General features: G+C 37.5%; 2 protein-coding genes across 2 annotated transcripts; one reads left to right on the forward strand and one right to left on the reverse strand.

The window, feature by feature from the left end:
- The first annotated feature begins 100,037 nt into the window (after positions 1–100,037).
- Positions 100,038–101,553, forward strand: LOC145018707 (uncharacterized). The gene has a single exon (XM_078976564.1). It carries the CDS (start codon positions 100,213–100,215, stop codon positions 101,278–101,280), a length of 1,068 nt encoding a protein of 355 aa, XP_078832690.1. The 5' UTR covers positions 100,038–100,212; the 3' UTR covers positions 101,281–101,553.
- LOC145018708 (NADH dehydrogenase [ubiquinone] iron-sulfur protein 4, mitochondrial-like) lies at positions 101,390–103,140 on the reverse strand. Its single transcript, XM_078976565.1, has 5 exons — positions 102,906–103,140; positions 102,342–102,430; positions 102,120–102,249; positions 101,821–101,850; positions 101,390–101,557 (listed from the first exon to the last, which is right to left on the reverse strand). The coding sequence occupies exons 1-5, from the start codon at positions 103,077–103,079 to the stop codon at positions 101,498–101,500; spliced, it is 483 nt and encodes a 160-aa protein (XP_078832691.1). The 5' UTR covers positions 103,080–103,140; the 3' UTR covers positions 101,390–101,497.
- Between the last annotated feature and the right edge of the window lie 41,039 nt (positions 103,141–144,179).

Below are 144,179 nucleotides of genomic sequence, written 5' to 3' on the forward strand. Positions count from 1 at the left end.
AACTAACTTTCCCACACAAGTTCATAAGGGTAAAGGAACCATTAGGATTAGAGCCAAAAGCAGCATTGTTTGAGGACATCTGAAGGAAGAGGACAAGATTAGTTTAGTTATTAAGAGAGTCCTTAATAAAACACCCAAATGTAATATTAAGGCTAGGATCCAATCACAATATATTATAACTTAGAAGAGGTATGCCGTAATCCAAGCTATAACATATTTGAAAGGTAGGTGAATGGCGATTCACCAATTTCCACCACGAAAACCGAAATATTAGATATTAGGTTTTTGATTGGTTCTTAGAAATTCCTAGATTGTTTGAGATTCAATGAACTTTTCAAAGGAATGTTTCAATCTCGAGTGTTACCTCCAAGTTTTGTGACTGGGATACCGAGGATCACAAAACGAGGTGTGAAGTAACCATGCAAATCACTTGGGACCCTTAAAGTTTATCACTCAATCGATGTGCCGGTAAACCACACACGCTCCACCGATACTATAATAAACCTTAAGTCACCCTTTACCTACCTTATTAAGTCCAAGTTAGTGTGCCGGTTAACCACACACGCTCCACCAACGACTTAAACAAAGTGTAAAGTGTAATTTCATGGATTAGCACCTTATTCACATTTTTCCTAAAGTAACTAAGATTGGGAATTTAATAAACATTTAGTTACTTTATAATATTCATCATACTTTTAATGAGAATTTATAAGTCCTCGTCTTACCCGTTCAGCTAACGACCCTCCACCAGTCAAGCAAGTGGTGGGTGAGAGTGGACACCCATTAAGTTGCCATTTTATACGCAACAACCTTATACTCACCTTATAGACCGGCTTCTTGAATGAGGCGTACTAGCGGTAAGACGACTTTGTTCTTATACATACATACATATATATATATATATATATATATATATATATATATATGTATATATATATGTATATATATATATATATATATAATTATTAAATTATAATAATATAAGTATAAGGGTTGAATTTTAACTTTTAAAATTCTAGGGATTGGAACTAAAGTTTTAACAAGACTTTACTTGTTCTAAAACTTGAGGGCAAGTTTTGTAAACCTTCAAAACTTTTCATTTCTTGTAACTTATGAGTTTAATAGAGTAATAAAATGAAGACTCTTGGTTTTCCATAACTTGTGTTCTTTTAATGGTTTTAATTCAAGTGTGACTCTTGGTTTTCCATAACTTGAGAACAAGTTATGGACTCCTTTAAAACACATTATAGGTTACAAATAATTCCTATGATCATCTAAACATCATAAGAACAAGAACATGAATATGAACACTTTCATAAATCAAAATTACACTTAAAACTTTGTAATTTTGATAACTAGTTGTTGTAAATGAATTAGCAAAGACATTACACCATCAAAAACAAGTTTTCAAGTACCAAAACAGTTTAGGGTAATGTTTCTAATCCATTTCTAGCAACTAAAGTTGAAAATCTGCACTCTGTCGACCCTACTCGCCGAGTGCATAAACCTACTCGACGAGTAGGTTGAAGATACAAGTGAACACGACGAGTCCCCCCATGGACTCGACGAGTCCAGCAGTCAGATAGCAAGTTTTTCGACTTTCTTCAACTTTTTAGCACAAATAACAAACAAACAAGCCTAGGCTCTGATACCACTATTGGGTTATGAGCATTCTAACACTTCCTAAGTGTACATGCAACCCTAATAACCTTGGATCTATGTTTGTCTAATTATCATGCAAAGTTGAATTCCAAGTTTATATTCCTATCTAGCATACATGGGGAACAATTTTTAACTTGAATGATAGATAGAATAACTTACCTTGTTGTTTCTTATGTTCCTTGAAACCTTGTGAGCCTAGCACCCCAAGTGTGATGCCTCAAATGCTTCACACAACACCAAATGCTCTTGGAAAGACTTTTGAGAGAATACACACTTCTTGAAATCAACCTAGCCCTCTTGTTTCATATGTGTATCCGATTTTGGTGGAGAATAGGATTCTTATATAGTGTTGACACATCTAGGGTTACACCATGTAAACCCTAATGTGTCATGACTCTTCATTTCCATGACCCATGGGTTTGTAATTCCCATGGAGCATCCATGGAGCATCCTATGGGTGGAACCCAACTTGATAATCCATGGAGCCTCTTAGCCGACTATACAAGATATGGATGATTTACATAATCAACCCATATATTTAATTAGTTATCTTTTGATCACTTAATTAATTCTAAATTAATTCTTGATCAAACTAATCAAATAATATTATTAATATATTAGAACTTATAATATATTAATAATCTACAAATGTTATTTCTCTCATTTAGTCTATCCAATTGCATGGTGCCATGCAACCCAAACGGACCATGCCAGGTCGGGTCAAGTACATACCAGAAATAGTTATGGACTTAGATACCTTATCCAACAATATTCTCATAAATATAACTCCCAGAACTAGACTCTACTTTCTCTAAGCTCCCTTAGAGGGGTGAAAGACCATTTTACCCCTCCTTTGGCTCAAAGGCCCTCGTTGTTGACGAAACCCTAAAAGTCAACCAAAGTCAATGGTCAAACTTTGACCCGACTCGGCAAGTGCACTTGGGCAACTCGGTGAGTCCACCTGTATCCACTTAACTCTTTAGTCCCATTTAACACATTGAGTCCCTCCCTTTACTCGACGAGTCCCCAGGTAAAAATCGCGGGGCTACCCCGACTCAACTCGCCGAGTCCCAAGAACAACTCGGCGAGTACATGCCATGCACAAGTTCTATTGACCTCCTGAGGTCAGATCTGTTCCTCAAATCCATAGATTTGTCCTTCCCAAGCAATATAATCACGTAAAGTCCAGTCCTTGACACACATATATCATGTAGATGGTAACACTTGGAGATTTTAGCCCAAAAATGGCATCCTAAGCTCATTCCTCCCAAGATAACTTATAAAGCTCCAAGGGTTAATGTCTCTGGAACTCTTTGAGTCCAGATCCAAAGCATAGACTCGATAAGGGACGAATTGGTCCACATAAACATCCTCAAAAGAGGTTAGAAAACCCTAACTCTAAGTTCAATACCAAAACTAAATAAGGTCGGAATAAATACCTCAAGTTGAAATCTCTGGACTCTGAAACCACTTGAATCACACCTCCTTCAGTCTCCTCTTGCTCTTGATCACCTTCTTTTTGCTAAACCAAAGATAGAAAGATCAATTATGGTTTCTCCTTCCTCCCAAATGATCTAGCTCACTAAGGGTGCTCTCAAGGGACTGGTAGCTGCAATGGAAGGCTAAGAGTGCCCTTAAATAGGCTCCAACCCTGGAGGATTAGGGTTTCATTAAACAGCGTGGACTAGCCGGGTCCACTCAAGGACTCGCCGAGTCCAACGCAAACCCGAATGATCAACTGCAACCCTACTTGGCGAGTCTAAGCATCAACTCGCCTAGTTCCTTCACAAATTCCAAAAATAAAATATTAAAATAATATACCCAGGATTTCGGATGTTACAGTTCTACTTAGAGGATCATCGATCTGTTAGAGTTTATATTCCAGAAGAATGGGTCTTAGGGATCTACGGTCTGAGTATGAGAGACTTTTGCTCTAGATTTGGTCAACTCAGGGGTACATAGCAAGTTGTCATCAGATGTATGTGCTCAAGAATAGATGAGTTGTCTTTACAGCAGGAAGTTGTTAGACAAGGAGCTCGTTGTAGCCAATGATTCCTTTCAAGATGTTGATCAATAGATCAAGGTGCATTTAGGTTGCTCAGGTTTTGTAACAAATGTTGATGGATTTGTAACCTCGTTGTATAGATTGTTATCGATAGTATAGTATGGGCAGTTGTGGATCGGTAAATCAGATTTAGAGTTGGGTATGTTTAATTCCACATGGGTTTTGTTTAGTATATTATTAGATCAGTGGATTAGTTGTCAATTTATTCTCGGTCTTTGGTCATTTCTTTCATCGTCTATAGCTGACGTTTTTAGAATGTTTCAAGCTGTATCAGTGGAAGTTTAATGGATGCATCAAACTATCGTTAAAATTTGTACATTGTACCTTTTGGTTTATGGGTATGGGTACTCCGATTTCTTGGTTATGGAAGTGTTATTCATAGTGGGCTTGGGTTTGGCAGTTGTCCTTGGTTATTGGGAATTTGGAATCCGGAGCGGTATTGTTTGGTTTTTCAATTGTGGCTTTGGATCAATGCATAATCCAATTTCTGCATGTTGTGTCGATAGGATAGGTATTTGAATTTATTCGACTAGGTTTTAGTGATATTTCTGTATAACTTTGGAAATTTCATCGAGTTAGTTACGTAATGATGAAATATGTTCAATTTTAGTCATGGTAGGACCTTGTTTCATTCATTTATGAGGATGTTTCCGTTAATGATTGAGGTTCGTAATTTCGTTAGATCTACTGGTACATCACCCTTTGGGTAAGATCGTGAGGAAAAAGGAATGCAATAGTGTCACACCCCAAAACCGAGAACGGAGGAATACATTCTGGGGTGGAGGACGTCATGTACAGTATCATAACAATTGCATAATAGTAAAAACAAACGACAACAACCATTTCATTAATATAGTAAATTTTAGATACAAACGTGTTATGTACAGTTGATAGACACCCAAAATAAAACAAAAATAAAAGATGAGTCTTGTATATGCTCCATCTTCTCAAAAGTTGCACCAGTACCTATCTATCTTTGACCTGAGGATACAAGTTATTTTTGAAAACGAATATCAGCATAAAGTTGGTGAGTTCATAAGATTTTAGTGTCATTTCTTGTATAAAAGTGTTTATAATCAAGTAATATAAAAGCTGAAATAAATGTTGAGAGTAGTAGAAATCCCTAGAAAATCCTATATTTTCCAGTTTTAGATATATATAAGTTAAATCCATTGAGTGTGTAAAAGTATTTTTATTGAGACCATCAGTGCTTAAAATAAGGTAGTATGTTTCATACAAGTAGCGTAGCTGAGTAAAAGTATTGCTGATTTACTGTAGTAGTGTTGCAACTTCAATGTATATTCATTTACTTCGGGAATTAACTTAGACTTTAATTCTTAGTGTGTTAATTTGGATATGGATATGATTTCTCATGTAACTAAACTGAGTGATTATAGAGGGTCCGATGACCTTCCCGGTCATCCGCAGTGTAGTGATGTCATGCCATCCCTGGGCCTAGTCGGCTTGGACTGTAAATAACAGTCGGGATGTAATAGCGTCCATCCTGTATAGATATATACATGTAGTGTTGCTTTCCTTTCGGGTAGCCCTGGTTACATGGTATTTGCATAGTAGAGTGTCGTATATATATTCTGGATTAGTACATTCTCTTGTATTATAGTATAGTAACTTATAGTATAGTATAGTGAGTGTTTTCTTAAATGTGTTTTAACTCGTGTTATTAGTAATTATAGCGAATATCATAGTGATAGAGGTAATGAGCAGTAGTATTAACTATACCTATTATAGTTATATAGAATGTAGAGTCGCATGCCATTGATATGAAAAGGTATTATATAAGATGAAGACTTTCATATCTGACACAATATATATGATATGTAAGTAAGAAATCAGAGACAGTCGGACGGATAACAATACACCATAAGACCACAATCAAACAAGAACATGAAATAAGGTGAGCAATCGGTCCTAAGTCCTTCAAGTATTGTTTATATTAACATATTGATGTCGATTTAGTTTAAAAGAAGAGAAATTTGACTACAACTTGAAAGTAGTTTAACAACAGTTTAGTTTAGAAAAATGTGTTTGATGAATATTTAAAACAGTTTTATTGACAAATAGCTAAAAGTATACAAAAATCCTTTTTGGTTTTATGTTATAAATCACATATGATTAGTAACTAGAATTTGTTGCATTTACTTGTATCCCCCCCCCCCTAAAACATGTAAAAACATTTAAAAAGGTTAATTAAGGGGTATGAACTCACCTGAAGCGAGTAGATCGGGTGGAAGTGTCGGTTGAGCGTTTGGTGCCAAGTAAAGACTTGTACACACTTTATGACCCTAGTAACATATGAAGGCATATGTTTACAAGTAATTAGTGATTTAAACACTAATTAAGCACATATAGACATACTAATGTGAATAAAAGCTTTATGGTTAAGTGCTAGAAGGCTATTGGGTTGCAAGGTAGGAGTTTTAGGCCTCACTATGGAGTTTACTCCTCCCAAACTCACCTTAGGTGAGTTTACGGCTGAGGGACCACCTCCCCCATGCATTTATGGCCGTAAACTCATGGGAGGAGTGTGTTGGTGCGTTTTCAAGTCTCTTGTGGCTCTAGAAGTGATTCTAAGGCAAAATACAAGGCTATAGGGGTGCTTAAGGTTCTAAAAGAGTACTCCGTTGGAGTTTATGGTCCTAGGACCACTCATTGGGAGTTTATGGCCATAAGACCCATGGCTTAGGCCGTGAACTCTTGTGCACCCTCCAATCTTTTATTTTGAGGTCATTTGTTCACTCATATGTGTTTCTAGGTGAAGGTATAAGGCTAATTATGGTGTTAAAGGCTCATTTTGCATGGTTTAAGGGAGTTTACGGACTAAGGATATTCTTTGGTCGTAAACCCTCTTTTAAGCCTCTAAAAACAAGATTAAATGGTTAAAACACTTCTAGGGTATGTTCTAAACTAGTCTCCAAGCCTAAGCAAGGGATTTGGGACCATTTTGGCACATTTTTAGGGGTTTACGGCCCTAGAGTGTTCTTGGGACGTAAAATCCTTAATCTTGGCCTTCTTGGACGATTTTTGAGCTATAATTACATGCCATGGGTTGTAAAACAAGCTAGGGTAAGTGTACTTACAGTTTGGAGCTGAAACTAGCGAATTTTGGGAGGATCGGGCCTTGAAGAGAGAGAGTAGAGAGAGAGAGAGAGGGATTTGAGTGGTAAAAGTTCTAACTTGGTGACCACTCAACCCTTATATAGGGTTAATTTTGTGGACTGATGGAATTTTTACCCGATACCGATGTTAAACGGGGCTTATGGTTGCACCCGATTAAATGGTCGCATTTTAACTCGTTCGTAACTAAAATTTTCTTAAAATGATATTTAGGGTGTTTCCCGCATTCTTGATTTATTCCAATCCTTATTAAGTTATAGTAAAAGTACAAATTTTATTTGTTTGATCCCAAATATTAATGGAAAAGTTAAATATGAACGAGTTTTATTAACGGAAAACGGTTTACGGTGACAGAATAGTTCCGGGTTGTCACAAATAGATATAGGGTTGGTTATAGGTTCTCTTGAAGGTGTGTATTGCGGTAAGTTCATTAGATATTGTTGTCAGGGTGTATGTGGACAGAACAAGATCGAAAATGATCACTTGATTCAAATTATAGGCATGGTTCTTAGTTGGGTTATAGCCTTTGAATTGGAACAAGAGTCCACCATCCTATCTCATTCTTCGACTGTGTGTAAGCAAGTTTTTGTCGGATTTTGCATTAGTAGCAGCTTGTTCTATGAAAGGAATTGTGTGTTATAGAAGGGTATGGCTCATGTAGTGTTTGTTTAGTATTGAGATAAATATTGATTTTGTTCCTTCAATTTAGTGGGTTGATGGTTGTGTATCTTTAGCGCCTTATGGTGTTGGTCGTGATTCATCAGTACATTGATAGAATGCCAACAAGATTGGCATACTATCGTGAGCTTATAGTTTTAGTCGTTAGAATGTATCACAATGTATCATGAACCAATGGTTGTATGGTTCATATGGGTGGGACTTGGTAGTTATTTGATTGAGACTCTTAGGTATCGGATTGTTAGTCTTATTGACAGGTTTGGGTGTTAGTGCATTGTTAGGAGTCGGGAGACTCAGTTACCAGTTGGTTTGGATTATGTGGGTAGTAAAAGTTTGTTAGAGGTATTAAATGTGAATTCGAAGATTCTTGCTGAAAGTTAGCATTATGAACCCCGTTTTCTTGAGGTATGTCAATTAGGAGTTAGTTACCAATGTTTGGTAATCAGTTCATTGTAAATGTCTCAAGTTTTTTGTCAGGTGGATGTACACCTGAGATGATGAGAGATTTGGATGCAATGTGAGAATCTTGGATTGACCATCATTATACTCGTGGGAGTAGTGGTGTAAAACCCTAACTTCTAGTGTACCGATCGATTTCACTATGATGGTGCAGAATTCCAATCTAGTGAATGATGCAAGATGTAATATGGAATAAGAACAAGATGATTGATCTTCAACACACTATTATTGATGAATAATCGGGTACATAAGATTCAGAATTACTCTCCAGTTCTCTCTTGTTTCTCTCTAAAACGTGTTCTAGGCTTGTGACAACACCGAAAAACGTCTCTCTTTTTACAAGGCTAAAATAACACAATATATACCTAGATCTAATAACAAAGGCCAACCCATAAATCCAATTGAAATCACTAAACGCCAACCAAAATCACATGAGATGTCAGTTCAAATACCACCAAAATCATGGTGTTTTCGGTCCTAAACCAAGAACTCTAATATCTATGAAAAGCGAAGTATAAACAACAATTTATGACATAATAGTCTACCCCTTAGTTTATAGCTTTTTTTTTCAATCTTCTCTTCGTTCTTGACTTTCGGTCCATTATCTTCGATTTCTTCATAACTTCAAGAATAAACATATGAATGTATGCATGCATGAATGACTTTATCTTGAAATGTTGGACTTCACTTTGAATGCACATTGGGTATAGAGGCTTCTTGTAAAGATTCTTGAAAATCAGCACTTTAAGTTTTGAGAAACTTTAGAGATAATTATAGAGAAACCGATTAATCTAGATCAGTTCAGCAAGTTCACATATAGTAGCAAATTGATTGAGTAGGCTTCAATGCAATTCATCACAGAACTTTAAATACAACTTCACTTTGCATATGGGGTTGAAAGATTGTGTTTTGAAAAATAATCTTCACTTCTTTTTCCTTCGAATGAGTGTTCTTTTTCGATCACAAATGCGTCTTGAAAGTAACCATGACTAAAAAATCATTGTGGATCACACAGTCATAAAGACCCTTCTCACCACATTTGTTCAAGGACCCAACCTTGGATCAGATGGAGACTACTCGTAGTATCTGTGTGAACACGGAGGAACACACTACAATTTGTTGAGTATCGGAAAACTACTCGTGGCTATTTTTATGTTAGCCCCTGCATATTCTCGATGAAAGATCTCAATACATTTTTTCAAGTTAACTTGGCCCTTGGCGAGACGTTCAACGATAATCGATCCTTGCAAGGTACATCTCCCTAGTTCCTAAACTGTTAATTCTTTACCTACGAAGAATGTATTTGAGAATAAATTTGAGTCTCCTCTATTTTGCATGAAAAAAAGATTGTCAAGAGCATAGGCAGGATGTTCAATGATATCTATTTCCTAGTTGGGTGAATCATCGTGGTTCCATGACAGTTCTTAGGTAAAGTTAACTGACAAGACCAATTTTGACAATCTATACAGTTTCATACTTTTAATTCCTTAAATATGACAGTTATTATAAAGATATTGCCTAACTGACAGTTTGTACAGTTGCAAGCCTTCAATTCCTTGTGAAAGTAGTGTGAAGTGTAATAACCATCAATTCCTTTCCAAATTTCTTCTCCTTGCTCAGAAAATTCTGATACAATCTCCTTGAGTCTCTTCTTTTGATAAAATCTTCTTGAGTCACTTCTTCTTTTGAATTTGCATTTTAAGACAAAATGAAATTTTGAGATAATAACAAAAGTAAAAATAAGCTTAGCACACAAAAGAACAACTAAGAATAAAAATATAATTAAAATACGCTCAAAAAATATTTTTGGATTTTTGTTTTTATGAAAAGAAATAAAAACAGAAATAAACATCTTTTTTTTTAATTTTTTAATTTTAAGATTTTTGTTTGACTTTTTTTACTTTTTCCCCTAAATTTGTGCATAGAAGAAACATATGAACAAATTTAACAAAAAGAAAAATAATAACTAAATTTAAAACTTTTGGGATGAAAGTTTTCAGGAAATTTAATAACGTTTATCAACACACACCTGCATGAAGAACTCTGGTCAATCACCAATATTGTGGTCCACTTAAACACAAAGGATATTGACAAGTTAGACAGATTGTAAATGACAATACATTGTGATTATATTCCTAAATAATATCCCTAAATAGACCATTTTGCTGACGACGACCAAGAATATTGTTGTCCACTTAAATTCAGCAGCGGGATCTACAGTCAACCTTTCGTTAATTTAATTTGAAGTGAACTAGAATGTGTTCCCCACTTCACGACATACCCTATCAATCAAGGAATTCCAAAGTTCTCTTTACTTTAGGTGAGTGTTCAATTGTTTAAGAGAGAAGATAGATAGAATTATAGGAGCATATGTTGTGTCCCAGGTCGGATCTCTTCCAATCACGCAGAGCGGACAGCATATGACTAACATAGATAGAGAGATAGAGAGGTGCATATATTGTGTTCCAGGTCAGATCTCTTCCAATCATGCAAAGGGGACAACATACGACTGACATAGATAGATAGAGAGATAATGCGTAGAAATAGAGATGCATATGTTGCATCTCAGGTCGGATCTTCCAAACACACAAAGGGGGCAATGTCACACCCCAAAACCGAGAACGGCGGAAACGTTCTGGGGCGGAGGACTTCATGTAAAGTATCACAACACAGTAATAATAAACAAGCAAACAACATCATCCATTGCATTAAATATATAATTTGAATACAAGTGTATTCTGTACAGTTATAGACACCAAAAATAATGTAAATCAAAATAAAGAGATGAGTCCTGAACGCACTCCATCTTCTCAAAAGTTGGCCTCGGTACCTGTCTACTGATGACCTGAGAATATAAGTTATTTTGAAAGAGTTTATCAGCATTTAACCTGGTGAGTTCATAAGTATTTTAGTGTCGGTGTTTGTTATTAAAACGTTTGAACATGTCTCAAGTGTAAGTTTGTAAAATGTATATAGATGTTTGTAAAAGTTTGAATCTCTCATAAAAACCTATATTTTCTATTAAAAGTAGCCTTCTACCAAGGCGTAACTGTTTTGTATGTTTGTTTATCGTAAGAGTGTGTAATTTTTCAAGTGTAACTACCATTATCAAAATATAGTTTATACATTATTGTTTAAGTGAAATAGTCACTAAATGTATATAAAGGATAAATTACTGTAGTACTGTAGTATTCTATTATAAGAACTACTGCTGTACTAACTACCTTAAACCAGATTTATATTAAGGTATCATGTGATTAATTGTAGCATACTATCGACTGAGTAACAACGACAAATGTAGGTCATAAAAAGGTATGACGTTTGGCACCCGCAGACCTGCTGGTCCGGCTGTAGCTAGAACCAAAGTGTAGGATAGTCAATTCAGTATAGATCTATACGCAAACACATGCTCTCCCTCTAAGAAACTCTGGTTACAACTCGAGCCATGACATTTAAGGCATGCTCCGATACAGTGGACCACATTTATGTAAGTGTATGTATGTATATGTAATGTATTGTTCCTGTGCTAGTATCGTTGTATATGTTCTCTTCCTAGTATAGTTCTATATTTTCTCTTTCTAGTATAGTCGTATATGTATTCATAGTAATGTAATGTATATGTTCTCATAGTGATAAGTATTGACTCATGAATGAACTGACTCATTGATCTAGCAATAGTATAAGTGTAATCATGTGTTACCCCGATGGTAACTTACTAATGATGTAACTGATAAGCATGAATATGGAAGTACTTTTATGTCTATATATACACCTATGATATATAATTAATATTGAAATGATCCTCGGACGGCTACTCGACATCCCACCAGACCACATCCAAATCGAGGAAAAGGAAATAGGGCGGATGGCCTTCCTAAGCCTTTTAAACATTTCTTATATATCTATGCATATATGGACATGCAATTTATAAGAAGTATAATAAAGTTTAAATAAAAGTATTTGATAAGTAAAAGAGTTTGTAAAACATTTTGAAGTAAAACAGTTTGATAAACATTTTGAAACAGTGATGAAATCATTGGTTTTGTAGGTTATTAATCACATGTGATTGATGTAATAACTAAAAGTATTCAACTTGTATTCCCCCCCCCCCCATAAAAGTATTTAAAACATTTAAAAGTATTTCAAAGGTTAACTAAAGGGGTATAAACTCACCTGTAGTAAGTGGTTCTGATGACAAAGTTGGATTTGATGCTAGGTGTCAAGTGGTGACTTGAGTACACACGCGAAGCCTATTTAGCATATATTGGCACATGTATGGATATAATTAGTGTTATGAACAACTAATTGATGATTTTGGGACCATCCTAGGGACTAGTAAACACTTATAATGAAGTGTTATAATCATATATGATTGTATGAGGGTTTATAAGGCTATACAAGAGTGTGTATGGCCAAAATACACACTATATGTGTGTGTGCGGCCAGGTGTGCGGCCTAGTTTGCTGCCAGCACTTGTGTGCGGCCTTGTGTGCGGCCATGTGTGTTGCCAGATGGTGTGTGCTGCCATGTGTTGGGCCAGATGGTGTTCTTGGTGTTCTTGGTGTTCTTGGTGTTCTTGGTATCTTTTTATGAAGATCTTCAAGGAGAATGGATGATACTTTTGAGGATCTCGTGTTCTATGCTTGCAGAAATGAAGGAAGTGTTTAAAAATGGTTTACGTGTGGTATATATAGGTGGAGTGTGCGGTTGGGAAAGGTGTGAGGCCGCAAACAAGAGTGTGTGGCCGCACACTCAAGTGTGGCCGCACACTCAATGTGTTGGAGTGTTTGGCCCGGTTTTGATTCCTACGCTTCGAGTTAACCCTTTTTAACACTCCTACCTTGATTATATCACATTTAGAATGCTTCATTAGACTCTAAAGGGTACTACTATATATTAAAATAAGTCTAATATTGGAAAGAATTGAAGAGTGCATGCGAGAAGTTTTTCGGGTTGCCACATCATCCCCCTGTTAAGGGAATTTCATCCCGAAATTTGAGTTTAAGTTACTAGATTATTACAAATAACTAATTAAAAAGATGAGGATATTTCAGTTTCATCTAATCCTCGCGTTCCCAAGTGAATTCCGGCCCGCGCTTGGCATTCCAGCGAACCATCACAATCGGGATACGGCTTTGCTTCGTCTGCTTGACCTCTCGGTCCATGACTTCTAAGGGTTCTTCCACAAAGTTGAGGATCTCATTGATCTCGAGCTCATCGAGTGGGATTACAAGAGTCTCGTCGGATAGACACTTTTTCAAGTTGGAAACGTGGAAGGTAGAATGTACGTTACGAAGTTCGTTCGGTAGATTGAGTTTGTAAGCCACTGGGCCGATTCTTGCGAGAATCTCGAAAGGCCCAATGTACCTTGGATTTAGCTTTCCACGCTTTCTGAAGCGTATCAAGCCCTTCCAGGGTGAGACCTTCAATAAAACACGGTCGCCCACCTGGAATTCCAACGGTTTTCTACGTTTATCGGCGTAGCTTTTCTGTCGGTCTCTAGAGGCTTTCAATCGTTCGCGGATCTGAACGATCTTCTCCGTCATTTCCTGAATGATTTCAGGGCCTGTGAGAGTACTGTCAGAAGTTTTCCCCTTAGCCAACCGGGTGTCACCTATTTCAGCCCAACACAGAGGGGATATGCACTTCCGGCCATAGAGGGCTTCAAATAGGGCAGCCTTGATGCTCGTATGATAACTGTTATTGTAGGAAAATTCGACAAGAGGTAAATGAGTATCCCATGCCTTTCCAAAGTCAATCACACAGGCTCTCAACATATCTTCCAGTGTTTGGATGGTCCTCTCACTTTGTCCGTCGGTCTGTGGATGGTAGGCTGTGCTCATGTCCAGCCTTGTTCCCAGGGAACGTTGTAGTGATTGCCAGAATCTTGAGGTGAACCTACAATCTCTATCGGAGATAATGGATATAGGAACACCATGTAGTCGCACGATTTCCCTAATGTATGTTCTCATAAGTTTCTCCATCTTGTCAGTTTCTTTGATAGGCAGGAAGTGTGCAGACTTGGTCAATCTATCGACGATGACCCATATGGTATCAAGTCCACCCGTTGTCTTGGGCAACTTGGTTATGAAATCCATAGTGATCCGCTCCCACTTCCATTCTGGGATCTCTGGTTGTTGCAGTAAACTAGAGGGTTTTTGGTACTCAACCTTGACCTTTGCGTAAGTAAGGCATTTACTTACGAAGGTAGCAATCTCTTCTTTCATATTAGGCCACCAGTATAGCTTTTTAAGATCCAGATACATCTTATCTGAACCTGGGTGGACGGAATACCGAGTGTTGTGCGCCTCGGTCATGACCAAATCTCGGAAACCATCGTGCTTCGGGGTCCAGATCTAGTTCATGAAATATAGGGCTCCGCCACTCTTGGCTTCTAAGTTCTTATCCATTCCTCTGAGGGATTCATTCGCCACATGTTCAGGTTTCATAGCTTCAAGTTGAGCCGTCTGAATTTGTTTAGACAAGTGCGAATGGATAGTCATTGTCAACGACTTGACTCTTCGACCAGAATATTCCTTCTGTCTTAGGGCGTCTGTTACTACGTTGGCTTTACCTGGATGATAACGAATGTCGCATTCATAGTCATTGAGTAGCTCGACCCACCGTCGTTGACGCATGTTGAGTTACTTCTGATCGAATATGTGTTGTAAACTCTTGTGGTAAGTAAAAATAGTGCTTTTTGTGCCATACAAGTAATGTCTCCAGATCTTCAGGTCAAACACAACTGCCACCAGCTCAAGATCATGTGTGGTGTAGTTGACTTCGTGTGTCTTCAGCTGTCTCGAGGCGTATGTGATGACCTTACCCCGTTGCATCAGGACACAACCGAGCCCTTGGTTTGACGCATCACAAAAGACCACAAAGTCTTCTATCCCTTCGGGTAAGGATAATATTTGTGCGGTGCACAAGGCTCATTTGAGCGTTTGAAATGCTTTCTCTTGTTTATCTTCCCAATCGTAGGCCACGCCCTTCTGGGTCAGTGTTGTAAGAGGTTTCGCAATACTGGAAAACTTCTGTATGAATCTGCGGTAGTAGCCAGCAAGACCTAGAAATTGATGGATTTCAGTAGGCGTCTTTGGTGTTGACCAGTTCTCAATAGCCTTAATTTTGGATGGATCCACGTGGATTCCCTCTTCGCTTACCACATGTCCTAGGAATTCGACTCTTCGGATCCAAAATTCACATTTCGAGAACTTCGCATAAAGCTTCTCCGTTCGTAAAGTTCTTAAAACTTGTCGTAGGTGATTGCCATGCTCTTCCTTACTTCGAGAGTAGATCAGAATGTCATCAATGAAAACAATTATGCACTGATCCAAGTAAGGTCGGCATACTCGATTCATCAGATCCATGAAAACTGCGGGTGCATTGGTCAGTCCGAATGGCATCAACACGAACTCGTAATGTCCGTAACGAGTCTGGAAGGCTGTCTTTGGAACATCCTCATATAGCACTCATAATTGGTGATATTCGGATCTCAGATCAATTTTGGAAAAATAATTCGCCCCTTGGAGTTGGTCGAATAAATCGTCGATGTGAGGCAGAGGGTAACGATTTTTGACCATCAGTTTGTTGAGTTCCCTGTAGTCGATACACATACGGAATGATCCGTCTTTCTTCTTAACAAACAAGACTGGTGCTCCCCAAGGTGAGAAGCTTGGTCTTATGAAGCCCTTGCTGAGCAGTTCGTTAAGTTGACCAGATAATTCCTGCATCTCAGCTGGTGCTAATCGGTATGGCGACTTAGCTACTAGGGTAGCTCCTGGAATTAAGTTGATTCTGAACTCGACCTGTCGTTGCGGAGGTAATCCTGGTAGCTCTTCTGGAAAAATGTCGGGGAAATCGCTCACTACTGGGATGTTCTTTAGTTCCTTCATTTCAAGGCTTGTATCGACAACGTGAGCAAGAAATGCGCGACATTCCTTACGTAGATATTTATGTGCTTGGATACTGGAGATAATACGAAGACTTGTACTGGGTTTGTCACCGTAGACTATAAGAGTTTCATTCGACGAAAGGTTTAGACGGATTGCTTTCTCGAAGCACATGATGTCGGCGCGATGAAGACTCAACCAATCCATGCCGATGATTACGTCGAAGCTTTTAATTGAAACCGGCATGAGGTCGATTGGAAATGAATGGTTACCTAGAGTTAAGGTACAACCTAAGTATATGCTCTTGGTGCTTTCATTTTTCCCATTAGCCATTTCTACCGTGAATTATTCTTTAAGTGTGTGTGGTTGATGTTTAAGTATGTGAGCAAATTTATGGTTCACGAAGCTTCGCTCCGCTCCAATATCGAACAGAATGCATGCATAGGAGTTATCGAGAAGGAACGTACCAGTCACCACCGTCGGGTCAGCAACCGCTTCCCCATGGCTTATTGCCAGTACTCTCCCCGATCCACCTGCATTCTTTGCTTTGGGACAGTCCCTCTTGTAGTGGCCTGCTTCACCACATCCATAGCAGGTTGGGCTCGCGCCTGAGCCAGGGACTTGAGTGATCGGTCTTGCCGGAGATCTACAGAAACGGACAGTGTATCCTTTCTTGTCGCAGTTGGAACACTGCATTTCACGGCAGGGGCCGTTGTGGTGGAAGTTGCATTTGTTGCACTTAGGCAAACTTCCTGCATACTGCTTCACCAGAGCAGTAGCAGAAGTAAGGGTTATTGCAGCATGCACAGCCACAATTTGCTGCTTTTTGGCAGCTCGCTGCTTCTTCTTGTCATCCCAGAACTTCCGCTTAGAGTCAGCTGGTTTGGAGGGTTCTGAGATGGCTGGAGTTGTTGTCGCTGTTGGGGATTGGGTTCCATGGTCTATGAGTTGCTGTGACAGCCGCTAGGCACTGTCGAAAGTAGTGGGGTTTGATGATAGAACATTTCCTTGGTACAGAGGCACTAGCCCCCAGATGTATCTTTCGATCTTTTTCCCATCAGTGGGAACCATATTGGGGCAGAGAGCCACCAGTTCACTAAACCTGGCGGTATAAGCGACTATGTTGGAACCCTTCATGGTTAGGCCCCACAGTTGGTTCTCTAATTTCTGGATTTTGCCCCTCGGGCAGTACTCCTCAATCATGAGGTCTTTCATTGTTTCCCAGCCCATGTCGTTGGCTACAACGAGGGTTAGGGCTTTAACGTGGCTGTTCCACCACGTGAGAGCTTTTCCTTCAAAGGTGCAGGCGGCATATTTAACCTTGCTCGCCGCAGGGCATGAACAAATTTCAAAGACCGATTCAGTCTTTTCGAACCATTACGAGAGGGAAATGACTCCACCGGTCCCATAAAAGGACTTCGGCTTACAATTGGTGAAATCCTTGTAGGAGCATTCTCTCGTGCGCACATGGATCTCAGCATGAGTAGATTCAACAGGGGTTCCACCTTAGCTGTTGTTAGTTGAGTCATATTGAGCCATGGCAGTTGCCACTGCCGCAACTACTGCAGCATTTAGAGTCGTGGTATCGATGATAGGAGGAGGTGGTGGTGGAGGTGCAGGGTTACGTCTTGTTAACTTACGAGGAGGCATCCTTCAGCTATAAGTTTATAAATACAGATACAATGGTAAGAATCAATTGTAAGCAAGGTGAGAGTGACTCATGGACTAAATAGCCATAGTCCAACAGTTGAATGAGTGTACGAATTGAATTCACAATAGGGAAGAATAGTAGGAAAACGCTAGTGCAAGGATTTTCTCACAAATTAGTTAGCTATCAATATTACTGGTATTATTGATGTAATGGGTTCAGGGAAAAGTTGACCTTACAGTAGGTCTTACATCATACGATACGAAAAAGTTTGACAGTTACTAGATTCCTAGTTAGCGTACTGAAAGTTAGGAATATTTTACAGACAATTGTTACCACAAGCCTAGATACTAAAGGCTATTTCTTAATTCAAAAGACAACATGTGCTAGACATCTTCTAACGATGACAGGAATTCCTAGGGCGAATCCTCATATCTGCCAATTGACGAACCACTACTCGGAGGTGTCGTTCGCGAGCTCTTTGGCGAACTCGAAGTTCTGTGATTTTGGTTGTTAATTGATGTCGCAGTGCGTCATTGGTTCTCCTCGTCCCTTAGAGCGCTTCTTCTAGATGTCGAATGCGGACGGTATTAACGCTTGAGTTGGCATCAATTTCCATGACTTGGTCGATGGCTGCTCGACCTTGCTCGACGTTTCGAGCAATTCTACGGACCATGACGGGCAGAGCTCTATCCTCAGAACCACCTTCGCTAACATTGTAAAAGCTTCGATCCCCAAAGTAAGGTAAGGGTTGCCCCTGTTCGTCGCTCCAACGATTCAAGTTGTTTACCCACAAGGGAGTGGGACCTGGAAATGCTGGTCGGGGATCGTTGTTCGGGGATTGACCTATGGGAGGTAGATTGTTGACTTCCATCTCAGAGTCATATCCATCTGAGAAGCCTTCTGCTTGATGATATTCCAATGGGATTTGGTGCTCATCATCGGACTCTGCTTCGAGCCATCCTGCGTTGTCTTCATTTGGGAAGTACAGGTCGTCATGATGAAATCCAGCCATGATATCTACGTGAGAAAAGGGATATAAGAATCTTTTATAAATAGGCGTACTAAACTAAGATAATTATAAGATGATCTTCATCAGTTATGTCAATACTTGTGTAGTGTATACCAGTTATATGAAATTAGAGTAGGATAGCCATTCGAATAAGTGTTCCTAACTCCAAATCCACAACCAAACAAGGAACAGGAAGTGAGGCAAAGGTCACAGATTCTGAGTCTATAATACCTAAATTTTATATAACCTTAGCGTACACACTTAACAATTATTGACCTACTTGATAGAGACCCTTTTTAGTTCTCAGGTATGTAGTTATAGTAACCCAAAATACTCCTATAGTATTTTAGACTTATGTTTTGTTCTAATGTTCTTATCATAGTAGTGTTGGTAAGTTTTTAGACTTGTTAACATATCACAACCATTCTAGGGCATATGCTAATCACTCCTCGGACCAGCATAGTTGATCAGGCTATGCCATTCCCAAGACTGACCATACATCCCCGAGCTTACCTGTGATATTTAACAATCGTAATACTTTTGTTCTTGTCATTGTGACACTGGTTTTAGTATGAATGCAGCCTAGGATACTTAATTAAATATTTTGGTATTCAATGTATAGACTCTTGGTCAGGGTGTTTTAATCCCAAATGGGTTTATGGGTTGATATACTTAATTCACTATAAACAATGCTTTCATACCAATCTGTCACACCCCAAAACCGAGAACGGCGGAAACGTTCTGGGGCGGAGGACGTCATGTAAAGTATCACAACACAGTAATAGTAAACAAGCAAACAACATCATCCATTGCATTAAATATATAATTTGAATACAAGTGTATTTTTTACAGTTATAGACACCAAAAATAATGTAAATCAAAATAAAGAGATGAGTCCTGAACGCGCTCCATCTTCTCAAAAGCTGGTCTCGGTACCTGTCTACTGATAACCTGAGAATACAAGTTATTTTGAAAGAGTTTATCAGCATTTAAGCTGGTGAGTTCATAAGTATTTTGGTGTTGGTGTTTGTTATTAAAACGTTTGAACATGTCTCAAGTGTAAGTTTGTAAAATGTATATAGATGTTTGTAAAAGTTTGAATCTCTCAGAAAAACCTATATTTTCTATTAAAAGTAGCCTTCTACCGAGGCGTAAGTATTTTGTATGTTTGTTTATCGTAAGAGTGTGTAATTTTCCAAGTGTAACTCTCATTATCAAAATATAGTTTATACATTATTGTTTAAATGAAATAGTCACTAAATGTATATAAAGGATAAATTACTGTAGTATTGTATTATAAGAACTACTGTTGTACTAACTACCTTAAACCGGATTTATATTAAGGTATCATGTGATTAATTGTAGCATACTATCGACTGAGTAACAACGACAAATGTAGGTCGTAAAAAGGTATGACGTTTGGCACCCGCAGACCTGCAGGTTCGGCTGTAGCTAGCAGCAAGGTGTAGGATAGTCAATCCAGTATAGATCTATACGTAAACTCACGCTCTCCCTCCAAGAGACTCTGGTTACAACTCGGGCCATGACATTTAAGGCATGCTCCAATATAGTGGATCACATTTATGTAAGTGTATGTATGTATATGTAATGTATTGTTCCTGCTCTAGTATCGTTGTATATGTTCTCTTCCTAGTATGGATGTATATGTTCTCTTTCTAGTATAGTCGTATATGTACTCATAGTAATGTAATGTATATGTTCTCATAGTGATAAGTATTGACTCATGAATGAACTGACTCATTGATCTAGCAATACTAGAAGTGTAATCATGTGTTACCCCAATGGTAACTTACTAATGATGTAACTGATAAGAATGAATATGGAAGTACTTTTATGTCTATATATGCACCTATGATATATAATTAATATTGAAATGACCCTCGGACGGCTACCCGACATCCCACCAGACCACATCCAAATCGAGGAAAAGGAAATAGGGCGGATGGCCTTCCTAAGCTTTTTAAACATTTCTTATATATCTATGCATATATGTACATGCAATTTATAAGAAGTATAATAAAGTTTAAATAAAAGTATTTGATAAGTAAAAGAGTTTGTAAAACATTTTGAAGTAAAACAGTTTGATAAACATTTTGAAATAGTGATGAAATCATTGGATTTGTAGGTTATTAATCACATGTGATTGATGTAATAACTATAAGTATTCAACTTGTATTCCCCCCCCCCCCCCATAAAAGCATTTAAAACATTTAAAAGTATTTCAAAGGTTAAGTAAAGGGGTATAAACTCACCTGTAGTGAGTGGTTCTGATGACAAAGTTGGATTTGATGCTAGGTGTCAAGTGGTGACTTGAGTACACACCTGAAGCCTATTTAGCATATATTGGCACATGTATGGATATAATTAGTGTTATGAACAACTAATTGATGATTTTGGGACCCTCATAGGGACTAGTAAACACTTATAATGAAGTGTTATAATCATATATGATTGTATGAGGGTTTATAAGGCTATACAAGAGGATGTATGGCCAAAATACACACTATATGTGTGTGTGCGGTCAGGTGTGCGGCCTAGTGTTCTGCCAGCACTTGTGTGCGGCCGTGTATGCGGCCATGTGTGCTGCCAGATGGTGTGTGCTGCCATGTATGCGGCCAGATGGTGTTCTTGGTGTTCTTGGTACCTTTTTATGAAGATCTTCAAGGAGAATGGATGATACTTGAGAGGATCTCGTGTTCTATGCTTGAAGAAATGAAGGAAGTGTTCAAAAATGATATAAGTGTGGCATATATAGGTGGAGTGTGTAGTTGGGAAAGGTGTGAGGCCGCAAACACGAGTGTGTGGCCGCACACTCCATGTGTTGGAGTGTTTGGCCCGGTTTTGATTCCTACGCTTCGAAATAACCCTTTTCAACACTCTTACCTTGATTATATCACATTTAGAATGCTTCATTAGACTCTAAAGGGTACTACTATATAGTAAAATAAGTCTAATATTGGAAAGAATTGAAGAGTGCATGTGAGAAGTTTTTCGGGTGGCCACAGGCAACATATGACTGACATAGAGGATAAGAAATAAAAAGAATTTCACACATACCCACTTTATCAGAACCCCCCAGTCACCCTATCAACACTAGAACTAAGGACATAAGTTCTTACGTCGAAGAAGTGTTGAACCACAACTCTAAATGATAAGTAACTTAAATGTATCTCGCAAGCTCCCCTGCTTATCTCTCGGCTCAATCTATCCAAGCGTCGTATGGTCAGTCCAAATATAACTATCTAAGTCCAGATGAGTTAACATTGTCAAATCCTTTCATAGTCAGTTGTGTCTAGTACTTGAATTTTTAATCCTTCATGTCTAAACAATTTTGCTTCAGTGCATTACACGCATTTCATATTGCCCTTTAACACTAAACTTTATATCACTTCCCAAGAACACTTACCAAATATACATATTTTTGGAGTTTTGATTGATTTTTTTTTTATTAATTTTGATTTCTCCCCCTTAGTTTGTGCATGAAGTAGAAAGGAAATAAAATAAATACGTAAATGTAAAAAATAGTCTTCAAATGAATCAATTTAAGAAAAACTCAGGAGTATCGAGAAAATTCAAACTGTAATTCAGCAATTGAAGTTACATCCAGATGGCCTGAGAACAGCACGCAGAGAAAGCAGCGTATTTAACCTCACCTGTGTTTCAATTTCGAAACGAAGTTAACAGATTCAACACATCGTTAAATATGATCCCAAATTGTGATCCTTTCTTTCTTCCTTCCCGCAAAGCACATACCCTCACTTAAAGTTCCAAATGTTGTGTAGTTGAGAGATGTCTTCTATAATGTATCTGGAACAGCCATTATCAACCTACCGAAGTCTGATGATATTCCTCCGTAGTTGCTCGATCATAGAGTGCGAGATTAGTTGGTCTTTGGAACTCAGTCCATTTTGAAGTTCTATCTACCATCACTATCAACACAAGATACTCTTTCCCATGACATATTTTGTTTATCACACATAGAAGATGAAGAAATGTTAGAATCATTAGATGATTTAGAAGTGTGAACTTTGGGTACCCATCTGTAGTCAAGTTTAACCCGTTTCTTATTTGATCAGATGGATGCCTCAACAATTGCTTTAGAACTTGAAGCCGATCACCGATATGACTTCGAACTAACCGATCTTGGTTTAACTGAACCATCTCTTGAATTTGGCTTCTTTTCAGACATTTTCTTCTTGTCCTTGGAAATTTGGATCTTGGCCATTTTAGCATTCCAGTCACCATTTCTTGAATATAACCTTGAAGGGTTTCTTTTGGAGGATCTCCCTCTTTGCACGTTCTGCCTACCTTGTGCATAGTAGGGAGCATACGCATGATTTAGACAATTTCTAGCAATGTGTCAAGGCATTCCACAGTGAAAACATGTCTGCATCTTCATGTAGAAATTGTTTCTGTCTGTCCCTGGTAGTGTGCCCATGCCTTGTCTCTAGTTGTTCCCACAAGCACACTTACAGCAAGCAGTAGGTTTTGCTTGTTCTGGTGGCCTATATTTTCCAACAGCGGCTTTATTAGAAGTAATAGAATTAGAAGCAATGGATTCAGAGTTCAAAGAGACATTGGTTACATAATCAACAGAATTAACAGAACTAGAACTATTTATGTTCTCCTTGTTCTCATCTTCCAATACTCTACATGCACAAGAAGTAAAAGCATTAGTATCGTTCACCTCAATATTCTCAATTAGGTCGGATTGTTTAGTCATAACTGAAGCTAGTATAGGGGGTTGGCCATACTGAGTAGGTATCTCTACCTCATTGGTTTCAAGGGGCGAGGTATTGTTATCATTGAAGGGACGTGGAACACTGTGATCCTAGACCCTTATTATGATTGTATTTAAATTTTAACTGCTTTTCTACCATGGACACAACTACTTCCCTTGGCACATCAAATTTCTTAAAGTTAAATTCAGCATCGTTATATTTAGTTTTTAATGCATCAAGTTCGGCAGTTAATTTATCAATTTCCTTTTTAGCATAATTGTAGTGTTCACATTTAATGCTATATTCCTCTTTAATTCTCTTTAGGTCTTTGGTTTGAGCCTCAAAACTTTCTATTAAGGGTTTTTGGGCCTTTCTGAGAGTATAGCCTTCATATTTGAGGTCCTCAATTTCTCTAATTAATAACTCATTATGTTCATAGTATTTATTTATTTTCTCTTCATGGGATTTAGAACATGTGGTTTCACTTCCCTTGGTGATTGAAGAACTCATTATTCACCAAAAAGAGTAATTTACCACAAAAAATAGATCTGATTGTGTAGCCAAAAAAATGCCATTTGAGTTGAAACCTCGAAAGTGAAACTTGAAGGTCAAACCTTTTGTCCAAAGAATAACATTAACCGAGAACAAAATTTTCTAGACCAATAATGAGGATTCAAGACCAAAAACGAGGGTATTTGACTGAATACGTGGTTTTTTGACCAAATATGATGCTATATGACCGAAAACAAGGTTATTTGATCGAATACGTAGCTTTCGGACAGAAAAATAGGTTTTAGACCAAGAATGGGAGGCCTCTCAACCGAAATCTTGAAAACCAAGAAATGGAGCTGACCAAGATTGTGAGGCCTCTAAACCAAAATCTTGAAAACCAAGAAGTGGAGCTAATTGAGAACCTTCACACCCTAACCGAGAAGACGCACCCAAACCGAAATTGTTGCTGGTCGCTGAGATCTGCTGAAGCCTTAGTCGAATACGATGTTGGCCGCCGAGATATTACTAGGATTTGACCGAGACAGTCGCAAAAATTTGACCAAAAACATGAAAATTTTGATTTTTTAAAGCCAAACTCGATCAAAACCTTCAAAATATTGAAGAACACAAAGAACAAACAGCCAAAATTTCGTTAAAAAAAATCAAAAACACTAGAAACTTCAAGAAAAATTCCAAGAAATGTTTAATATCTTTCCAATTCAGTTCACGCACCACCAAAATCATGGTCTTTTCGGTCCTAGATCGAGAACTCTAATATTTATGAAAAGCAAAGTATAAGCCATAATTTATGACCTAACAAGCAGGTTGGTTATGACTTGTCAAGAAGTCAAGTGTGTATTTAAGGTTTTTAGGAACAGTTTCCATATTTGGGATTGCGTGAAATTCATGATCAAGATGTTTTGAATGGTTTCCTTGGAAGTTAGAACATACAGTTATTGTGGTTTAGTATTCTCAAATTATTAGGTTGTTTGTTGGCAATTGAGGGATTCCAAGTGGTCTCACAAGTTTCTTTATAGCATGCCTTTATTTCAAAATGGTTAGATGGGGATTATCAAATACGTTGGCATTGTTTCAGATATCCTAACCACGATGGATTTTGAGAACAAAATCTAGTTTAAGTGGGGCAGCGTTGTAACACCCTAGTTTAGTTAGTTCTTATTTCAATATTTTGGACAATAAATGGATCAAGTAAAGCCTTAGGCTTCAAGTGATTAAGGTTTAGACCCTATTGGATGATGATAATATTGGTTATGTGATCCAAGCCCTTGGTTTGTATTTTGGAGTCGAAGGGTAAAATGGGAACAATGATGTTTCAGACTTTATTCATGAATTAAGGATTTTAGTTCAGTATATTTAAGTCAAAAGTAATTAGATAGAGTTTTAAGTCAAAGGGTAAAATGTGGGACTCTTCAAAACCTTTTTGTGCATATAAAGAACATTGAAAATGGAGTTGAAAAGAAGAAGTTATGGACAATTGAAGTTGAGCTGGAAAATGGAGTTTGGCACTATGCATGGCATACTCTAAGTATGTAGGGCATAGTGGCTTATGTGGGGCGTGCTTTCAATAAGCTATACAGGGAGTAGTTTATGGTACGAGGATGTAACTATCCAAAGTGAAAACCCTAATTTTGGGGTTTTGAGACATATTTAAGGAGTCTAACTCTTTGAGGTCCTTCTTATCATCCTCCTCCACCCTCTTGAGCATACAACTTAAAATCCTATCCATCTTGTGAGGATTTTGAAGCATTTAAGTGTTCCTTATGTGTTTTGAGAAGAAGGAGGTCATTAAAGGTGTGCTTGGGGAGTCCAAAGATTATAGATCCAAACTCTACTCTTCTTCAACATCCTCCAGGAGGTAAAAACCTTTAACCTGGATGATTCATTAGGTAGATCTAACTTGTTATGGTTTTTTGAGCTTTTTTTCCCTTGATATTGTGTCTAGTGAGTTTGAGAAACTCCAAACCTCATGAGTTCCATTTCTTTGCATTCCTGAGCTTTTAGAGTGATAAAAATGGGAGATTGGTCACTCCATGTAACAACCCGAAATTTGTATCACTGCTTGTAACACTTTTCGTAACTCATTTCGATAATCCAATCGCCGTTTCCAATTTCGTTTCCAATTCCGTCATTTAATTAAGTCATTAATGTGTATTTTATATTATGACTTAATGGGTGTCCTAATACCTTTAGAACTCATTCTAGCACCCCCATATTAGTGATCAGATCATTTCTAGAATCAACCATATCGAGTTATGGCAACTTGATCGGGTGTGACCAAAAGCCCCGTCTAACGCCGGTATCGGTTAGAATTCCACCGTGTCCCGAACTTGGACACTATTTAAAGGAATTTAAGCTTCCATTTGAAGCTTTTGCCCTCTCTCACAACTCTCTCTCTAACCTCTCTCCTCAAACAAGATTCAAGGTCCAAAAACATAGAATTAAGGCCCCAAATCTTTGAGGTAACTTCCCTAACTTGTTATACAACCCCTCTAGCATTCAAATTCGAGTATAAACCATGGATTAGGATTATTATCATGAGTTTACGGCCCTATAATAGTCCTAGGCCGTAAACTCATATAAATGGGGTTTTTGAGCAACAAAACCCTTCCAAACCACAATTAGACCTTAGATATGGCTAGATGACTTCATGGAATGGACTTGGAATGCCTTAAACATGGATTTTAAAGAGTAAACATGAGTTTACTGCCCAAGAGCATGCTTGGGCCATAAACTCCACATTCATGGGGAGTAAACTCATTTTCTAGTGTTAAAAAGCCACGTAAACCCACCAATAGCCTTGGAATAAATCCTAGAATCAACCAAAATTAGTTTGGGGACCTTAAACATGATTAAATCCTCCCATTTTGGAGTTTACGGCCATAGCTTCCCAAGACATAGTTCCAGGGTCGTAAACTCATAATATCATGTTAAATGGTGCCCTAAATTCATAACAAGGCTTGTAAAAATTGTTAAAATCACATGTGATTAATCTAAGGCCATTAAATCACCAATCTAAGGGGTATATGAGCTTACAGTCGTAAACTCCATCTTTAGGGCTGTAAACTCCCTTAAATGGTATTCTTGGTGATTTAATTCACTCCAAAGCCTTAGATAAATTCATCCCAATCATCCCTCAAGTGTTATTGACCATTTTAGCACCATAAAGCACCCAAACAAGAGTTCACGGCCGTGAACTCATGTGTGTATGGTATAAGAGGCCAAAAATCCATAAGGAGTTTACTCTTGAAGAGTAAACTCATTTCCCTAGTCCCACACGTCCGTAAATGTCACCCGGGTCACTCCAAACACTCGTTTTGAAGTGTTTTTGTTCATTGGAGTGTAATATCATATCTAATTAGAGTTTATAAATCTAATTAGATATATTTGTATATCATTTCATATTGCATAGGAATCTCGCGCGTTATCAAGCTTCGAACCGAGACTTAGCGTCCGAACCGACACGTTTTCTCGTCTGGTAAGTTCATACCCCTACACTTTTTCAATGGTTTTTTTTAATGTTTTCAGGGGGGAATACAAGCAAAAGTACAATAATATCTTGTACTTAGATTCATTATTTCATTTAAATGGTTTAATTTTTTGCACACTTTTAAGAATTGAAAACCTACTAACAAACTGTTTTAACTTGTAGAGTTGTTTGTTCAAACGATTTCACTTCTTATTATTATATACTGTTATGTTTCACAATTGATTGTTCACACTTATATTGATAGAGATCATAAAACATTTGCAATGTTTATAATAAAACACCCTAGGCTCGAGTGTAAAAGACAGACACCATTAGAAAACATAAAACATTCGTAATGTCCTTAATAAAACACCCTAGGCTCGAGTGTAAAGGACAAACACCATTAGAAAACATAAAACATTTGTAATGCCCTTAATAAAACACCCTAGGCTCGAGGGTAAAGGATAGAAACCATTAGAAAACATAAAACATTTGTAATGTCCTTAATAAAACACCCAGGCTCGAATGTAAAGGACATGCTCCATTAGAACTTATTTATTCATAGATACAACTTCCCCTAGGCAGGAGAAGTAAAGAGTAATCTTAAAGATTGGAGACACATCCTCTGTAAAACTTCCTTGGCACGAGAGAGTGGAGGACTACCCCTGTAACCAGAATCTCCAGGAGGGAGAACGTGACTTGAGTGTATAGATCTATACGGGACTGACAATCCCGCACCTGGCTGCTAGTTACAGTCGAACCGAAAGGCTCAAGGATGATGAAATTCATAAAAAGGATATTGGCCCTGACCCGAGTCATATCTAGTCTGAAGTATGGTTAAGGACTCGCAATCAAGATTATTAACACTTTACACTTAATTATTAGTTTTATATATGTGTTAAAACTAATGTACATATAAGGATAATCAGACTTTCAGGAGACTTCGCACACACACACACACATTCACGAAAATATGGGATTTTCCTAGGGATAACATTGAACATAATCAGAATCGGTAAAAATTCACACACACACACACACACACACATTCAGGAAAATATGGGGTTTTCCTGGGGGTAACATTGAACATAATCAGAATCGGTAACAATTCACACACACACACACATGTAGGAAAATATAGGATTTTCCTGGGTAACAGTAGTACGTAACCAGAAACGTGTAACAATTTAAAAAACTAAATTTTATAATTCACAAGAACAATCATATTTTTAGTGTACATCTTTTTTACATTACATTTTGGATTTGGTAACCAACTTTTAACAAAATATGGGATTTTCGTGGATAACCACTTTTTCAGGAAACTAAAGGAACTCGTACATTTTCAGAAAACTAACCACTTATGAACTCACCAGCTTTATGCTGATTTTCAAACCGCTTGTATTCTCAGGTCCGCATTAGACAGGTACCCGACGATCTCTTTTGGCGAAGACGGAGTGCGTAGAAGACTCATCTCATTTTGTTCATATATACTATGTATCACACTTGTACAATTTACTTGTGAAACAAATGTAAACTTCTATATATGTAATGTAATGGTTGTCTACTTGCTTACTATCTACATTGGATTTGATACTCAACGTGGAGTCCGCCCCGGAAATGTTTCTGCCTTTGGTTTTCAGGGTGTGACAGATTGGTATCAGAGCCCATGTTTATAGTGAATAAAGTATACCAAACCTTACATGGTATAAAGCTATAAACATTAAGGGTCCTAAGTGCTCTGAACTAAAAGTATCCTTCAAAATATAAGTATTTTCTAAAGTATATATATATACCGAACCATCGAGATCCACAACTACAAGTAGAACAAAACATAAGTAAATGGGTGTTGTGTACTGCGGTTAAACCTGGGCAGTTATGTAGTCGTGTCTAGGATCAATATAGCATGGCCAAGTATATTCATTCGAGACACGACCAACATGTGCTTGGGAGTGACTGTGGTATGCGGCATGCCTAAAAACTTACCCTGATACCACAAACATCGAGCCGGTGTCGTAACAAATCATGAAATACTATGGGAGTATTTATCGAGCCAATCCTTGGTAGAAATCCTCGGTCGTGCCTTGTTCTTTGATCATTCCCTTAGCGATAATTTTCTTGCTTTGATAACTCTTTCCTGCTTTATCGCTTATTCAGAATATATCGGTTATATCTCTTGATTCAATTCAGAGGACTTATCATCCTCTCTTTCTTGATCTTGTTAGATCAAGATGTCTCCAAGAAAGAGACCCAGCTCCAAGACCAACAACCCTCCGCCACCACCTCCTCCCCAAATTGATCATGTAGTATTCCAGGAAGCTGTTACAGCCGCAGTAGCAGCTGCCATGTCTTAACGGAACTCTGGCGGTTCCGGTGGTTCGGGAGGTGGTACCCAAACCCAAAGCCAAGAAAGCAGTCAGGGACATCGAAAATAGGGTTCCTATAAGGATTTCATGAACGTAAAACCCACGTCCTTTGATGGAACTGGAGGTGTCATTTCCCTCACCTGATGGTTCGAGAAGATCGAATCCATCTTTGAAATTTGCGCCTGCTCAGAATCTAACAAGGTGAAGCTTGTCGCCTGCACCTTTATCGATAAATCCCTGACTTGGTGGAACGGCCGAGTCAAATCCCTAACCTTAGCTGTAGCCAACACCATGGGTTGGGAAGCCATGAAGGAACTTTTGCTGGCTGAGTACTACCCTCGGCGAGAAATGCAGAAGTTAGAACACGAACTTTGGAACCTGTAGATGAAGGGTTCCGATATCATCACTTACATTTCCAGGTTCGATGACTTAGCATTACTCTGCCCGGGAATGGTTACCCCAGAGAGTAAGAAGATAGAGATTCATCTGGGTGCTGAAACAGCCAACAAAAGGAAAGGTTATAGCTGCGAGGTCGGATACATACGACAGCGCCAAACGCTTAGCACAAATCTTAATTGATCATAGTGATGACCCTGAGGAGACAGCTACCACTCCTAAGCCGACAGAGAGGAGTGGTGAGAAACGAAAAATTGGGAAGAAGGAGAAAAGTCAGACATCGCAGGAGTCTTCGAAGAGGCAGCAACGGTGGCAGATCACGCCGCTACTTCCCCTGCAACTGTTTCTGTTGTTGGATCTTCAGCTCGAAAACCTGTCAGTAGATATGTTGGAACCCTTCCTAGTTGTGACAAGTGCAACTATCATCACCTTCCTTCCAGTCCATGTATAGAGGTATTTTGCAACAGTTGTGGCATAAAGGGTCACATGGAGAAAAACTGTAAGACACCAACTCAATCAACGAGTCAAACTTCCGGAGCGAGCATTGGTCAAGCCTGCTATGGTTGTGGAGAAGTTGGACATTACAAGCGAAACTACCCCAAGGCAGTAACATCTGGCAACACTGGAAGAGTTCTAGCGATAGGACAAGAGGAGACAGCCACCGATCCCACCGTTGCCACAGGTATCTTTTCCCTCGTTGAATCTTATGCTTATCATTCTTTTCGATTTTATTGCGGAAAGAAATTTGCTAACCATCCATTCCAAACATATTTCTAAACCCTTTCCTTCGTTAGTAATCGAAAACATGTATCGTCGAAATGATTAACAAGTGAGAAGGAGAACGCTAACTCCATGTCCATAGATTGTATCCTCAATCCAGACAATTACTCTTTTCCATTCAATCTAATGGCAAACTTTTCATGAAATGCCTTGATGCCATCTTTGGCATGAAATGACCGAGCCTCATTCATGATGTTATTCTTGGTTTCGAGAAAGCCATTCGTCTTAACTTTTCTCCGACCCGACTCTCCTAATCTTCGTGCATCAAAGTTTAAAAAGTTTTCTCATGTATTCCTCGTCCGTGTGATCATTGAGAAACGAGAAGTCTACAACTCTTTCCCCGATGCCTTTTCTGAAGAATTCTTGAGAATTCTTTCCGAACGTGTAGTCAAGTCTCGCATCGACCTAATCCCTGCAATTATCTCGTAGCCAAAACCTTAGTGAGGACGTTGTGTCCAAGACAGCAACCAGGGCTATATATGATCACTACGAGGTAGTAGTGGTGCTCTTTGGTTAAACCATTTTCCTGGTCATGTAGATAAGCAAAGCAGTCATATTCATGGACCTTTCCAAAAGCTAATGCAATAAAGAATTAGTCGGCACCGGAGGTACCCATAGAAACCCGTCAACTCTTGGGTCCCGCCGACTATTATTGCAAACCCGCCTAGAAATTTCCTTAGAACCATCGGACCCTTAGCTACTCTGCCAAATGAAGATGTGCCCTCTTGTTGGAAGTCTTACTCTGGAAAGACATAGTACGCCTAGAGAAGTGCGGAAAACTTAACTCGAGGAACATTAGACCCTTCGAGATCCTCTTTAGGAATTGATTCCGTAACCCTCTCCGAGCTATCTTCAGAACTCAGCAGCAACCATCTAGTATTCCACATCTTTGTTAGTAAGGAGTGTCGATCTGACGAAACCCTAGTAATCCCTTTGATGAGATCAAAATCATCGGAAGTCCAAACCTCCATGAATGAAACAATTGAAATCATGGATTGATAGGTTGACCGTACGAAACAAAGCCGCATCCCGACAGTAAGGGTTCGTTGGAATGTCAAGCGGAGACCCGATTCCACTTAGGAGCATGAAGACCGGAAGCAGTAGATTCATCCTCATATCTCTTTTCACTTTGAAATTTGTATCACTGCTTGTAACCCATTTCGTAACTCATTTCGATAATAAATCGTTGTTTCCAATTTCGTTTCCGATTTCGTCATTTAATTAAGTCATTAATGTGTATTTTATATTATGACTTAATAGGTGTCCTAATACCTTTAGAACTCATTCTAACACCCCATATTAGTGATCGGATCATTTCTAGAATCAACCATATCGAGTTACGGCAACTTGATCGAGTGCGACCAAAAGCCCCGTCTAACGCCGGTATCGGGTAGAATTCCACCGTGTCCCGAACTTGGACACTATTTAAAGGAATTTAAGCTTCCATTTGAAGCTTTTTCCCTCTCTCACAACTCTCTCTCTCTCTGTAACCTCTCTCCTCAAACAAGATTCAAGGTCCAAAAACATAGAATTAGGGCACCAAATCTTTGAGGTAACTTCCCTAACTTGTTATACAACCTGATATGGGCATATTTAGTTATAAAATTCATGCATTATCTTAATACTTTATGTTGATTTTGTCTCATTTAATGAACAAAAGGTGCTTAATTAGATTAAATATTTCATTTTCAGCAACAAATACATGCTCGAAAGGAAAATGAAGCGGAACTAGCGATTGGACGCTTGGATCATGGATTTTGAAGAAAGAAGGACGTTGCTGGACAGCTTGACCCCTCGTCAGTGTTTTGGCCATATCTCATGAACCGTAACTCCGATTGATGAGATTCAAAATGTTCTGAAAACTACACACAATTTCGGATGACTTTCGTGTTTTGAGAAAATGCTGATTCCAAACGTACTCGGCGAGTAGGTTCGATTACTCGCCGAGTTGGTCCGAAGTTTCGCGATTCTGGACGCGCTGACTTGCCGTACACGGGTTTTAAGTGACGTACTCGCCGAGTAGGTCACTGGACTCGCCGAGTAGCCCCTGTTTTGTGAAAATCTATATAAAGGGACTTTCAGATCGATACCCTAGCATATGGATGAACCCTTGGAGGCCAATTGTCGACTAAAGGTGCTGTTGGAGCGTGGGAAGCAAGGGAATCAACCCTACATTCAATTTTAAGGAGAATCAAGTCAAAATCAAGTTTACTCTTACCTAATCTCTTGTTTGAACTATGTTTTTACCAATTGATTTCGTTTTTGTGCTTGTTTCTGCTGTAATCATGAGCTAAAAACTCATAACTTCTGTTTGGGTAGATAATTTTGTGAACATGGATTAATTATTTGAGTAGGATTAATTTTAATTGGTGATTATGTTTTATTAAGCTTGTTAAAGAACCTTATGTGTTAACAATAACTATTCTTCTGTTAATAAATCAGTAATTAAGTTGTATGAACATCTCTTAGTTATTAATTTCATATGATTTATTGTGACCACATAGTTGTATGTCTAGGAATAACGAATGTGAAACTAGAATTAACTAGAAGATAGGTAAGTTAATGTGTGAGATTGTTTGATGAACATCAGCACGAGGTTAATTGAAGGGCCAATTTAATTAACCATTACAAGTCTTATTTAACCCGGATCAATAACTAGGAAATTCGTTAATTTAGACAATTGGCCACTGCTTGAGTTAATTTGTTTCCTAAGGATTAGTAATAGCAACCGTGAAACTAATCATCTTAGTCGGTAGCCAATGAAGAATTAATCCGATACATCGAAATCATCCATGAGAACAAATGAGTCGAACCTAAACAGAAGTCCTCTTTATTATTGAATTTAGTTGATTTTTATTTGCTTAGCTCTTAGTTTCTTAGTTTAAGTTTTAGTTAATTGTTTAAGTTTCTAGTCTTGCAAAACTAGAGAAAACCCCCTTTCTATTACTTGTTTTATTTAGATAATATTAGCATCTATTTTAATTGTTTACCGTTCCCTGTGTTCGATACCCTACTTACCTGAACTAAACTGCTAATCGATAGGTACACTGCCTTTCGTGTGTTTGTCTTTGTGTTTAAGTTAGTAGGATTAAAACTAGTTGGTTTCACACACATCAAGTTTTTGGCGCCGTTGCCGGGGAACGGTTCTAAATAGTTAATATTATTTGCTAATTGTTATTATTATTTTTTATTGATTTTTTTAGTTTATTTAGTTTATTTTTATTTTTATTTATTATGTATTTTCCAAATCTCGATGCTTTTGATGCTTTTATTGAGGAAGTAGTACAGGAAATTGAGCAAGAAGATGAGGAGTGTGGATGGGATGAAGATTTGAAGAAATTTGATAGATGGTTAGATAACATCTTGCCCGACACACAAGAACAATCTGAGTCACAAGAGCTAGAGTTAAAAGATGAAGAATTTAATCCAGAAAGACATTTGGAGGAACTAGAAAGGTTGCTGGCAGAGGGGTCAGACGAAGAACAAGAACAAGCTGAGTTGCAGGAACCAAGCTGTGGTTTGACCATTACCATGACATGCCCCCCTGTATTTCCGGTTTGTGTTTCAAAGCATGGGGTGACGATTCCAACTTTGGAGAAAGTTCTAAATCATGATCCATTTATGATTAGTATCCAACCGGTTCCAACCCTTGTCAATATTCTTGGGTTTTATGTATTCAAGCTCGTTTAGCCAATTTTAGAAGTAAAGAGCCAAATTTTACAAATTGGTCCAAAGAAAATATTTAATGCAACGGATGGATTGGCATTGAGTTTATTGGAAGTTTATTAGGTTGGGAGTCCAGCTAAAGACTCGCACAAAAAGAAGCGCTTGCGGGAGTCAACCCGTCATTAGAGTTTGCTTTTCTTTTTCTTTCTAAACTTCTAGTATTTAGGGATAATTTAGGATTTTTATTTTGATTTATTTTTATTATTACTTGGTATTTGTTTTTGATCTTTTCAGTTTGAGTGTAAGGATGCATGTGAGGATCTAGAGTCAAGGCTGATGAAGTGAGAAATCGAGTCTAGGCGAGAGAGGAAACGAAGTTTTGAGTCAAGCTATGAGTCCAATTGATAGAAGGGTTATATAGTGTTTATTACCTAAAGAAAAATGAGGGAAATTATTAGTTTATATAACCCCCATACATCAGAAATGGACTTGGGCAGAATAAAATTTTTATCACACAGCGGTCTACTCACCGAGTGCATCTTATGGACTCGCCGAGTCCATGTGAAAATTCACGATTGTTCTGCCATTTACGCTTCAACTCGGTGAGTCTACATACTAACTCGACGAGTCGCTCATTCTTCTTACTTTTGAGCTGAAGATTTGATGACATTTGATATGGGCATTGATTCTATTCTTTGAAGATCATTTTCCGAGCATTTCCAAGAGTTTTTCCCTTATATTTGGAGCTTTTATAAAGACTGTACCACACGAGATTTTGACACCCAAGACATGGATGAGTTGTTCCCATGTCTAAAGTCAGCTGAAGATGGATCTTTAAATGAAGAAGTTCAACCTTGGAACTACTATCCCAGGGGAGTTTGTTCCAATTCCCTCTTTATTTTATTGTTCTTTAACATGCATGATATGCAATGGAGACATTGCATAAATTAAGTGTGGGGTAGGGGGTTGGTTGGTTACACTAGTTAAATTTAAAGTTTTGCATAAAATTTGCTAGGATTAATTTAGAAAATTTTGGTAAAGCAATTAGGGATCATGCTAGTATTATATTTGATGATTGCATGAAAACCCAAATATTTAGTTGAGCCTATATACGTTCTAGTGCATTTGTGGCTTCCTTATTCCAGTGAAATCATGGGATAAAAACACGACCTCGCTTAGTTTGAAGGATGCAATATGTTTAGCATCGTGTACCAGAAATATATCCAGGAAAATTATTATCTTTAGCCAATAAAGGTTGAAGTTGAGCGCCCCTGCTTAAGCATGTAGGTTTTGAGTGAAAAAAAAAAGTGAGTTACATGTTAAAAAAAAAGAGAGAATTACAAGAAAATTTTTGAAGAATTTTTGGAGCATCAAAGTTAAGTATGAAATTAGAAGATCGAAAATTCCGAAGAAATTCAAAAGGTTGAAGATACCAAAAATCAAACAACAAGGTGGTGAATTCAAAGAAATTAAAGATTAAATGTCAAAGAAGTGAAGAATTCCAAAGAGCTCCAATGTGGTATCATAATTTGTAATTGTCTAGATTATGTATGCTTGGGTTGCTCAATCAAAAATACCTTGAGGTTAAGAGGTTTTCTGAGGATGGATTCGGAGGGATGCATAAAATAAGCATTGTTCGGAAAAAGCGGGCGAATGTTTATGAGGATTGTGAGTATTTGGAGTATGGGGGGTTATTAGGAAAATTTTAGACACAAATGCATGCGTTGCGATCTTGGAATAATGGCTGGGTTTGATTGGGATTGTCTTATATAATATTAGTGTATTAAAATTCAGTTTTGCTTGGGGGCAAGCAAAAGTCAAGTGTGGGGTATTTTGATATGGGCATATTTAGTTATAAAATTCATGCATTATCTTAATACTTTATGTTGATTTTGTCTCATTTAATGAACAAAAGGTGCTTAATTAGATTAAATATTTCATTTTCAGCAACAAATACATGCTCGAAAGGAAAATGAAGCGGAACTAGCGATTGGACGCTTGGATCATGGATTTTGAAGAAAGAAGGACGTTGCTGGACAGCTTGACCCCTCGTCAGTGTTTTGGCCATATCTCATGAACCGTAACTCCGATTGATGAGATTCAAAATGTTCTGAAAACTACACACAATTTCGGATGACTTTCGTGTTTTGAGAAAATGCTGATTCCAAATGTACTCGGCGAGTAGGTTCGATTACTCGCCGAGTTGGTCTGAAGTTTCGCGATTCTGGACGCGCTGACTTGCCGTACACGGGTTTTAAGTGACGTACTCGCCGAGTAGGTCACTGGACTCGCCGAGTAGCCCCTGTTTTGTGAAAATCTATATAAAGGGACTTTCAGATCGATACCCTAGCATATGGATGAACCCTTGGAGGCCAATTGTCGACTAAAGGTGCTGTTGGAGCGTGGGAAGCAAGGGAATCAACCCTACATTCAATTTTAAGGAGAATCAAGTCAAAATCAAGTTTACTCTTACCTAATCTCTTGTTTGAACTATGTTTTTACCAATTGATTTCGTTTTTGTGCTTGTTTCTGCTGTAATCATGAGCTAAAAACTCATAACAAACTACGCCACATCCCTCTTCATACAAGGTCACTAATACGCTCTCTTCAGATCCAAGTACATCTTAGTGGCCCCGGGATGGATCGAAAACCTTGATCTGTGCCCTCCTCCATTAGGATGGTATGTGCCCCGCCTACAAATGGCACCCAAATCCGACCCTGAAAGGTCATAAGCCCTCGGATATCCTTAACAAACTCAGATACCTTCCCAAACACCCGCTCCCTCTTGCGGTTCTCCGGTCTCACAGCTTCTGCCTGAGCCTCTCGGATGGTATCCAACACCGGACTCATCACCGTCATCCTGATACAAATGTCTCGTATTGGGGCACTCTCTACCCTGTGTCTCAGGGCATTGGTTACAACCTTAGCCTTGCCCGGGTGGTACAGGATCTCGCAGTCATAATCGTTTACCACATCCAACCATCCCCTCTAGCGCATGTTCAGGTTGGGTTGATCCATCAAGTACTTCAAACTCTTGTGGTCCGTGTATATGATACACCGAACCCCATACAAGTAATGACACCATATCTTGAAGGCGAACACCACGGCACCCAACTCCAAATCGTGGGTCGGATACCTCACCTCGTGAGGCTTAAGCTGCCTCGATGCATATGTTATCACGTGCTCTATCTATATAAGCACCGCACCTAACCCCGATATCGATGTGTCACAATACACCATGAAATCCTCCATTCCCTATGGAATGGCTAACATCGGGGCTTCGCACAATCTCTGGGAAAGAGTCTCAAACGAGGTCTGCTGCTCTAGACCCCACGTAAAAGCAACGCCCTTCCGGGTCAACCTGGTGAGTGGCACGACAATCTTGGAGAAATCCTTGATAAATCTCCGATAGTTGCTGGCCAACCCTAGAAAACTCCTGATCTCGGTCGGGGATCTTGGCACCTCCCAACTCATCACTGCCTTAATCTTGGCCAGATCGACCAATATCCCATTCTGATTAACGAGATGCCCCAAGAACTGGACCTCTCGTAACCAGAAATCACACTTGGAGAATTTGGCGTAAAGCCTCTCTGATCTCAAAACCCTGAGGATCTCCCTCAAATGCTCCTCATGCTATTCTCAGGATCTCGAATACACCAGAATATCAACGATGAACACTATCACCGATCGATCCAACATCGGCCTGCACACCCTGTTCATAAAATCCATGAACGCTGTCGGTGCATTGGTGATCCCAAAAGGCAATACCACGAAATCGTAATGACCATAACGAGTCCTGTACGCCGTCTTCTGAATATCCACATCCTGCACTCTCATCTGATGATATCCATACCTCAAATCTATCTTGGAAAACCAAGATGCTCCATGTAACTGATCGAACAGATCATCAATCCTTGGTAAAGGGTAACGGTTCTTGACCGTCAACTTGTTCAACCCCCGGTAATCAATGCACATCCAGTGTGAACCATCATTTTTCTTAATAAAAAGGATCGGCGCTCCGCATGGCGAGCTACTCGGTCGAATAAACCCCTTCCCCAAGGCAATAAGGGGTCTTAGCGATAGGTGCTTCCCCCGAAACCAAATCGATGCGGAATTCTACCTGCCTCTCGGAAGGCACACCCGGCAAGTCCTCGGGAAAAACATCCGGGAACTCACGCACTATCGGAACATCATCAACCAAACTCGGCCTCTCTGCGGCCACTCGTGTATCCATCACATAAGCTATAAACTCGCTGCAACCCTACTGTAAACTCTGTCTCGCTCTGGAAGTCGAACAAAATGCTTACCCATGTTGGGTTCCCTCGCCATATACAGTCAGCACTCCCCCACTAGGGTCTCGTATCGTCACCAACCGATGTTCGCAATCTATAACAGCTCTAAATCAGCTCAACCAATCCACGCCCACAATGACACAAATTTTCCCCATCGCGATCGGGACTTGATCTATCGGGAACTCCACACCGAAGATCTCGAGTACATATCCTCGAATCACGTCAGTAGCATACACCGCTCTCTCTTCAACTTTGGAAACCTGTAGAGGTCGACTCAATGCCTCTCGCTGAATACGGATGTGCTGACTAAACACTAATGACACAAATGATCGACTCGCACCCGAGTCAAATAACACCAAGGCAGGTACATCACTTACAAGAAAAGTACCTATGCCTAACATAATATAACACAATATCTCAACTCAATATAAATAAATGAAAGAATGCGTACCAGCTACGACATCAGCTGTTGCGCGAACCTCCTCCATTGTCAACTGGAAAGTTCTCCCGCAGCGCCTCAGCCTTCACTGACCAACTCTTTGTAGCTCGTACTGCAGCAGGGGTAGATCCCTGTGGTGCTTCCTGTGCCGACCCTCGCAGTTGTGGATACTCGGCCTTCCGATGGCTAGTCTGGTTGCAGTGGAAGCACACTGGAAATACCTTGGGGAAATCCTTAGCCATGTGCCCCTCCTTACCACACTTGTAGCAAGACCCTGCTCGACAAATCCCCTCCTGAATCTTGCCACACTTACCACAAGTGTGGCCCCTCTGGTTCCCTGGTCTCGAATCGGTGGGCTTTACCTGCTTGGCTGCCAGCTGGGACTGTGTCGGTCGCCAATCCCTCCCCTGAGAATTTGCCTCCTCCCTGGCGTAAGTCTCGAGCTTAATCTCCCTCTTCTGTGCATTTACCTGAAGCTCGGAAAATGTCCGGTATGTCGAGTTCACCATGAAATCGTGAATGTCTCTCCTCAGTATACTCAGATATTGACTCATGTGTGCCTGCTTAGTAGACACATACTCAGGGCAAAACATCACCCTCTCGTGAAACATCCTGGTGATCACAGTAGCGGACTATGTTCCCTGCTTAAGGGACAAGAACTCCTGGCCCAACCATTCCCTTTCCACCAGGGGAACGTACTCATCACAAAACATGGCGATGAACCTCTCCCAAGTCACCATGGTAAGCTCTGCAGGAGTAAAATGCGCCGTCACAAATTTCCACCAATCCTTTGCTCCCAAGGGAAGCTGGTTTAGCGCGAACCGTACCCTCAAATGCTCCGGACATGAACACATGTAGAAACATCCCTCAATTTTAGAAATCCACCTCATCACGGCTATCGGATCCCGCGTCCCATCAAACTCTGGTGGCTTCGTGTTGCTGAACTCTCGGTACAGCAACGAGTCACCTCCCTGTGGCCTCGCGGAAGCAACAACTACGGTTGCTGCAGAAACGGAAGCCTCCGACAAAGCAGCATATCGCTCATCAAACGTCTCAATCAAGGTGGTCATGATAGGCCCAAACATCTCTAGAATCTCTGCTCGGATGGTTGCGGCAACCTCCTCATCAATCAATCGGTGAATCTCCTCATTGCTAACACCACTACTCTCTGGAGTGTTGCGTGTCCCCACCATGATGCCTCTGAAATACAACATAGCAATATCAAAGACCCGCTCGAGTATGCTCAGTTTTATTGTTAAAATTTTCTCAAATCCTCAGTTTGAGTTCAGATACGCCCGAAGGTGGACCCGAATCCCTCAAACCAACGCTCTGATACCAACTTGTAACAACGTGAAAACTTAAAACAATTTTTCATTTTTCAAACTGTTGGGTTATGAGCATTCTAACACTCCTAAGTGTACATGCAACCCTAAATACCTTGGATCTATGTTTTCTCTATTATACATGCAAATATGAACATCCAAGGTATTATCCTAATCTAGCATACAAAATAATGGATATAACAAGATAGAATACATACCTCTTTGATAGTGCTTGTCTTCATGAAGCTTGAGTGCTTAGTGCCCCAAGTGTGACACCTCAAATGGTTCACACAACACCATAAGCACTTGGAATAACTTAGAGAGAAATTAGAACACTTCATGAAATCGTGTAGCCCTCATACATACACATAGTGTTAGTCATAGTCACAATTTCTTGAGCCATGGGTTTCTTTTATATGGTGGCTATTAGGGTTACACCATGTAACTCATGACTTTACCCATTCCTTATGCTCCATGGATTTTAACCTCCATGGAGTATCCATGGGTCACCCCATGGACTTAGTCCAACATAAGGAATCTTGGATCACAAGCCCACATATATAAGAATGAATGATTTACACAATCAACCCATATATTTAATTAGTCTTCTTTTGACCACTTAATTAATCCTAGATTAATTCTTGATCAATACTAATTAAATAACCTTATTAATATATTAGAACTTATAATATATTAACAAACCTTAAGTGTTATTTCTCTCATTTTAGTCTATCCAAGTGCATGATGCCATGCAACCCAAATGGACCATGCCGGGTCGGGTCAAGTCTTACCAATTATAGTTATGGACTTAGACATTAATCCAACAGTCTCCCACTTGGATAAGTCTAAAACTATTATTGCGTATGACTTCAGGAACCAACTAGCAATCGTAGCTCTCAAAAGCTTTTGTCGAACTCTGACCTTGTAGATGAACTCTGATCTTTGTCAACGACTTGTCCATTAGATAAGGGATCATATATTCATCCATTCTAGATATCATAAGGACTGAGACATGGATTATAATCATTCTCTCTGTCCATTTGTTGTTTCCCGATTTCCGATTTATGACGACTGACTAATTGAACAAATCAAATCAGTCCTGGCCTGGCCGAGCACTTCCATTTGTCATCATCAAATCATCGAGGGGCCCACAGATATCGCTTTCATCCCAAAGGTAAAAGGAATGGATAAACTTCGACTCATATGGCTTGTTCTACTACTTGTTGAATCGTACACAAAGACACGTTTTATAGCACCGAGTTACCAAATGCAGTTTCGTGCAATCAATGTACAACCAACTCATAGTAACAACTCATATCTCTAGGTTTGAAGAATATAAGATATTATCGTCTCATGATCACTCGTGATAAAATCCATGAAGTGATTCCAATGAGCGCGGGTTGAATCCAATACTCAGAACTTATGAGCACTCATGAGTGTTGTAGCCCTTTGTCCAACAACTTAGACCTCTACAAGCCAACCCATGACAGTCTTAATTCATATATACTTCCAACATATGACCGACTGTGGATGGTTTGAATAACTTAGTCATTTCGGAAGAATAACCTAGTTTATTCGGGAAGTCAAAACATGCAAAGTGAAACACAATAATAATTGAATCCAATATGGTCTCAGAACTTATGAATATAAATAAAACACCTTTTATTTATCACAATATGATTACACATTATTTATTGTATATTGTTTCAGCTATCAACATTATTCTTGAATTTAAAACAATAGTTGTCCCATGCTCCAAGCATGCACACTATGTTTTCTAAACACTAGTCATGCCATACACCAAGTATGCATACTATGTTTTCTATGATCTTTACTTTGTGAACTAGATCAATTGAACATAACTTCAATGATTCTCTTTTCACACTCCCAAATCCTTACTGCAAATGCAAGAATTCCAAATTCATGTCATTTACTGAAATCTGTTAGATTCTAAACTTATATGCATCGATCCTCTTGTAATGATTATGCACAAAGTCAGAAAGACTTAACAACAATCATTACAGAGCATTCCAAAGGAGATCTAGTCCTTGGAACCATCCTTCTTGCATTAAGTTTCCTTAATCTTACACAGATTGAAAATTCTAACTTTGAAACATTTCCGAATTCATTTTGACTATCACTTCTGAACAAGAGTTGCCTCCTTACAGATTATGTCAATATGGTCCTTCCAGAATTATCACTATACTTCCAATTGTCCTTGAGAAACCAGTCTTTGGTAAACCTTAGATTGTCCTCGACAATTGTTTAATCCTTTTTAGTCATATCCAGTTCTAAACATTTTCCCTTCTTAATGCCCCAGGCATTTGGAAATTTTTAGAAAGGATGAATATAGCACATGTAATCGGTCCTATATCCGAAGCATATGGGACACGATTCATGATGTCTCACATAAAGACTAAACCAGTCTTTTGCTATAACATTTCCATTTCAATTTGCCAAGTTCTCATAATTCAGATTATGAAAAGGGATGCCGTAATCATAATCGAATTTAAGAACGCAAATAATGGACCCATATACAGAATTTCCTTATGTTGAGCCATTCCAACATGAAATTCATATATATCCTTGACTAAATGATTAAAACCTCACGATCTAAGCTTATAGATTTGAGATGAAGTATAATTTCCTCTCCCTTAATTATAGCAAAACAACTTTTTCCCAATCGAAACCTTTTGTTTTTCTATAATTAACATTGCTAACTTGCAATACTTATCATAATTATCATGCTCCCACTAACATGATGATTATTAGCATAACACTTATGCTCCCACTAGCTTTGACATATACTCGGAAAGCTTGATTTCTAGAAATCAATACTTTATTGACTTTGTTACCAAAGTTCAGATTTCTGATACTAGATTGTTTTTATAAGACTTTATCAAAAACATAAACCTTCCCTTAGATAGCTCATGGGTGTGTCAAAACAATTTTAAGAACTATGAAAAGGGATGCCGTAATCATAGTCTTGATCGTTTTGACCTTTGTCATTTCTCACAAGTCCAAGTTAGTGTGCTGGTAAACCACACACGCTCCACTAACGACTTTGAGAATGCAAATATCACAATTGCTATCTAACTAAAATCTACTTAGTCAAAGTGTTTCCTCACCATCATTTTCATGAATCAGAGAGAAACCTTATGACACTTAGATTTATTGGTGTATGAGTTCCTACCCATATGAATTTGTCAAAACCATAATCACAAGACAAGGGTAATGACAAATCCAAAACCATATGGATTGAACTCAATCTTGATTTCTTGCCACCTGGCAGCTCAAGGGCCTACCATTGCTTCCAATTTGTTGTGCACCACATTGAGAACTCTAAGAACTCATATGCAAAGCCAACTTTAACTAGAATGGGCACAGAATATGTCAACACGATAGGTTATAAACCTCAAGTCGTGTGCTAGTGAAGAACTTCAGGTTTCATTCTTGATTAGTTCTTGAGAATTTCAAGACCTTTAAGATTCCCACTGTCCTCTTGACCTATAAGACTTCCTTGTCAAACATCCAAGAGATAGTGCGGATTCTAATCAAGACAAACACTTCACACAATTGGCCGAAGTTGGTCTTTGTTTTATCCAAAACATCACAACTTACCAATTTCAAATGTACAAGAGTAGAAAACTTTTACTCTTACATTTGTCAAGTGTTTTAAACCTTCTTTAAGACATGTCACTCAAATTACAATCTTGGAGTATGACTCTAAGACTTGTATTGGAACGAAGTATGACTCATCTTCTTGATTTAACCATTTCAACAATTTCAAGATCCCTTCTTCTTAGTCATGAGAATGCACTAAGACTTCCTTAGAGAACTAATTTTGATATGGTTTCTTAATCATTAAGATGATCACAAAACTGATACTAAAGTACTCTCCCATCTTTTCAGATTTGAGAAACTTTTATCCTTCTGCCTAATTTGATTCTTTTATTCGCTCTGCCTTACATTGGAACCTTTTCCAATGTCTTAGAGTTACACTTAAGCCTGTAAGTATAATCATATTTACTGAGCTTTAGTAAACTATGACGAATAGTCTTATCAATCTTTTGTGATGGACTTGACCAGTGCACAAGAATGTGTACTCGGTCCCTTAGTCCATTACTTTACTCACACATCCATGTGAATAAGTAATTAGTCTTAATTTTTCCAATACTTGAAAAGTTCTCATTCATCATGCTATACAACTTGCATGATTCCAAGTCCCGGTCCAATTGGGACTTTGGATGATGAGAATCTTTCCTTGTTTGGTAAATTTAGACATTACCACAAATGAAAGAATCAATTTCATATTTCCACTCTTGCTATTAATGGAATCGTATAAGCAACAATTTTTCCTCAAATGCCATTGTAAGGATATTTTAAAATAACTAAAATCAAAAATTTTTGTTTTATTTTAAAACCATGCGGAAAAACTTATCCTTACAATCCATATGAAAACTTGTTGTTATCTATTCCTTAGCAATATCTCATAACTCCTAAGAAGTAGCTCAAGAATCTGATCTTCAAACTACGCGATAGAAATCCATCTACGCGATCAGATTCAGCATATTTTTTCTTTAAGTTCCTTTACTTTTCTTTGATTCTTAAAACATCACCATGTGACCCAGTCACATCATGTATAAGGAATCTCATAATAGAAACTTAACAGAGTTAGAGTAGTGGACTTTTACCTGAAGTAGAGTCAATCTTATTGACTTTAACACCCTTAGGTAAATTTGGCAGCTTCGCAAATAATGACCCTTACTTTGGCAATATAAACATATGGACCCTTTGATAATGGTACACGAGACTATCACAGACTTAGACTTTTCTCTTTACCACTTGGTCAACCGAGTTGACTATGGCCGATCCCTTTCCATTGGGAAGAGAATGCTTTTTTCTGTATTTCCAGTGTCACCATTGTTAATGTCCATAAAGTTTCAGGAAGTTGATCTTAACAATAGATGAGATCATTAAGGGTCTTGTCATAGTCTATTTCATAGGTGTCCCAAAGGAACTCACTATGTAACTTAGAAAGTGATTGAACCACCAACTTTCTCAAGACATTGACACCCAACTCTCCCGGCTTGTCAATATGTGACTACATCTCCAAGATGTGATCACACCTAGACCTTGTCTTGCCAATAGGGTTCGAGTGACCTTAAATTTTTCAAGAACTTGTGGGTTAGGGAGAATAATTGGAAGAGGAGAGAGAAGTATGATATCCATGGGACATCATCTTCATTTAGGAAAGCTTGTTTCAAGAGATTTGGGAAGATCATAAATGTCTAATCCAGACATGTTATGGGAGATATTCAAGATAGTTGATCTTTGAGTCCTTAATATGACACCCAATATGAAAATATTAAGGCTAGGACCCAACAAACTATTTTATAACTTAGAAGAGGTATGCCGTAATCCAAGCTATAAAACAATTTGAAGGTAGGTGAATGACGATTCACCAATTTCCACCAAGATAAACGAAATGTATTATTAGGTTTTAATTGGTTTTGAAACTCCTAGATCTTTTGAGATTCATTGAACTGTTCAATGGCATGTTTCAATCTCGAGTGTGCCCTTCAGGTTTTGTGACTGGGATGCCGAGGATCACAAAACAAGGTGTGAAGTAACCATGCAAATTACTGGGTACCCTTAAGTGTTTATCCCTCAATCGATGTGCCGGTTAACCACACACGCTCCATCGATACTATGATAAACATTAAGTTACCCTTTGCCTACCTTGTTAAATACGAGTTAGTGTGCCGGTTAACCACACACGCTCCACTAACCGACTTAAACAAAGTGAAAAGTGTAATTTCATGGATTAGCACCTTATTCACATTTTCCTAAGTAACTAAGATTGGGTATTTTTAAAGAGTTTAGTTACTTAGTATTTATCATTAATACTTTTAATGAAGGGAGAATTAAAGTCATGTCAAACCCGTTCGGCTAACGACCCTCCACCAGTCAAGCAAGCGGTGGGTGAGAGTGAACACCCATTAAGTTGCCATTTTATAGGCAACAACCTTATACCCACCTTATAGACCAGCTTCGTGAATGAGGCGTACTAGCGGTAAGACCGACTTTACTCTTATACATATAAATATTATTAACTTATAATATTATAAAGTATAAGGGTTGAATTTTAACTTTTAAAATTCTAAGGGCTAACTTGGAATTAAAGTATTCATAAGAGAAAACTTTACAAATTCCAAAACTTGAGGGAAAGTTTTGAAACTATTCAAAACTAATTAATTCCATAACTTATGTATTTAAAGTAGTTTTAATCCAAAAACTCTTCAAGTTCCATAACTTGTGGACAAATTATGGAAGACTTGAAACTATTCAAAACTAATTAATTAAGGTTACATATTTTATTTATTTATTTATTAATGAAGTGACTCTTGAACCTCCATAACTTAAGGACAAGACTCTTCATCTTTTTTGTAACCTTTGCCAACTTTATGAGTTTTATGAGTCTTTAATGTGACTCTTCATGTAACTTAAGGATAAGTTACACAAACACATTTTATACTCAACTCTTAGATTAATTTGGATTGAAAACAACTTTTTCACTCAACTTTTCTATTAATCTAAGCAACTCATAAGAACAAGATAATTCAAATCAAACTTTTTCATGTAATTAGTCTAACCTTTAAACTAATACAAAACATGAATCTATTGACAATTATCTTGAAAATGGATTAGCAAGAACATTACCACATTTAAAAGCAAGTTTATAAGTTCAAAACAACTTAGGGTAATGTTCCTAGTCCATTTCTAGCCAAAACCTCGAAGATATGCTGTCTGGGGTCCAACTCGTCGAGTGCATGAACACAACTCGGCGAGTTGGATGCATTTTGCCTTGGACTCGTCGAGTCCCTTCATGGACTCGGCGAGTCAGCTGGGCTGACAGCATCAAAACTCGATTTTTTCAGCTTCTATTGCAGGTATAACAAGAAAACAAGCCTAGGCTCTGATACCACTGTTGGGTTATGAGCATTCTAACACTCCTAAGTGTACATGCAACCCTAAATACCTTGGATCTATGTTTTCTCTATTATACATGCAAATATGAACATCCAAGGTATTATCCTAATCTAGCATACAAAATAATGGATATAACAAGATAGAATACATACCTCTTTGATAGTGCTTGTCTTCATGAAGCTTGAGTGCTTAGTGCCCCAAGTGTGACACCTCAAATGGTTCACACAACACCATAAGCACTTGGAATAACTTAGAGAGAAATTAGAACACTTCATGAAATCGTGTAGCCCTCATACATACACATAGTGTTAGTCATAGTCACAATTTCTTGAGCCATGGGTTTCTTTTATATGGTGGCTATTAGGGTTACACCATGTAACTCATGACTTTACCTATTCCTTATGCTCCATGGATTTTAACCTCCATGGAGTATCCATGGGTCACCCCATGGACTTAGTCCAACATAAGGAATCTTGAATCACAAGCCCACATATATAAGAATGAATGATTTACACAATCAACCCATATATTTAATTAGTCTTCTTTTGACCACTTAATTAATCCTAGATTAATTCTTGATCAATACTAATTAAATAACCTTATTAATATATTAGAACTTATAATATATTAACAAACCTTAAGTGTTATTTCTCTCATTTTAGTCTATCCAAGTGCATGATGCCATGCAACCCAAATGGACCATGCCGGGTCGGGTCAAGTCTTACCAATTATAGTTATGGACTTAGACATTAATCCAACACAAACAACATAAATACATCATTTAATATTCTTAAATAAATGTTCAACTGATGTCATCATAATAAAACATATCCCAAGATCACAAAATATAATCCTCTGTCAGTGTGTACAGATCATGTTGGCATCTTCCCGCGATTATCGCTAGTACCTGAAACACATAACACATAACACATAACACTGTAAGCAAAAATGCTTAGTGAGTTCCCCAAAATACCACATAAAAAAACAAATTAGCCACTCGAGGTTATAACTCTGATTGACACTATGGTCAATGTGTCTCAGTGGGACCCTCCAGTCCCATAACTCTATGGACCCTCTGGTCCCAACTATGTCGATCTTCAGGTCCTAACTCTATAAACTCTAAATCATACATAGCACAAATCACATAGAAATAATGTAGTGTATCACATCATATAAATAGAATACAAGATACTCTGTGACATAACTCTAATTACCGCTCTTGGTAAAGTATAGTGAGAAGACTCACCTCGGGTAACTCAGATAATCTCGCACATGAATATACAGATCTAGTCCCCGCCTAATCACATAAACAATATCCTCAAATATATAATGGCTCTCAAAGGCTAGATTAAATCCCTTTCTACAATCCTACAGAAGGGTAAAAGACCATTTTACCCCTCCTTGATCTGAAAGTCCAAATGTTGACTAAAACCCTAAAAGTCAACGAAAGTCAACAGGGGTAGTATGCGGCGCGTACCAGCTCTTATACACGGGGCGTACTCTAGCAATCAAGAATCAGGGTCTCAAACCCTTACATTGTGCATACTAAGATTTACGCCCAACGTAAGTCTCAGTTTCATGATCTTATGGATTTTTGGTCTTAAACGGCTAAGACATAAACTCAAACTCCAGATCTGACTTTTCTAAGGTCACTTAACCCATAAAGTTAAAACCTTTAAGCATTTACATGGCTGTAAAGGTCACCATTCACTTCAAACATATAACCTCTTTCCCTATTAAGCACTAACTCATGCATGACTTACTATTTACGTCCAAGATTGGATTTTTGTGAACCTACAACTCATATTACTTTGAAACATGGCAGATCTAAGCTTATGGAGACCATTTGCTCATAAAGTCTCCACCTTGGGACCAAAAACCCTAAAAAATTGGTCCATGAAGCACAAAACGAAAGGACAAGGAAAACTTTAAGCTTTTTACCTCCAGGTGAAGCTTCTCGCTCTGTAGAACTCAGATCCAAGCTTGTACTCCAACTTCAAGCCTCCACAAGAACCTCCTCTTCTTCTTTACTAACACACAAAGGCATTTTTAGCTCAAGAACACTCACATACTAGCTTTAGAATGATAATATTGCCCTCCTAGGGTTTCTCTCTTCGAAATGGTGGCTGAGGATAAGACCATATCATTCCCTTTATAGTCCTCAAGTCACATTAGGGTTTTGCATTTGGGCCGGCTACGCCCGACGTAAGTTTGGTACGCCCAGCATACCTAGGAGAGTCTGCATCCAAAATAAGCACTTGAATACGTGCAGCGTACTCTTCAGTACGCCCAACGTACTCAATAGCCATGCATTTTCCTTTAGGGACTAAGCTTGACAACCTGCTATATAAGAAGGGTTAAATAGATATACCTGAATTTCGAGATGATACAGTTTTGGGCTCATATCACAAACGATGAACATTTAAGCAAAAAAATTGTTTTGGGCTTCGAATATTGGATTTAATGATTAGTAACATAAATTTGATTTTGTTTTTGGTTGGGCTCGATCTTAAAAAAAAATTATTGAATCACCAATGGGGTTTTTCAAGAAAAAATGATCCAACGAGTAAAACGATCACAAATCAAAAACGCAACGCACGGATTCAATGATATTGAGAGAGATCATCGAGTGAGACTCACCAAAAATGATCCAATTGTGACAAATGTTGCCAAACCGAGAATCGTTCTCCAACAAATCAGTTTGATCATTGAATACCCGCTCTAATACCAATTGTAGTGACATAAACAACATGGTTTGGCATACGGAATTAAAGATTACACAATGAACATGGTGATTTGGGTGTTCAAGAGATGTATTGAATATGTATGGTGTTAAAAAAGGGACATAGATCTACATCTACATAAATAACACACACTTACACACTCACTTTTACATCTCTCAAGCACACCTCTACAAGTAGACTAAACCCACCTTATATAGAGGTGTTTACATGTCTCTCTCTCTCATTCTCACTATTAGTCAAAAGGCTAATGCACCACATGCAAGTGGGTTTTACAAAATTCAACACATTACAAAGTCAAACATGAATAACTTTGCACCCCAACAGCATTATACAATGTATCCTTATGTTTACGAAGGATATTGTGATGCAAAATGGATTTCCAATAATTCTGAGCAAAGTCCATTAGTGGCTATGTATTTACTCTTGGTGGAGCTGTTATACCTTGGAAATCATCCAATAAATTGTCAATAACTGTTCTAATATGCAAGTAGAGCTTGTTGTTTTAGAAAAAGTTGTTGAAGAAGATGAATTGCTCAAAAGCTTCCAATAATTTATTCCCTTATGGCCTAAACCTGTTACTATCATTAGTATACACTATGATAATATGAATGATCTCACTAGATGTAACATCCCAAAATACTAAGTAAAAATTTTCTTTTTATTCAATAAAAAGCCAACAAAATAACCATCCATTCATTTAATCACCAAAATCATCCAACATGAAAATAGTGTCAAATCATCAAAGTACAAAATAAAGTCTCAAAAGACAGAACACCGGTGGATGCTATGCAATCTTGTTGACCAGTTACCCTTCGAACCAGAAGTACTTGAAACATAAACTTAAATTGTAAACACACAACGTAGTGAGGTCACCAAAATAAAACACACCAAACATACAACTGGTCCTAGACCTAGGGTATATTCCAACCCAATATACAATCATGGGCCTAGCCCTAGGGAGCAGCCCTGGGGTCTTTTTTAACCGATTAGATACTCATGAGCCAAACCCCATGGTTTGTTTCAACCCAATCATAAAATAACGGGCCCAACCCAAGGGTTTATTTCAACCCAATCATACAAGCATGCAACAGTCACAAAGAGAGCAAGCATCTTACATACACAATTCAGTGGTCCGACATTGGTGCCTTCAACCCACAAGCATAGTGAAAAGACTCACCTCAATCATATGATAAACAATAGCACACACAAGTTGCTGCTACAACGGCTTCTCCCACTGAATACATTCAAACCAACCCAAATTACTATTTAGCATAATAACCCACAAATAAAGGGGAAAATCCTAGTATCTTTTACAAATGGTAAAAGACCCGTTTACCCTTCCCACTCTGGACGCAATTAAACATGTCCCTAGGCCCAAACTGGCCCCCAATGTCCAAAAACGACCCAAATGGTCTGCAAGTGAGTAAGCCATGCGTACACCAAGCATATTGAACATTCACCGAAAGGGGGCACCGATTAAACCCATTAGGGAATGCGTACCTAGAGGGTACGCTCAGCGTATGCATCTGCTACCCAAAAAATTTCTATTAAGCTCATAATGCTTAAAAAAATTTCGTCCAACTCAGAGATCTCAACCTAAGGAACGTCTTGACTGATAAAGTCGACAATTTGATACCTTTGCATGGCTCAAAGAATCCCTAAACCAAACTTTAACTTCCTAACTTTGTATTATGAACAACAAGTCATGCATGGTTGAACAAAATTCATCAAGATATGATTTTTATGTAGTAGGGACCTCAGAAACATCAAAAAAATGCTAACCTAAGCTTTTGGAGAAGCTTTTACTTACAAGAATCAACTCATAGGACCAAGACATGCCAAAACCCTATGCTAAGATAGATCTAAGCAATGAATCGTAAAGGTTGAGACTTTATACCTTTTGGAAGAGGATGAAGAAGAGTAGAAGTCGGATCTACAAGATCCAAGCTAACCAAAACCTCTCCAATGAGCTCCTTCATATTCAATATGCACCAAAAACACACCAAATCACTCAAAGGCCTCAAGAATATCATAAATGGGGTTAGGTTTTCGAGGGGACTACTTTAAAGGATGGAGGTTGAAGATAAGTCCAGCCCCAATGGAGATAATGAGGTTTTATATGGTCCAAACCCTAAAATTTAGGGTTGTACACTGTAGCTCTGCGTGTTGTTTAGTCCAGGTACACCCAGCGTACCTCCTTACTTTGGAGCAAGTATTCGCATTGGAACAAGTACCCTCGTTCCCATCCAATCGCATCTGGATACTCCCTCTTCTCATCCAAATGCCTCCATTTGCATCTGATCACCTTTGGATACTCCCTTTTTGCATCCAAACACCTCCACTCACATCGAATCTCATATAAACTCCTCTATTCGCATTCGAGTGCCTCCAGATACTTCTTTTTCGCATCTAAATACATCCAATCCCATCCTAACACCTCCATTCGCATCCATACACCTCCATTTGTATTCAGTTGCATCCAAATACCTGATATTTTCTAAAAATCAAGCTTTTGACTCCTTAACATCCCAAATCAATCAATCTTGAAAAATGGGTGTAACAATTCTCCCCCGCTTAAATTAGATTTCATCCTCGAAATCATTCCTTACTAATTCTTCTGCCACACTAGCCAGTCTTTATAGAGCTTCCTGAAATCTGATTAAGACCATCACTACTCTTCCCGAAATCCGAAAACCCAATATCATTTCTGACTTCCATACATAAAGAATCATTCGGAATCACAACCTCGAGTCATCTTGATGATCACTAGAAAAAATAACCCTTAGGCATTCGTCGATGCCGATAACCTTGCACCTGAACACATGGGAAACTACCAACATGAGCGACAAGCATTAATGCTAAACAAACACTTCAGTCTCATCCTACTGACCAACATTCACATCTTTGATCCAACCGAGGTATCCTTGGCTTCGCATTTACCTACCAAATAATCAAAGTATCGGACACCCAACCAGTTGCTGAAACTGGCAGCCACTCACACAGATCGCACTATGAGACTTTAATCAAAAGTCTAACTGCTATAGGCCACCTGAGCCTAAGTACCACATGGATTCCATCCGTTGATCACAAATTCATCCCACTCTAACTATGATACAACAATTTAAGCAAGCCAATTTCCAATGAGGTTTAGCCTAATATCATAACCAAACGCGCCTCGCCCACAGGTCTCACCTAATCAACATAATCAAATGATCCTCACCCATGAGTCTTAACCACTCGAGGGCTATGCAATCCCAAAAACATTGTCATATATCAAAAAATATTCATTCCAAAAAAGGAGTGCTAAACCAATAAAACGGACGTCGCTTACGGGTCTAACCCAATCAACATAATCGAACGGGCCTCACCCATAGGTCTCAACCACTTCAGGGATATACAAGCCTAAAAACATCACCATATATCCAAAAATCCTCATTCCAAAAAAGGAGTGTTCTACCAATAAAACAGACCAACTTGACCCATGTCTACATTGTGATCCTCCTATAGCCCAACAACCACTCTTAATATGACCTATCACATCCTGAAGAATTCTACGACTCTATCACATATTTAAAACACTTCCCTAGCAGTCTACTAACCTTTTCTAAGCTACGAATAACCATAATCTTATAACACTCCCATAACAGCCATGGGCCCAGCTCCTTGTCTTGCCCTCCGTCTACCAAACCAAACCATAATTAATCATGAGCCGAAACCGCATCCGACAAACCCCAATCAGGTGTTCGGGTCATGCTTTGAACCCCAAAGCCTTTTTCAAACAAGAATAGGCAAAGAGGCTCTAACACAACCCTCAACCTAAATCTAATCACATATCCGCCATGTGCAACCCATTCGGTGAAAGGTCAAGAATCCCCCATTCTTATGTGAACCTCAATCTAGAATTCCATTTAAAATGGCTCTCTACTTGTCTAGGGTATGGAAATCCTCCTTGTTCTACAACTGGAACTATTCCCAATAATTCAAATAGTTCTCCCTCACATGGATTCAACTGCGCTCTACCAACCATGAATTCGATGGATCTCCAAACCATCTCGCAACCTTACTACTCAAAGCTAACGAAAACATGAGCTTACAAGGACTAACATCCCATGACTAGCCATTCCTAGAGAACATACACATTCCAAAATTAGATGGATACACCCCCAACATCTCAAACGAACTCAATATCCTCAAGCACCTTCAATTGATCCCACATCAAAGTCCTGGAGCAACCCTAACGGATGATGAGGAACAATTCACTTAATTATTGATTCGGTTAGATAACTAACCCAACGAACCACTTATAATGGAGCAATTCCATGTGAACATGCAATCATTCACCCCGAAGGAAATTGACACCACTGATCTTCCACTCATAATCATACAAATCCTTCTTTGCCTCGCAACCACAAAAGATCTCTACTAGTCCTGCACTCAAATCCATAATGCCTGCAATGCAAATTCCTTGGATTCCTTTCTAAAATTATCATAATTGAACTGGCTCCTAGTCTTCCTCCACTTAAGGCTTGTTCTATCTTTGATCGATGTCTCATACATCGAAGTCCTAAAACGGCTCACCCTAATATCCTCTAAGTCGAGCTCTCAGTATGCAAAATGGCATATGAAAATTCTTTGAATGATAACTTAAGCAATCATAAAGGAACCCTAAACCATAGATGTGGTTATTAAAAACTTTTCAACATCATAAATTTGAACCTAACAAGAGCGATCTACACACCACTAAACTATGAGGCACCCTGAGGGCTCCATCCTAACCCATTAAAATTTGTAGAAATGCCAATATAGCTCTAACAATCTTACCAATCAAAAAGATTTCTTATTTGTCCATATAACACCATGCAAGACCATATTTATTCTAGAGAGAAATATCATTACAGAATTGGGGATCAAAATACATACCCGTGAGTTCTTGAGGATCCACCTTGACCTCTTGTAGGAAGATGGGTGTTGAGGTTTACACTCCCTTCGCCACCCATGCAGGACAGCTAGATTTGAAATGACCCAGTTGGTGACAATGAAAACATATATGAACCTTCTTACAATCTCGGTGCACATGCCCTCTTTATCCACACTTGAAACACATGAACTTGTGACAAGCAAACTCGTGAGTTCCCCCAAACTTGCACATACATCATAGTCCCCCTGACTTCCATTACCCAGGCTAGTTGTATTGAACTTCTAATCTTTTTGAATCATGTGTCCGCCATCTTTTTCCTTGCCGTGCCTCCATATCAAGATTTCCTTCTCTAGCAGCCTCAATAATCTTTCTTTCAACACGTAATATTGTGGTCTGCTCCTTAAATTTGATAGCCAACCTGTTAGTGACCCAAACCAATCTCGGAGGGATCTACTTCTCATCTAAACATTGACAGCCTATCAAACAAGACCAAACTGTCATCTCATAATGAAAATATTATCATTAATTCATCACACTTTACCCACCAATTAGAAATCTGCATATCAACCCTCTACCGGCTTCTTAGAATCCTCATGATGTTCCTCAATTCGAGTACGGATCTTGGGATTTCAGTAGTATGGGCCGAATACTATCTTCCACACCTATCCATACTTTCCTCAAGAATCATCATGAATCCTTTAAGTCGCGTACTCAAACTCATATGACAAATACCCGCTAAAAAGCTTATCCAAACCAACTAAAACACTTCCTAGGATCTCATAGGTTCTTCACCCCCATCCTACCATCAAATGTTTAAGATCCCCTACAAATTTCCGCTAACTACTTCATAAATACAATTGCATGCAACAAAACATAGATAATCCTTTGACTAAAAGACTCATCCCTATAATGGTTAGACTCAGACAAGAGATGCTTAATAGTGCCAAATCAATCACTCTAAGATTATTTAACCTCTATAGCATGCAACTTAACATATTCATTAAATAATTAACTCATATCAATGTGAGTCCAAAAAAGCACAAAGTAATCAGCATTCGAGCATCGAGAAATCTAAACAAATACATCACCTAATCAGGCAATTATATCCAACATCTGAAATCCATTCTAGCATGTGAATCTAAAAGTTCAACCAATAGGAATATAACGGCATCTCTCCTAGAATTATGTCATGTAGTCCTTAGCAAATCCTTAGCCCTAATCTAGCATACAATTCTCTTAACATATATCATAACATATGTATAGGTATTATGGGAATCACTTAACTGAGCACGGCCTATTGCACGCTCATAACCTTTTTTCCTTTATAAAAATTTTGTTAGAAAATTCATTTTCTTTCAAAAGATTATCAATTTGGTCAATTCCTCAATTTAAGCTAAGACACACCCAAGACTGTGCCCGAATCACTTAAACCAAGGCTCTGAAACCAACTTGTAACGTCCCAAAAATACTAAGTAAAAATTTTCTTTTTATTCAATTAAAATCCAACAAAACAACCTTCCATTCATTTAATTACCAAAATCATCCAATAATAAAATAGTGTCAAATCATTAGCGTACGGAATAAAGTTTCAAAAGACGGAACACTGGTGGATTCCATACAATCATGTCGACCTCTTCCCCTTGGAACCAGAAGTACCTGAAACATAGACTTTAACTGTAAGCACAAAGCTTAGTGAGTTCCCCAAAATACAACATACCAAACATACAACTAGGCCTAGACCTGGGTATATTCCAACCAAATATACAACCATGGGCCTAGCCATGGTCTCTCTTTCAACCCATCACATACTAATAGGCCCAGACCTAGGGTTTATTTCAATTCAATCATACAATAAAGGGTCCATCCCTGGGGTTTACTTTAACCTAATCATAAAATCATGCAAGAGTCACAAAGACGGATAGCATCCTAAATATAGAATTCAGTGGACTAGCATTGGTGCCTTCGACCCACAAGCATAGTAAGAAGACTCACCTCAATCTGATGATAAACAATCACGCACACACACACACACACAAGCTACTGCTACAACGACTCCTCACACTGAACACATTCAAACCAACCCTAATTACTATTTAGGGTAATAACCCATAAATAAAGGTCCAAATCCTAAACTCTCTTACAAAGGTAAAAAAAAAAAAAAAAACCTTTTTACCCTGCCCACTCTAGACCTAACTAACCATGGCCCAAGGCCCAAAAAATAGCCCATATAGGCTTCAGCTGAGCATGCCATGTGTACGCCTAGTATACTAAACATTCACCGAATGGGGAAACAGGATAAACCCATTATGTTATGCCTACCTAGAGGGTATGTCATGTGTACTCGTTATCTTCCCAAAAATTGTTATTAAGCTCTTAATGCTTAAAGACTTTTCGTCCAACTCAGATATCTCAACCTCAGGAACATCTTAACTGATAAAGTCAAGATCATGATGCCTTTGCATTGATTAAAGAAGCCAAAAACCAAATTCTAACTTCCTAACTTCATATTATAAACAACAAATCATGCATGGTTCAACTGAAGCCATCAAGATACGGTTTTTATGTGCTAAGGACCTTAGAAACATCAAGAAATGCTAACCTAAGCTTCTGGAGTAGCTTTTACTCACAGGAATCAAGCCATAAGACCAAAATATGCCAAAACCCTAAGCTAAGCTAGATCTAAGAAATGAATCATAAAGGTTGAGAGTTTATACCTTCTAGAGGATGGTGAAAAAGAGTAGAATTTGGATCTATAAGCTCCAAGCTAAACAACACCTCTCCGATGAGATCCTTCTTCAATATGAAACAAAAACACAACAAATCACTCAAAGGGCTCAAGAATCTATCAAATGGGGCTAGGGCTTCAAAGAGGATTAAGGTTGAATATAAGGCCATCCTCAAGGAAGATAATGTGGTTTCATAGGGTCTAAACCCTAAAATTTAGGGTTGTACAATACAACTCAACCTGTTTTGTACTCCAGGTATGCCCAATGCATGTCCCTACTTTGGAACAAGTATTCGTATCGGAACATCCATCGGAACGAGTACCCTCGTTCGCATCTAATCGCATCCGGATACTCCCTCTTCACATCCAAACTCCTCTATTCACATCTGATCACATCTGGATACTCCCTTTTTCATCCAAACACCTCTAATTGCATCCAAACTCCTCCATTCGCATCCGATCGCATCTAAACTCCTCCCTTTGTAATTTATCGCATTTGAATACTCCCTTATGGCATCCAAACACCTCCACTCACATCTAGTCACATCCAATCACCTTCATTCGCATCCAATCACTTCTAAACACCTCCATTTGCATTCAAGCACATCCAAACACATGATCCTTTCCAAAAATCAAACTTTTAACTCCTTAACACCCCAGATCAATCAATTTTTCAAAATGGTGTTACATTAGAGCATAAAATCAGATATATAGTGACAAGTCGAGACACATTAGACGCATACACATTACAGTAAGAGACTTACTGAAAAATAGAATCATTTCCATTAGTTTCATAAGATCAAAGGAAAATATAGTTGCTCCTTTGACAAAATTCCTTAGTAAATAGCAAGTTTTCTTCAAATCGAGGGGAATGGGCTTAAATCCAACACAATGAGTCATCACCTGGCGAAAATCTAACCCAACAAAATTGGAGATCCCATGGTCTAGGTTCAATAGGACCACTAGTTGGGGAAGACTGAGAGTAGCACAAACTAAATGGTATGCTCACTCTTATGATATTTATTTTTTGTTTTTTCTTTAATGTTTTAGGGGTGAATCTTTATTCTTAATAATGTTGATAGCTTTTATAGTAGAATAGTATGAATTGTTACAGATTAGCATTACCAATGTGAGATGGATGTGAGGTCGCATATTTGGGAGCTGATATGCCTAAGCTCTCTAAAAGTCTCATGAAGAATGGATTATTCACGACCGAAATGAAAACAATGGTAATAAATTATATATGCTTAGATATGATATGTGTGATACTTCTTTTTTTATTTTATTATAGACAATGGTTTGTTTAAGACTCTTGTTTCCCAAAGACAAAGTAAATCCAAGTAGTTTTCACAATTAAAGGTTTAAATTTTGCAACACCTCTTTAGATGTGTGTCTTATCTTACTTCCCTTATTTTAGTACCAAAATTTTCTTATTTTCTATTCAGATGTGGGGTATTCTTGCAGTTTGAATATAAAATGTTATTGCAATTCTTTTAGGTTACAATTACGTTATACATGCATAATTTCACATAAATCATAAGGGTGTATGTAACCTAAATTGGATCTATGTATTTTCTCAATTAATAGCAACATACTTATGAAACAAAATTTTCTATCTTAGTATTACTGAAACTACTAGTGAGATAACATACCTTTAACATAATCAAATATGTTAAACTCTTGACACTATCAACGTCGATGGAAAGCAAGCGCCATACGTATGCACGCCTCTAATGGTTCACACTAGAAACCCTAGAACACTAGAAAAGACAAGAGGATAGAGAAGGAAGGAATAAAATCGGATGTTACCCTTTAGTTAATGTTATGAACGAAAATTCAAGGATAAAGGGTCATATTTATACTTTTGGTAACTTGCAAATAAATCTATATTTGAATAATTAAATAATAGATTTAATCTCAATTCAAATCTTTTCCTTATCAACAACTAATAGCCTTCCAGAATCCCTTATAAGGCCTCTAAAACCACTCATACCATGGATGGTTCTATAATTGCTTCTTTTGTTTAACTATTGAAAAATTACAATTCACCCTTTCACCTTTAATTAATATCAATTAATCTGAATCAATTACATATTAATTCCAATTAATAATAAACTAATTCCATATATTTCTAATTAAGTTATTAATCATATAATAAATTAACAAATCATTTTATATCTCTCCTTTAAATTCATTTTTATCTATTTCTAGCTTTCGAGAGCAACTCAAAAATGACTTTACTTTTATTCCATAAAGTTATATCAATTTACTCATGACCTTGACCAAGTTAGTTATGACATTGGACACTTATTCCAACAAATATGGGATATTGTTGGACCTTTGTTTAATGAAATAGACTCGTGGGACTTGATCTATATAGGAAACAAGAAACAAAAAGCTCCTCCTTATAAGCCTAAGCATTACTAGTTAATTTATCAAAATGGACCAAGCATTGGGCTAAGGTGGATTGGCATGGGATGTGGTGTTGGCCTATCCTAATTAGGCATAAATAGGATTATATTAAACCAATATTTAATGATTAAAAGATTTTCCTTGGGCCTTTGGACTCTTGGGGTCTTCTAGATTAATTAAATATCTTTTTAATTACGAAACTAATTATTTTATTAAATAATTTATTAAATTCGTAATAACTGAATTGATAAGTATTTGGTAGTTATTTTCGGTTTTTAACAGTTTCCAAGTGGCATAATGAAAGTCTATTAATATTTGTTTTTAAGTCATTTGTAGATCACCGGAGGACTCGTATTACACCACAAACCTCTTGCAAATTCAATTTTTTGAAGATAAAGGGAACATAGTGAATTTCGATAGATTAAAGATCATATCTTGAAGAAATTGTTGCATCTTTAAGGTAGATCCATAATATGTAAGTTTATGTCTTAGGACACCACTTACAGGCCTCAATCTCTATAATTTCGAGTTTGTATTCTTTTGTATGTATCGTATTTAAGTATATTTTCCTTATGAATTCATTCTTGTATTTACATTTAATTTCAATTTCATTTGGTATATATATATATATATATATATATATATATATATATATATATATATTACTTTGTTGATTGTATACCTATGTTATAAAACACATCAATTAGAAAACACTAACAAGGCAAATTCTTTGACCTTGTGAGTCAACATGTACCTTATTTACTATATGGAAGTACTATGATAACTCGAAGTCAATAAGATAAATGCCACATGTAATAATTTTTATAATAATAAAAAAAAATATTAAAAAAAAAAAAAAAAAAAAAAAATCAAAACAACTAATGGATTTATAGATTATAACTTTAATCAAGTTTCAGGACATTAATAATATCCCTACTCCTTAGAGACAAATAACATCGAAAAACATCACAAAGTATTATAGATCAACTATAAGTTGGCTTAAATTTCATTTTATATTTTGCAAAAACTTGTTCAATAAGTAAAAAATGAACTCTTTATAAATACATATAACTATACACATAAATTACAGACTACACTATATATACATACCGTGAGCTCCATTTCCAATTTCTATCCATAACATCACCACTAACTTTAAATAATCTACTAACATTTTGCATTCATTATTGTATTTGACTCGATATAAGAAAGAAGGATACCTAGGTTAGAAGTTGTAGTTGTATCCCTAAAATACTATATATATATATATATATATATATATATATATATATATATATATATATATATATATATATATATATATATATATATATATATATATATATAGGATATAGATCCGGTAAGAAATTTTTTTTGGTAGGAAGGTAAGAAGTTTTTTTTTCTACATATTTTTTTTACGAACAAAATAAATGAATCACTAGATGATTCATTTCTAAGATGATTCACAAAAAAAAATTTCAAAAAAACATCTTTATGATTCATTTTTAAGTAAATTAAGAAAAAATTCATTTTTATGATAATTTTAGTGAATAACAACAAAATCATTGTATAAATGAATCATAAAGATGTTTTTTTGAGAATTTTTTCTTGTGAATCATCTTAGAAATGAATCATCTAGTGATTCATTTATTTTGTTCGTCAAAAAAATATGTAGAAAAAAAACTTCTTACCTTCCTACCAAAAATTTCCTTCTTATTTGATCTTGACTCTATATATATATATATATATATATATATATATATATATATATATATATATATATATATATATATATACTAGCCGTTACCCGCGCACAGCAGCGGGGACAAATAGCTTCTTTCAACGATATTTTTTTAAAGAAAAATGTTATGTTCCAAAAGAAAGTTCACGTCGTGGGTGAGAGGAAGGGCGGTAGTCGTGATAGTGGTTGGTTGAAGGCGGAAGGAGGTAGAGCGGCTGTGATAGTGTCGATGCGATTAACCAGTAACCAAGACAGTATAACCACCACCACCACAGCCGCTCTGCCTCCTTCCGCCTTTAACCAACCACTATCACGACTACCGCCCTTCCTCTCACCTACGACGTGAACTTTCTTTTGGAACATAACATTTTTCTTTAAAAAAATATCGTTGAAAGAAGTTATTTGTCCCCGCTGCTGTGCGCGGGTAACGACTAGTATATATATATACTACTCGTTACCCGCGCAAAGCGGCGGCGGCGAATAATTTTTTTTGGTTATTAGCTTCTTTTCGGGATGAAAACTATGTGGACTGTAACAAAAAAAAGTTAAAGATGAAAACCAAGAATACGAGAAACCACATGGACCATTTATGTAAAAATTTTAGTATTAAGATTTTCAATAGCAACTTTTTTTAATTTTAATCATCAGATTACACCAACTAAAAAAAATAAACTCAAAACAATGTAAATGTAATTACTAATTGTTGATTGTACAATGTTAATCACGCAATCCTTCTTTTTACACTACATTTGAGGTATATAGACTTCGTCATGGTTGAATTTTTTTTCATGATTCACTAATACATTGTATTGTCACGTAAAAATGTTATATAAAGTTGCACGTGTTAGAATACTGATTCTGGTAGATACATACCTACTTTTGAAATTGTTTGTTCCTAAGCTTTACCGATTGTTATCACAAAACATAGTCGAATAAGAAAGTATATTTTCTTATGTTTGGATTTGTTTTATTATTTGGAAACTCATTTCCAATAAAATTACTATATTTTTCTATTTAAGTTGTTGACATATTGTTTTTTAGAAAACCACTGGAAGGGATTACTATTAATGAATTAGAAAAAAAATAGAAAACATGGAAGGAATATTTGTTTGTTTATTTTTTTAATTTCCATTATTATAGATGTAGACGTCCTTTTAGCTAGCTTATAGCATACTTCATGATCATATTTTAGAAATTGGTTCCTAATGATAAATTGAACACTTTTAAACAAAAATGTTTGTTCATGAATTCAAAATATAATAAACACACTAACAAATAATATTTTTATGGATAACATGGTCGTTATTAAAAAATAAAATATCATTTTTATTTATTTGTATTTATTTCTTAATTGTCTTGAGTTTACTTATATATTGCTATATAAGTATTTTTTTTTAATTATTACGTTTTAGTATGCCTTTTTATAGCATTTGTTGTATTTTATATTTAAAAAAGCTATTGGTAAGAGAAGTCCCTAACAACAAAACGATATGAAACCTAGAAGAACGATCAAATTTAGAAAATGTTTTAAATTTAAACTAAAATGTAGATATCATAAATCACAGGGACCATTTTATAAATTACTCAATATGAAATTCCTAGGCAGTGAAAGTTCCATTAGATTGATGCAAGTTTGAAGCAAGTTGAATATTTATATTTGGTAAGAAAAATTTATACGAAAATGAGTAATTTGTTATAGTATGAAGTGGCAATAAAATGCTAAACATTGTTGTCACATTTGCACTTAAAGTATAAACAGAACACTTGATACATGCTCTTATTATATGCTTATCACCAATGTTTTGGAATTTGGACAAATTTGCCCCTAAACATTGAAGATGCAGTAAAAATTGTGTCACTAACTCTCTCCTGTCCAAGCTCCTATAAAACCATATCGGCAAATTTATGAGATTTATCACATAACCATTACTATAGATGAAGGAAATGCATTCTCAAAGTAACTAAAAGAATTTACTTTGAAGAAATAGCAAAAATAAAATAAAATGATCAATAAAACCATCAATAATGAACATATTTGACTAATCCAAATTAAAGATGCACCATGTAATTAATAGAGGCATCACAAAAAGTTTGGACAGATTTGCCCCTGAAATGGTATACTTGATATGCGTGTATTAGGGGTGGGGTAACGACAAACCTCATGTTTTGCTTCTGTGTAGCTTTTCCTGAAAGTACACAAATGAATTTATGTTGAGCAAAAACATAGTAAGATTACCTTATTGGGCTTCTTCTATACAAACCAAAGAAAGTGCGTTTAAAACTTTTCAAAAAGCATAAGATAAGAAAGCCATTAAACCATCTTAATATGTACAAAAAAATAACATCTAATATGTATCTGTGATTATAAAATATAAAAAAAAAAAACAGAAAGAAAGAGGGCAATGTTGTTTACCTCAGATTATGCACTTAGGCATCATGACGTGACTGGGTACAAATGCAATTAGGAAATAGTTTAACTGATATGAGAACACATATAAAGCCAATAAAGTCATTTTTTGATACATACGTGCTTTAGAAAAGTATTCAACCTCATTTGGTTCAAAATATATGCAGAAAGATAGCTACCTCAACCTCCCCCCTGCAGCTTCCATGGTAAGGTGTGGTCCATTTGGCATTAGAAATTAATTACTATTAACTAAATTTTATAAAGAGAAAAACATCAAATTAATTCGTTTTCATACCTATTGCTTGTATACTTCAATTAGACAATCTCAATCAAGAACAGGGGCATGTTCAAATCATAATAGGTGCTGGTCTGAAACATGTTGTATGAACAAAACTACAAAGTTTAGGAAATTTTTATTTAAAATTACTTGTAAACACTTAATCGCAATGTATTACATTGGTGTACATTACCTGTAGGTGTCAAGTACTTCATAAAACCACAAAAATTGCCATTACCACCCATGGTTATGTCATAAGGACGGATTTTTTAGATAAACAATGATGATCCAAGCATTTCCTGAAAGCGTAAACTTGAAAAGGTATTAGAATTTAGAAAGCCCTTCTAACATTAATGATATCAATCAAGCCAAGGGCCCCTTTTCCAACCATCTCCAATTCGCTTCTAAGCTCTCATTTTTTTAAGCATTTGATTAAAAAATGCAAATTAAGAGCTTGTTTTGCACATCAAGTGTTGTACACACGAATATACACATGGATGGATAGATACAAAGAAACAAACGCAAATAGACACATGGGTACATACACATATACCATATATAAATCCACACAACAAATAACTCAAAAGGAGCATGTAATTGTAATGGGAGTATGATGCACTCTTACCGTTAATTGAAATACTTTCTAGGGTTTTCAAATAAAGCTTAATGGTGGTGGTTGTAAAGTGGTTTAGAGAGAGAGAGAGAGAGAGAGAGAGAGAGAGAGAGGAACCTATAATGTGTGATGTTGGTGATTCGGTTGTAGCAGGGGTGGAAGATGGTGTCATAAAAGAAGGCGGCCTTTGATGCTATGGTCCTCTAACGATGGTGACGGTTCGAGATGGATAAATCGACTGCTTGTGGAAGGCATGCAATCAGTAGAGTAAAAAGAGCACACAAAGTTTGAGTAGAGAGAAAGAGTAAGTGTTGAGACCTTAGTGAAGAAAACAGGTGATTTCACCATCTTTGTTTTACGTCTACAAATGAGAGAATGTGTGGAAGCCTTAATAACAAACAATAGAGAGTACGGTGTGGATAGATATTTACCAAGATTTTAGGAATAAGCATGGACTCAACTCAGCTTAAAGAGATTAGGTCAAAATTTTGAAATAGATAAGATTTCAAAGTAATGAGATTAAAATCTAATATTATTTTATTAATATCACTTGTACTATTAGCTTAAGAGTTTGAACGTTTTAAAAAAATATTAATATTATAATCAATCTATTTTTAGAAATAGTTAGATTTACTTTATAAGATAGTAAAGATATATATATATACACATCAAATGAAAGATTTTTTCATAACTTCACCTCTTATTTGAGGTCCGGGTGTATGCCTATCATATAAGAATACTAAAAAACTATCATTGTTGATGATGTAAAAATTTTAATCTTATGATGCAGTTATATTTGTTGATTCAGAAGAGAAACCTACATTTATATGATAAACTTTTCAATCAAGTTTATATGCTAAATGTAATATATATATATATATATATATATATATATAGATATATAGATATATATATATATATATATATATATATATATATATATATATATATATATATATATATATATATATATATATATATATATAACGTAAAACTTTAAAAAACAATGTTACCTTAGATACTGCTACTACAACAGTTATTTAAAACTTTTGCATCAGAAATCGAAGAAACCATAATGTTAATATTGCAACAAAATCCAAAGGCAACACTTTCTGAAGTGTTGCTTATGCTCATTTTGTTGTTTTATAACCATAGTGTGCCAAAACCATGTCTATTTCAATATTTTCAATAAAACCATAGTGTGCCAAAACCATGTCTATTTCAATATTTTCAATAAGATTGATTTTACATATAATTTTGACACTTAAAATAAAAGTTCTAAACAACGTTATACGTGATTTGGCATCAATATCAAACCTCAAACTTTTACGAGTTGTGGCGAGCCACGTCGTTTGTAAGATATGACTTAAAAGATAATTTTGTATATAACTAATATATATATATATATATATATATATATATATATATATATATATATATATATATATATATATATATATATATATATATACTATTATTCAATTTTATATACATATATGATTTAAGACGTATTTTTTTAAAGCTCAGTATCAAGTACAAGTATTTGAGCCATGATGACGTCATGAACTTTTTCGAACCTTGCTTAAAATAATCAGTCATCAAAAATACTTTTAATGAAACCAAGATATATACACATTCTATAATTTTCATGCCAAAACCATCCAAATAAAATACAAGTGAATCTAAACATACTAGAAACCAAAATAAACAAAAACTCATTGAAAAAATCATTTTTTGTTTTGGTGTGTATATTTTATATACACAAATTCTTAACTATGTGTACAAGATCATATCTACATTTCCAAAAAAACGTTTTCATAGTTTAAGAAACATGTATACGTGACTCTAATACAACTATTGAATTAAGATGATCGTTTAAAACAAAACATAACAACAAAAACTATATATAAAAAAAACCATCGTAATGCATTACAAATCTATGTACGTCAAATAACTAGTAACAAAATAGTCATACAAATATTTACTATAAACATCAATGCTTAGTAATCAAATATGACTGTGATCTTGATACATTTAATCTAAATATAATCTTATTTATTTAATAATTATATATAATAAAGTAATAATTAATTTAAAATTATTATATACAAACATTTTATTAATGATAATATAATTTGTAATATTTTTGTAATGAAAAAATAAAATATATATTTGTTAAAATGTAATTAGTAGGAGAGTGTATTTGACAAGATATATATAAGTTGTAAAAGTGAAATATTCTAAGAATATACTCTTTGGAGTAAAAAATTAGGTAGAAAATTAAGTATGGTTGGAGATAAATCATTATTTATCCTATTTTTTACATCACTTACAGGGGAAAAGCATAAATGGGTTGGAGATGAGTGTCTACCATTTGAAATTCAAATAACATGATAAATATTAATTAATGTATGGTAATTTTCCCAACTGTATGATTAATTACATATTAAATCCATTGACTTGTGGTCTTTAATTAAGCACCATCTTTTTTTTTAAACAATATATATATATATATATATAACACCCCAACTCAGATATTGCGTTTGAATCCCTTGAAGATTTTAAAATTTTCATAATAAGTCCTTTAAGTACGTTGGACGTACTCAAGGGATGCTTAGCGTACTATTTTTGAATGATCGCGGAGGGAAAGCACGTATCCTGGGCGTACCAAAAGTACATTGGGCGTACGTGACGGATGTCCAAACCCTAAATTCCGAACTTGAGACCTATATAAGCATCCTTATCTTATTTGGGCCTCACCCTAATCAGCATCTTTCACCTTCAAACGTCTCTGAAAAACCTAATACCATTGGAGAGTGTGTTTTGAGCTTGAGAGTGCATTTGTGGCCATTTTAGTGTCCATTCAAGAAGGACAAGTTGCCAAGCAAGCTTGGAGTGGCATTGGGCTTCAAGAATCTACATCTAGTTCACCTTAAGGAGCTTCTAGAGGTATAAAGCTTTGATCTTGGCATCTTATTCATTAGATCTAGCTAGGGTTGTCTAGTTTTGTCCTTTTTCTTGGTTTTGGATCTCCTCTTATGTGTTGAGCAACTCTAAAGGTTGGAAATGTTAGATCAGAGGTCCTTTGGTCCATTCATAACATAAAAAAGAAGTCTTGATGGGGGTTTTAACCTCGTGCATGGATTAAGACCCTTGGAAAGGTCTTAATGGGTTGTTGGGAACATATGAGACATGCAAAGGTGTAACGTGTTGGATTAATGTCTAAGTCCATAACTATAATTGGTAAGACTTGACCCGACCCGGCATGGTCTATTTGGGTTGCATACCATCATGCACTTGGATAGACTAAATGAGAGAAATAAGACACTTATGGTTATTAATATATTATAAGTTCTAGTATATTAATAATAAGAATAATGAGATTATTTAATTAGTATTGATCAAGAATTAATCTAGCATTAATTGAGTGATCAAAAGAAGACTAATTAAATATGTGGGTTGATTGTGTAAATCATCCATACTTGTATAGTGGGCTAATGCTCCATGGATTATCTAGTTGGGCCAAAACCCATATGATGCTCCATGGATGCTCCATGGTGTATTTGAACCCATGGATCCAAGGAAATGGAAAGTCATGACAATTAGGGTTTACCCTAATTGTATAACTATATAAGCATCTTATTCTTGAGGAAAATCGGCCACTAGAGAGACTAGTATTATTCTTGAAGAGGGCTAGCCGATTTCATGAAGTGTAGAATTCTCTCTAAGTTATTCTAAGTGTTTTGATGATTGTGAACCATTTGAGGTGTCACACTTGGGGCACTAGGCACTCAAGCTTCATGAAGACAAGAACCATCAAAGAGGTATGTATTCTATCTTCTTATATTGATAGTTTTGTATGCTAGTTTAGGATAATACCTTGGATATTCATATTTGCATGTATAATAGAGAAAACATAGATCCAAGGTATTTAGGGTTGCATGTACACTTAGGAGTGTTAGAATGCTCATAACCCAACAGTGGTATCAGAGCCAAGGCTTGTTTTCTTGTTATACCTGCAATAGAAGCTGAAAAATCAAAATTGGTGCTGTCAGCCCAGCAGACTCGCCGAGTCCATGAAGGGACTCGACGAGTCCAAGGCAAAATGCATCCAACTCGCCGAGTTGTGTTCATGCACTCGACGAGTTGGACCCCAGACAGCATATTTTAAAGTTTTTTTGGCTAGAAATGGACTAGGAACATTACCCTAAGTTGTTTTTGAACTTATAAACTTGTTTTTGTTGTGGTAATGTTCATGCTAATCCAATTTCAAAGATACTTGTCAATAGATTCATGTTTTGTATTAGTTTAAAGGTTAGACTAATTACATGAAAAAGTTTGATTTGAATTATCTTGTTCTTATGAGTTTCTTAGATTAATAGAAAAGTTGAATGAAATAGTTGTTTTCAATCCATTTTAATCTAAGAGTTGAGTATAAAATGTGTTTGTGTAACTTGTCCTCAAGTTACATGAAGAGTCACATTAAAGACTCATAAAACTCATAAAATTGGCAAAGGTTACAAAAATGAAGAGTCTAGTTCTAATTAATTGGAGTTATGACTCCATAATTTGTCCTCAAGTTATGGAGGACCAAGAGTTTCTTCATTAAATAAATAAATAAAAAAAATAATGTAACCTTAATTAATTCCATAAGTTATAAAATAAAGAAAAAGTTAATTCTTTATTAGTTTAAAGTCTTCCATAATTTGTCCTCAAGTTATGGAACTTGAAGAGTTTTTGGATTAAAACTACTTTAAATACATAAGTTATGGAATTAATTAGTTTTGAATAGTTTCAAAACTTGCCCTCAAGTTTTGGAATTTGTAAAGTTTTCTCTTATGAATACTTTAATTCCAAGTTAGCCCTTAGAATTTTAAAAGTTAAAATTCAACCCTTATACTTTATAATATTATAAGTTAATAATATATACATGTATAAGAGTAAAGTCGGTCTTACCGCTAGTACGCCTCATTCACGAAGCCGGTCTATAAGGTGGGTATAAGGTTGTTGCCTATAAAATGGCAACTTAATGGGTGTCCACTCTCACCCACCGCTTGCTTGACTGGTGGAGGGTCGTTAGCCGAACGGGTTTGACAGGACTATAATTCTCCCTTCATTAAAAGTATTAATGATAAATACTAAGTAACTAAACTCTTAATAATTCCCAATCTTAGTTACTTAGGAAAATGTGAATAAGGTACTAATCCATGAAATTACACTTTGCACTTTGTTTAAGTCGGTTAGTGGAGCGTGTGTGGTTAACCGGCACACTAACTCGTATTTAACAAGGTAGGCGAAGGGTAACTTAATGTTTATCATAGTATCGATGGAGCGTGTATGGTTAACCGGCACATCGATTAAGGGGTAAACACTTAAGGGTACCAACTAATTTTCATGGTTACTTCACACCTTGTTTTTGTGATCCTCGGCATCCCAGTCACAAAACCTGAAGGGCACACTCGAGATTGAAACATGCCATTGAACAATTCAATGAATCTCAAAGATCTAGGAGTTTCAAAAACCAATTAAAACCTAATAATACATTTCGTTTATCTTGGTGAAAATTGGTGAATCGTCATTCACCTACCTTCAAATATTTTATAGCTTGGATTACGGCATACCTTTTCTAAGTTATAAAATAGTTTGTTGGGTCCTAGCCTTAATATTTCATATTGGGTGTCATATTAAGGACTTTAAAATCAACTATCTTGAATATCTCCCAAACGATGTCTGGTTTAGACATTTATGATCTTCCCAAATCTCTTGAAACTAGCTTTCCTAAATGAAGATGACGTTCCAATGGAAATCATACTTCTGTCACCTCTTCCAAATATTCTCCCTACCCCACAAGTTCTTTAAAAGTTTAAAGTCACTCGAGCCCTATTGGCAAGTAAAGGTCTTGGTGTGATCACATCTTGGAGATGTAGTCACATATTGACAAGCCGGGAGAGTTGGGTGTCAAAGTCTTGAGAAAGTTGGTGGTTCAACTACTTTCTAAGTCACATAGTGAGTTCTTTTTGGAACACCTATGAAACAAACTATGACAAGACCCTTAATGATCTTATTTATTTGTTAAGATCAACTTCCTGAAACTTTATGGACATTGACAATAGTGACATTGGATATCTAGTAAAGCATTCTCTTCCCAATAGAAAGGGATCGGCCATAGTCAACTCGGTTGAACAAATGGTACAGAGAAAAGCTAAGTCTGTGATAGTCCCGTGTACCATTATCAAAGGGTCCATATGTTTATATTGCCAAAGGAAGGGGCATTGGTTGCGAAGCTGCCAAGTTTACCTAAGGATGTTAAAGTTAATAAGTTTGACTCTACTTCAGGTAAAGTCCACTATCTAACTCTGTTAAGTTTCTATTCTGAGATTCCTGATACATGATGTGACTGGGTCACATGGTAATGTTTTAAGAATCAAAGAAAAGTAAAGGAACTTAAAGAAAGAATATGCTGAATCTGATCGCATAGATGGATTTCTATCGCGTAGTTTGAAAATCGGATTCTTGAGCTACTTCTTAGGAGTTATGAGATATTGCTAAGGAATAGATAACAACAAGTTTTCATATGGATTGTAAGGATAAGTTTTTCCGCATAGTTTTAAAATAAAAAGAAAATTTTGATTTTATTTATTTTAAAATATCCTTACAATGGCATTTAAGGAAAAAAAATTGTTGCTTATATGATTCCATTAATAGCAAGAGTGGAAATATGAAATTGATGCCTTCATTTGTGGTAATGTCTAAATTTACCAAATAAGGAAAGATTCTCATCACCAAGTCTCAATTGGACCGAAACTTGGAATCATGCAAGTTGTATAGCATGATGAATGAGAACTTTCAAGTATTGGAAAAATTAAGACTAATTACTTGTTCACATGGATGTGTGAGTCAAGTAATGGACTAAGGGATCGAGTACATAGTCATGTGCACTGATTAAGTCCACCACAAAAGAGATAAGGCTATTCGTCATGGTTTACTAAACCTCAGTAAATATGGTTATACTTACAAGCTTAAGTGTAACTCTGAGACATTGGAAAAGGTTCCAATGTAAGGCAGAGCGAATAAGAAGAATCAAATTAGGCAGAAGGATAAAAGTTTCTCAAATCTGAAAAGATGGGAGAGTACTTTAGTATCAGTTTTGTGATCATCTTAATGATTAAGAAACCATATCAAAATTAGTTCTCTAAGGAAGTCTTAGTGCATTCTTATGACTAAGAAGAAGGGATCTTGAATTGTTGAAATGGTTAAATCAAGAAGATGATTCATACTTCGTTCCAATACAAGTCTTAGAGTCATACTCCAAGGTTGTAATTTGAGTGACATGTCTTTAAGAAGGTTTAAAACACGTGTCAAATGTACGAGTAAAAGTGTCCTACTCTTGTTCATTTGAAGTTGGTAAGTTGTGATGTTTTGGATAAAACAAAGACCAACTTAGGCCAACTATGTGAAGTGTTTGTCTTGGTTAGAGTCCACACTATCTCTTAGATGTTTGACAAGGAAGTCTTATAGGTCAAGAGGACAGTGGGAGTCTTAAAGGTCTTGAAAGTCTCAAGAACTAATCAAGAATAAAACCTAAAGTTCTTCACTAGCACACGACTTGAGGTTTATAACCTATCGTGTTGACATAGTCTGTGCCCATTCTAGTTAAAGTTGAGTTCTTAGAGTTCTCAATTGGTTGCACAACAACTTGGAAGCAATGGCAGACCCTTGAGCTGCGAGGTGGCAAGAAATTAAGATTGAGTTCAGTCCATATGAGTTTGGATTTGTCATTATCCTTGTCTTGTGACTATGGTTTTGACAATTCACATGGATAAGAACACATACACCACTAAATCTAAGTGTCATAAGGTTTCTCTCCGATTCATGAAAATGATGGTGAGGAAACTCTTTCACTAAGTAGATTTTAGCTAGATAGCAATTGTAATATTTGCATTCTCAAAGTCGTTAGTGGAGCGTGTGTGGTTTACCGACACACTAACCTGGACTTGTGAGAAGCGGCAAAGGTCTAAACAATCGAGACTATGATTACGGCATCCCTTTTCATAGTTCTTAAAATTGTTCAGACACACAAGTGTGCTATCTAAGGCAAGGTGTATGGTTTTGATAAAGTTTTATCAAAACAATCTAGTATCAGAAATCTGAACTTTGGTAAGAAAGTCAATAAAGTATTGATTTCTAGAAGTCGAGCTTTCTGAGTATATGTCAAAGCTAGTGGGAGCATAAGTCTTATGCTAATAATCATCATGTTAGTGGGAGCATGATAATTATGATAAAGATTGCAAGTTAGCAATGTTAATTATAGAAAACAAAAGGTTTCAATTGGGAAAAAGTTGTTTTGCTATAATTAAGGGAGAGGAAATTATACTTCATCTCAAATCTATAAGCTTAGATCGTGAGGTTTTAATCATTTAGTCAAGGATATATATGAATTTCATGTTGGAATGGATCAACATAAGGAAATTCTGTATATAGGTCCATTATTTGCGTTCTTAAATTCGATTATGATTACGGCATCCCTTTTCATAATCTGAATTATGAGAACTTGGCAAATAGAAATGGAAATGTTATAGCAAAAGACTGGTTTAGTCTTTATGTGAGACATCATGAATCGTGTCCCATACACTTCGGATATAGGATCGATTACATGTGCTATAGTTATCCGTTCTAAAAGTTTCCAAATGCCTGGAGCATTAAGAAGGGAAAAGGTTTAGAACTGGATATGACTAAAAGGATTAAACAATTGTCGAGGACAATCTAAGGTTTACCAAAGATTGGTTTCTCAAGGACAATTGGAAGTATAGTGATAATTCTGGAAGGACCATATTGACATAATCTGTAAGGAGGCAACTCTTGTTCAGAAGTTATAGTCAAAATGAATCTGGAAAGGTTTCAAAGTTAGAAATTTCAATCTGTGTAAGATCAAGGAAACTTAATGCAAGAAGGATGTTTCCAAGGAATTGATCTCCTTTGGAATACTCTGTAATGATTGTTGCCAAGTCTTTCTGACTTTGTGCATAATCATTACAAGAGGATCAATGCATATAAGTTTAGAGTCTAACAGATTTTAGTAAATGACATGAATTTGGAATTCTTGCATTTGCAGTAAGGATTTGGGAGTGTGAAAAGAGAATCATTGAAGTTATGTTCAATTGATCTAGTTCACAAAGTAAAGATCATAGACAAACATAGTATGCATACTTGGTGTGTGGCATGACTAGTGTTTAGAAAACATAGTGTACATGCTTGGAGCATGGGACAACTATTGTTTTAAATTCAAGAATAAAGTTGATAGCTGGAACAGTATACAATGAATAATGTGTAATCATATAGTGATAAATAAAAGGTGTTTTATTTATGTTCATAGGTTTTGATACCATATTGGATTAAATTATTATTGTGTTTCACTTTGCATGTTTTAACTTCCCGAATAAACTAGGTTATTCTTCCGGAATGACTAAGTTATTCAAACCATCCACAGTCGGTCATATGTTGGAAGTAGATATGAATTAAGACTGTCATGGGTTGGCTTGTAGAGGTCTAAGGTATTGGACAAATGGCTACAACACTCATGAGTGCTCATAACTTCTGAGTATTGGATTCAACCCGCGCTCATTGGAATCACTTCATGGATTTTATCATGAGTGATCATGATATGATAATATCTTATATTCTTCAAACCTAGAGATATGAGTTGTTACTATGAGTTGGTTGTACATTGATTGCACGAAAATGCATTTGGTAACTCGGTGCTATAAAACGTACCTTTGTGTATGATTCAACAAGTAGTAGAACAAGCCATATGAGTCGAAGTTTATCCATTCCTTTTACCTTCAGGATAAAAGCGATATCTGTGGGCCCCTCGATGATTTGATGGTGACAAATGGAAGTGCTCGGCCGGGCCAGGACTGATTTGATTTGTTCAAATAGTCAGTCGTCATAAATCGGAAATCAGGAAACAACAAATGGACAGAGAGAATGATTATAATCCATGTCTCAGTCCATATGATATCTAGAATGGAGGAATATATGATCCCTTATCTAATGGACAAGTCATTGACAAAGGTCAAAGTTCATCTACAAGGTCAGAGTTCGACAGAAGCTTTTGAGAGCTACGATTGCCAGTTGGTTCCTGAAGTCATACGCAATAATAGTTTTAGACTTATCCAAGTAGGAGACTGTTGGATTAATGTCTAAGTCCATAACTATAATTGGTAAGACTTGACCCGACCCGGCATGGTCTATTTGGGTTGCATACCATCATGCACTTGGATAGACTAAATGAGAGAAATAAGACACTTATGGTTATTAATATATTATAAGTTCTAGTATATTAATAATAAGAATAATGGGCTAATGCTCCATGGATTATCTAGTTGGGCCAAAACCCATATGATGCTCCATGGATGCTCCAAGGTGTATTTGAACCCATGGATCCAAGGAAATGGAAAGTCATGACAATTAGGGTTTACCCTAATTGTATAACTATATAAGCATCTTATTCTTGAGGAAAATCGGCCACTAGAGAGACTAGTATTATTCTTGAAGAGGGCTAGTCGATTTCATGAAGTGTAGAATTCTCTCTAAGTTATTCTAAGTGTTTTGATGATTGTGAACCATTTGAGGTGTCACACTTGGGGCACTAGGCACTCAAGCTTCATGAAGATAAGAACCATCAAAGAGGTATGTATTCTATCTTCTTATATTGATAGTTTTGTATGCTAGTTTAGGATAATACCTTGGATATTCATATTTGCATGTATAATAGAGAAAACATAGATCCAAGGTATTTAGGGTTGCATGTACACTTAGGAGTGTTAGAATGCTCATAACCCAACATAATGCCCCGTTCTAAAAGGAATTATTTATGGATTCCCGAGATCAAGAGTAAGGGCATTTCGGTCTTTTATAGGTAATGGGTTTCATTCGAGAAGGTTTCGGACCGGGTATGTTGCTAGAAGCGTAGGGCTTCTCTCCATCTTTACATGGATATAAAGTTCGTCGGGAACAGACTTAGGATAAAGGAGATATTATAATTTGAAGTTATTGGCATCAATGATCCCTAAGGGAAAAGCTTGGCAAAGAGGTCCCACGCATGCTAAGTATGCATGCATGTGTTTGGCTGGGTATGCCCAATGTATGAAGGAAATTGAACGCGGAGCCTCAAAGCGTACGCCCAGTGTACGCCTAACATCCAGAAACCCTAATTCTTTGAGTGTGAAGGCTATTTAAACAACTTTAAGAGCTCATAACCCTCCCTTAACTTAGCCTCCACTGTTTCGAGCCATTTTCCCCAAACCCTAGCTAACTTTTTGAGTGTGTGAGCTATTGAAATGAATTTGGAGTGTTTTGAGAAGATGTTGTTGCATCTTGTGAGTGGAGGAAGAAGGCCAACATGTAGATCTGAAGTTTTCTGGTAGTTCAAGAGCTCCTAAAGGTATAAAGCTTCTTGCTTGACATCTATTTTGTGTAGATCTAAGTGTTGTGAAGTTTTGACACCATTCTTGTCCCAAAACCCCCAATATGATGCATGATGTGTTTTGGTTAAGATAAGTTGTCCTTTCAAACCATAGGAGAGGTCTTAAGTGAGAAAAATGAGGTCCCAATGGATTTGGTTTTCCCATGTATAAAGTAGAAAGGTCTTAATGGGTTAAGACCTTGGGTTAAGAGGTTTGTGGACGTCAAACAGGATAAAGTTTGAGACTTTATGAGTCCTAGGCCCTTTTTTCATTAGATCAAGCATTTGCGCTTAAGTGCATAAGCCATTAACCACATGGAAGGATTTTTGTACAAACGCGCGTACGCCCAGCGTAAATTGTAGAACGCCCAACAAAGTGGCTCAACGACCCGCTTTCCAGTCAATGAGCCAATGTACACCCCACGTACTAGAGGAGTACGCCGAGCGTACGCCCTCTGTTGGGTTTTCGAATTTGGTCCTTGAAGTATTGGACTGTTTATGGGCTAGTTGGGCTTGGGCTGTGTCTGAACAGTATATATGGAGTAATTTGGACCCGATAATTATTATGGACCTTGGATCTAGTCTCGATTAGAAAGATGGGCCCAGTTTATTTAATTGGGCCAATATTGGGCTTTGCATAAGGACTTGCTTTTGGGTCTTGGACCAATAAAAGGATAATGGATTTAATGAGTGGTGTGGGCACTTGGCCTAGAATATCATGTTGGATTCTAACTTGGTGATTATCATGTGATAGTTGGGATTTCCGGTGAGTCAGCGGTCAGAGATTTGCAGGATTTCGGCACTACGCGTAAGGTGAGTTATCCTCACTATACCAAGGGTCTAAGGCACCAAGGCCGAACCTTTGAATTGTTATTTGAGTAATTGTTGTTGTGATATGTTAGTTTGGTATTCTGCTAGAATGGATGATTATATGCTAGTATGGTTGGTTAGATTGGCATCTTGGTAGTCTGGATGTGGCTATGCTTAGTGACTTGTAGTTGGTCAGATTATCTGTATGTTGGTAGGAGATTACCTGTGATATGTGTTCATGTTTGGGCAGTTGTAGAGGGTATTCCATTCCGGTAGGATGATAGGGCCCTAGTACGTAGTTTATGTGGACTATTATGTGATTATCTGGTAAGTGCACATGTTTGTTAGTATATGGGCATTCCAACCCGATGGTTGTGGGCCAGGAGTATTCCATCCAGGTAGGATGATTGGACTCATAGTATGTCGGCATTCCAGCCTGATGGTTGTGGGCCAGGAGTGTACCATCCCGGTAGAATGATTGGACTCGTAGTAGGTTGGCATTCCAACCCGATGGTTGAGGGCCTGGGGTATTCCATCCTGAGGGATGATTAGACCCATAGTAGTAGTTTTTGTATGTGTAGGATTATGGGAATTTCAACTAGATGGTTGTGGGCCGATAGTATGCCATCCTGATAGGATGATTGGACTCGTGGTATGTTGGTATTCCAACCCGACGGTTGAGGGCCACGGGTATTCCAACCTATTGGTTAACCGGACCCTTTGTATGTTGTTTATTGTTGTATGTGTATGGTTATGTGTGTATGGGTATTTTGGGGGAACTCACTAAGCCTTCGAGCTTATGGTTTCAGTTTATTGTTTCAGCTACATCAGGTGATCGTGGCAAGGAAAAGGTGTGATCGTACTGCTCCTCATATTTCATGATTTTGTGATTTGGTTTTGGGGGATACTCTGATATTTTAAGTTGTTTTGAAAAAAAGTTGTATTAACTTAATGGTTTTTGAATAGATTAAAATGTTTTAAATTGGCTTAAATTTTATGGATGTTACAAAAGGCATAAAGTTGCCAACTTTATGCCCTAGGTTGTCTTAATGAGCTTGGATCTGACTAGTGGATGTGAGAAAATCGAGTATTAAGCACTTAGTGGAAGAAAGTGCTTAATCAGTTAGTACGATGGGCGTATCTTAGTGTATGCAGCGCGTACGGCCTAGGGACTCAGTACGCTTAGCGTACCAGGGTGGTATGCTAGGCATACGCACAACAGAATGACTCAGATTTGTTTGGGCCTTTGAGCTTTTAGGCCTCAATTAGTCATTGGGCTTGGCCATGTTTGGGGGTTAGTGGGCCAGTATATCTATCTTGGGTCATGGATGTTATGATTGGGCCTTATTGGGCCATAGGTCCCATTAATGATTTTGGATATGGACTTTGGGCCAATTAACTAATGAATACCTTTTGAACTTTTGTGAAAGGACTTGGGGATTTGGGTTCCCCTCTTAGATGGTGTTTGATCCTAACATTGAGTAACATTATTATTTTTCAGCACGGGTGTCTACAAACTGTTAGGAGAGCATCCTTCAGATTCTACAGATAGATGTGAGTCTCCTCACCATACCAATGGGTCTAAGGCACCAAGGTCGGCTCATTAATTGTTATGTGATGTGCTAGTGGTTATGGAATATGTGATATGCCAGTTATTTGTGGCACTTGCATGAAAAAACCTCGGGGGGGGGGGGGGGGTTCCCGAGGAACCTAGGTGTACTACCTTAGTGGGTTTCCGAGGCATCCTCGGTAAAGACCTCGGAAGGTTCCCAAGGCATGTGGGCTAAGACCTTAGGGGGTTCCTGAGGCACCCAGATTAAGAAACTGGAGGGTTTCCAGGGCATCCTTGGGCTAAGACCTCAGGGGGTTCCGGAGGCACCTGGAGTAAGACCCTGGAGGGTTTCCAGGGATCCATATATGTTGTATGCATGGCTTATGTGGTATATGTAGCTTTATGGCTAATATGATATGTGATATGTGGATTGTATGTGATGTATGCTCTGGGGAACTCACTAAGCATTAGCTTACAGTTTGTGGATTTGTTTCAGGTACATCTGAGCCCAAGGGCAAGGGCAAGACTTTATGGGGGAGACGTGCACTCTCACTCGGGCGTTTTATGGGACACTTTGATATTTTAAAATAAATTTGTAATTGATATGGTTTTGAAAACAATTGTAACTAGTTTTTGTGAATGATGGAATCTTGTTTTGGATGTAGGAATCAATGTAGGCCAATCATTTCAAAGGGTAAATATGTAATCTTACAATTAATTAATTACGGTAAAATATAAATTAATTAATAATATCCCTTTATTTTAGGAATATCAGTTTTAAAACCCAATATTCCATTGACCCTTGCACCGCTGTCTGCACTAGCCCTTCCGATCATCTTCTTGTATGGCATCTGACTTTTCTTTTTTAGTCTCCCGCCATTTCCATATGGCCGACATGATCGGTTTTGCCCGGGACGGACGTAGGAACAACCATTTGAACGCTTTCCTTGGTGTAAACGCCGGTGATGGAGTCACCCCAACTCCCCTCGGGTACGAGATTTGTCGTCGACTTTCGATGTAAGAATGAAGTGGAGTGTCGCTACTGGAAGCAACGTCATTCAGTTTACCAACAGAGCCACCTAGAGCCAACAATTTTTGTGGAATGTAGTTTCTGCCATCAGTGGTTGATCCATGGTTAACGTTGTTTTTCATGGTTGAGGCTGTGACAGTTAATTTACTTTCTTTCTCCCAAATTCTCGCTGCTAAGATTTATGTTCCGCTTGTTTATGAACATACTATAATTTGTTTTATGATATTGAATTGTTGAAAATACGCATTTTGATCATGTTCTGATTTTGCAAGTATTTTCATCTTCTTATTTGATTTTTTTCGTGGAAATATTTCTCGTGAACAGTAATTATGTGATTCTAACAAGTCATGGTGGTTCAGAATTCTTGAAGAACACTAAAATAATTATATGAGAATATTTCACACTAGGTGTTTGTAGAAATGCTTGAAAGAGAACTTGATGTTCAAATTCTTGAAGAACACAAAAATAATTTTTGAGTTCCTTATTTGTCTTACTTGGTTCTAACATGTGGTATGAGTTCTCTTAGAATTACTAAAATTTCTTTTATTTTTGTCGTATAAAGGTATTCCCATATAGTTTTATTGTTTCATTATTCAATTTCATGGCAGTTATTCTCATAGAATGTGTGAAGGACATGATGATCAATGGCCTCAAGGTTGGATGAATGTGTGGGATGAAGATGAACAATCATCAGTGGTCACCGATCTTCCAAAAAATGCACTATTTATTTACATATTCTGGTAAAATAATATATAATAGAATGATAAAATTATATATGTAATAGTATATTCTAATAGAATAAAATATAAAGTTTTTTATTTTTTCAAGGATGTGATAGAAAAAATTTAACTTGTATCTAAAAATTTATTATTTTCCGAGAAGTAACACTCTTTATTAGTTTATGATTTGCATTTTCATAGAATATCATTATAAAAAGAATATCATTCTGACAGAATAAAACCGGGTATGATTAAAAATTATGTTAGAACTATTTAAACTAAATTAATTTTAAAAAAATCAAAATTAAAAAATAAGATAATCAAAGCTTCATTTAAACCCGAAAATTTGCTTTTTCAAAATTGTGTTTCCTAATTTTAAGACAATGTAAATGTATAATATTACATTTCTTTTAATTAAATGACATTATTCTATTTTTCTTTTATCTAATAATATAGGTAAATCATTTTTTTAAAATAACTAAAATGATTGGTCCATATTCATCATTACATCCATACACTAGTTATAACCTAAGCCTATATATATATATATATATATATATATATATATATATATATATATATATATATATATATATATAAGGATAATTTGAGAACTCATAGTTTCCCGAGAACCCGAGAACTAAAAGTGGAACATTGGATAAATGACGAGGAATGTGACATTTTTTGTAAATAATCATAAAACAAAGAGGCGGGGGTATTACCAGTTAAATTTCAGAAGGTATTATTGGAAACAAATATATTATTATTTTATTACATTATATTATATGTTAAATCACTAAAAGAGAAAAAAAAAATCCTACTGTAACATTTGATCTTCCCCAAGATCCTCACCTTCGCCGATTCTGGTGTCGCGATCCCGCTTCCCCCACAGCTGATGCCGACGAGTCGACTCTTCAGCACCGCATCTAGGTCATTCTCGGACACCACCACCTACATCGACCATCTCCCTCGGTCGTTATCAAAAACAAAGAAGAAGCTGAGAGTTCAAGCCTTAGTTGATCAGTTAGGGCTCCGAAATGATGCCAAAACAATCATCGGTGACGAAGGACATCGAGGAGTCACATGCGAAGAATGACATCTTCATCGCCGAATTCCCCCTAAAATCGCTGATGTACTCGGAGATGTCAACATATGCACCACTTTCGGAGACTTCGTCGCCTTCAATCAAGTCTAGGATCAATCTAAGGTAATTACATACTTTCTTATCTCTCTAAATCATTCGTGCACTGTGTCGGATCAACCAATGGAACAATACACATGTTCTTAGTCGATTACGTCTCCCGAGGACTCGAAATAGTTGTTAAGAAATACTCTGGAATCATGGAATCAGAGAAGGTGCAATTCTGATATATTAATCGTGGATCTATTTGACTGTTACTTTAGTCCAAAGATTAAAAGCAAGATTCCTCCAAATGTACAAATTTACATCTACCATGACTTTTAACATGATTGAAATTTATCCAAATGCAGCTCAAGGAATATATCGATGACACTGAAGATGTCATTAACATTAAGCTTGTAAGCAAACCACATTCCTTCCATAATGGAGTCTGTTCCTTTGCAACTTCCGACCCATACTTCATGTTCACTGCCAGATACATGGGTATGTTGCAAAATGCAAATTCACACAAAGACATCAGAGATATATTTATAGGGGGAAAACAGTCATTGTTATTATACAAAAAAAGGGTATCTTTCAAACTTACAATATCATAGCAGGTATCTTTATGGTTACATCCAAACCTAAAAAGTTTCTCCAAACTGTTTTATATATGACTCCTCTTCCACTGGTTTGAATTTTTTTTGTCATCTGTTTCCACAATTTCATTCTCAGATGTCTCATCCAATGTCTCATTTGGAAGTTGACTTTGTGAAGAAGGAGAAGAAGGTGTACGTAGCAAAGTCAACCAACTTTTAGAGAGATGTTGAATGGCTTGAGATCCAACTATGGTTTCTTGTTGCATATTAGATTTTGGGTTTACATGATTGTTCTTCAACTTTGGTGATTCAACTAATGTGTCTTTGTGATCCTATAAGAGATAAGATAGTTTGACTGGATTTTTTGTGGACTTTGCCACGTTTTCTCTAGCTCCTGGTTCATCATTCTGGACATTTCCTTTGAATGATAATATTTTTAATATGTTGCTTCTGTAGTCTAAATCATCATCCCTTCCAGAAGTAGCTGCTGCCATTTTAGTCTTGCTTGGTTCTGCACCTCCTTCTACATTGTCCTCTTCAAGCTCAGAAAAGGCAATCTTACTAAACTTTTTTAATTTTCTTGGTTCAGTGCATATTTTTTATGTTAAATCTGATATAATTCCCTATTGATCTTCTAGTTAAATTATTTGAGTTTTAATGAACTTTATTATCTTCAATGACACTAGCATCATACTTTTATTTATTTACATTACAATGTACGAGAAGATTATATATTTACATGTGAATTATATATGATTCACATGTAAATCACATGTAAATCACATGTGATTCACATGTAAATCACATTTGAATCATATATGATTCATATATGAATTGCATGTGATTTACATATGATGTCATATGTAAATGTGATTCATATGTGAATCGAATGTAATTCATATGTTCATCATATGAAAATCACACACACACACACACATATATATATATATATATATATATATATATATATATATATATATATATATATATATATATTCGTGAGTGTTTTCACATTAATCATTTTTTTTTAATTTTCTTGTACATTTGGAAGAAATTATGGTGAATATTGAAGAGGTGAAAATTATAAATTCAAAAAAAAAAAAAAAAAAAAAGGAAATATTGACACGAAGACATGAAAACGTTTTGATATTTGTAGCATTTTTTATTTTTTATATTTTATTTTTGTATCGAATAAAATAGTTGTACTATTATGTTTATAGATTAATTAATAAAAATGAGATTTGTTGTGATTTACTTACAAATATTATAGTATAAGAAATATACATATATGTATTTAAAAAATTATGCATATATGCATCTAAAAATTTACTTTTTTTTTTTAAAATGCAGTTTTTTTAAAAAAATTGCAGCTTTTTTTTAAATACAGTTTTTTCTTGAAAAATATAACTTTCTTTAAAAAACTTGCAGTTTTTTTATTTAAAAATGCAGTTTCTTTTTCAAAAAATGCATTTTTTTTTCGAAAAAATGCAGTTTTCTTCTAACAAGGTGCAGTTATTTTTGAAAAAAATCCTTTTTTTTTTTTTTTGAAAATTGCAGTTTTTTTTTTGAAAAAAATGCAGTTTTTTAAAAAAATAGTTTTTTCAATTTTTTTTTCAAAAATTCATGTTTTCTAACTAAAAAAACACTAGTTTATATATATATATATATATATATATATATATATATATATATATATATATATATATATATATATATATATATATATATATATATATATGAAAATTTGATTTATGATGTAAATTTTAGACATTTATATTAATATATTAAATAACACCAAAAAAAATTAAAATTAAATGAGACTGGTAAGACAACGATTATATCCTTAATGAATTACTTTTGATCCAACACTCCACTTTTATATATATATATATATATATATATATATATATATATATATATATATATATATATATATATATATATATATATATATATATATATATATATATATATATATATATATATATAGGGCCGAGAATAGCAAATAGTTATTACCGTTACAAAAACTTGGGTTGTACTTTGTGTGTGCCAATGCATTACTATCAATGCTTTTATTGTGTCCGAACATTTTCAAACAAAACCATATTCTTAGTTGTCGTGTTGGTCACATCTTCGGGCAACCATGAAACTTGACAATTTAACATAGGAAATGAGCTCCATATTCTTACTTATGTGTACCACTTATATTTGTTCTAGCTTGCCGTAAGCAACATATAATTTTAGGTCGTTAACGTATTTTTTGTGTGTATTACACCATTAAGGTTATTATAACCATTTACAAATAGTCCTTCTAACAGGAAGAAACCGGTAAAAGGGATTATTTCTAAACAGTTATAACAACCTTAATGGTGTAATACACACAAAAAATACGTTAGGGACCTAATATGGACAAACGGAAAACGTTATTACCCTCCTAAGGCATTATCCCCGTATGAAACTATAAACCCTATAGTAAATTTTTATTTTTTAAATAAGAAATTTGTAGGTCTTGGGGGTGGTAGTTTGGATGTTTTTAACCTCAGCCTTCTTTATAAATGAAAGTGTAGGTTTCTTAATGACAAGAGAGCTCTTTGGGTTAAAATTGTCAAATTTTATCATGGGGAAGGTGGTGGTTTTTTGGACGATTTGAGAATAGGAACTGGAGGGGGTGTTTGGAAAAAGATGGTAAGATCCATTAATCACCTCCATGAGAATGGTTGTATTCCATCTAATTCCATGTATAGAGTGGTGGGGGATGAGACTCAAACGAGGTTCTGGAAGGATGTTTGGTCCTTGGATATTCCTCTTAGGGAGCGGTTCGGGAGGCTCTTAGCTTTGGCCTTTAATCAAGATGCTCGAGTAAGTGAATAATGGGATTTGGGGGGATGTAATTCTCATTGGCGTCGGGGGATTAAAGAGGGGCTGAATCGACCCAATTTGATTATCTTGTGGAGATATAAAATCCTATTTGCATAGGGGAAATGTCGGATAAGCGGTCTTGGGAGTTTGAATAGTCGGGTATCTTTACAGTTAAATCAGCACGGAATTGGGTTAATGATATGACGCTTCCTATAGGTAGTATGCCTACTAGGTGGTACCGTTTTGTCCCTATAAAATTAACATTTTTTTATGGTGTGTGCTTTTGGATCGCATTCCGGTAAGAGCTAAACTGGTGGAAAGGGGGTGGTGATAGATTCCTTATTGTGTAATGTGTGTCATAACTCTCAAGAAAGTGTGAAGCATTTGTTGCTGCAGTTCTCGGTTGCTGATCAGGTTTGGAGTCAGGTTGGGGATTGACTTCATTTGGACCTTCCTGTGTTTTCATCTGTCTGTGATGTGGTGGACAGGGTGGATTCTAGACCGACGGTTCATATGGAACGCCCGATTGTTGAGTCGGTGTTCATGGTGGTCATATGAGTGCTTTGGACGTTTCGTAATTCTTTACTTTTTATTAGCAATAAACCTAGAAAACATAGGCTCTTTGATTTTGTTGTGTATCTTTCTTTTCGTTGGTTTTCATTTAAGAATTCATAGGCTCGGGTTAACTGGATGATGTGGTTACAAAATCCAATCCGGCCTTAATTTGTTCTTCTCTCTAGCTCCTTGCTAGAGGTTTTGTTTTCCTAAAGGTTAAGTGGATGATGTGGTTACAAAATTCAATGAAATCAAATCCAAACTTTTCTACTTTTTATTCTTTTTAATTTCAACAACTTTATATGATATACACATATAAAAATAAATACTAAAAATATTTAAAATATGTATTCAAAATAATAAATACTAAAAATCTTAAGAGGGTAATAACATTTCCTGTTTATCCATTTTAGGTCCCTACGTATTTTTTTTGCGTATTACACCATTAAGGTTATTCAAACCGTTTATAAATAGTCCTTTTAAGAGGAAGAAACCGGTAAAAATGATTATTTCTAAACAGTTATAACAACTTAATGGTGTAATACACACAAAAAATACGTTAGGGACCTAATATGGATAAACGGGAAACGTTATTACCCTTCTAAGTGTAAGGATAGTTTGGTTGTAAACAGTCGAAGTCTTATATGTACTCTTCATATGTTTTGTTATCTATTTTACTAAGGCATATTATTCGAAGCTTAGGTGTCTAGTCCTTAGTATATTTTTTGTACGCTTTTTTCTCCTATAAATAGGAGTCTTTACTAGAGTTAGATAAGGTTTTTTACAGTCTTGTCTACTTTTTCACTTTATAAACCTAAAGCGTAATATTGAGCTGAATTAAGATCTTATTTACATCAGTGTTCAATCTTACATACATTTCTGATTTCAAACTCGATTCTTAGATTCTACATTTGGTATCAGAGCAGGAATCATATCTTTGACCTAATTTTCATCATTTCAAAAGTTTTAAATCAATTTTTTGGTTTAAAAGTTTCCGCACTTTTTGAAAAGTGAAAAGTTCATTGGATTTAAGTCTGTGATTCGATTCTGCACATGAATTGTTGAATCGAGTGTTAATCTAGTAATTTCAATTTGAATCAACTAGTTTGCTATTAAGAATCTCAAATTTTCTTCAAAATTCTCAATGTATTCTTCCGTACAACAATGACATCATTTAATCTTAATTCCATGACTTCATTCTCTCATTTGTTAGGGTCATCTACAAAAATTCCAATGCTAATCCCTGAGTATTACGATCAGTGGGCTGATCGTATGGAGGATTATCTCAATGGTTTAGATGAAGAATTGTGGACTTGTATTTCTGGTAATCTCAATCCTCCATCGAATGTTCAACCACTTGGAGCGTCTTCTGCAAGTTCTGGAGTAAAGAATCAAACTGAACGTATGAAAAAGCTAGAGAAGAGATGCATGAGAGAGCTGCGAGGAGCTTTGCCTCTAGTTGTTTACAACTATGTGAGGAGTTGTAAAACTGCACAGGAAATCTGGAACAATCTAAATGAGAAATTTCAAGGAAGTAAGAAGACAAGAGTTAATTCTATGAAACAATGCTTGGTTGAATTGAAAGACTTCAAACAGAAAGAAAGTGAAATTATTGAGGCGTATTACAATCTTCTGAATGAATTGATCTATCAATGCAACCGATATGGAATCACCAGATCAATTATGGAGTTCAATCTTATCTTTGGTATGGGTCTGAGAAAGGAGTGGCGAAATGTAAGCATGATGGTTAAAAATCAACAGAGCTTTGATACGTCAACTTTGAATGATGTGTACAATCAGTTAAAATCACACGAAAATGAAGTGGGTGAAATTGCTGAAGAAACGAAGGCGAGTTTGGGAGGTCCGCTGGCTTTGGTTTCAAAAATGACTGAGAAAGAAGTTCATGAGAAAAGTGATTCTGATGGAGAAGAGGGATTCATCATGAATTCTGATGATGAAGCGATAGCATTTTATTCAAACAATTATGTCAAAAAGTTCTTCAAAAATCCATTCAATTCGAATATCAAGTCAACTGAGATAAAAGGAAGTTTTGTGAATAAAACTGCAAGTGATGAGAAGAAGAAGGACGAGAAGAAGGATGTGAAGCTTGTTGAGGGAAAGATTGAGAAAAAATTGAAGGAAGATGCTAGAGTAGACTGTCACTACTGTAATGGGGCTAATCATCTAACCAATGATTGCATGTTGAGGAAAAAAGATGAGAAGAAGAATAAGGTAAAAGATGAAGCTTATTATGCTGAAAGACTAGTAGAACTGATACGAAAGCAAGAGAAGTGATAGAGGAATCTGTTTGGAAGGCAAGGGGAAAGTCAATATTAACTGAAAAATCTAGAGAAGAGAAGAAGGCAGAAGCTGAGGCAGAAGTGGAAAATATGAGGATGATTCAAAGCATCATGACACAAAGGGCCAGTGATCCTCCTGGCATGAACAAGGGTGATCCATTAAAGAACTACAATTATGAAACAATTGAAGCCAAGGTTGCATTCAATCACATGTATTCGTTTGAGAAGAAGCCTAAATAGGGTTATATTGTCACGAATACGGATGCAAGCCAATTGGGCTTTCCAATTAACGAAATGATGTTCATCATGCCTTAATTTAAAGCAGAAAGTAAATTCAAGGAGAAGGATGAAGGTACTCAAATGAAGATAAGATTTCATGCAGTTCTTGCCAAGCCTGCAGAAGAAGTGTGGTCCTTGATCAAGATTAAAAAGGTTATAAGTATAAAGAAGGATGTTGTTTTCGAAAACACAATTCAAAACATGAAGTATATTGTGACCAGGGCAAATGGCAATGTGTGCGAGTTTATAATTGCAGACTTTCCTTTGATGAACTTGTATAATCTTATACAAGTTGCATTACTGTTGAAGGAAATGTCTTTTTCATATATTCAAAACACAGAGCCTGATGAGTATAAGCTGGGAGTTACTCACATCAAGATTTTTATCGAAAATTATTATGAATGTTTAGCAATGACTGATGTGGAGTTGGCTACAACTAAAGGTCTGGAAATTACAGCACCAATGGCTCCTTCGAAGACTCAAGCAGACTTAGATGGTGAAATATGCTTGAAGCCTTTTGGCTTAGTCTTCTGTGGGAATGACAAGTCAGGAAAGTCAAAAAGATTTTTGATCCAGGCAAGTGAAGTTGAAAGATATTCTACTTCGCAATATACGAACTTGATTATTCGTATGAATCATTGCAAGAAGAATAACGAAGGAGACAAGAAGGAACTAAAGAAGATTATCTCTTGGTATACTGAGATTCGAAGAGTAACTTTGTACTCCATTCATGTAACAACCCGAAATTTGTTCGTCGCCAAAACCTACCTGAAAAGTCGCCGTTATCAAATTTGTTCCGTTTTTCTCTTTTGGGTTAATTATTTAAACTTATATGTTTATTTTATTTTAATGAGTGTCTAAATCACTCAGGAACTTATGTTATTAACCCAAAATCATTGTTTTCATAAGTTTTAGAAATGTCCCCGCCGGGTGACGGAAACTTAATCGGGTGCGACCAAAAGCCGCGTTTAACGTCGGTATCGGGTAGAATTCCACCGCGTACAAGTTTTAAGACCTATATAAACGTGTTTTAGCATCCATTTGAAGCTTTTTCCTTCTATCTCTACTCTCTCTCTCTCTAATCTCTCTCCTAAATCCAAGTTTAAGGGTCCAAAACTCAAATTTAGGGCTTCAAATCTCTAAGGTACTTTCCTTAGCTTGTATTGTAACCTTCTTAGCCTTCAAATTCGAGTTCAAAGCATGATTTGTGACCACATTCATGAGTTTATGGCCATGGAGCATTCATGGGCAGTAAACTCACAATAAGTGGGTTTTTGAGCCCTTAAACCCCTCCTTGATAAGTTTGGGACTTAGATATGGCTAAATGGCTTCAAGATATGGACTCTAAGCAATTAAAACATGAACTTTGTGAAGTTTGAAGGAGTTTACGGCCAAGGATCATTCTTGGGCCGTAAACTCATTAAACTAGGGTTTTCATGCCCTTAAACCCTTCCAAACCACTCATATGTCTTAGTTATGAATTATAGAACATAGATCTTTGCATTTGGACACATGAAACATCAATTTTTGGGGGACCTACATGAGTTTACGGCCAAGGCTTGTGCTTGGGCCGTAAACTCCATGAAAAATGGTGAAAATCCAATTCTAGGGTGTTTGAAAGCCATCCAACACCACTAAAAGCCTTGGAATAAATCAAAGAACCAACCAAAAATAGTTTTAAGGCTTTACAACCATCAAAACCCCACATTTGAGAGTTTACAGCCATAGAACATGTCCCATGGCCGTAAACTCATAAAAGGGTGTCAAATGGTGCCCTAAACTCATTTCTAGGCTTGTGGGAATTTTTAGAATCACATATGATTGATTTTAACTCCTTAAAAACACTAAATCTTGGAGATTTGAGAGTTTACGGCCAAAGACCCCATGCCTAGGCCGTAAACTCCTTTATGTATTGTAAATGATGTTTTTAATTCAATCCAAGCCTTAAGAAAAATTAATCCAAGCATTTCCAAGTGTCCATATCCATTTATGACCCAAATTTGCACCATAAACCACCCTACCATGAGTTTACGGCCGTAAACTCATGGGGAATGGAGTTTTTGGACCAAAAACTCTTGTATAAGTTTATTCATGGGGAATAAACTCAAGTACCAAGTCCCTCGCATCATTACATGTCCTTAAACGCCACCCGGGTCCCTCCAAACACTTATATCGGAGTGTTTTCGCGACTTGAAGTAAATTGTCCCTATCCAGCAATCAATCTAAGTCCTAATTAGATACAAATGTGTATCTTTACATCCTAATTAGGAACCTCGTGTGTTTACAAGCCCCGGATCAACTCTTAGCATCCAAACCGTCACATATCTCGTCCGGTGAGTTCACACCCCTACGGCTTTTTCACTGTTTTCAATGTTTTCAGGGGGGAATACAAGCAAACTATAAATGTTTTCAAATCATAACATTGATATGTTTCAAACAATATCTGACAAACTTATAAACTCTTTTACTCCTTATGTATTATGCTGAGCATAAGGAATGATTTATCAATTACAACTAAATGAATTTTAGTTAAGGAAACAATCAAACTAATCAAATTATTACGGGAATAATTTGGGGGTCTTTACTATTCTTTCTATCATATGCTGATGTCTATATAAAGTTATTAGATAAACTATATCTGATTTAGTTTATCTCCGTATCATTTGAATGTATTGTCAGATAATTTCATTGTATGTATCTATATTTACTGTACTATGTTTCATAATCCTCTGTATGTCGTTATCGTATGAAAAACCTGTGAATAGCTTAGTACTAGTTTGTGAGATAGTCACTACCCTTTATGGATGATCAGTAAATCCTCCCCGAAAGTGTAACTAGAGTCTCCTGGAGGGAGAGCGCGGAATTTGTGAATAGATCTATTTGGGACTGACAATCCCACACCTTAACTGCTAGCTACTGTTAGGCGGGCACGCCTGGGGTGACAAATTTCTGGATATCGTTTCGACGTCTGACAAACGTCAAGGAGGTCACGTTGTCGTATTAGCATGGTTACCCGACTCACAACATGTATTAATATTAGTTTATTCACAGTTTGGGTTTTAGAATCTATATCTCTTTCGGGATAGTGATCCCATGGTCTTTATCTATATCTCTTTCGGGATAGTGATCCCATGGTTTTATATCTTTATCTCTTTCGGGATAGTGATCCCATGGTTTTATATCTTTATCTTATACGGGATAGTGATCCCATGGTTTTGTAACTATATCTTATACGGGATAGTGATCCCATGGTCTATATCTATATCTTATACGGGATAGTGATCCCATGGTTTTATATCTTTATCTTATACGGGATAGTGATCCCATGGTTTTGTATCTATATCTTATACAGGATAATGATCCCATGGTTTTGTATCTATATCTTATATGGGATAGTGATCCCATGGTTTTGTATCTATATCTTATACGGGATAATGATCCCATGGTTTTGTATATATATTAAGTACGGGATGATAATCCCATAGTCTAAATCTATATCTTGTCCGGGATAGTGATCCCATGGTTTGCAAATCTATGGTTCCATATATATCAAATTATCTCGTGTCTAGTCCGGGATGATAATCTCATGATCTTAAATCTATACTTTCATATGTGTCAAACTATATTATATTTCTTTCGGGATAGTGATCCCAAGATTTTCATCATATAGTTTTGTGTATTAAACTATACTTTGTGATATACAACTGATCTTATAATTAGGAAAATATGGGATTTTCCTGGGGTAAAACACAACACATAATTGAATTGGTAACAAATGATAACTAAACCAACTTCACATAAGAAAATATGGGATTTTCTTGGATAACAAATCTTTTCGGAAATTAAAGGAAACCGATACATTTTCATAAAACAAAACCGCTTATGAACTCACCAGCTTTATGCTGATTTTCAAACCGCTTGTATTCTCACGTCCAAGTTAGACAGGTACCCGGTGATCTTTTTTGATGAAGACGGAGCGCGTGGAAGACTCTTCTCAACTTTTGTTAATATGATGCATATGTATATCTTGTATAACTTTACTTTTGAAACAGATGTAAACTTTCATATATATATATGTAATGTAATGGTTGTTTACTGTGATTACTATGTACATTGGATTTGATACACAACGTGTAGTCCATCCCGGAAATGTTTCCGCCTTTGATTTTCGGGGTGTGACAGATTGGTATCAGAGCCCTTGTTTATAGTGAACGGAGTATACCAAACGTTACATGGTATAAAACTATAAACACTAAAGGGCTTCATTGCTCTGAATTAAAAGTATCTTCAAAACTATAAGTATTTTCAAAAGTATACAAGTATACTGAACCGTCGAAATCCGTAACTTCAAGTAGAACAAAACATAAGTAAATGGGTGTTGTACACTGCGGTTAAACCTGGGCAGTTATGTAGTCGTGTCTAGGATCAATATAGCCTGGCCAACTATATTCATTCGAGACACGGCCAACATGTGCTTGGGAGTGACTGTGGTACGCAGCATGCCTAAAACTTACCTAATATCTCAAACAACGAATCGTCGCTGCCGCGAACCATGAAATACTATGGGAGTATTTCTCGAGTCAATCCTTCGTAGAAAATCCTCGTATACGCGATGTTACTTGATCATTCCTCTAGCGATAAAATGTTCTGTCTTGATAACTCTTTCCTGCTTTATCGCTTATTATGATGCTATATCTGTCTTGATGAGATATCCCCTGTTCCATATCTCTTGATTCAATTCAGAGGACTTATAATCCTCCCTTTCCTGATCTTTTTAGATCAAGATGCCTCCGAGAAAGAGACCCAGCTCGAAGAACAACGACAATCCTCCTCTGCCACCACCTTCTCCTCAATTTGATCTCGCATCACTTCAGACAGTTATGACTGCTGCAATGGTGGCAGCCATGTCACAAATGAATTCTGGTGGCTCCGGAGGTGGTCTCCAACCCCAAAATCCAGAAGACAACCAGGAACACCGAAGAGGGGGTTCCTATAAAGACTTCATGAACGCAAAACCCACAACCTTCGATGGCACTGTAGGTGTCATTTCCCTGACTCGATGGTTCGAGAAAATCGAGTCAATCTTCGAAATATGTGCATGTTCGGAGTCTGACAAAGTAAAGTTCGCCGCCTGCACTTTCCTTGACAAAGCCCTGACTTGGTGGAACGGCCGAATCAAATCCTTAACTCTACCTGTAGCAAATGCCATGGGTTGGGAAGCTATGAAGGAGCTTCTGCTTGCAGAATACTGCCCTCGAGGCGAAATTCAGAAACTAGAACACGAACTCTAGAACCTTAAGATGAAGGGTTCCAACATAGCAACTTATACTTCAAGATTGGATGACCTGGCATTACTCTATCCGGGAATGGTTACCCCGGAGAGTAAAAAGATCGAGAGATTCATCTGGGGATTGACCCAGCCAACTAAAGGGAATGTCTTGGCTGCAAAGCCAGACACGTACGACAGTGCTAAATGTCTTGCGAAAATTTTGATCGATCATGAAGACAACTCTGATGAGGAAGATACCACTCCTGAATCGGACACAAGTGGGGGTGAAAGTAAAAAGAAATCTCGGAACAAGCGAAAGGCCCCAAGTACGAAAGGGTCTTCTAAGAAACAACAAATGGTAGCAGTCCATGCTGCTACTGCCCCTGTTGCTGTCTCAGCTGTTGGATCCACAGCCCAAACTCCTACTAGTGGATACACTGGTACCCTTCCTTGGTGTGGTAAGTGCAACTACCATCACCGCATTCATGTCCCATGTCGCGGAAGAATTTGCGACAGCTGTGGCAAAAAGGGCCATCTGTCTCGAACCTGTAGAAAACCGGCCAAGTCAACGAACCAATCATCGGGGGCAGGAATCAGTCCGGCCTGCTACAATTGTGGTGAAGCAGGGCACTTCAAAAGGAATTGCCCCAAAACGGCTACCACCACTGATCCCTCTGTCGCCGCAGGTATACCTCTCTTTGATAACTCTTATACCTACAACTCTTTTCGATTCCAGTGCTTAGAGGGAAACCTGTTATCTATCTATTCGAACGTTCTCTAAACTCAATCCTTCGTATGTGATTGAAATGTGTATCATCGAGACGACTAACCAATGAGATTAAGAACCCTAACTTCGTATCTATAGGTTGAATCCTCGGTCCAGAGGACTATTCTGTTCCATTCGGTTAAATGGGAAACCTTTCACGAAAATACTTTGATGCTACATTTAACATGGAATGACTGAGCCTCATTCGTGTTGTTATCTTGATTTCGAAAGGGTCGCTTGTTTATATCTTTTCTTTGACCTAACTCTCATGATCTTCGGCATCAAACTTTCGTATTGTGTCATGCTTTAAAACTCAAGAGTTTTCCTGATACGAATTACCACACATCCCTCGTTTCCGTGATCATTGAGAAACGAGAAGTTAGTAGCCCTTCCTACTAAATGTTTGTCCCGAAGAGTTTCCGGGAATTTCATTCAAACATCTAAGTTTAGTTTCACCTCAGACTTTTTGAGGTCTTCGTAGAGATTGATCCTACAATCTTCAAGGTTCGGATGCTCGTAGAGCTTGTTAACATCTATCTAGTACATCATGTCTCGAATCCTTAGAAGCTGCTACCCAACGAAACCCTACTGATTCCTACTAGAATGCCCGGTAGAGACCCGATTCAACTTGAGAAAGTGAAGATCCGAAGTAACAAACTCATTTGTGTCCCATTTCAAACTCATGATCTATATCCTATTCTTTGAATTTCGGGATGAAATTCCCTCTAACGGGGGGATAATGTAACAACCCGAAATTTGTTCGTCGCCAAAACCCGTTCTACCCGAAAAGTCGCCGTTATCAAATTTGTTCTGTTTTTCTCTTTTGGGTTAATTATTTAAACTTATATGTTTATTTTATTTTAATGAGTGTCTAAATCACTCAGGAACTTATGTTATTAACCCAAAATCATTATTTTCATAAGTTTTAGAAATGTCCCCGCCGGGTGACGGAAACTTAATCTGGTGCGACCAAAAGCCGCGTTTAACGTCGGTATCGGGTAGAATTCCACCGCGTACAAGTTTTAAGACCTATATAAACGTGTTTTAGCATCCATTTGAAGCTTTTTCCTTCTATCTCTACTCTCTCTCTAACCTCTCTCCTAAATCCAAGTTTAAGGGTCCAAAACTCAAATTTAGGGCTTCAAATCTCTAAGGTACTTTCCTTAGCTTGTATTGTAACCTTCTTAGCCTTCAAATTCGAGTTCAAAGCATGATTTGTGACCACATTCATGAGTTTACGGCCATGGAGCATTCATGGGCAGTAAACTCACAATAAGTGGGTTTTTGAGCCCTTAAACCCCTCCTTGACAAGTTTGGGACTTAGATATGGCTAAATGGCTTCAAGATATGGACTCTAAGCAATTAAAACATGAACTTTGTGAAGTTTGAAGGAGTTTACGGCCAAGGATCATTCTTGGGCCGTAAACTCATTAAACTAGGGTTTTCATGCCCTTAAACCCTTCCAAACCACTCATATGTCTTAGTTATGAATTATAGAACACAGATCTTTGCATTTGGACACATGAAACATCAATTTTTGGGGGACCTACATGAGTTTACGGCCAAGGCTTGTGCTTGGGCCGTAAACTCCATGAAAAATGGTGCAAATCCAATTCTAGGGTGTTTGAAAGCCATCCAACACCACTAAAAGCCTTGGAATAAATCAAAGAACCAACCAAAAATAGTTTTAAGGCTTTACAAACATCAAAACCCCACATTTGAGAGTTTACGGCCATAGAACATGTCCCATGGCCGTAAACTCATAAAAGGGTGTCAAATGGTGCCCTAAACTCATTTCTAGGCTTGTGGGAATTTTTAGAATCACATGTGATTGATTTTAACTCCTTAAAAACACTAAATCTTGGAGATTTGAGAGTTTACGGCCAAAGACCCCATGCCTAGGCCGTAAACTCCTTTATGTATTGTAAATGATGTTTTTAATTCAATCCAAGCCTTAAGAAAAATTAATCCAAGCATTTCCAAGTGTCCATATCCATTTATGACCCAAATTTGCACCATAAACCACCCTACCATGAGTTTACGGCCGTAAACTCATGGGGAATGGAGTTTTTGGACCAAAAACTCTTGTATAAGTTTATTCATGGGGAATAAACTCAAGTCCCAAGTCCCTCGCATCATTACATGTCCTTAAACGCCACCCGGGTCCCTCCAAACACTTATATCGGAGTGTTTTCGCGACTTGAAGTAAATTGTCCCTATCCAGCAATCAATCTAAGTCCTAATTAGATACAAATGTGTATCTTTACATCCTAATTAGGAACCTCGTGTGTTTACAAGCCCCGGATCAACTCTTAGCATCCAAACCGTCACATATCTCGTCCGGTGAGTTCATACCCCTACGGCTTTTTCACTGTTTTCAATGTTTTCAGGGGGGAATACAAGCAAACTATAAATGTTTTCAAATCATAACATTGATATGTTTCAAACAATATCTGACAAACTTATAAACTCTTTTACTCCTTATGTATTATGCTGAGCATAAGGAATGATTTATCAATTACAACTAAATGAATTTTAGTTAAGGAAACAATCAAACTAATCAAATTATTACGGGAATAATTTGGGGGTCTTTACTATTCTTTCTATCATATGCTGATGTCTATATAAAGTTATTAGATAAACTATATCTGATTTAGTTTATCTCCGTATCATTTGAATGTATTGTCAGATAATTTCATTGTATGTATCTATATTTACTGTACTATGTTTCATAATCCTCTGTATGTCGTTATCGTATGAAAAACCTGTGAATAGCTTAGTACTAGTTTGTGAGATAGTCACTACCCTTTATGGATGATCAGTAAATCCTCCCCGAAAGTGTAACTAGAGTCTCCTGGAGGGAGAGCGCGGAATTTGTGAATAGATCTATTTGGGACTGACAATCCCACACCTTAACTGCTAGCTACTGTTAGGCGGGCACGCCTGGGGTGACAAATTTCTGGATATCGTTTCGACGTCTGACAAACGTCAAGGAGGTCACGTTGTCGTATTAGCATGGTTACCCGACTCACAACATGTATTAATATTAGTTTATTCACAGTTTGGGTTTTAGAATCTATATCTCTTTCGGGATAGTGATCCCATGGTCTTTATCTATATCTCTTTCGGGATAGTGATCCCATGGTTTTATATCTTTATCTCTTTCGGGATAGTGATCCCATGGTTTTATATCTTTATCTTATACGGGATAGTGATCCCATGGTTTTGTAACTATATCTTATACGGGATAGTGATCCCATGGTCTATATCTATATCTTATACGGGATAGTGATCCCATGGTTTTATATCTTTATCTTATACGGGATAGTGATCCCATGGTTTTGTATCTATATCTTATACAGGATAATGATCCCATGGTTTTGTATCTATATCTTATATGGGATAGTGATCCCATGGTTTTGTATCTATATCTTATACGGGATAATGATCCCATGGTTTTGTATATATATTAAGTACGGGATGATAATCCCATAGTCTAAATCTATATCTTGTCCGGGATAGTGATCCCATGGTTTGCAAATCTATGGTTCCATATATATCAAATTATCTCGTGTCTAGTCCGGGATGGTAATCTCATGATCTTAAATCTATACTTTCATATGTGTCAAACTATATTATATTTCTTTCGGGATAGTGATCCCAAGATTTTCATCATATAGTTTTGTGTATTAAACTATACTTTGTGATATACAACTGATCTTATAATTAGGAAAATATGGGATTTTCCTGGGGTAAAACACAACACATAATTGAATTGGTAACAAATGATAACTAAACCAACTTCACATAAGAAAATATGGGATTTTCTTGGATAACAAATCTTTTCGGAAATTAAAGGAAACCGATACATTTTCATAAAACAAAACCGCTTATGAACTCACCAGTTTTATGCTGATTTTCAAAATGCTTGTATTCTCAGGTCCAAGTTAGACAGGTACCCGGTGATCTCTTTTGATGAAGACGGAGCGCTTGGAAGACTCGTCTCAACTTTTGTTAATATGATGCATATGTATATCTTGTATAACTTTACTTTTGAAACAGATGTAAACTTTCATATATATGTAATGTAATGGTTGTTTACTGTGATTACTATGTACATTGGATTTGATACACAACGTGGTAGTCCATCCCGGAAATGTTTCCGCCTTTGATTTTCGGGGTGTGACAATTCAACTGCTTACAAACTGAAGTCTTCAACTCTGTTTACAAAGGGGGAGATTGTAAGGATAGTTTGGTTGTAAAGAGTCGAAGTCTTATATGTACTCTTCGTATGTTCTGTTATCTATTTTACCAAGGCATATTATTCGAAGCTTATGTGCTAGTCCTTAGTATATTTTTTGTACGCTTTTATTCTCCTATAAATTGGAGTCTTTACTAGAGTTACATAAGATTTTTTACAGTCTTGTCTACTTTTGCACTCTGTAAACCTAAAGTGTAATATTGAGCTGAATCAAGATCTTATTTACATCGGTGTTCAGTCTTACATACATTTCTGATTTCAAACTCTGATTAATATTCAAACTCGATTCTTAGATTCTACACTAAGTCATTATCCCGAATTCTTTTGACAAGTTTCTCTATTTGTTTGTTCTACCCTCTCAAGTATCAGTGAACCCATTTCACTTCAATATTTTTGTCTAAAAAACCAAAACCAAATTTTAAATAAATAATAATAATAAAATAAAATAATTTCTATTACCCACGGAAACTAATTTGTTCCATCATTCAATTTTCTTTCTCAATCTTTCGATGTTTGCTTCAATCATCAACAAATTAGTCAAGGATATCACCTATAAAATACATTTCCATTCTAAAGTAATTAATTTACTATACAAAAAATGTCTATACTCTCATTCATGTTTACAATTTCATTCGTTTTAATTTACAATAGGATCATGACGACAAGTGGAATGGAAAGTGGAAATATAAATCACTTTTCAAATAACTAACCATATACAATGTTTGTTTGGGTCTTCCATTTTGGTTCTTTTTTAATTTTTGGTTTCTTCAAATACCAAAAACTAAATCACATTTCATTATCTATTTATTTTATGATTTTGTTTGTCTTTTCACAATCAAAATTGGTATGAGATTATATCCAAGATGGATATACAAATGTTAACAAAAAAAAATTAGTAAAAAGTTAGATTTCCTTTTTTTTTGAAAGTATTGACAAAATGCATGTACGGAGTTAATGAAGAAACATTAAAGTGGTGGTGTTGTAATCTGGTTGGATGGATGCGATGAGAGTGTAATTTATGTAACCGAAGGAAAAGAAGAGTAAGAGTGAGAGTATGAAGGCATGTGTAAGTTTTAGAAAACACGTACCCACATTACATTTCCAAGTGTCACCTTCTCCTTTTCTCTTTTATTTATGTTGCCTTAATCCTATTGGCCTACCTTCACCCTTAAAGAAAACAAACCCTCCATTCATTCCTTCACATCCTCACCATTCACCAACCAAATCAAAACTCAAAACTCCAAAATCAAACCCACCGGAAAAAAAAAAATGTTGCAGACATTGAATCCTTACAACTCCACCGCCAAAACCGCCCAAATCATGGCCAGGTACCGGCCAATAGCACCGAGACCGAATGGCGGCGGCGGTGGTGGATGTGAGGCGGAGGGATCGGGATCTGGTTCTGGTTCTGGTTCAGTTTCTGGGTCCTCCTCATCGCCGACGGCAATGTCTCCGACCATCCGGCAGTCTCCTTACCTGAGAAACATCTGGCCTCATTTGCAGTCAAGGCCGACGAGAACCAGGAAGAGAGGGCGGACGTCGCTTGGACCACCGCCGCCGCCTGCTTTCAAAAGACCGAGGGCTCTCCTCCAAGGGCTTGCTCCTGCACCGACCACCCCTAGAAGCCTATCAATTCAAGGGTTTGCTCCGATTCCGAATTTTCCGACCACCCACCCCACCCTCGTCACCCTCCCTCTCCTCCCTTGTTCTTCACCCCACCACCACCACAACATGCAGCAACCAAATGTCATCGACCTCAACACGGCGGCGGAAATCCCAGAAGAGAAAGACCTCCTCGCACAATTACAAAAACCCACCACAAACATCATCTCCCCAAGGCCAATCCGACTCATCTCCTCCACCGTCAGTATCAAAACCATAAAAAACGACACCGGGTTTCCGTCTCCGTCTCCGTCGCCGCCGTCGACCGGACTAAAAAAAGCAGAGGAAGTGGAGAAAGAATTGGAATCAGAGGTGTTCCCAGCCTTCGTCTCCGACTCCAACCACAAAGTCCGGCTAGTGAACTCAGCCTACAAGGAGATGGTAGGGCAACCGGAGTGCCCGTGGCTCGACTCCGTCATGACCGGCAGCGATACATGCAAGAGCATCTGCGGCGAGGTGGTGCTTAATTTGACGGATTCCGATGGTCGGAATCGAATTTCAATTTCGTCAGGTGGGTTTTCGTGTTGGGCGAGGATCGAATGGGGAGTGAATGGGAAGAAGAATTCGGTGAATGCTTTTGGTGATGCGAAAAGGTTAACATGTGAATCAAAGGACTATGCATTCGCATGGAGGTTCAAACTCAAAGCTTCGGAGTCTGAAAGAGACTTGATATAGTCAAAGTCAAAGGACAGTATCTATGTAGGGTGTATATTATATTATATTATATTAGATTATAAAAAGTAGATATATATTATATATTATAAATTATAATTATATTAGAGGATGATGATAAATACTTTTTTGTTACATCAAAAAGGGTACAGCTTTTATTTTTCTCGATAGTTTTTTATTTCAGAAAGCCTGAAAGTAGTAGCTAGAAATATGAGGAGTTCTAATTTTGGTCCATTTTTGGTGGCCCTTTCCATTTGAAATTGTCTGCATATGCTTTAGCCTGCAGTGAGAGAAAGAGAAGATCGAAAAAGAAGTCAGCTACAGCTATCATCCAATCTATGCAATAAAAAAAAATGATTTCTAGCTAAAAACTTATTTTTGGTTTTTGGGCTTTTCTTTGAAGTCGAAATTCTTGAAAACATGAAAAAACACGTTACTTTTTTTAAATACCAAACATCTAAAAGCAAAAAACGTTTTAGAAATTTATGTATAACAATTTAACTAATCATAATTTTAAAAAAGAAATTGATTTTGCAATATCACCTTGATTACGGGAGTGTGATGCTTCTTGACCTGTATAAACGATACAAGATATGTCAGCGTTGTATGTTCATTTTCTCTTATAATACTTTCACAAATCTACAGAATCATTAAAATTGACATTGCTATGATTGGATGGAATTTTCAAAGTATAATGTAACAAAACAGAAATGAAAGTAGGATTGAATAATAAACATATCAACAAAAGTAAATTGTTATTTTTTACATTTATCAACCAATTATACTCTTTTATATTTTTCTGTTTTGAGTAAAAGAAGAATGATAAGAGCATATATATATACCACATATTCCCAGCCATGCTTCTCTGCAAATGCCTTGGCTGCCTCTTCACTTTCAAAACTGAGTCCCGCTTCACCAACATTAGCATACGGGTCTCCAGTCGATGTCCACCCCATTAATGGATTCTCCCACCTAAAATAGGGTTTAGGGTTTAATTAAAGTCATATATCAAGAATTATAGGTGAATTAGAATAGGAGAGATATCCATATTCTTAAATACATACTTCTGTGTTGATAAAAAATTGATTTTCCACTTTCCGACTTTGCCAGAGCCTTGTTGAGATGCAGTTCGCGCAGGTGAATAAATCAAGACCTGAAATGCATAATTAAAAAGTTCAAGCAGTTTAGGGAAGTTTGAAGCGGATCTTAAGATGAGAATGAAGAATTTAACATAAAAAAATTCTGTGAATTTAACTGTTTGGAGCGTAACAAATGATTAGGATTTGACATGGTTGTTAGATGAGAATGAAGAATACTAATCAGGGCGCATTACCAATTTGACAAACAGATGCCTAATCCGACAAAAAATCCCTTCCAAAATTTGCAAAATACAAAATATCTGTCACAAATAGTTCTACGTTGATGTAATTTTGCTATTGTAAGGCCTCAAATTGAATAAATCTTCACGGATTTTCGATTTATGATTATATCAATCACATAACTCTCAATTGAGCGAAGAGTAGTAAGTATATGATGCCTATATCTACAGGTAAACATGTTCTGAGTAAAAAGGTATGATAAATTGAGTGCAATTCTAATAATTAAAACGAAGGTGATAACGAACAGACCCTTCGCCGAAGCTGTTCTTCAGGGATGCCGGAGATGATTCCAACTTCACCGGGTTTGACTTCCACCAAAGCATCAGACATGCAAGATCTCCTCCCCAACGCCGCAGCAACCACCGATCCATGATCCCACCGGCACCGGGCACCTCCGAAACCACGTCGTAGTATGTTCGCCATTTCCTGCCTGGGATTTTTTTTTTTCCTTTTTTTTTTTGGTTGCAAACTGTCAACTTTGATGGAAAGTTCTAGTGTATATTCATATCGTTGGGCTCAATTCTTGGGCTCTGTATTGTCTTTTTTTTTGGGACCGATCCATGACATGATCAATCGACCACTCACATCAAAAGCAGTACTTATTTAGTGTCTTGTTTCAATACAAATTTTTGAGGGTTACATTATATTTATGTGTATAAGCTCAATATATATATATATTTTTTGGTTGTTAATTTTGTACATGTGCAACATCCGTTTTTTTAATAACAAAATATATTATTGCTATATAGATTGTAGAGTATTATAGGAGTTGAGTTGTGTAAACATTAGGTGTAAACATCTCTAAATATTATCAAAATAGAACCTTTAATTCACCAATGAAACAATCATGACCCTTGATGGTATCTCAATCATATGATTTCCATCATTAGATCAAATTAATGTCATCATCTTCTCCAAATAGAATTCAAACATTTAATTATAGAATCGTTAAATTTAGCAATTATATTTCAAACAAAATTACATTTAATTATAGAATCTATTCATACTTTCTAAAATATATTTCACAATTCGAGCATAATTACATTTAATTATAGAATCTCTAAAATCAGCAATTATGTTATCAATTGAAGCATATTATTCTATTTATATATGAAATATCAGTTTCTCCATGAATCTGGCCAGAAACATGAATAGTCGCCTATTTTTCTTCTTTATTTTTTTTTCTCTTAAACCATAATTCTCTAATCCTCTTCGTCCACATGTCAATGGTTGTGCTCCAATTGATGTTTCGTGTGTTCATAACAGAATGTAGCACCATAAGGTGATTTTTTGGTCATGTATTATTAGAATTTGCGTGTTGCCTCTTCCTTGCATCTCCAATTATCACACATCAGTTTTAGCTTCACACAAATCTCTACAAAATGAAGCAAGCATCTCCTTCAAGACATCTTTTGAAAATGTATGTCATCATTAACCCTAATTAATATTGTTCATAATTTAACTCTCTTATTTATAATTTTTGGCTTCAAAATTCAAACTTGTTTAGTTTTTTTTTTTAAAAAGCTCATTAAATAAGCATATCAATAATTATGTTATCTTTAATATATATTAAAACAAAAATCTTATGACATCATCTTAAAGACATAAGTATGACATCATCTTTTTAAAAAGTAACATAACTGGAACCCTGACTTTCAAAACTAACTTATGATTTGGAAGACATAAGACTTTAAGACCATTTAAAAATCAGGTGAGTATAAATTGCCATCAAATTGATCATGAAAAAACTCATATCGGCATAGTATATCTGAACTTAAATATTCGATTTCATCTCATGGAAATAATGATAGCAATCAATCATTTATTTTTCCAACAACTTCATTTTTTGGAGCAAGTATTTCTCTTTCTTGAAAATATCCTGGAATGTTGGAATATTCAAGAATTGAAGGATATAGAAACTCAATTAATGAACCTATAGGATCACACGAATCATTAATGAGAAGATCACGTGGAATATCAATATTCGCTTCGTCATCGTTAGAACCACCAAGTTTGTCTTCTCTTATATCCAAATCTATTTTGAAAAATCTATTATTTATTGAATAGTAGATGCATCGCTTCCGATAGTTAGCCTCATGGTTTTGTTTAGTTAATGGACTTTGCATTGTTGTCATAAGTATGATGAACTTAAAGAAGCGTTAACAATGTCTTGTCTGCTACCACTTAGGATAATAGGTAGAATTTGTCTGAAATCTCCTCTAAAAACAATCACTTTTACTCTAAATGGCAAATTTGAGTTTCTAGGATTATGACATTAAAATATATCTTTCAAAGTTCGATATAAAGCTTCAGATGCATTTTTATGAATCATGGGTGCTTTATTCTAAATGATCAATGCGTTTTTTTTTTTTTTTTTGTAATAAATTGACGAGTTCACCATCGAGTGTTATGGAACAAACATAATCCTTAATAAAGAACCAAATGAATTATAAATTGTGAGTGTGCTGTCCCGTCGTCAGTTAATAATAAAGAAACAATCCCACTTGAAGCAACATTTAAAATAATTTCAGCATTACATCTAACTACAAAAGATAATGTCTTCCAAATATAGGTTTTACATGTTCCACCATAACTGCAGACAAAGAAAACACCTCATTTATTATTCTAAATTGCAGTCATGATATCATCAAAAATGCATCATTGCTCATATGTTAATGGAATTGATACCTGATCAAACTTATTCGTTAAATTTGGTATGTCATAATCTAGCTCCTAAGTGATAGGATGATTTTTTGAAGAAGATTTAGAATGTAACATCCTGGAAATCACGGTATAAAAATTCATTTTTTTTAAATATAATAAAAACACCCATTTATCCTCTATTTAAACATTTAAAAGTATTTCAAATAAAAACAATTATCAGAGTACATTCCCAAAATCACGAGTTGTGAAAAACATAGGTGTGTGTGCTTCGATCAAGCCATGCCCTTCCCATTCAAACCGGAAGTAACTGGAACCATAAACCATAAACTGTAAGCACAAAGCTTAGTGAGTTCCACAAATACCACATAACATACAAAACATACGAGCCTAACTTGACATGCATATCCAACAATCAATAGGAGGTGCTATGTGCCAACCATAATCTTGCCATTATGCCACGAGCCGTAGAATGGTCTTTCCTAGCCAAGTCGGGGACCAAAACCATGGGTCTTATAGACAAATGCCATGAGCCAACTCCCGGTCTTCCATGCAAGCATCACAAAGACAACTTACAATTAATCTACATCTACTTATTTACTTAAGTGCTAGAGTCCAAACTCTGGTCTTGCATACAAATCTGCCAGGAGCCACCTCATGGTCTTTCATGCAAATGCCAAGGGTCACCCTCTAGTCTTCCTATAATACATAAACCAAATGGGTTTGCATTGGTGCCTTCGACATATAGAACAGTGAGGAGACTCACATCGAGAACTGAACCAACGAATAAATCTTTGGCTGTTGATTCACTAGAATCCTCGGGCTGTCAAACAAATAACACCCAATTAACAATTGGGTTCCAAACCAAATCCAATAGTCCATATATGGGGTAAAAAGACCATTTTACCCTTCCTATAGTTTGAACTAAGACTACATCCCAAAATCCCAATCATAAAGGCCCACAACCAATAACCATCAAAAGCCCACTTATGGCCTAATTTTCAAAATTAGGCCTAGACCCTCACATGGGCCTTACCCTAAAGCTCATTAAAACAAAAATCTTATGACATCATCTTTTTAAAAAGTAACATAACTGGAACCATGACTTCAAAACTAACTTATGATTAGGAAGACATAAGACTTTAAGACCATTTAAAACATCAGGTGAGTATATATTGCCATCAAATTGATCATGAAAAAACTCATATCGGCATAGTTTATCTGAACTTAAATATTCGATTTCATCTCATGGAAATAATGATAGCAATCAATCATTTATTTTTCCGACAACTTCATTTTTTGGAGCAAGTATTTCTCTTTCTTGAAAATATCCTGGAATGTTGGAATATTCAAGAATTGAAGGATATAGAAACTCAATTAATGAACCTATAGGATCACATAAATCATTAATGAGAAGATCACATGGAATATCAATATTCGCTTCGTCATCGTTAGAACCACCAAGTTTGTCTTCTCTTATATCCAAATCTATTTTGCAAAATCTATTGTTTATTGAATAGTAGATGCATCGCTTCCGATAGTTAGCCTCATGGTTTTGGTTAGTTAATGGAATTTGCATTGTTGCCATAAGTATGATCAACTTAAAGAAGCGTTAACAATGTCTTGTCTGCTACCACTTAGGATAATAGGTAGAATTTGTCTGAAATCTCCTCTAAAAACAATCACTTTTACTCTAAATGGCAAATTTGAGTTTCTAGGATTATGACATTAAAATATATCTTTCAAAGTTCGATATAAAGCTTCAGATGCATTTTTATGAATCATGGGTGCTTCATTCTAAATGATCAATGCGTATTTTTTTATTTTTTATTTTTTTTGTAATAAGTTGACGAGTTCACCATCGGGTGTTATGGAACAAACATAATCCTCAATAGAGAACCAAATGAATTATAAATTGTGAGTGTGTTGTCCCGTCGTCAGTTAATAATAAAGAAACAGTCCCACTTGAAGCAACATTTAAAATAATTTCAGCATTACATCTAACTACAAAAGATAATGTCTTCCAAATATAGGTTTTACATGTTCCACCATAACTGCAGACAAAGAAAACACCTCATTTATTATTCTAAATTGCAGTCATGATATCATCAAAAATGCATCATTGCTCATATGTTAATGGAATTGATACCTGATCAAACTTATTTGTTAAATTTGGTATGTCATAATCTAGCTCCTAAGTGATAGGATGATTTTTTGAAGAAGATTTAGAATGTAACATCCTGGAAATCACGGTATAAAAATTCATTTTTTTTAAATATAATAAAAACACCCATTTATCCTCTATTTAAACATTTAAAAGTATTTCAAATAAAAACAATTATCAGAGTACATTCCCAAAATCACGAGTTGTGAAAAACATAGGTGTGTGTGCTTCGATCAAGCCATGCCCTTCCCATTCAAACCGGAAGTAACTGGAACCATAAACCATAAACTGTAAGCACAAAGCTTAGTGAGTTCCACAAATACCACATAACATACAAAACATACGAGCCAAACTTGACATGCATATCCAACAGTCAATAGGAGGTGCTATGTGTCAACCATAATCTTGCCATTATGCCACGAGCCGTAAAATGGTCTTTCCTAGCCAAGTCGGGGACCAAAACCATGGGTCTTATAGACAAATGCCATGAGCCACCTCCTGGTCTTCCATGCATGCATCACAAAGACAACTTACATTTAATCTACATCTACTTATTTACTTAACTGCTAGAGTCCAAACTCTGGTCTCACATACAAATCTGCCAGGAGCCACCTCACGGTCTTTCATGCAAATGCCAAGGGTCACCCTCTAGTCTTCCTATAATACATAAACCAAATGGGTTCGCATTGGTGCCTTCGACATATAGAACAGTGAGGAGACTCACATCGACAGTTGAACCAACAAATAAATCTTTGGCTGTTGATTCACTAGAATCCTCGGGCTGTCAAACAAATAACACCCAATTAACAATTGGGTTCCAAACCAAATCCAATAGTCCATATATGGGGTAAAAAGACTATTTTACCCTTCCCCTAGTTTGAACTAAGACTAAATCCCAAAATCCCAATCATAAAGGCCCACAACCAATAACCATCGAAAGCCCACTTATGGCCTAATTTTCAAAATTAGGCCCATACCCTCACATGGGCCTTACCCTAAAGCTCATTAAAATTTTCTAATCAAAAACACATTTTCTTAGATGGTCCAACAAAAATCCCCAAGCAACCAAGCCCAAACCGAAGCCTTAACATACCAAGCACACTCAGACCGAGTATGTGGGGCATACAGGCATGTATGCTTAGCGTACTCGCTTGAAGGCTTGTATGCTAAGCGTACTATACACCTAGCGTACTCACCCTTATTCAGCCCAAACTTGATTTTCACTAAATCCATTAAGACAAAGCTTCAGAAACACAGATTTGACCTCCTTGAGCTGGAATACCATGTAAAGTTGGCAACTTTACGTTCATACATGGCTAAAAGAAGCTCTTAAGCTTAAATGGGACTTAATGGTTGATTTAGTGCATGCATGACTCCATAATACACATAAATCTTGCACCTTTATGCTTAAGGATATCAAAACAAACTCAGATCTGAAAGGATAAAATCAACTTAACTCATCCATAACCCCAAAAAGGAGACCGAAATCATAATAAACTAGTCATGAAGAGATCTAATCATACACAAACCAAGATGCAAACTTGATACCTCAAAAAGCTTCCTACCAATAAAAACAACTTTAAGCTTCTCTTCTTTCCTTCCCAAGGGTAAAAATGAGTACCAATGCCTTCCAATAGCTCAAGAACACCACCAAGAGGCTATAACATTGATTTAGGGGTTTTAGGGTGTGGAGGCTAGCTTAAAAATGAACCAAAGGGACTAACAATAAGCTTATATAGGGTATATCCCTAAAAAATAGGGTTTCAAACTAACCCTCGTACGCCTAGCATACTCTTTGTACACCCAGTGTACGAGGTCTCGCACTCCAATCCCAACATCGTAGTACGCTACACGTACTCCTCCTTACGCATGGCGTAGCCCCCTTCACCTGAGTACGCCCTGCATACTAGGATCTTCCCGTAAACACTAATTCATTCTAGAGGCCGCAAATTCTTTGATACAACTCCGATTCCGACCATCCTTATATCCATGAAATGGTATCGAGAATCTCAACACTATTATCTACTCATACTTGACTTAAAGTTACCTAAACACAAAATCCAATTTCCATAAAAGCCCACTGCCATTTACCAAAATAACCCTTGGCTCCAAAACCCAAATCTGAATGCCCGAAACATCTGCATTTCATCAACCACACCCAAATGGGTAACGATTTAGAACATGGCATTACAACTCTCCCTCACTTAAATTATATTTTTTCCTCAAAATCAGCCCTTACCTTTCCCAACACGCCAACATCATGAGCAACACAACCAAAATCTCGAGAATACCACACACTTCCCAAGGCAACCGAAACCAACCCTAGCAGCACTCACCTAACCCGAAGAAGAACGAACGTTTAACACTTGTAGAAAACCACTTCAACCTATCCCGAAACCTGAAATCTCAAATTGGTATGACTCCCCGATAGACCGCCCACGCTTAACCACTACCATGCCATTTCCACATTAAATTCCATACAAAACAAAACACTTCCAACCTTTAAGGCTTCCATGGGGAACCCAAAATCACTGCCCATATACTGTTGCAGTACACCTATACTTGTGTGAAGGCTCATATAATCCTTTGAGTATAAGATCCATCCCTGCAACGGTTAGACTCAAACAAGAGCTGCACAATATGGTCAAATCAACCACTCTGAGATTATTTAATCCAAGATGAAAACTTGCTACATAAAAAAGCTTCCCCACAAGATAATGATTCTGGTTCCAAAGCTTTCTTAACAAGTAAAACAACTTCATGCTTCTCTTCTTTCCTTCCCAAGGGTAAAAATGAGCACCAATGCCTTCCAAGAGCTCAAGAATACCACCAAGAGGCTATAAGGTCGATTTAGGGTTTTTAGGGTGTGGAGGCTAGCTTAGAAATGAACCAAAGGGACTAACATTAAGCTTATATAGGGTACATCCCTAACAATTAGGGTTTCAAACTAACCCTCGTACACCCAACGTACTAGGTACGAGGTCTCACACACCGATCCCAGCCTCGCAGTACACTACACATACTCCTCCTTACGCATGGTGTAGTCCCCTTCACCTGAGTACACCCAACATACTTCCTTGGTACGCCCCGCAAACTAGCATACTAGGGTCTTCCTTTAAACCCTAATTTATTCTGAAGGCCACAACTTCTTTGATACAACTCCAATTCCAACCATCCTTATATCCATGAAAAGGTATTGAGAAGCTCAACACTATTATTAACTCATACTTGGTTTAAGGTTCCTAGAACACGAATTACAATTTCCATAACAACCCGCTGTCATTTACCAAAATACCCCTTGGCTCCAAAACCCAAATCTGAATGCCCGAAACAACTACATTTCATCACCCACACCAAAATGAGTAACGGTTTGGAAAAGAGCGTTACATAGAATCGGCATTAGGGTAAGGCATCCTTGTATAATTTTTTGAGACTTGAATAGTTATGAAGTAAAATTTTTTAATCTTAAAATAAATCAGGTCTTCATTTGATCTTCATTAAGTATAAACCGGTAAGAAAATGGTATAATAATTACAATAAATTGAAAAAAATACATTTTCTTGTATTATAAAATAATTGTGTATATTAAAAAAAATTATGTGAAAGTAAATAGACAATAATATAACGCTTGGAGATTTTAATATATGTTGTTGAGTCTAAAGAATTTCATCCAACAAGTATTCACATGTATTTTCCCAAACAAAATCCAGTCTACACAAGCTATTAGATAATAACATTACAGATGTACAAAGGCCAAATCCGATCCGATCTGATCCGGATCCGGATCCGCTCTGATCCGGTTTTGCCGATGTCACAGTCGATCCGTTTTGACCTTAATCCGAACCGGTTCCAAACCAGTTTTGACCAGATTTGAAGATGCCTGATCTGAATAGGTTTAACCCAATTCGTTTTGAATCTGATTCTAAATTTGAATTTGAAAAAAAAAACGTTTTTAAACATTAAAATATAACACAAAATGCAACATAGATTCATTAGAATACTTAAAAACATACATCAAACATTGAAATATAAAGAGTTTTGATACGCATATCAAACTAGTTAACTAATAATAATAATAATAATAATAATAATAATAATAATAATAATAAAAGTGGAGTTATAACATTTTTACCAAATAGTCTTCAATTTTTTTGGTCTTCTATTTCGTATCTTCTTCACTAAATTGTTCTTCAACCGCCATGTAAATAGATATGGGTCTCCTCAAAACCATCTTCTTCATCTTCGGCTTCTCTTCATCATCATCGTCTTCGTTTAGTTCCGGAGGCATTGATAAGCCTTGTTTATATTCTTGTTCCATTATCTCCAGTTCAACATTATACACTAGTGGGCCTTCTAGTGATGCCAAGTGTTGTGTACGTTCCACCGAATCTATGTAATCCTTCAAGAAAACGCAAACCTCCACCGCAACCAATGTAAGATTCGTTCTTAACTTTGATAAAACCCTACCACTAAAAGAAAAAGTGGATTCTGAAGCTACCGTGGAAGATTTTATGGTTAGCAAATCGTGTGTCATGACGGAGAGAATATGAAAGTGTGCTTCCTTTTCTCCCCACCAAGCCAAAAGATCCAATATTTTAAATTGTGGTATACTCATGAATTTTAAAAAGTTTGAGCTCATATAAGTTCCAAGTTCGCTACTAGGGGTTAATGTGCATGCTCGTTTGTTTTTTTCCTCCAAAAGGTAGTTATAGAGGTCGATATGAAAATCCGCTCAACCTCCACTACTACCCGATGCACCACTAGTAGCGTCGGATTCATCGGTAAAAGAGTTTGGAATTTCGCCAAATTTTCTTGCATAAATGTCAAACTTGAAATCATTGATTTGGTTAAGAATGTAGTTAGAATCATCTTTTTGCAAAATTAAAAGAGATGGAAATTTTGGTAACTAAAGCCTCTACGCCCGTAACATTGATACAAGGGTTTAAAGTCGCGGCGCAAGTAAAAAGTGGTGATATCTTTTTAAAATATTTGACTAATTTTGCTCTCATTGGTTTCGTAACCAAAAGAAATATTTCACTTCTTTGTTAAAAACGTTCTAATTGTGAGGACATCAACCATAACCCATTTAGTAACAAATGACTTGTTGGATAATACACGCTTGATAAAAAAATTGTTGATTGCTTAAAAACTTTTAACATGTCCACAAATTCTTCCATCAAGTCCCAATCAAAATCTCAAACCGGGTTTTTTCCTTTTGAAATTTTATCGTAAAATAACTGCAAAGAGATTCTTTGACGTGTCAAACTTTCAAACATCATGCATGTTGAACTCCATCTAGTGTCAACATCCCCATGAGGACTATATGGACTTACGTTGATGGAAAGTGCAAAATGTCGATATTTTCTTAAACTCTTGTTAACATATTTTTGAAATTTTCAATCGTAGAATCTATCATTCTTAAACCATCTTGTACCGCAAAATTAATTATATGACAAACACATCGAATATGAAAAAATGAGCCATCCAAAATAGGTTTATATTTTGCAATTAATCTTTTTGCGGCGACGATTTTGTTACTTGCATTGTTAAACGAAATAGAGAAGATTTTTTCACTTAAATTATAAGTCTCTATAACGCTTACTAAAATTGCAAATTATCGTGCCCCCATATGAGAATGCGCAAAAAGTTCAAAACCAATAACTCATTAGTTCATTACCCAAATAGAGGGTCTATAATGCCGTGACAGCAAGATAACTTTTGGGATAACTACCGGTATAAGACCAAACATCACACGTTAAAGAAACACCAGTTTTTATATTTAAAAATATCAATTGCATATCTTTTTTTTGGCTATACCCCAATACTTTATAACATCATGTCTAAGAGTAGTGCGACTTACTTGCGGATATTAAAGTTGCCTTTTTTCTCGCAAAATCCATGTCAATCGTGGGTTGTTGAAGTGGTTGAAAGGCAATCCTTCTTGAATCACGAACTTGCAAAATCTTTCACGAATATCATCATTGGTGTACATAAAAATCGCCCAGCCGGGAGTAATATTCGGTTGATCCAAATCGCCTTGACCTTTTACAATCGGACAAGTTTAACTTGCATCACTCTTCAAAATACTATTTCCAACTTTACCGATTACAACCCGCACTTCTTGCATCGTAATTTTTCCTTCCCATTCGACAATAGCATTGTATAAAAATGTTCTCACACTTCTTTATTTCGACCGGTTGGTAGGATTTTCACCACCAATACATCCGATTCTTGACCACCGGCGGCGGTAGAATTTCTTGAACTCATTTTTTCAGTGTTAAGAATATCTGATAATATATGTAGGCTGAAATCTAGCAAATACCATATATTTATATGTGTTAAAGGGGTTAAAAAAGACAAAACAAATGGCATTATTGCCGTTTATTACCGTTTTCTAACAGATATAAATTGTTTTTCGAAAATTACTTTCTTTTAACGGTAACAAAAAACCGGTTTATGATTCGGTTCGGCAAGAAATCAGTTTACGATCCGGGGGAAATCCGATTTGGTATCCGAAAAATAAAAGCGGTTTGAAACCGATCGAAACCGATTCGGTTCGGTTAATACCAATTTTAACAAAATCCAGTTTTTGGATCGTATCAGATCCAGAGGGTAAATCCAGTGTCGCTGTGTATCTCTAAATAACATTGTAGCGAATAAGAACTTTAGATAATAATAGGTCTAGATTGACTTGCTTCCTTAATGGCGTCGATGTATTCTTTATCATCATCTAAGAGGCCTAGATCATAATAAGCATCTCTAAGGAAGGATATATTTCACTATTGAGTGTGTGAATTTCTTCAAATGATTTTGGTCCTTTCACTTTGTTTAAAAGAACTCTTAGGAAATATGTTTCGCGAAGATTAGGTGACACAATGAATTTTGTCAATCGGATATCCAATCTTCAAATCAGCTTTCCTAACATGTAACATCCAAAAAAATCACAGGAAATTTAAACTTTTAAAATCAACCAAAATTCATAAATTATTTTACAAATCATAGTTTTCAAAATATTTCCAAACGTCAGAGTCTCCCAAAATCATAAGCCACAAACAAGTTGATGTGTACGGTCACACCTTCGCCTTCCCGCGATCATTCGAAGTACCTGAAACCACAACCCACAAACTATAAGCCAACGCTTAGTGAGTTCCCCCAAAGTATCACCAAATAAACACAGTAACAAACAACATGCATATATCGCCTTCGGCCTGACTGGAATGCCGCATGACAACCCGATATTTCAAGTCAATGTAATGACATAAGTCAAGTATCGTAATCCATTTTGAATTAATAAATAAATAAAAATAGCATTAGAAATAAAATGTTCAAAAGTCTAAATTAGGATACATAAAGTAATAGATATTGTAACTAGGTTTTCAAAAATATAAAGAACACTCAAAACCGAGTTTTAACCAAGAAGTTATGACCAATCAAAAATCCGTAGCAAAACCGGTAAAACACTACTAAGCGTAAAATGCGAAATTTCAATAAAATACTTTTTAGCCTTAAGTATCTAAAATAATGTCATAGATAACATTAAACCATGAACATACTTAAAAAGAACATCCAAATCTAACTTCGCATGAGGAAGTTATGATTTTTCTAAGTTTCAGAGTAACGGTAGACATATAAAAACTCGAAATAAAGATCGAACGATAGTTTGCCGACACAACCTAAACGAGAGTTGAAGATCTTGACAATAGTAGTACAACGGTAAAAAGATAGGCGAAAATGGACATCGGATGAAGAAGTTATGATATTTTAACGGTCTTTTCCTATCCCGGCCTATTAAAAAGATATAATTAAAATTAAAGTCAAAATTTGCCAATAAAGTCTAAACGAAAGTTGTAGATTATATCCCGAAGAAGAGGAAGAGGATGATGATGATGAGGAAACTGACTCCGAACCTGAGGTCTACAATCCTCCCTAGGTAGTACTAGACCTCCAGGGAGACTTTTAGGGCCTGGTGCCCCTTTGGGCTGTAGATATGAAACAATGGAGCAGGGAACAAGGACAACATCCACCCAACGGTATGGCACAAGGCTTTTATGACCTCCATAACGTGGGTTCAGCGGATAAGGCACTCCCTGTCATGGTTTGTTGCATCGCCAATCAAGGTGAGCAAACAAGGATAAACGCCAGCCAAATCCTGGACGTTGGTGCCACTGCTCAGATCACTGCGGTACGTCTTCGTCGCCTGGACGAAGAACATGAACGAACATTAGAGCACACCTTTTCCCTCCAAAAAGACATTACCAATGCTAGATCCAAAGTAAGGGAGTTTCGGAAAAACCAAGTCGTAATGGTGAGGCGTGTCATCGAGGTTGAACGTCAAATGGCTTGAGCTCGGACTTCCACAACAGCATATCGTGGTCCGCAGCATACCACCCGCTCGGAGTAGAGCGCGTGCTTCTTGTGCTATGCATATATACTTATCGAGTGAGCGTTGGTGCTACTCTTTCCTTTCTGTATGTACGCCCGAAGGATTGTGAGTACACAATTCGAGAGCCTGAATGCAGTCAAAATTTTCCCATTTTCATTGATGTACTCTAGACCTTTGTTAAGGTCAAATTTTCCTGATCGATGTATCCAATATTAGAAATCAATGAGATTGACACGCATTTATTATTTCATTGAGTATTTCATTAAGTTCCTAAAAAAACTAAGGAAAAATCATACACTCGTTATTGAAAGTTTCCATTTCGCAATCAGCTTACAAATTCGGTAATGTTCAAAACGTAAAACATATAATACTATAACTTTCCATAATCACTTCTAAAGACTTATCAGGAATTCGTCTTTTAACTTATGGAAGAATAATGCCACCAAGAAAGAATCCACAACGCTTCAATACCACAGGAACACCAACACCACCTCCACCACCACCCCCATCAATGGACAACACTGTTTTCAAGGAAGCCGTAACAGCTATTGTCACAACAACAATGGTACATATGAGTAACAATGGGTCAGTAGGAGGAATCAATAGTTCTACCAATGGTCAACACAAAGGTCGTTCCGGGGAATGCACTTACAAGGACTTCACCAACAACAATTCCATATCCTTTAATGGGAGTGGAGGAGTTATGGCTCTATCTCAATGGATAGAGAAAACGGAAGCAATATTTGAAGTTTACTCATGCCAAGAAGGTAGCAAAGTAAAATTTGCTGCATGTACTTTCTCCGAATGAGCCCTGACGTGGTGGAATGGCCATGTCAAGTCACTAACTCTGGTAGTGGCTAACTGCATGGGAAGGAAAAACCTGAAACAAATGCTCATGAAAGAGTACTCCCCAAGAGGCGAAGTGTAGAAACTCGAACAAGAGCTTTCGGGCCTTACAATGGTAGGCTCAGACATCACAACCTATACCAATAGGTTCAGTGACCTTGCAACACTTTACCCAGAAATGGTTGCTCTAGAGAGCAAGAAGATCGAGAGATATATATGGGGACTATCACCCTAGATTCAAGGAAGTGTACTAGCTTCCAAGCCGGTAACTTTCGATAGTGCCAAACAGCTGGCATAGTCCCTCGTTGACCATGGTGTCAGTCAAGGATTCATGACTTCATTTTAGAAGCAACCCATAAAGAGCAATAAAAACAACAACAATACCAACAACAACAACAACAAGAAGAAGTTTTGGAACAAGAGGAAGGGTCAACCTTCGCAAGAATCTTCCAAGAAACAGCAGCTAGTGATAGTTCATGATGTTACTACTCCCACCACTGTTCCTGCCACCCCTGCACCAACAAAGCAATATGCGGGAAACCTACCAAAGTGAAGCAAATACATTTACCATCACAACAAAAATTGTAGGGTAGTGCACTGTAATAATTGCAACAGGAAAGGACACACTGCCCGTTTCTGTAAGGCACCAGCACAACCAATCACCTAAGTTCCTGGAGTCGGGGTGGCCCAGGCATGGTGTGGGTGTGGCGAAGCTAGGCACTACAAGAGAGACTTCCCTAAGTCAAGGAATGCTGGCGGGGTAGGAAAAGTGCTAGCAATAGGGCAGAACGAAGCAATAGTTGATCCCACGGTGGTTATGGGTATGTTTCTCCTCAATAGTGCTTATACATGCATACTTTTTGATTGTGGTGCGGAGAGAAGTTTCGTGAGTCATGAATTCAAACACTTACTTAAGCAAAATCCCCAATCGCTTAATAATATATATACAGTAGAAATGGAAAACGGTAAAACAGAAAGCACAAACGATATGTACATAGGCTGCATGCTAGATTTAAATGAACACTCGTTCCTAATCGATCTAATGTCGATAACTATAAGAAGTTTTGATGTCATCATCGGTACGTATTGGTTAAGCCTTCACCATGCCGATATACTTTGTCATGAAAGGGCCGTTCGCCTTAATATGCCAAATGGCGAAACTCTTATCATTGGTGGTGATAAACGCAGTACAAATTTACAAATCGTCTCTTGCGTTAAAGCCGAAAAATACGTGCGCAAGGAATACGATGCTTTCCTAGCCCACATAGTAGACAAGGAAAAAGAAACGAAGAATATCAAAGACATTCCATAAGTCTGCAATTTCCCCGATGTCTTCCTTGAAGATCTTCCTGGAGTTCCACTAGAATGTCAAGTCGAGTTCAGAATCAAGTTGATTCCTGGAGCTACCCCAGTAGCAAAACCGCCTTACCGTCTAGCCCAGGTAGAGACGCAGGAATTATCCAACCAACTAAACGAACTACTCAATAAAGGATTCATCAGGATGAGCTTCTCACCTTAGGGAACACGAGTCCTATTCGTGAAGAAGAAGAAGGATGGAGCTTTACGCATGTGCATCGACTATCGAGAACTGAACAAACTCACAATCAAGAACTGATATCCTCTATCGTGCACAGAGGATCTGTTCGACCAACTCCAAGGAGCAAGCTACTTCTCAAATTTCGATTTAAGATCCCGGTACCATCAGCTGCGAGTCCTGGAAGGATATTTCCCCAAGACGGCCTTCCGAACTCGTTATGGTCACTACAAGTTTGTAGTGATGCCCTTTGGATTAACAAATGCACCGGTGGTGTTCATGGACTTAATGAACAGAGTATGTTGCTCTTTCCTAGACAAATTTGTGATTGTGTTCACAGATGATACACTCATCTATTCAAAGAGCAAAGAAAAAGATAGTCAACACCTCCAACAGATCTTGGAAACACTAAGGAAAGAGAAACTATACGCAAAATTCTCAAAGTGCGAATTTTGGATTCGAAAAGTAGATTTTCTGGGTCACGTGGTCAACAAGGAAGGGATACACGTGGACCCTTCCAAAATCAAGGCAATCGAGAACTGGTCGGCTCCAAAAACTCCAACGGAAATCCGACAATTATTGGGCCTTGCTGGTTATTACCGAAGATTCATACAAAACTTCTCAAAGATTGCCAAAACAATTAGCACCTTGACTCATAAGGGTGTAACCTACAATTGGCGAGACAAGATAGACGTTGTGTTCCAAACACTGAAACGAGCCCTACGCAACACACCTATATTATCCCTGTCGGAAGGAACAGAAGACTTCGTGGTCTACTGCGACGCATGAAACCAAGGTTTGGGATGTGGTATAATGAAACGAGGAAAGGTCATCGCATACGCCTCGAGCAACTCAAGACGCACGCAGTCAACTACACTACCCACGACCTAGAACTAGGTATAGTTGTTTTCGCCCTAAATATATGGAGGCATTATCTCTACGACTTCGCAAGTGCAGATCACCTTTGTGCTGGGCCGAATTGGGAGACATGCAACTAGCTAAAGGACAAGTACCTGACAACACTCTCACCGGCCCATAAATCATCAGAGAAACGACCGAGAGGACTGTCCAAATTCGGGAACGACTAAAAGCTTCAAGAGACTGACAAAAGAGTTATGCGGACAAAAGACTACATCTCTTGGAATTTCAGGTTGGAGACCAGGTTCTATTCAAGGTCTCACCTTGGAAGGGGTTAATACGTTTTGGAAAACATGGGAAACTAAATCCAAGGTATATCAGACCATTCAAGATCCTTTCCCGGACGGCCCAGTAGCATACATGCTTCGATTACCGCAGGAACTCAATAACATACATCCTACCTTTAATGTGTCAAACTTAAAGAAGTGCTTGTCCGATGAGACCCTCGTCATCCCTCTAGACGAAATCGAAATCAACGAGAGTCTCCAATTTGTCGAAGAACCAGTAGAAATCATGGATAGGGAAATTAAAAGAACAAAAAAAGTCGCATACCCATTGTGAAGGTCCACTGGAATGCAAAGCGAGGACCCGAATACACTTGGGAGCGAGAAGATCAGATGAAACAAAAATACCCGCATCTTTTCCCTAGTCCATAAATACTTGTCTTAGAATAAATTTTTGGACGAAATTCTCTCTAACGGAGGGATGATGTGACAATCCGATATTTCAAGTTAATGTAATGACATAAGTCAAGTATTGTAATCCATTTAGAATTAATAAATAAATAAAAATAGCATCAGGAAATGAAATGTTCAAAAGTCTCAATTGGGATACATAAATTAATAGATATTGTAACTAGGTTTTCAAAAATATAAAGAACACTAAAAACCGAGTTTTAACGAAGAAGTTATGATCAATCGAAAATCCGCAGCAAAAACGGTAAAACACTATTAAGCGTAAAACTCGAAATTTCAATAAAATACTTTTTAGCCTTAAGTATCTAAAAAAATGTCGTAGATAACATGAAACCGTGAACATACTTAAAAAGAACGTCCAAATCTGACTTCGCATGAGGAAGTTAGGATTTTTCTAAGTTTCGGAGTAGCGGTAGACAACTAACAACTCGAAATAGAGATCGAGCGATAGTTAGCCGACACAACCTAAATGAGAGTTGAAGATCTCAACAATAGTAGTACAACGGTAAAAAGACAGATGAAAACGGACATCAGATGAAGAAGCTATGAATTTTTAACGGTCTTTTTCTCTCACCACCTATTAAAAATATATAATTAAAAATAAAGTCAAAATTTGTTAATAAAGTCTAAATGAAACTTGTAGATTATATATGCTCACCTACATGTGGATATAAAGAACGTAAAAAACCAAGATCGTATGCGAAAGTTACTCATTTTAGATGATTGAGGTACAAATCGAAGGGGTACGCCCAACGTACACCATACGGGGCCTCGGATTGGCCACGTCTCCATTACGCCCCTCTACCCCCGTCCCATCCGAAGTCCGGCAGACGAGGAAGGCGTCATGCATAACGCACACCTCGTGTACGACGGTACACCCAACGTACGAGCTGCGGACAAGGTACGCCCCGTGTACTTCGGAGTACGCCCAACGTACAAAGCTACCTCCACCCCTATAAATAAGGATGTGAGGGTGCCGTTTCCATTTGTTAATTCACACCATTTCTCTCCCAATTTTTCACTTATGAGCCCCTCAAGACTACCCCAATGAGCCGATTACGTATCCAAGTCCCGAAAAAGGTTCGAAGCTCCGAAATACCCGAGAAACTCACTTCCTTTCCGGTCGAAGTGCTGCCCGATAAAAGTCTCGTTTTCTTTAAATCATCAATCTTTCCAGGTGAGTTCATAACCCCATATTTTCATGTTTTTACTATATTTTAGGGGGAGAAATACAAGTGAAACGCAAGAAAAACTTATGTTAAAACGCAAATCGTTACATAGAGTTTCAAATACTTTATCTAAATTTGGGGTATAAATGTTAAATACATAAGAATAAGATTATTACAAATGTTATACTTTACATATAAAGTTTATATCACACTAAGGATTATCATGCAAATTAAATACATTTTTGGAAAAATATAATAGGTATAGTTTATGAGATATTCATGATATTTTACACTCTATCAACACTATAGAAAGGAAATACTTACATTAACAAGAACAATGGACTTTTCATACATAACCCTATTTGATAAAAACTTTGTGAGACATTTGACTTCACATACTTTCACATACGCATTTTAAGTCCTGTATTATATACCATAATCTCTTGTAAGGAGAGCGTGATAGTTGTGTATAGATCTTTACGAGATTGACAATCCTGCACCTAAACTGTTAGCTACAGTTGGACCGGCAGGTCTGGGGTGACAAATGTCATATCATTCCAATACCTGAAGAACGTTGTAACATGCAGTCTGTTCAATAATATGGTTATAAAACTCACATGAAGTATTAAAACATTTGATTTACAAGGCTATCAAATGCCTTAGCGATTATATATACATATATAAATCTACTTACACTATTTTTGGTATGGAAAATACTTATGCATTTCGTTTTCGAATCATTTAATACTATTATTCATTTATGGAAAATATTGGATATTCTAGATACAAATACAATTACTTTATACAAAAAGGCATACAATTCTTATACAAAAATGCTTATGAACTCAGTAACTTAATTGTTGACACTTTTTAAAAACTACTTGTATGTCTCAGGGATTCAATAATACATGTAACAATTGCTTTTGGGAAGGGATGCTAAGGAGTCTATTTCAAACTTATTATATCATCATAATGTAATTTCTTTTGAAACATGTAATACAATAAACAATGCAACTTTTTAAATTATATTTATGATGGTTGTGTTTGCTTTCTTTACTATTTATTCAACTGTTATGATACAACGTGAAGTCATCCGCCCTCGAACGATTCCGTCGTTCCGGTTTTGGGGTGTGACATATTGGTATCAGACCATTGTTTATAGTGAACTAAGTATATTGAACCACATAAGATATTGAAACTATAAATGCAAAGGGACTAAAACTCTATGAAAAAACACTTTCATGCCTACCATACTTCATTAAATTAAAATGTTAGTTTTCATAAATGTACAAATACATGCATGCAACAGTTTAATGTCATAGTTAGAACCATAAAAAAGTATTAAGACAAGTTGGACACTATGGCTAGGCCTCAGAATATGTAATTAGATCTAGGATTAATATAGCCTGATTAACTATATTTATCCGAGATATGACCAACGTATGTTGGGGAATAGTCATAGTGAGCAACAAGTCAAAAAAAAAAAAAAACTTACCAAAGTAACACTAGAATTAAAATTTCAAATTTAAATGCTATAGGAGTATTTATGACACAATAAAAACTATAACAAGCGAGTAAACCCCGACGTTTCGTTAGGACTAGGATCGTCATATAAAATAAAAATCAAACTTATAAAAACTAAAAGCCTTCACTGACAAGGCTATAATTGCAAAGTGCATACTTCAAGGTTACACATGAGTAAGGTTGCATGGGCTTAGGATTTATGTTTTCGCTTTAAGCTCTTTTCCTTGTTTGGATGTGGGATTGGAATGAAACTACTTATCCAACGGTCCATTCAATCTCAATTGTATGTAATTCGTATACACTAGGTAATTATAGAGGACTCGGTGTAGGTCTTATCATAAAATTTTCTCCTTACACTCAAATTCTATATAATTCTCTTATCCCTATTCTTGATCAGACAAAATGGCAGGATTTCATAGGATCCCTACTACCCAGACCAAGACAATGGGGTTGGATTGAGGAGGATCCAGAAGAGGATCCCGAATATATTTCCGAGGAGGATCAAGAAGAGGATCCGAAAGAAGAGGAAGAGGATGCCGATGATGAGGGCACTGTCTCCGAACTCGAGGTCTACAATCCTCCCCTGGTAGTACCAGACCTCCAGCGAGACTCTTAGAGCCTGACGCCCCTCTGGGCTGTAGATCTGAAACAATGGAGCAGGGAACAAGGACAACGTCCACCCTACGACATGTCACAAGGCTTTTATGACCTCCGTAATGGGGGTTCAGCGAACAGGGCACTCCCTGTCATGGTTCATCGCATCGCCAATCAAGCTGAGCAAACAAGGATAAACGCCAACCAAGTCCTGGATGTTGGTGCCACTGCTCATATCAGTGCGGTACGTCTTCTTCGCCTGGACGAAGAACATGAATGAACAACAGAGCACACCTATTCCCTCCAGAAAGACATTACCATTGCTAGAGTCGAAGTAAGGGAGTTTCGGAAAAACCAATCCGCAATGGAGAAGCGAGTCATCGAGGTTAAACATCAAGTGGCATAAGCTCATACTTCCACAACAACATACCGTGGTCCACAGCGTACCACCCGCTCGAAGTAGAGAGCGTGCTTCTTGCGTTATGTATATATACTTATCTAGTGAGCGTTGGTGCTACTCTTTCCTTTCTGTATGTACGTCCGACAGATTGTGAGTACACAATTCGAGGGCCTGAATGTGGTCAAATTTTCCCATTTTCATTGATGTACTCTAGACCTTTACTAAGGTCAAATTTTCTTGATCGATGTATCGAATATTAGAAATCAATGAGATTGACACGCATTTATTTTTCCGTTGCGTATTTCATTAAGTTCTTAAAAAAACTAAGGAAAAATCATACACTCATTATTGAAAGTTTCCATTTCGCAATCAACTTACAAATTTGGTAATGTTCGAAATGTAAAACATATAATACTAAAACTTTCCATAATCACTTCTATAGACTTATCAGGAATTCGTCTTTTAACTTATGGCAGAATAATGCCACCAAGAAGGAATCCACAATGCTTCAACACCACAGGAACACCTCCACCACCTCCACCACCACCCCCATCAATGGAAAACGTTGTTTTCCAGGAAGCCGTAATAGCTACTGTCACAGCCGCAATGGCACAAATGAGTAACAATGGGTAAGTAGGAGGAATCAATAGTTCTACGAATGTTCAACACCAAGGTCGTTCCGGGGAATGCATTTACAAGGACTTCACCAACAGCAAACCCATATCCATTAATGGGACTAGAGGAGTTATGGCGCTATCCTAATGGATAGAGAAAACGGAAGCAGTATTCGAAATCTACTCATGCCAAGAAGGAAGAAATGTAAAATTTGTTGCATGCACTTTCTCTGAACGAGCTCTAATGTGGTGGAATGGCACGTCAAGTCACTAACTATGGTAGTGGCTAACTCCATGGGATGGGAAACCCTGAAACAAATGCTCATGCAACAGTACTCCGCAAGAGGCGAAGTGCAGAAGCTTGAACAAGAGCTTTCGGGCCATACAATGGTAGGCTCCGACATCACAACCTATACCAATAGGTTCAGTGACTTGGCAATACTTTTCCTGGGAATGGTTGCTCTAGAGAGCAAGAAGATCGAGAGATATATCTGGGGACTGTCGCCCCAGATTCAAGGAAGTGTACTAGCTTCCAAGCCGGTTACTTTCGATAGTGCCAAACCGCTGGCACAGTCCCTCGATGACCATGGCGTCATTCAGGGATTCATGACTACTATTTCGAAGCAACCCATAGAGAGTAATAACAACAACAACAAAAAGAAGTTTTGGAGCAAGTGGAAGGGTCAACCTTCGCAAGAATCTTCCAAGAAACAGCAGCTAGTGATAGTTCATGCCGTTACTACTCCCACCGATGTTCCAGCCACCCCTGCACCAGCAAAGCAATATGCGGGAAACCTACCAAAGTGCAGCAATAGAATTACCATCACAATGGAAATTCTAGGGTAATGCACTGTACTAACTGCAACAGGAAAGGGCACACTGCCCGTTTCTGTAAGGCACCAGCACAACCAATCACCCAAGTTCCTGGAGTCGGGGTGAACCAGGCATGGTATGGGTGTGGCGAAGCTAGGCACTACACGGGAGACTTCCCTAAGTCAAGGAATGCTAGCGGGGTAAAAAACTGTTGGCAATAGGGCAGAACGAAGCAATAGTTGATCCCACGGTGGTTATGGGTACGTTTCTGTAACGACCAAAAATTTCAATATAATTTAAACTTTTCAAAACAATTCATTTTAATAACATTATTATAAAAAGGTTTTCAATACATTATTTATCAGAATATTCCCAGGTCCATTTCATAAAACATAAATGCGAGGAACGGTACGATCACACCTTTGCCTTGCCACAGTCTCCTGATGAACCTGAAAAACATTAAACCACAACTATAAGCCCGAAAGCTTAGTAAGATACCCCCAAAATACCAACCACATATATGCCCTTCCAGGCCACGACCTTCCGGTCCAAAACATATTGCCTTCCGGCCCATAACATATTGCCTTCCGGCCCATAACATATTGCCTTCCGATCCATAACATAAAAAGCATACATAACATAACAGAACATAGAACAGCCATGCATATCGGGTCAAACTCCAGTCTGAACAACCCTGAGTACATAACATTCAATCATATAACAGTTCACAGTCAACAAATCGATCAAGCAGATCACATAACATATCATCACCCTAACCAGGATACCGACCTACCAACTCCCCGGTCGCTATCGTCGACCTCCCAAGATAACCTTGCACAAAACCCACATTTACACTCAAACTGATTCCCACTAGCACTAGCAATCTTCACAAAACACATTTCCACACCGATCATCCCGCTCGAAAGGAACCCAATCTTCAAATATTCATTCCTCAAACTGCAGATGCTACCTGACATTCAAACCAACGCCGCATCCACCAGTAATCCTCACAAAGATAAGCAGCGAAAACCCGAAATACTAACCCATACCCATGCCAAATTCTCAAGGAACAACGGATACCAAAATGAAAACCACCCAACGAGACTAGCAGATAAACGATATTCCACAATAATCAAAATAAACAAGACAACAGGAAAGAACCATTCCCGCAGCTGCATCCGGCACTGTTCGAACCTCCTCTGCTGCAAGCTGAAAGCACGACCCTAAGCCCTTGGGGGATCCGCTCCACCCTGACCTCCACCTGTGATCCTCAACGTGGCCGGTGCTGGAGCCTGCACCGGTCCTGCAACAAGCTGTGGGCAGTTGATCCTCAAGTGCCCAACCTGATGACAATGATAACATAACCTCAAATCTCGAACCGGCACTGACTGCTGACAATCCCTCGCATTGTGTCCCTCATTTCCGCACTTGCGGCATGCACCACCGGACCGACAAACTCCAACGTGACCCCTCCCATACTTTCCACAAGCATGGCTGCCCTGATCTCCCATCCAGGAATCAACAGTCTTAGACCGTTTCGTCGCCGACTGCGACTGAACAAGAGCTTGCCTCAGCTCACGCAACTGCAACTCAATCTCTATCTCACGCCGTCTGGCGGCCTCCTGCAACTCCAACAAGGTCTCGCACCTCTGCGCGGACACAAACTGTCTGATGTACCTCTTTAGCATACTCAGATATCGGGACATCCGGGCCTGCTCTGAAGCGAACTCAGGGCAAAACATCGCCCTCTCAGTAAACATCCTGGTGATTTCCGTCACCGACTCCGTATCCTGCTTCAGCTCCAGGAACTCCTGAGCCAACCTCTCCCTCTCGACTCGCGGAACATAACGAGTGCTGAACATCTCTCTGAACTGATCCCATGAAATCGCAGCCCTCTGCGCATCCGAGTATGACCCCATGGTTAATCTTCACCAATCCTTTGCCCCGAGCCTTAACAGGTTCAGAGCACACCTCACCCTCTGATCAGCAGGGCATGAACACGTGAAGAAACACCCCTTCACATCTGATAACCATCTCATAGCAACGATCGGATCCCGAACTCCATCAAAGGTAGGAGGCTCTGTATTATCGAAGTCCCGATACTGAAAACCCCTACTAGCTCCTCCCCCTGCCGCTGCTACAGTGGCTGTAGCCGCCGCGGCAGCCGTCTCCGTGAGAGTCGCATAGCGCTCATCAAAATACTCCACCATGGCGCTCTTGATCGACCCAAACAGTTCCGGCAGCTCGGCCCAGAACAATGCAGCAACCTCATCATGCAGGATCTCACGAATCCTCGCATCCAACTCGTGCGTACTCATCTGACCGATAACCTCGGGCGGTACTGACCCGTCCGACCCTCCTTCTCCTGCACCCGATCCTGACCCGGATCCACTCCCAGCATGCCTCGAAATCTCCATACTGAAAATATACCATAAAATTCAGACTCTTCCCACTATCCTGGGAACCAACTCTCAGCCCAACCCTAGAGGTCATGGTTTCTCTGATACACGTATGGGTCCTGTGCTTTCAGTAGTACGGGCCCATACTACCTTCCACACCTACCCATATTTGTATGAAGTACTACTACAACACCCTAGTGATAATTATTCATAGCAAGCGCTCGATCCTCACTCCTAGAGGAACACTGGAAATCTTAATAGAGGAAAACCCTAGGCTAGTAGGCATCATAAAACAGGCAACATTATCATGAAATCCTGAAGATCCCTAGCCTAACACTAGCATGCTGTTCTATCAAAGCTCAATAAAACAAATGTCATGAATGGTAATTTGGGGTTACTTACTGGCTCTGGCTGATTGTACCTCCGCGTCGTCCTTTTACTTAATTTGAAAACCATTTTAATTTCTCTTTTTAAAACCCTCCTCGATTTGAGACTGGAGTCACACGAGTGTTCCTCCAATTCACTCAAACCAAGGCTCTGATACCAACTTGTAACGTCCAAAATTTTTAACATAATTTAAACTTTTCAAAACAATTCATTTTAATAACATTATTACAAAAAGGTTTTCAATACATTATTTATCAGAATATTCCCAGGTCCATTTCATAAAACAAAAACGCGAGGAACGGTACGATCACGCCTTTGCCTTGCCACAGTCTTCTGAAGAACCTAAAAAACATTAAACCACAACTGTAAGCCCGAAAGCTTAGTGAGATACCCCCAAAATACCAACCACGTATACGCCCTTCCAGGCCACGACCTTCCGGTCCAAAAAATATTGCCTTCCGGCCCATAACATATTGCCTTCCGGCCCATAACATAAAAAGCATACATAACATAACAGAACATACAACAGCCATGCATATCGGGTCAAACTTCAGTCCGAACAACCCTGAGTACATAACATTTAATCATATAACAGTTCACAGTCAACAAATCGATCAAGTAGATCACATAACATATCATCACCCTAACCGGGATACCGACCTAACCGATCACGAGCATAACATCACCATACGTTTCAGCCAAAATATGACTTACGCACATACGCCTTTCCAGGCCATGACCTTCCGGTCCACATAACATAGAATGCCCTCCGTCCCATATCATTATGCCTTCCGGCCCACATCATAATGCCTTCCGGCCCATATCATAATGCCTTCCGGCCCATATCAAGTAATACCATAACAGACAACTATCCGGATTTCCATCCAGTAAAGGGTCGGCCTTGGTGCCGTAGACCCTGTCGATATAGTGAGGATAACTCACCTCGAACTACCGGCTGAAAGGATAAGATCCCGCTGCTCCAAACTCCGACACAAACTCCTCCATTGAACACCAAAACACTCAACTCAATATATATCCTTAATTACCAAAATACCCCTTGACGACAACTGGTCAACCTTGGACAAAGTCAAAGTCAACCTCTGACTGACTCTACTCGTCGAGTCCCTATGCTCAGAACTTCCCTCAATCCGCGACCTAATTCGTCGAGTCACCCCGAGACTCGCCGAGTCCAACAACTCTGAGTCCACTCGCACCCAACTCACCGAGTCATCCCTTGACTCACCGATTCTCGACTCAACCAAAAAATATTGGGACTCTTCGACAAGACTCACCGAGTCCAAGAACAGACTCGCCGAGTCTAAGGCTATCTTCAACCTACTCGCCGAGTTGTTCATCCAACTCATCTTCAAGCAACTCGTCGAGTCCACCCATGTGACTCGCCGAGTACCACCAGTCCGAATCCATACAGAAGCATTTCAGGCCATGCAATTGATCCAAAACATAGATCTAGCCTCCTACAATCCATCCATCACGTAAAGTGGCAAACTTTACGTGAATCCAAGGAGATCTAGGCCTTATTCACTTTAGAGCAAGGGTTTGGGACATGATGGCTTCACTAAGCACTCAAACACAGGAACTTTAATGCACTCAAGGCCTTCAATATTCCAGATCTGAGGTAGCAACCTCAGATCTAACCTCCAAACTCCAAAACATACCAAGATATACTCCCCACAAACCCCAAAATGATGAATCCATATGAGTGATAGCCCAAGAACGAGATATTACCTTAAAAGAATGCCCCAACTGCAATGAAACTTTAATCCAAGCAAAGCCCTTTGATCCAAGCCTCTTCTCCTTCAAGATTTCTTCAACAAACACCTCCCCAAGCTCCAAATGCACTCTACTCTTCTTCAATCACGCTTTCTAGGGTTTCTGGACTTCAAGGGGGATCAAAGAGGCTGGGGAGAGCATATAATGTTCTTTAAATAGGGCTCATTCCCCGGATTTAGGGTTTTCTCCACTCAGCACCTAATCGCCGAGTCAATCTTTGGACTCGCCGAGTAGGCCACTTGACTCGCGACCAAAGTCGCGACCCTACTCGCCGAGTCCATCCATGGACTCGCCGAGTTTCCCTTCAAAATTTACACTTTTAGTCCTTCAACTCTACTCTTGCTATTCCGGGATGTTACAGTTTCTCCTCAATAACACTTATACATGCATACTTTTTGATTGTGGTGCGGAGAGAAGTTTCGTGAGTCATGAATTCAAACACTTACTTAAGCAAAATCCCCAATCGCTTAATATGATATTTACAGTAGAAATGGAAAACGGTAAAACAGAAAGCACAAACGATATGTATACAGGCTGTACGCTAGATTTAAATGAACAATCGTTCCAAATCGATCTAATGCCAATAACTATAAGAAGCTACGTATTGCTTAAGCCTTCACCATGCCGATATACTTTGTCACAAAAGGTTCGTTCGCCTTAATCTGCCGAATGGCGAAACTTTTATCATTTGTGGTGATAAACCTGGTACAAATTTCCAAATCGTCTCTTGCGTTAAAGCCGAAAAATACGTGCACAAGGAATACCATGCTTTCCTAGCCCACGTAGTAGACAAGGAAAAAGAAACGAAGAATATCAAAGACATTCCAGAAGTTTGCAATTTTCCCGATGTCTTCCCTGAAGATCTTCCTGGAGTTCCACTAGAATGTCAAGTCGAGTTCAGAATCAACTTGATTCCCGGAGCTACCCCAGTAGCAAAATCGTCGTACCGTCTAGCCCAGGTAGAGATGCAGGAATTATCCAACCAACTAAACGAACTACTCAATAAAGGATTCATCAGGCTGAGCTTCTCACCTTGGGGAGCACCAGTCCTATTCGTGAAGAAGAAGAAGGATGGAGCTTTTCGCATGTGCATCAACTACCGAGAATTGAACAAACTCACAATCAAGAACCGATATCCTCTACCGTGCATAGAGGATCTGTTCGACCAACTTTAAGGAGCAAGCTACTTCTCAATGGTCGATTTGAGATCCCGGTACCATCAGCTACGAGTCTTGGAAGGAGATGTCCCCAAGATGGCCTTTCGAACTTGTTATGCTCACTACGAGTTTGTAGTGATGCCCTTTGGATTAAAATATGCATCGGCGGTGTTCATGGACTTAATGAGCAGAGTATGTCGCTCTTTCCTAGACAAATATGTGATTGTGTTCATAGATGATATACTCATCTATCCAAAGAGCAAAGAAGAACATTGTCAACACCTCCGACAGTGGAAACACTAAGGAAAGAGAAACTATACGCAAAATTCTCAAAGTGCGAATTTTGGATTCGAAAAGTAGATTTTCTGGGTCATGTGGTCAGCAAGGAAGGGATACACGTGGACCCTTCCAAAATCAAGGCAATCGAGAACTGGTCGGCTCCAAAAACTCCAACGGAAATCCGACAATTATTGGGCCTTGCTGGCTATTACCGAAGATTCATACAAAACTTCTCAAAGATTGCCAAACCACTTAGCACACTGACTCAGAAGGGTGTAACATACAATTGGGGAGAAAAGATAGATGTTGCGTTCCAGACACTGAAACGAGCCCTATGCAACACACCTATATTATCCCTGCCATAAGGAACAGAAGACTTCGTGGTCTACTGCAACGCATGAAACCAAGGTTTGGGATGTGTTCTAATGCAACGAGTAAAGGTCATCGCATACGCCTCAAGCAACTCAAGACGCACGCAGTCACTACACTACCCACGACCTAGAACTAGGAATAGTTGTTTTCGCCCTAAAGATCTGGAGGCATTATCTCTACGGAACGAAATTCACAATCTTCATCAATCATAAGAGCCTTCAGCACTTTCTCAACCAAAATGAACTCTACATGAGACAGATGCGATGGGTTGAACTACTAAGTGATTACGAATGCGAGATTCGTTATCATTTTGGAAAACCTAATGTAGTAGCTAATGCCCTTAGTCGAAACGAATACTCGGGCCGCCGAGTGAAGTCCTTAACCATGACGGTCCATTTACACCTATCCACGCAAATCAAGGAAGCTCAAAAGGAAGCCATGAAAATAGAAAACATGGCTGGCGAAGACTTAAGAGGAATTGATAAGAATCTTGAAGTCAAGGGTGACGGAGTTCGTTACTTCATGAATCAGATCTGGACGCCGAAGTTTGGTGGATTCAGAGACGTTGTCATGAATGAGGCTCATAAGACTCGATACTCCATGTATCCCGGTTCAGAGAAGATGTATCTGCACCTCAAGAAATTGTACTGGTGGCCTAACATAAAAACCGAAATTGCTACCTATGTAGGCAAGCGTCTGACTTGCACCAAAGTCAAGGTAGAGTACCAAAAGCCCTCGGGATTGTTACAACAACATGAAATACCTGAGTGGAAGTGGGAGCAAATAACCATGGATTTCATAACCAAATTACCCAAAATAGCAGACGGACTTGACATCATCTGGGTGATCATCGACAGATTAACCAAATCCGCGCATTTCCTACCAATAAAGGAAACTAACAAGGTGGAGAAACTAGCTCGAACATACATCAGAGATATTGTACGACCGCATGGTTTACCAATATCCATTATCACCGACAGAGATAGTAGATTCACCTTGTGATTCTGGCAGTCACTACAAAAATCTCTAGGGACGAGACCAAACATGAGTACTGCTTACCATTCACAAACCCACGGTCAGAGTGAAAGGACCATTCAGACTTTGGAAGATATGCTAAGAGCTCGTGTCATCAATTTTGGTAAGGCCTGTGATACCCATTTACCACTAGTCGAGTTCTCAGACAATAATAGCTATCACACTAGCATCAAGGTTGCTCCATTCAAAGCTCTCTATGGTCGCAAGTGCAGATCACCCTGTGCTGGGACGAAGTGGGCTACATGTAAATAGCTAAAGGACAAGTACCTGAAAGAACTCTCACCAGCCCATAAATCATTAGAGAAACGACCGAGAGAATTGTCCAAATCTAGGAACGACTAAAAGCTTCAAGAGACTGACAAAAGAGTTATGCGGACAAAAGACTAAATCCTTTGGAATTTCAGGTTGGAGGCCGGGTTCTATTCAAGGTCTCACCCTGGAAGGGGTTAATACGTTTTGGAAAACGTGGGAAACTAAATCCAAGGTATATCGGACCATTCGAGATCCTTGCCAGGACGGCCCGGTAGCATACATGCTTCGATTACCGCAGGAACTCAATAACATACATCCTACCTTTCATGCGTCAAACTTAAAGAAGTGCTTGTCCGATGAGACCCTCGTCGTCCCTCTGGATGTAATTGATATCCACGAGGGTCTCCACTTTGTAGAAGAATCAGTAGAACATGGATACGGAAATTAAAAGAACAAAACAAAGTCGCATACCCATTGTGAAGCTACGCTGGAATACAAAGCGAGGACCTGAATACACCTGGGAGCGAGAAGATCAGATGAAACAAAAATACCCGCATCGTTCCCTAGTCCATAAATACTTATCTTAGAATAAATTTCGGGACGAAATTCTCTCTAATGGGGGGATGATGTGACAACCTGATATTTCAAGTCAATGTAATGACATAAGTCAAGTATTGTAATCCATTTAGAATTAATAAATAAATAAAAATAGCATCAGAAATGAAATGTTAGAAAGTCTCAATTAGGATACATAAATTAATAGATATTGTAACTAGGTTTTCAAAAATATAAGGAACACTCAAAACCAAGTTTTTACGAAGAAGTTACGACCAATCAAAAATCTGCAGCAAAACCGGTAAAACACTATTAAGCGTAAAACGTGAAATTTCAATAAAATACTTTTTAGCCTTAAGTATATAAATGAATGTCATATATAACATTAACCCGTGAACATACTTAAAAAGAACGTCCAAATCTGACTTCGCATGAGGAAGTTAGGATTTTTCTAAGTTTCGGAGTTGCAGTAGACATCTAAAAACTCGAAATAGAGATTGAGCGATAGTTAGCCGACACAACCTAAATGAGAGTTGAAGATCTTGACAATAATAGTATAGCGTTAAAAAGACAGACGAAGACGAACATCAGATGAAGAAGTTATGAATTTTTAACGGTCTTTTCATGTTCCGACCTATTAAAAATATATAATTAAAACCCAAATCAAAATTTTCCAATAAAGTCTAATTGAAACTTGTAGATTATATTCTAACCTAAGCGTGGATATAAAGAACATAACAAACGGAGCTCGTATGTGAAAGTTACGCATTTTAGAAGATTGAGGCGCCAACCGAGGCGGGTACGCCCGACGTACTCGGGTACACCCAGTGTACGCCATACGAGGCCTTAGATTGGCCACGTCTCCCCTACGCCCCTTTATCCCTGTCCCATCTGAAGTCCAGCAGACGAGGAAGACGTCATGCATGATGTAAGCCCTGCGTACGTGGGTACGCCCAACATACGAGCTGCGGACAAGGTATGCCCTGCGTACTTCAGAGTACGCCCAGCGTACAAAGCTACCTCCACCCCTATAAATAAGGATGCGAGGGTGTCGGTTCCATTTGTTAATTCACACCATTTCTCTCCGACTTTTTTACTTCCGAGCCCCTCAAGACTAACCCAACGCCCCGATTACGTATCCAAGTCCCGACGAAGGTCTGAAGCTTCGAAATACCCAAGAAACTCACTTCCTTCCGGTAGAAGTGTTGTCCGAGAAAAGTCACGTTTTGTTCAAATCATCAATCTTTCCAGGTGAGTTCATACGCCCATATTTTCACGTTTTTACTATATTTTAGGGGGAGAAATAAAAGTGAAATGCAAGAAAAACTTATGTTAAAATGCAAATCGTTACATACAGTTTCAAATACTTTATCTACGTTTGTGGTTTAAATGTTAAATACATAAGAATAACATTATTACAAATGTTATATTTACATATAAAGTTTATATCACACTAAGGATTATCATGAAAATGAAATACATTTTTGGAAAACTATAATACGTATAGTTTATGAGATATTCATGATATTTTACACTTTATAAACACTATAGAAAGGAAATACTTATATTTACAAGAACAATGGACTTTTCATACGTAACTCTATTTGATACAAACTTTGTGACACATTTGACTTCACGTACTTTCACGTACACATTTGAAGTCTTGTATTATATACCATATCTCTTGTAGGGAGAACGTGATAGTTGTGTATAGATCTGTACGAGATTGACAATACTGCACCTAAATTGTTAGCTACCATTGGACCGACAGGGCTGGGGTGACAAATGTCATATCATTCTAAGGCCTGAAGAACGTTGTAGCAGACAGTCTGGTCAATAGTATGGTTATATAACTCACATGAAGTATTAAAACATTTGATTTACGAGGCTATAAAACGCCTTAGTGATTATATATACATATATAAATCTACTTACACTATTTTAGGTATGGAAAATACTTATGCATTTCGTTTTCGGATCATTTAATACTGTTATTCATTTATGGAAAATATTGGATATTCTAGATACAAATACAGTTACTTTATACAAAAAGGCATACAATTCTTATACAAAAATGCTTATGAACTCACCAAATTAATTGTTGACACTTTTTCAAAAGTACTTGTATTTCTCAGGGATTCAGTAATGAAGGTAACAATTGCTTTTGGGAAGGGACGCTAAGGCATCTATTTCAAACTTATTATATCATCAGAATGTTATTTCTTCTGAAACATGTAATACAATCAACAATGTAACTTTTTAAATTATATTTATGGTGGTTGTGTTTTCTTTCTTTACTATTTATTCAAATATTATGATACTACATGAAGTCATTCGACCTCGAATGATTCCACCATGCTGGTTTGGGAGTGTGACACCGTACTAGCCTACAGACTATTGGGACCCCTCATAGAACCTTGAGCATGACTGGAATGCCTCACCGGGCCTTCAACCTATCTGGACCGTTATCTGGGCCTAGGTCTGACTAGTACACCTCTCAGGCCTTTAGTCTATCTGAGTCACCCTGGGTGTCCTGGCCATTACTGTGACAACCCAAAATTTTCTATTCTGTAAAACCCTTCACTTTAATAGAAGTCGGAACAACTTCTACTAATTTTCAAGCTTTTTGGAATAAGTTTGAGCATATTAGGATTAGCACTTTAAGAGATATCAGGAGAGAGGATGCTCCAAGGCATATTGTGCATCTCAGAAATTTCAAAACTCAAAGAGTTTGGAGTTTACGGCCCAAATGATATTCTTGGACCGTAAACTCCATGGACTATATATATGCCACTTAGCCATTTTTACTTCATTTCTTCCATTTCAACTAGAGAAAACCCGATGTCTCTCTCAAGGATCTTCAAGCTTTCATCCGGATTGTAAGTACTTCTATCCTAGAGTATGTTAAAATCTTGTTATACTTCCATATATCAAGAAATCACCCAAGAAACACCAAGAACAAGGTGTTTACGGTCCAAGGTGTTCTTGGACTGTAAACCCTAAATATGGTGCCAAAGTGTGCCCTATGTCCTTACAAACCGTGGAAACTAACCTAGAACCTGCCCTTGATGTGTTTAGCACATTAAAATCACCAAAAAACCCCATTTATATGTGTTTATGGTTTGGGAATCTCCCAAAACCGTAAACACCCCAAAGTACCTTTTGATGCCCTAAAGTCCATCCTATTGCCTAGAAACTAGCCTAGACCCTTACCTTGAAGTGTTTAGGACTTGAAAAAATCAAAATACCATAATCCATATGGGTTTACGGCAACAAACACATGGAGAAATGGTCCATGGTCCGTAAACTCCATTTAGGAGTGTTTTGTTGCTACACACACTTCCTAAGGCTTAGACTTGAAGTTAGGATGCTTCATTATAACTTTTAGGAATTCAAAGCACAAAATAGTCAAAGGAACATGAGTTTACGGACGTAAACTCATGGTTTTATGACTGTAAACGCAAATGGAGTTGGTCCCAAAACCGTAAACACCTCTTAGTGCCTTTCCACTTCCCTTTGTTGAATCACATGTGATTCTAACACTTAACCAAGGTGTTTCCTAGTCTCGGAAGGCGTTTTCTTTCATATAGTTGTTTATAAACACTATATTTATGTCAATATGGTTCCTTATATGTCATTTAGGGCTTATTGTGTCTCGGTACTTCATTCGTCGAACTTCTCATCCGTACACGCATACCCGTTTGAATCACCCACATCAGGTAGGTTCATACCCCGTTAATTAACCTTTTAAATGTTTATAAATGCTTTAGGGGGGGATACAAGTTGAAACATGTTTAGTTACTATATCAATCGCATGTGATTAATAACTAGCATGCAAATGGATTTACTATACGTTAACTGTTTTACCAAACAAACCTCTTCAAATGACTTTCTTAAACATTTTTACATGTTTAAAACTCCTTATCAAACTATCTTACATATTGTAAGTTCCTTTCAAAATTTATTACAAATTTGTTTTCAAACAAAGGTTTTCCTTATACTTAAACTATCTTATCAAACATCATTCTTTCAAATTGTTTTATAAACTAACATCAAGTCATCGTTTCTTAGTATTAAACTTTTCAAAGGTTTTACAAAACTTCTTTTATCCTTTTATATTGTAAAATGCATGCTTTAATATGTATAGTTATATAAATAATGTTTAAAGGACTTAGGACGGTCAACTCGCTTTATTTCCTTTTCCTCGTTGGGATATGGCCTTAGGGCATCGGTTGCTCGTCCGAATGTCGTCTAAATATTAATTATATATTATGTATACATATATAGGTATAAAGGTTCCCTTAGTCAGTTAAGTACCTTTGGGTAGCAAAGGTATACTCCTGGATATACTCATACATTACTAGTAACTATAATAGGTATAGTTAGGAGATACTACTTACAATTTAAAGTACAAGAATCACACAAGAGTCAGTACATTCATGAGTCTATACTAATACATTACATGCTACATGAGTACATTTACATAGATACGCTTACATGAGTATGTACGCTTACATGAGTACGTTTACATAGATACGCTTACATGAGTACATTTACATAGATACGCTTACATGAGTACATTTATAGAGATATGCTTACATGAGTACGTTTACATAGATACGCTTACATGAGTACATTTACATAGATACGCTTACAGAGATACGTTTACATTGATACATTTATAGAGATACACTTACATGAACATGTTTAGATTAATACGTTTAGTATATACTATTACATAGGATCTGTTAGGGATGTCAAAAAGTCTCGTGGGACCCCGATCCCACGGGGGCCCCATCCCGTATGGGGTAATTTGTTGAAAAAAATCGGGGACGGGGGCAGGGGCGGGAGCAAGGTTAACCCCTGTTTTAATTTCGGGGGCAGGGGCAGGGGTTGGTAGTCCCGTCCCGAAACCGCCGTGGGGTCCCCGTTAATAAATTATACAAATTGACATATGTTAATTATATAAGTATACTAAACAACAAAATGATTTTTACGTACAAAAATTCAACAAAAACATGTTTTTAAGTTGTTTGTAACATGTAAAGTTATGTTATAAATATCTATTTGTTATCCAAAAAAAGTTTCTTTTAGCCCAAACAAGAACTTATTTTAGCCTAAATAAGTTAGCCCAAAATCAATCGGGGTCGGGGGAACGGGGGCGGGGGCGGGGGTTAGAAGGGGAATTCGGGGGTGGGGGCGGGGGTGGAAAGGATGGAGATTTTGGGGGCGGGGGTGGGGGTGGGGGAACGGGATAATTTTGGGGGCGGGGGCGGGGGCGGGGGATACAATCCCCGTCCCGTTTGCCCACGTTGACATCCCTAGGATCTATTACCAACGTACAGGACTTACCATTCCACACCTAAAACTGTTAACTACATTAGGCAAAAGGAGCATCGACGGGTGTCCGAGGTTGTACTGTTCGGCGAGTTTCCACGCCGTGAATATCCTAATGCAAAAGGATACATATTTAGTTATTATATTATTCTTCTTCCTTTACTTTGTGACATATTCACATGAACGACGAGGTAGGATATATTTGATATAGAGAAACTATTTTCCTTATTACCTTTATATTGTGACCTATACACATAAACGATGAGGTAGACTATAACTTTTATAAGAATAGTTAAACAAAACAAAAACCATCACATTTACAGTGATGCTTTCTTACAAAACAGTCGCATCTTGGTAGAAGACTACTTTCAAAATAGTCGAGTCTTAGTAGAAGACTACTTTTATACTAGTAGGAAATATAGGATTTTCTAGGGTTTTTAAACGTTTACAATTACTTACAAACATTTTCACACTTATACAAACTTCTCTCTAAATGTTTAAAAGTCTTTACTTTATAGTTTTACAAATCAAAGACACATTAATACTTATCAATTCACCAGCTTTATTACTGATACTCTCTTTCAAAATAACTTGTATTCTTAGGTCACAAATAGACAGGTACGACGACCAGGTTTTGTGAAGACAGAGAAATCAAGACTCCTCTTTTATTTTGATTGTTCATTATGTTGTCTTATACTATGAAAGAACACACTTGTAATTAAAATTATACTACTAATGCAATGGATGATGTTGTTGCTTGTTTACTACTTTGCATTGTTATGATACATTACATGACGTTGTCCGCCCCAGAAAGTTTCTGCCGTTCTCGGTTTTGGGGTGAGACATTTACTCAACTAAGTCATTTGAGTCAACCCAGTCGAGTCAACTCAGCTGAGTCAACATAGAGTGAGTACGCGGGGCATACTCTAAACGTACGTTGAGCATACTCGAGCGTTGACCACCATCGGGGTGGTTGAGCTCGTACACGATGTGTACTCCAGGTACGCTGGTGTACTCCCAAATTTTCAAAATCATCATTAAGAGCTTAATGGCCTAAGATCTCACGTCCATCTTTCAGATCCATGGCTAAAATAATATCAAGAGTCATAAACTTTCCAACTTTATGACTTTGCATGTCGATTAAGTGCTTAACTCAACTTCTTAATCCATTAAGACCTTCTAAATGATGCATTGAAAAAAAACAACCATTTGGAACCCATTTTTATGACCCAAGATCCTTCTAAAGGTTTGAAAGGGCAACTTAATGGGCTGAGAACATGCTATGTTCATGAATCTCCACATTTGGGACAAAAAGGACCAAAAACCATTCCAGCATAAAACCTAAATGAAACTTCACCAAGTTCAGAACTTGATACCTCAAAATGGTGTCGAAAGGTGGTGTGATCCTAGATCTAAGGAGCTTCACTCTTCCAAGGTGGTCTCTCCTTCTTTCCTTCCTTCTTCAAAAGCACAAACCACACACACTCAAGCTTAGAAATGCTTGACAAGATGGATTAGGGTTGCAAAAACGTGCTAAGAGGATGGAGGCTGATGAACTGAGGGGAAATAAGGCTATAATGGGGTTTAAATATGAGCCAAACAATAAAAATTTAGGTTTGCATGCCTGGCATGTACGCCCTGCGTACATATATACGTCCAACATATTAGGGCGCGCCCTAGTATGCTCAGCATACACACGTATTCATGGCGTACTCCACTAACACCCAAATTATGGAAATGCCACTAGGGCCTTCATTGCACTCTTTCTTAGACTTAGGGACCAAAATGCAATATAATTCAATTATTGGGTCAAAATTAGAAGTACATTATCATCGGGATTTTACAATTCTACCCCACTTAATCTAGAATTCTTCCTCGAAGTTGACTGCGGCAAATAACTCGGGATAATGCTACCGTATCTCAACCTCTGGCTCCCAGGTCAAATTGGAGCCTTTCCGATGCTGCCACTGTACCTTTAGCAAAGATATCTCCTTATTACGTAGGACCTTCATATTTCTTTCCAAAATAGTCACCGGTCTCTCAACATAGTTCAAACGCTCATCAACATGAATACCATCCAACAGAACAACTACCTCGCTGTCCAACACCCACTTCTACAACTGATAGACATGGAAAGTGTTGTGGATCCGACTGAGCTTGCTCAACAAATCCAACCTGTAAGTTACCTTTCTAACCATGGCAATCACCATAAAAGTTCCAATAAACCGGGGACCTAATTTCCCCCTCTTCCTGAAGCATATCACACCCTTCCAGGGTGAGACCTTTAGGAGCACCATATCACCGTGGAAACTCCCACTCTGATCGGCACCGGTCTGCATAACTCTTCTGTTGCTTTTGACCAGTTTGCAATCTCTATCTGATCTGTTGAATAAGCTTCGTGGTCTGAAGGACCACTTCGGTCCTTCCTAAAACCCTATAACCAACCTCTCCCAACAAATCCAGGTATGAGATCTCTGACCATGATGACCCATATAACATCAAAACCCTTGGCCGTCTTCAGCAACTTGATGATAAAATCCATGGTGATCTATTCCCGCTTCCATATGGTAAGATTCCGAAACCTCCAGAGGCTGAAGCTTACCATGCGGCCTCTGATGCTCGGCCTTGATCATCCTGTAGGTCAAGTACCTCTCTACATACCAGGCTATCTCCCTTTACAAACACAACCACCAGTAACTAGATCTCAAATCCTAATACATATTGGTGGCTACCGGGTGTATAGAAAAATGAGACTTCTGAGCCTCCTCCAGCACAACCTACCCGATCCCACTAGAAACTGGAACCCAAACCCAACCACAACAGGTCCATAACCCTCGACTATCCATGACAAACCTGTCAATCTCACCCCTATTCCTCTCTTGTTTCTAGTTTTCTTTCTGAACTCCCCCTGCTTGTGCCTCTCTGATCAATCCTAAAAGCAGAGAATCCACAAATATCCTCATACACACCTCCCTAATAAAAGTCCCAACTGACTTGCGGCTCAAAGCATCCGCTAGCACATTTGTTTTACCCGAATGTTAAAGAAACTCGCAGTCATAATCCTCGAACACGTCCAACTATTTGTAGTGCCTCATGAAAGGTTTGGCTGATCCATTAGATATCTCAAGCCCTTGTGATCTGTGTAGATCGTACAACGAAAGCTATACAAATAATGTCTCCAAATCTTGAGGTCAAACACCACTGCCCCTAACTCCATGTCATGAGTGGGATATTGTATCTCATGCGGCTTCAGTTACCGCGAAGCATAAGCAATCACCTATCCACTCTGTGTAAGGACCGCCCCAAAATTGGTGATGGATACATCACAGAATACCACAAAATCCTCGACTCCCTCCGGAAGGGTTAATACTGGGGTCTCGGATAACCTCGGCCGAAGAGTCTCAAACGCCGACTGCTGCTTAGGTTACCAAACTATTATTTGTTTATGTTGATTAAGGTATAACTGCGTGCTAGCGGTAAGCTAAGGATCTTCAGGAATTGCATGATAGAATTGTCTGATGTATGACGCATAGCCTAAGAGGACTTCTTATATATTAGATTAAATTGACATCATTACTATAGTCGCTAACTATGTGCATCATAGTTGTACATATCAAAGATTCTAAAGCTTGAGAATGTTCGATTTAGCTTTATTTCATGCCCTGTTCTAATTAAGGGCTTAGGGTAGATTCAAGTATTTGACTGTCTATGGGATCCAACGTTATGTATGATTAGCATGCACGAGTGGCTGCAGGGTTGGTTGAAGTTTCATGAGTAGGTGCAGTTCATAGTAGGTTAGCCTTAGGAATAATTATCCACTCTTAAAAAGAGTGAGGACAGGATGAATGTATATCCTAGCTGCTTGGGGCTAGGGATCGGGAATTTCGTATGAGGATCTGCCTAATTTTTTATTGTGTCTTAGTGCCAATCGAATCCACTGCTCGAATGTGGCTTGCTTTGTGCTTTTTAGGACTCATATTGATGTGAGTTAAATATCAAATGAATATGTTAAATTACATGCCACAAAAGTTAAATAATCTTAGAGTGAGGGATTTGGTCCTATTGCACAACTCTTGTTTGAGTCTAACCGTTGTAGGGTTGAGTAATTTAGTCGAAAGATTATTTAAGTTTTGTTGCATGTAATTGCATTCATGGAGTGGTTAGTTGATATTAATATGAGGTCTTCAATAGATGATGGTAGGGGAGGTGGGAATCATAGGAGATCCTAGGAAGTGCTCTAGTGCGATTGTTATGTTGTTTAGCGGGTGTTGGAAGTACTATTATGAGTAGATAACTTAGAGGAGTCAACATGATTCTTGAGGAAAGTATGGATAGGTGTGGAAGGTAATATTAGGCCTATACTCCTAGAAGCACATGATCCATACCTAAATCAAGGAATTCATGAGCATTCTAAGGAGCTGGTTGAGGGTAGATAGCATGGTTGGATAACCATGACTCGTCGTATTGTTTTTGTATCTGTCAATCTTTTGGTTATGGTTGTTCAGGTTGAGGATGAGTTTGGTGATTGGTTGGGCTTTAGTGGTCATGTCAGTTTGGGTTTGAATGGTGTAAACTTAGGTGAGTTAGTTGATTTTTGAGGTCTCAGGAGTCTTGCTCAAGTAGTGTCAGTTGGAGCTCGGGACTGAAGAAGGAAGCGGTTATCGTGAGCGGATTGAGAATTTTGGTTAGAGGATGAGTGATTGGCAGATGGATTGGAATGTCACTATTTATGGTGAGGGTTATGTTCTTCCAGTTTTCCGAGTTCGGAGAAGGAGTAAGCAGGCTTGTAATTTTTAGAGTTGGGATGTAAACCGAACATGGGGCTAGTTGGATGCAGTGTTTGGCAGCATTATGACAACGTGGGAATACGCAAGAGGATTGTTGTGGTATGGATGCCTCGTAATGAGACCAATGGTCTATTTCTTGGAATATAAGCAAGTCAGGTGCTAGCTGATGGTTTCAGGAGAACCGGGAGCAACAACTTTTGGTGTCTCTGATGTATCCCGATTATGAGAATGATGACTTTTAGTATTTATGAATGATTCTTGTGATGAATTGACGGTTGGGATTACAGGAGAGGATTGTATGTTGTTTGATAGTAAGTTGGTGTTTTGCTCATGCATTTTCATGAAATCCTTAATGTTAAAGGTGGTAATGATAAAAATTTCTGAGGTCTTCATTTGGTATTCATAATCTCATAGGGTTGCTTGGTCCTTATTTGGAATATCGTCTTGCATGTGTTATACATTCTAAGAGTTAAGGATGGTTTATACCTGGTTGAGCCAATTTGAGAAATGGTTTGGTTTCAATGACAATAGGTGGTATTTCGAACCCTAAGTAGGGGAGAATTAGGTATTCTTCTTGGAGGATCATCGATTTGTTTAAGTTTGTGGTTTTGGAAGAGTGGTTCATAGGGATCTATGGTGCGGGTATATGAGACTTCGATTCAAAATTTGGTCAAGTCAGGGGTGCAGAGCAATTGGCTACCAGAAGTATGTATTCAGGAAATACATGAGTTGTCTCGCAATAGGAAGTAGTTGGTCAAGGAGCCCGTTGTAGCTGTTTTTTCCTTATGGGGTGCCAATGAACAGATGAGGAGGCGCTAGGATCGCTCTGGTTGAGTATCAGTTGTTGAAGGATTTAT

This window comes from Lactuca saligna, chromosome 9 (assembly GCF_052625555.1).
Source record: "Lactuca saligna cultivar CGN05327 chromosome 9, ASM5262555v1, whole genome shotgun sequence".
Lineage (NCBI taxonomy): Eukaryota > Viridiplantae > Streptophyta > Magnoliopsida > Asterales > Asteraceae > Lactuca > Lactuca saligna.

Excerpts from the sequence above, each read along its gene's own strand:
- LOC145018707 (XM_078976564.1), top strand. The coding sequence starts at position 100,213 with ATGTTGCAGACATTGAATCCTTACAACTCCACCGCCAAAACCGCCCAA.
- LOC145018708 (XM_078976565.1), bottom strand. The coding sequence starts at position 103,079 with ATGGCGAACATACTACGACGTGGTTTCGGAGGTGCCCGGTGCCGGTGG. Across the intron at positions 102,431-102,905 it reads AAGAACAGCTTCGGCGAAGG|GTCTTGATTTATTCACCTGC; the intron begins GTCTGTTCGTTA and ends TATGCATTTCAG. Across the intron at positions 101,851-102,119 it reads AGCATGGCTGGGAATATGTG|GTCAAGAAGCATCACACTCC; the intron begins GTATATATATAT and ends TCGTTTATACAG.